The sequence below is a fragment of the Cataglyphis hispanica genome, chromosome 10, assembly GCF_021464435.1.
Source record: "Cataglyphis hispanica isolate Lineage 1 chromosome 10, ULB_Chis1_1.0, whole genome shotgun sequence".
In the NCBI taxonomy this organism is placed as follows: Eukaryota; Metazoa; Arthropoda; class Insecta; order Hymenoptera; family Formicidae; genus Cataglyphis; species Cataglyphis hispanica.
In genome coordinates this window covers 1,466,697-1,606,851 of record NC_065963.1, presented here as the reverse complement: position 1 = coordinate 1,606,851, position 140,155 = coordinate 1,466,697, and the positions used below count along the sequence as shown (strand labels likewise).

General features: G+C 30.7%; 7 protein-coding genes across 30 annotated transcripts; 4 read left to right on the top strand and 3 right to left on the bottom strand.

Moving 5' to 3' along the window:
• The first annotated feature begins 44,820 nt into the window (after window positions 1-44,820).
• Window positions 44,821-61,975, top strand: LOC126852227 (probable serine/threonine-protein kinase DDB_G0282963). Of its 2 annotated transcripts, XM_050596785.1 has the most exons (7): window positions 44,821-45,109; window positions 46,372-50,561; window positions 52,204-52,305; window positions 53,301-53,434; window positions 56,441-56,935; window positions 57,027-57,281; window positions 57,368-61,975. In XM_050596785.1, the coding sequence occupies exons 1-7, from the start codon at window positions 45,027-45,029 to the stop codon at window positions 57,572-57,574; spliced, it is 5,466 nt and encodes a 1,821-aa protein (XP_050452742.1). In that variant the 5' UTR covers window positions 44,821-45,026; the 3' UTR covers window positions 57,575-61,975. The 2 variants fall into 2 exon arrangements, with proteins under 2 accessions (XP_050452742.1, XP_050452743.1); XM_050596786.1 differs by lacking the exon at window positions 52,204-52,305.
• Window positions 61,976-62,617: 642 nt separating this feature from the next.
• On the top strand, window positions 62,618-81,201 carry LOC126852247 (glutamate receptor-interacting protein 1). 6 transcript variants are annotated; one of them, XM_050596842.1, is made up of 7 exons: window positions 62,620-63,304; window positions 65,617-65,711; window positions 66,643-67,184; window positions 71,439-71,950; window positions 72,039-72,358; window positions 79,561-79,785; window positions 79,868-81,201. In XM_050596842.1, the coding sequence occupies exons 3-7, from the start codon at window positions 66,653-66,655 to the stop codon at window positions 80,187-80,189; spliced, it is 1,911 nt and encodes a 636-aa protein (XP_050452799.1). In that variant the 5' UTR covers window positions 62,620-63,304; window positions 65,617-65,711; window positions 66,643-66,652; the 3' UTR covers window positions 80,190-81,201. The 6 variants fall into 6 exon arrangements, with proteins under 6 accessions (XP_050452797.1, XP_050452799.1, XP_050452798.1 ...); XM_050596844.1 differs by lacking the exon at window positions 62,620-63,304 and adding an exon at window positions 65,295-65,380 and having other exon boundaries at window positions 65,682-65,711; XM_050596845.1 differs by lacking the exon at window positions 62,620-63,304 and adding an exon at window positions 65,311-65,380 and having other exon boundaries at window positions 65,690-65,711.
• Window positions 81,182-83,659, bottom strand: LOC126852273 (solute carrier family 35 member E1 homolog). 3 transcript variants are annotated; one of them, XM_050596909.1, is made up of 4 exons: window positions 83,038-83,659; window positions 81,783-81,991; window positions 81,568-81,702; window positions 81,182-81,504 (listed from the first exon to the last, which is right to left on the bottom strand). In XM_050596909.1, exons 1-4 carry the CDS (start codon window positions 83,396-83,398, stop codon window positions 81,190-81,192), a joined length of 1,020 nt encoding a protein of 339 aa, XP_050452866.1. In that variant the 5' UTR covers window positions 83,399-83,659; the 3' UTR covers window positions 81,182-81,189. The 3 variants fall into 3 exon arrangements, with proteins under 3 accessions (XP_050452866.1, XP_050452865.1, XP_050452867.1); XM_050596908.1 differs by having other exon boundaries at window positions 81,182-81,702; window positions 83,038-83,656; XM_050596910.1 differs by having other exon boundaries at window positions 81,182-81,702; window positions 81,783-82,010; window positions 83,038-83,191.
• A 5,504-nt stretch (window positions 83,660-89,163) lies between these two features.
• LOC126852292 (uncharacterized) lies at window positions 89,164-90,272 on the top strand. Its single transcript, XM_050596955.1, has 3 exons — window positions 89,164-89,559; window positions 89,690-89,816; window positions 89,899-90,272. The coding sequence occupies exons 1-3, from the start codon at window positions 89,418-89,420 to the stop codon at window positions 90,224-90,226; spliced, it is 597 nt and encodes a 198-aa protein (XP_050452912.1). The 5' UTR covers window positions 89,164-89,417; the 3' UTR covers window positions 90,227-90,272.
• A 2,003-nt stretch (window positions 90,273-92,275) lies between these two features.
• On the top strand, window positions 92,276-97,496 carry LOC126852266 (uncharacterized). The gene is given in 3 exon segments (XM_050596896.1): window positions 92,276-95,730; window positions 95,733-95,817; window positions 95,878-97,496. Coding segments are annotated over 3 exon segments (1,308 nt in total). The 5' UTR covers window positions 92,276-94,703; the 3' UTR covers window positions 96,074-97,496.
• A 19,661-nt stretch (window positions 97,497-117,157) lies between these two features.
• Window positions 117,158-118,265, bottom strand: LOC126852480 (uncharacterized). Its single transcript, XM_050597319.1, has 2 exons — window positions 118,211-118,265; window positions 117,158-118,007 (listed from the first exon to the last, which is right to left on the bottom strand). Exons 1-2 carry the CDS (start codon window positions 118,263-118,265, stop codon window positions 117,289-117,291), a joined length of 774 nt encoding a protein of 257 aa, XP_050453276.1. The 3' UTR covers window positions 117,158-117,288.
• Window positions 118,266-118,612: 347 nt separating this feature from the next.
• Window positions 118,613-139,397, bottom strand: LOC126852263 (synaptotagmin-2-like). 16 transcript variants are annotated; one of them, XM_050596877.1, is made up of 12 exons: window positions 139,122-139,397; window positions 138,583-138,665; window positions 137,792-137,848; window positions 137,327-137,471; window positions 132,025-132,144; window positions 129,476-129,564; window positions 129,284-129,409; window positions 128,894-129,091; window positions 128,428-128,580; window positions 126,874-126,994; window positions 123,203-123,375; window positions 118,613-121,856 (listed from the first exon to the last, which is right to left on the bottom strand). In XM_050596877.1, exons 4-12 carry the CDS (start codon window positions 137,466-137,468, stop codon window positions 121,650-121,652), a joined length of 1,329 nt encoding a protein of 442 aa, XP_050452834.1. In that variant the 5' UTR covers window positions 137,469-137,471; window positions 137,792-137,848; window positions 138,583-138,665; window positions 139,122-139,397; the 3' UTR covers window positions 118,613-121,649. The 16 variants fall into 16 exon arrangements, with proteins under 16 accessions (XP_050452834.1, XP_050452836.1, XP_050452840.1 ...); XM_050596879.1 differs by having other exon boundaries at window positions 137,792-137,832; XM_050596883.1 differs by having other exon boundaries at window positions 139,276-139,382.
• Window positions 139,398-140,155: the final 758 nt, after the last annotated feature.

The following is a 140,155-nucleotide window of genomic DNA, read 5'->3' as shown; positions in this document are numbered from 1 at the left end:
TAAAAAAAAAAAGTATATAAAGTTTATATAATATATGAAGGTTTATATTGGAAGTTTTATAGAAAGTTTATATTGTATATAAAAAAAAAGGAAATTGTAACGGCTCATCGTTATTTTTTGAGTAACGGTAACGATAATGAGTTACTTTTATAAAGTAACTTTCCTAATCCTGTATACACACACACGCACGTATGCACACGATACGCGCGCGCGTGCGCGCCAGCACCACACACACACACACACACACATGTATATGTTATTTATACATATATATACTATGTATGCTATTTCTTTTAGAATTATTTCCCAATGAGCAGACAATGTTTTTAAAAATTTTTGAAGAACGTTTTAAAAAATATTGTCTTGGGTTATTGGGTTAACATTGATAATATGTTATTTTATGTCTTCGAGAGTTATTGGTAATGAAGTCTCATTGACATTCTGTTCCTTTATGTTTATCAATCTTGAAAACATATGAAGCAAAATGTATTATTAATTCTTATAGAACGTTGCAAAAAGTTCGCGCATCTTTTAAAGAACATATTCAAAAGTGTTATGAAGTGAATAGGCAACACTTTGAGTATCTTATTAAATAAAATTAATTTATTTTTTGTTTAAAAAATTATTACTTTTATTATGTACTTATTTTGCTCATCCTGTTTTCCTGGATTTTTTTCATTTCAACCACATCACTGTCAAATGTCGCTTGTTGAATTCGTCTTTTCATCCTTTACAAATTTTAAAAAATTCTATTTTTAAAGGATGAAAATTTATAAAGAATTAAAAAAATTAAAAAAATTTAAGATGACCTTTAAAACTTTTTGGCACCTCTATCTAAAAAATCCTAACACTACAAAAATATAGACTTTCCAAAAAGATTTAACTTTTTATAAAGATATCGTAAAAGGTAGTTTCTATCCTGAAGGTAGACTCATATCCTGTATATATATATACAGAGTGTCCAAAAGCATCCTAGATAACGCTCGTGAGCGGATAGAGCATAATAAACTGAATAGAAAAGTTCTTTACAATTTTTTCTATAACGTTTAATAAAGGAGTTATTATTGAGTGAAACCTAGCTAATCAGCGCCGATTTTTAACCGGATGTAAGTGAGTCGTGCGCCTGGTAGTGATGTGTCGCCGTATAGCAGAGAGTTCACACACAGGCGCACGGCTCACCGACGTGCGCTCGGCTAAAAGTCGGCGCTGATTGGCCAGATTTTACTTAATAATAATAACTCTTTTGTTAAACATTATAGAAAAAATGGTTAAGAACTTTTCTGTTCAGCTTACTGTGCTCTACCCGCTCACGAGCGTTGTCTAGGTGCTCTGGGACACTGTATATATATGCGACGTAAGAAGAAAATAATCTGTCTAAATTTTTATCTCCATATTTACAGAAGATGTTTTACATGTCCTCCTTCCATTTCCATACATGCTCGGCATTTTCTTCTTCATAGAATCGCTTTGTAACTGTATAATCATCAAAGAGATCCGCAATAACCGATTGATGATAATTGGTTGATTGCCGGTGAAATTTTCTATATATATGTTTCTATATATATATATATATATATATATATATATATATATATATATGTATATATATATATATAATATATCTTTTTAACTTTTTCCAGAGAAATGAAATCAGCAATATAAAACGTGTTTTAATATAACAAAGTTTTTTTTTAAATTTTATGTGTACAGTTCATAAAACGCATTACTTAAAAATACATTATCACTATTTAAGAATTCTGATTTCACTTCTCCAGCCTGGAAAATATATATTAGTTGTTATTAAGTAATTCTTGAGCCTTGTCATATTTAGTGCAGCTGGCGCAACGATCGAGCCCTGTCGCTTTATGGCGGGCGGTATTCAACAGGCTGATATTTATAGACTACGGCGGAGTTTTCTGCAAACCTTTGCAACGTTTTAAGCGTCAAAATCTAGTTGTTACGTTTATCTCAACGTTTGTCCGATGATCATCGAATTTGATTGATGAATACGTAATGATACGATGCTATAACGATAACGATATTTTTGGACAGCGAGACGAATATCGCTTCGGTTAATACCGCCGAGAAAATTACGGAAATTCTAATGTAAGCCCAGCTGCAGCTCGCCCGGTTGCTCGAAGTCACATCGTTGTATCTCAGTGGTAACGCGTGCCGTTTCATTTGATGTCATGCGTTTTTGATATCGAGTGGGAACAGTAATCACAACAAAATCAACAATGTGTATGCCAACCATCAGTATTCTTTCCATATCATTCTTTGTTTGGAAAAGTTGAAAAATCGTAAAAAAATAAACGAATATTTCTTGCATCTTGTGGCAAATGATGATAATTCGAAATGGATTGTGAAATGGATAAATATCATTTGGTCTATAGATATTAGAGTTATATTTGTGAGAACATGTAATGTGTAAATGTGTAAATGTGTTGTATGGAATATTTTTTCGTTGAAAATATCGCCGTTTGATAGTCAAAGTAACGTAAGAGATAATTCGTGGAGAATAATCAATAATCGTATAATCAATAATAATCTTAATAATCAATTGCTTTGAATGTTGAAAATTTTTGTGTTCTCTCCAAATTTGTTTGAACAGTAGGGTATTATTTTATGATTTTTTCATTCTTGAGTGTAGATAGAAGAAGATGCAACAAACTGATAATCAAAAACATATTTCTTGCAACGCAGTGCATTTCACATACAGGTGATACGATTTTGTTCGAATGTCTATATTTCGCCTTCAATATCGCGCAAATTTGATTATTTCTGGAATATAGGAATGAATCGATATATTGAATTGCGATATCATTTATATCGAGTTTTTAGCGAATTTTTTTTTTATATTTGTGATTATGTTATTGATTATTCAATATTTCTTAAATTTTTTCGCCGTTTGGCACATTAAATTTAAGCATCAAAATGCATAAAAATTATGTACGCTTCAATAACGCGTTAATATATAAATCATGGATTATGAATTAAACCGTAAGAATAGTACTGTTGATGTGAAGTATAAAGTGAAGTTAAACTGGGTTGTTGGTGAAGCCGTGAAAGATGATGTTCACCGGTGGCTCGCACGCAAAGAGGAGGAATGCTGGTAGCGGCAAATTTGGAACCTCTGGAAGGAAGTCCTCCGTGGACCATCGGAATCCTCCGATACGTAGTGTAGGTGCAGAAGGATATACGTATAGGTGAGCTATTCGGTACGTAAATACCCATTAAGTTAAGATGCACACAATTCACAATGCAGTAAAAGAAACAATTCTGCTTAAAATTTTTGATAAAAAATGATTGGATAAAAATAAATAGAATTTCTATGTTGATAACTCATTATGTCGAAGTCGCATAACATAGGCTTTCTATGTATTTTAATCATATTTTATGATATTATTCTTTTTAATCATGTGAAATATGAATATTCGTATAATAAATTGATGTTTCTCAATCATAAGAAATATTGCATCATATATTTATTATTATTTTAATTATGATAAACAGCTAATATAATATTTTTTTACAACTCTTCTTATAAAATAATTTATAAAAATTATGATAATATATAATAAGATATACTTACGCAATTTCATAAGTCAGTTGTGAAATAAAGGAATCCAAATCACCAAAGAATATGATAGACAAATTTTCTATCATTTTGTATCCAACATTTTAAGCAGGAAAAATAAAAAGGTTGTACTCAGCAAGGAGAGAAGAAAAAAGAAGAGAAAAGGAAAGAAAAGACTTTTATTTAAAAACTTTAATAAAAAACTTAAAACTTAAAACTTTAATTAATTTTAAAAAATTTAACTTTAACTTAAAACTTTAAAATTATTTTATTTACTTATTTACTTACACATAAATATAAAAAAGTGCAAATGCAATCTTTACATGGTACATTTTGAATAATGACGGCAATACCGCTCATAATTTAAGAAGTTCTTAACAAAAAGTTTAAGATATTTTTTAAAAATGTTATATAATCCGAGATCAAATTAATATCATTATTTTATGATTTTCTTGGTATTTTACAATTTTTGTCTGAAAAAGTATGTCTTACGCACAAAAGAGAAAATATTAGAAATAGATATAAATATTAAATATTAGGAAGAACAATTTTTAATTATTTTACTTCAAACAAAGGAACGTAATGGATTAATTATTCGTAATTTTTAATTCATCATGTGTTAATTCAAACATATATCGTTCATATGGATGTATGTATGTATGTATGTACATCGTGTATTTTTATATGCGGGTGGAGATGTATACATGATGTATACATATATAGAATGTCTCATCAAAAGTGCCCCCTTTTATCTTTTAAACTAAAAAAGATAAACCATAACTATACAAAATTAAATGATTTAAACTGAACTCTATTGTGAGTTTAGTGATTGCTTCCAAAAGCTATCTGTATTAGCGAATGAAGAGATACGCATAATTTTTTTTATAATAATGTGAATATTTTGATAGAATAAAAGTTGTAGCTCTGTTTGAAACAAATACAACAATGTATGATATAAAATAAAATAAATATTTTACAGTAAATATTTTACATATTATATGAATTTTATTAACTTGAAATAGCAGGCAACGTCTACCTTTTCACTTTTTGCCCTGTATTATGGCCAACTTCTGACTCACCCATTAGAGATTGACATGTTATTTGATCATAATACTCAATCCAAAGTTGAAAACTATACGCAGAAAGAATAAAAAGATAAACATCGCTCGCGATGTTTTAAGTTGATAAAACTCATATAATATGTAAAATATTTATATTATATCATACATTGTTATATTCGCGCTATAATTTTTTTTATATCAAAACTTCACATTATTATAAAAGAATTATACTTATCTTCGTTCGTTAACACAGATAGCTTTTGAAAACAATCACTATGTTCAGAAAAAGTTCAGTTTAAACCATTTAATTTGATATATATTTGTTACAGTCTTTTTTTTTAGTTTAAAAGATAAAAGAAGGAAGCCATTTTTGGTAGGACATTCTATATACGGATATATACATCTATGACTCCATTTACATCCCATAATCGGATTTAATAACATCCGTAGTTCTAAGGCTAGCCAATCACAGTCATTCCATTCTTCAGAGGAATAGCTGTGATTGGTCAGTTTTACAACTACGTTATTAAACCCGTTTAAAGGTGCAGTGTAACAGTACTCTATGTAGATTATGGACTATTTTAAACTAAAACATATGTCTTTCTCAAACATACACAATTAAAATTTAATAAAAATTTCTTTTAGATAAAAGTTATAAAGAATGTTAAGAGAAACAACTTATATTACTACTATTTTTGGGTAGATAATGATTTTCAAAATTAACTAAATTTTTAAAATCATTATCTACTCAAAAATAGTAGTAATATAAGTTGTTTCTCTTAACATTCTTTATAACTTTTATCTAAAAGAAATTTTTATTAAATTTTAATTGTGTATGTTTGAGAAAGACATATGTTTTAGTTTAAAATAGTCCATAATCTACATAGAGTACTGTTACACTGAACCTTTAAACGGGTTTAATAACGTAGTTGTAAAACTGACCAATCACAGCTATTCCTCTGAAGAATGGAATGACTGTGATTGGCTAGCCTTAGAACTACGGATGTTATTAAATCCGATTAGGGGATGTAAATGTAGTCATAGATGTATATATCCGTATATAGAATGTCCTATCAAAAATGGCTTCCTCTTTTATCTTTTAAACTAAAAAAAAGACTGTAACAAATATATATCAAATTAAATGGTTTAAACTGAACTTTTTTCTGAACATAGTGATTGCTTTCAAAAGCTATCTGTGTTAACGAACGGAGAGATATCAAATTAAATGGTTTAAACAGAACTTTATTCTGAACCTAGTGATTGTTTTCAAAAGCTATCTGTGTTAACGAAAATAAAGATATATATATTTTAAAATAAAGATATATATTTTAAAATATTTTTTTGGTAATTGTTTACATTAACTTACACTTCATGGATCGTTTTTACATATATTTTAGAGGGCATATTTCGAAGACTGCGGTCGAAAAGATGCTAGAAATGCTTCGAAGCATTTGATTGACCAATCAGAACAAAAAGAGCAAAGATTTCTTTATTCTGATTGATTAATATAATGCTTCGAAGCATTTCTAGCGTCTTCCCGACAGCAGCCTAAGTAACACGTACTTCGAATTTTGGTGGTGCTTTCTTTTGATTTCAGAGATATGCGAGTTTAAAGTATCGCTAAAATAATTACCTTTTAAAAAAAAGGTAAAAAAAGGCGCCAAGTACACGCGCTATGTGAAAAAATATTATATTTAAATAATAACATTTTAAATAAATATATACTTTTGTATAAAATAATTATTTAAATTTTCTATAAAAATAATGATATCAAAAAATGCGCCAAAAGCATAAAAATTTATGCTATAAAATATTTTTATTTTATTGTTTATAATATTAAGAAAAATTATATTTAATAAATCGCATTATAATTAAAGTAGTAGTATAGCTAAAATAAAAGTTTTTCTAAATAACTAAATGCACAATATGCATATCTAAGGCTTTGGGATATAATTATTTTTCATAAATTCTAAATCGCTTAAGACAAACTTACATCAAAGCAAGATATAAAAACTTGGCGTGCCCGGGTCGCATTAAAACGTGTACATTTTATAAATATGTACATTATTTTTATTATTTTAATATAATATATGTGAATGATAATATATATAGATAATATATAAACGTAAATGTATTCATAAATCGAAATTTTAGTAGACTCGTAAATCATATATTTTTTGATACCTGCTTTTTATATAAAACTTAATAAAATTTTATATAAAATGTAAATAAATTAGATAATAAAATTTTTTTTTCAAATTATTCATTTCGTAAGATATACTTCGCAAATTAAAAAAATTCAAATTGCAATAAACATTAATTATGCACATATATTGTAGCATAATATATATTTTAAAATATTGTATGGAAATAAAAATATATATGTATGTAAATAATATATATAATTAAAATTTTAGTAAATTTGTATATATGCTATTTGTATAAAACTTAATAAAATTTAATATAATATATAAATATTTTATAATAATATTTTTATTATATGATTGATGCAACTAATTTTCATATAATATTAAATGTTGTACAATATAAATAAATTTAAGACAATGTGTTTTAATGCGACCCGGCGGGCACGCCAAGTTTTTATACCTTGCTTTGATGTAAGTTTGTCTTATGCGATTTAGAATTTATGAGAAATTTTCTTTCAATAATTATATCCTAAAATCTTAGATGTATATTGTGCATTTAATTATTTAGAAAATAACTTTTATTTTAGCTATACTACTACTTTAATTATAATGCGATTTATTAAATATAATTTTTCTTAATATTATAAACAATAAAATAAAAATATTTTATAGCATAAATTTTTATGCTTTTGGCGCATTTTTTGATATCATTATTTTTATAGAAAATTTAATTATTTTATACAAAAGTATATATTTATTTAAAATGTTATTATTTAAATATAATATTTTTTCACATAGCGCGTGTACTTGGCGCCTTTTTTTACCTTTTTTTCAAAAGGTAATTTTTTTAGGGATATCATTCTTTTTTTTATCACAATACAACAATTCTTTTTGCTTATACAATATACAATAGCAAAACAATGACTATGCATTCTATAATTAAATAAAGTTAATAAATTTATGTTTTTATTATATAGTTTATAATTTTTATAATATCCTTATATTATTATTAAGTGTTTTTAAAATTATATTAAATATAGTTATATTATTGTTATATTTGTTATATTTGATATTATTATTAAGTTAATCTTTTTTATTCTTTAATTTAAAAATTTATAAAAAAGTACAAGCTGTTCGTAATTTTTTTATAAATAAATATAAATTGTTTGTAATTTTCTTATTTTATTTTTTTTTTAATTATTATGTTTTCCCTAACAATTTATATTCTGCTATGTTTTTCTAAACTTTGTTTCGACCAATAAAAAGGAACTATGGCCAGACTCAATTCAGACTTGCGCAAATATAGGCTTTTAGTTTAGATGCGATGGTAATTTTTCAATCAATCAATCGCTAACTGCAGAGCGTTGCTAATATAACTTAGAACAACGCTAGCGCAATCTTTCATCGAAAACAATAAAAGGACTTGACGTTTTATTTTATATTATATTAAATATCGATTATGACGATGATGATAATGACGTAGACGTTTCTTAACCAAAATTTTCAGACAAAATTTTCACAAATGGAATTTTGCATCGTAATATCTCTGCTCGTAGATCATGTAGAGCAAAAATAAAGATATTTTCCTTATATAATTAAGACCCAAGCTATCCATTAAGCTTATTAAAAACTCGATCAGCCATTACTGAGAACCGTAATTATTATATGGTACTTGCAACTGACCAACTCAGGTATAGATCTCGCTATACTTGGCGCGAGACTACCGTGTCTCTCGATCATAATTTTCGTATTTATTTCTATGATCTTTTCACTATATCTTATTTGCATGTTTATGTTTTTTTTTATTTTTCCACTTTTCACGCGAAGTGAGGTTCAACGCAAACCTATGTGTTTAGTTTTTTGATAGTGGACAGGAGGAGTAGAACATACTGCCTGCATCCATATACTTTTTAATGCAAAATAAGATTCCACATGGGCTTATAACTTTCCACTTATTTATGCTAAGCCTCGCGTGGAAAGTGGAGAGGAAGTGGAAAAATCCAAGGAGTTTCGTCCTCGGAAATGTAAACAAATACTTTTTCTACGTCTGCTTTACACAAATACAACATAAACAAACTTTATTTTTCCTTATTTTATAACTAAAAAAGCATTAAAACTATGAGATTATCTAAGTACAGACTCTTTATTTAAAAAACATTAATATAATTAACTAGCTATAAGAGTCAGCGCGGGAATTAGAGCGCGCACATTATTGTAAATAATTACATGACACTTTTCGTTACGTACGTTTCGACCCTTTTTTGAGTCTTCTTCAGCGTGAAATTAACCAATTAGTTGTTGAAAATTAAATTGCAAATATTTTATCGGCTTAGAGAGATTTTAAAAAATACTGTCGCATGTTGATATATATTTACTCGCTATGAGATGATACAGAGGTTTCATCCATGTATGTCATCCATGTGACGGTAAATTCTTCAGAATGTTATAGAATCTCCTTCATCCTTAGTTGGTGAGCCAGGAAGTGAGAGACATTACTTGAATTTATGTTTTTTGAAACCTGCTCTTGAGGAATTTCAGTTTGTGCTACCTGGAATTTTCAAGGATGGAGTGAGCTAACTTACATGGATCACCATATTAATTGGAGATTGAACTTCTTAATTAGCTAGTTGGTAAAAAATTGAATGGAATTAAAAGAGATTATGTCAAAAATTATTTTACATGACTATTTAATTTCTAAACGATATATATCAAGGTCAAGGTCATTGGGACTGCCTCCCCTAAATAAGAGTTTTACCCATTTTTGTTTCAAATCAAACTTTAACATTAAATATCTCTTAAATAAACTATAAAAGACCACGGATTAAGTTATAAGGAAAAGTTACTCAAAAGTTACTCAAGATCATGTACTTGACAACATATGTCAAAGTCAAGATCATCGGCAAGGTTAATGTAAATAATTACCAAACTTTTCTTACTATCATTTATATTGATTTGAACGCGTTTTATAATTCCAGATTTCGCTTAATAAAATTTTTGATATCCTTTATTGTCGTAATTCTTGAAGAATATGGAATTACTGTTGAATTATTTAAGAATGTCGAATTACACAAAGACAACGTTATCTGTATCACAAACAATTTTCGTTGCAGTAGAAATTTTGCTTTATTATGTGATTTGAAAATTGAGAGAAAAGTTTGTGTTGAGTTTGATCAAGTAGAAGTTAATTTAGAAAAAATCATTATGATGTCAATTGATACACTTTTTATGATGATTTTTTGACATAACAATGATTTATAATGATTTTGTGATGAATTCTTAATATAACAATGATTTTCCGTTTTCATTTTTAGATCATTTTTACGTCATTTTCTATCAGTGACTTTTAAGATATAAATAAAATCATGATGATATCCTAATGATATCATTATGACTTTTATGTTCTACTTGGATGTGTCTGATCGGGTTTGTGTTCGATCGGGTCTGTGACCAATCGGAAAATATTGTCGTGTCCGATCTATAATGTGTGCAAACTGGACGATCCCTCTGATTCAAGCATTATTATATTTATATAAGATTATTATATTATAACAAGCATAATTATGCATATTAGAAGTGACTTCAATGAATTTCAATGACCTTGACATGTGTTGTCAAGGCCATGTCCTGCTGAATATTCGATTAAAGCATAATCCGTTTTAATCGGTTCAATCTGCGCCCGGATTAAAAAGTAATCGATTTTAATTCCGAACAAATTATAATCAGTTTTAATATCGCTTTCGCGGATTATTTCCAATCCGAAATCATTACATTCTAATCCATATTGTTGTCAATCCAAATAATCGGATAGATGTATAATCCAAAATAATCCGTCTAAATCGTACACAGAGAAAAAGGTTTCTTTAGATTTAATATATCTACATATTTGTGTGTTTCGTTACAAAAAATATTTTATTAATTTTATACAAAACATTATTTTGTTGAATGAAAATTTAAGTTTCGTTGCATTAAATTATTGTTTGATGGAAATATAACTATTATTTGGAATGGAATAGTTTATTCACTTATCGCTATGCGGCGCGTTATATTTTACTGAACTCGTATTCAAATTTCTGTTATAAGCGTATATGAATAAGGCTTGCAACATGCAACATTAATAACATTTAACAATTATTTCTATCAGTTTCATTTTGGACAACCTTCATAGAAGAGAGTTCAGATAATGAACTAATTTGTGGAAAATTGGACAGATAAATGTCCGATATTCACTTATTCGGACAGAAATTCCCATAGACATATACGATAGACTCAGCATACATGTCCTTGGCAGAAAAAAACAAAGGGGCAAAACAGAGGAAAATTTTCTTTCTTTATCTGCGCAGATAGAATGCGTAGTCGTCTCTTGACACTTGACAGCTACTGACTTATGGAAAAATATATTTTCTTTCTCGCCAAGCTTCTTTCAATAACCACATACACTGCAGGTCTTTATTTTTTTAATGTTTAAGATAACATTTTTATACAATTATTCACGATATTCAACGATATTTTTAGGTTATTTGCAATTGCCGGCATGTCGACCATTGCTGTCATTAATGCGCGCGCATTTTCTGCGTGACAGAAAAGGACAGAGATTTCCCGATATTTTGCCTGTCTCTTCTTTCTGCCAAATCCAACTTTTAGCATAAAGAAATATATGGCATGCTAAGTCCATCTTATATGTCTATGGAAATTCCGAATAAGTATTTTGCTTAAGGCCATGCTATGGTCTTAAAATGCTGCAAAAATTTGATTATAAAGATGCAGTAACACACAATTTAACTTTATCTAGCTTGTTGTAAGCTTTATTTAAATTATTAAAAGCAGCATAATGAATCTTTTACATAAAAAAAATGTTCATTGAAGAATATAACTGTTATAATAATATAACTGTATTATTATATATAATATTTATAATTGTTTAACTGAAAAAAGTGAATTTCATTCAAAAAATATTTTATTTAAAGTAAATAAATATATTATTGTATTTGAAAAATAAACAATAATATTTGTTACTTTAAACATCAGTATAGTTCAATGCTGGATCATTCCAAGTATTATATTTCTTTGGTTTCAATAAAATTTATTAAATCCAAAAAAACTTTTCTCTGTGCATTTGATTATTTTTAATTGGTATTAATACCGTATTTTCAGTGCAGAAATCCCGATCAATTGGAATTACTTTTTTTTCAGTTTTTAGTTTTAATCAAACATTTTCGGCAAGGTGTTTTTGAGTAAAAAGCTAAAACTTTCAAAAAATTTTAACTGTTATTTATTAAAAAAATATTAATGAAATAAGTTTAACGAATGGAATGTAATTCTCTCACATCATGTATTTAAGAAGGAATTTAATTTAGTGGAATATCCCAAACAGAGCAAAATATGATCATGATGACATCAAGTAGAAGTCAATTTAGAAAAAATCATTCTGACGTTAATCGACTTTTTATGATGATTTTGTGATGAATTCTTGACATAACAATGATTTTCTGTTTTCATTTTTAGATCATTTTTACGTCATTTTTTATTAGTAACTTTTAAGAGACAAATAAAGTCATGATGATATCCTAATGATATTATTACTTTTGTGTTCTACTTGGGATATATTCAATACATAATCATAATACTACTTTCAATACGCAATATTTGTTTTTTTTCATAAGTTTTATTCTTTGTAAGTTATTCGTTATTTGAATTTATATTTTGACAGCGTTATGATTACCACGAATAGATATTTTAAATATTATGGCAAATATGTATTTTTTTCTCCACAATATCTCAAGAATAAGTACTAAGAATACATATTAAAATGTAGTAAATCTTGCCCACCCATGCGTCAAATTTAATAAGAAAGAAGTATTTTATAGTTTTACTTTATTATAACGTGAAAAAGTGACGGAAAAGAGACCCCGCCCCTCGCAATCCTACTTCAAAATATTTAACTTAACCTAAACCTATTTCTAATTTTATGTTAGAAATTCTCCGCTCATCCTTTCACTTTATAATATACACACATGCCATATAATTGTGTATATGTGTATACTTCTTAATATTAATTAGAAAATTATGTCTTATTTATTAAACTTATTTTGTTAATAATTTTTTAATGACCAACAAGTGGCTAAAACTTTTTTAAAATTACTCAGGAGCGTATTCTTAATAACATATATCAAGATCATTGAAATCGGTAAGATCGTCTCTAATATGCATAATTTTTGCGTTATCTAAACAAAATATAATCGGATAAAGTTTTACAGTTAGATTTTGGAAAAAATCGATATCCAATATAACTTTTTAAATTTCGTTCTCTTTAATATAAAACAAAAATTTCATTCTCTTTGATATAAAACAACTCTTCATAATAGTGGACTATTAAATCATTATAATTGTCACTATAGATCCATTGAAAATTTTCGATTTTCCAACAAATTAAATGGAGTCTAAATAGATAAAGTGGCATTATTAACGCTTAGTAGTAATATCTTAAGCAGAATAGAAAATCATAATAATATCAAATAATATCAAAGTGACATCAAAATGACTAATATAAATGATTAATATAAATAACATAAATGACTTTTGATAGTCTATATGATATTATTTTGATATTTTGTTGTAATTTTCTGTTCTGCTTAAAATAATACAGTGCTGTTGGTGCTAATAAAACTCCTGAAGTCATCTAAATCGTAGAGGTCCTCTATGACATCCCGCTGTTTCTTGAGATCAAGATATCAACTCCAGCTTTAGGATCTTTCACTAGACTTATTGTTAGTCCAAGCAAAACAAAAAATCATATAATAACGTCAAATAATACGAAAATATTAAAATGACATCATAACTACTTTATAGTCATTACTTGATAGTCATTATGACATTATGATGTTGATTTTGCTATTTTTCTGACAATTTGTAGAGAATTATTAGACTTTTATAGAGAATAAATAAGATTGGGAACGGAAAAATTTTTGAATAAATAACTTTTAAATTAATAAATAAACTAAAAAATGTTTTTAAATAAAATGTTTATTAAAAAAATTGAATGTTATTTGTTTAAAAAGTAGAATGTTTTATATATAACATTTTATGGTAAAACTGCATAAAAGATAACACATTTTTATCATCACTTAAATATGCTGTAAAGGAGGTTTTTTTTAGTAATTTCCTACAAGAAATAAATGAGGAACAGCATTAGTTTAGAAGACATGACAAATTAAAGTTTAACATTAAAAAATATGTGTATGCTTTATAATTTATTATTTTTTCATTACAAAAATCGTTTATGACATTGACGCATGAGCAGAAAAAGAGATTCATCTATTTTTCTACACTCCCACCCCGAAAAATTTCTAACCGAACCCAAATCTATTTTCAGTTTTGAAAGTAAAGTTAGGTTAAGTTAGATTAGATTTTTTAGGGGGGTGAAGATACAAGAGTCTAGCTTCGCCCCTCGTTCACGCATTCAATAAATAATAATAAAAAATAATTTCTTAAGATAAGATTCACAAATTCGTGTCGAAAGCTGTTAATGAACTGCGAGAAATAGATAAAAACATAGACATAATATATCTATACCAAGTGTTGAGGAGTAGGAGTAAAGGTGCACATAGGAAAGGATAAACTATTTCTGGCTTCTTGCGCTTTCTTTTGCTCGCGCGTAATATAGCGAAAGAGAATGCTATACTATACGTGCGAGCGAGAGAACGCAAAGAGCACGAAACAAAGAGTGTATTTTTTTGTACATGACCTTTATCCCTACTCTCTAAATAAAGGCAAACATTCTAGATATATTATATCTATGGATGAAAAGGAGACATTATTAACAAAACGTTTATGATCGTATACCTATTTCGTAAATAAACACTTTGTCTACTCTATCTGCTTACAACAAATATAATATATACAAACTATATTTTTCCTAATATACTGTATAATACTTGAGAAAAAACATTAAAACTATGAAAATTTAAGTTGTTATATCTTCTAAAGTTCTAAACTAATGTCATCCCCCACTTATTTTTTGCGGGTAATTACTCATAACAATTTCCCTTGCAACATATTTAGTACAACATAAGTGGCAATAAAATCGAAGGTGTGTTAGCTTTTATGCGCTTATCCATTTTACTTTTCAGATAAACATTTGTTTAAGAACATATTTTGGTTTGTTTTTTAATTTATAAATGTTATTAAAAACTTTCTCAAAATTCTAAAAACTCTTTCGTAACTTGCTATCAATTTTATGCAGGATCAACAACATAGTGTTGTTATGTTTATGTATATATTATGTATGTATTATATATGTATTATATATGTATGTATGTATGTATATATACATATATATATATATATATATATATATATACGTACATATACATACATATATACATATATACATACGTACATACGTACATACGTACATACGTACATACCTACATACATACATACATACATACATACATACATACATACATACATACATACATACATACATACATACATACATACATACATACATACATACATATATATATATATATATATATATATATATATATATATAGATAGATAGATAGATAGATAGATATATAATTTATTGAATCCCCTTAGGGTTACAAACTCTTACATAGTACTTACAGCTATCTTAACACTAGCTTACAACTAACTTAATTCTAACTTACATTACTTAATCTTTACATTACTTAATCTATCTCTAACTACCTATACACACACACAACGCTATTTGCCCTATTCTAGCTTGGAACCTCCGCTTCCGGCTCATATCATGTATCCAATCTTTTCACACCTCTCATTCACACTCTCATATCCATCCTGTCTCTCTGCTTCTCTCTCTGTCTTCCTCTCATCTCTTCTATACTCTTACCTTCTATCTGATTCTCAATCCTATCAATTTCCTAACACCTCTCCCAACATCTGCCAGCCCTTCTCCACTCTCCATCACACATCTTTCCTATACATGCTCCCATGTTTCTTCCTCCCTCCCATATAATCTACATTTTTTATTCTCTTCATCCTTCCAATACCAGTTCCCCTCATTCCATTTCCCAACCTGTACCTTGCTATCCTTTGCCATCTACTTTCCCCCTAATCACTCTGGCATTCCACTCCCCTTGATTTTTCCGTAGTACCTGTTGTATTTTGACCCTTCTATCCTTTCCCAACGTTCCTTCTTATCCATCTCTATGTCCTCTTTCACGAAATAGCCGAAGTCTAGCATTCCTTCCGACCTTTTCGCCTCTACCTCCACCATGCCCATACCTCTGTCTTCAAAGAACCCACATCTTTCTTCTTTCCACTTCGATAAATCCTTCTTCCTCTTACTCCTCTCCCACTCTCCTCCCATCCTTCCTCCTTCTCCACCCCTTCTCATGCCCTCCTCTATTTCTCCCTCATTCCTCCTTATCCATTCCAGTTTCCCATTCCATCTACCCATCTTCAATGCCTTTCCTAGCTTCTCCAACTCCTTCCATCTCTCTCTATCCCCAAATTTCCACCCCATACCCCATCACCGTCCAGTTTATCGAAGAGCCATAATCTTCTTCCCCAATCGTTCTTAAATTTCCTTTTTCCCAATCCCCAAACCTGACCCATTACAGCAGCACCCTTCCTTAACCTATCTCTTATCTGTGCTTCCTGTCCTCCATTCCTCTGCATTACATAACCCAAATAAGAGAATTCTTTTACCTCCTCTATCACCTTCCCTTTCCACCTCCAGCTTACCTTCCTTTCTCTCCCTCCTCTTTTCCTAAACCTTAATATTTTCGACTTCCCTACATTTAATTCCAACCCCTTCTTTTCCAGGTAGCCCTCTAACCTCTCAATCATACTCCTCATCCCATCCTCCTCCTCCGCGATCAAAACCACGTCATCCGCGTTACATATATATATATATATATATATATATATATATATATATATATATATATACACAGTGTGTGTGTGTGTGTGTGTGTGTGTCTGTGTGCGCGCGTGCGGTGCGTGCGTGCGTGCGTGCGTGCGTGCGTGTGTGTGTGTGTGTGTGTGCACTGAAAAAAAAAACCGAAATATTTGACATTGCAGGATGAGACATACCTAAAAAGATATTCGTCAAATGTTTTTTTTACAAAATTTTGTGACCTGTTTTTTTAATACTTTTCATTACAGCAAAGATGAGCTATTTACATTACTGAATTTTTTTTATGATGTTACTTCAAAAATAAAATGTATTTGTGTCCATTTATTTCCGACTAGAAAAAAGGAAAAAACAAATTAAATAAATTGTTTAATATAATGTTTAATAGTTTAAATAGTAATTATCTTGATACTCTAATGAAGAATATAAAGAAATAGGTCACAAAATGTTATGTAACGATAGAATGTTTGAACATCTTCTTGAAAGAACATATATTTCATTAAGGAATTTCAAATAATTCAAAAAATTTCAATCTCATATTATATATGTTTTTTTAGCATCTCTTAATACTTTAATATAGAGAATGTTCAGAAAAATCCATTTTAAAAATCTATTTATAAAAAAATAGCAGGTCTATAGTTCATCCCCTTGTATTTTGGAAACGATTTAAAATTACGAAAATTACGAAAATTTTGTTTATTTCGGTTTCTCAGAGGAACTTCAACTTAAAAATTTTAAATCAAACTTCTTATATTGTAGTACATCGTTTGAAAGAACATAAAAAAGATAACTTCTAGCGCGAATCGGCGTTGATCTATTCGAGAATTGCGGTCAAATTTTGAAAACAGCCAATTTTCAAAATACTCTTATTTGGAAAATTCTAAAAAAAAGTTTAAGGTGTGAAAAATGTTCATTTTTTAAAGTTCTTTTCATTTACAAAAATTCAGATTTAACCTTGGAGTCTTTTTTCAGATAGATAAGGGCACTCAAAAACTATTACATTCAAAATAATGCTATAATTAACGAAGGACAAATTTTAGAAATTCTGGGAAATTAGTTTTTTACTATAGTCGTGTACTCTTCAATCTGCCTTTTGTATCGAGAGCGCCTGAAAAAAATCCTATCATTATTGGAAAAGAATCGTTTCTTTATGCACAATTTTAAGTAAAATTAATTTTTGACATCCACAATTGGAAAAATTTTGTATGTTTGCTTCCCCTCCCTCTCTGGTGAGAGAATCACTAAAAAATAAAAGAAATTGTCGGTGATTATGCAATTTCGTAAGCGAGTTTTTTTAAGGGCCTTTCTGGGTGCAAAGAGAATTTTCGAAAAGTGCACGATCGTAGTAAAAAACAAGTTTTTTCTAAATTTGTTCTTTGTCAAATATGGCAGCATCTTGAACTTAATAGTTTTTTGAAATGTTATTTTTGACCTGAAAAAAAATTCGAGATTAAATTTGGATTTCTTTTATGAAAAAAATTTAAAAATACTTTTACGCCATAATTTTTTTTTTATAAAACATTTTTTTGAGTGGAAATAACGATTTTTTGAAAATTGATCTTTTTCAAACTTTGATTTCAAGCGATTTTTGAGTGGATCAATGTATCAACTTTGGTTTGCACCAAAAATTTGTATACCCTTTCAAACAATGTATTACAATATGAGGGGTCTCATTTAAAAATTTTGAGTTGGGGTTTCCTTCAGGACTTAAAAAAAAATTAAGTACTATAGAAAAATAGATATTATTCAACTTTTGCCGGCATTAATTCTTTCTATCTTCAACGGAAGGTGCTAGAATGCAATCCAATTTCATGACGCACTCTATATATATATATACATTATGCAAAACGATTGAGAGATGTACTTTTAAAAATTGCAAATTTTTAAGAGATCGTATCTCAGTTTCAGGCGATCAGGCATAGAACAATTTTTCTGGATGCGTCTAAAGAGTAAAGCCTTGACTATAAAGCAACTAAAGTGATATTTTCTGCCCCATAAAATTGTCGTTTTTTATAATCAACATTAAATCGAGTAAAAACCCTGCAAATTTTCCAACTTTGTAGCTTTTCGTGGAAAAAGCAGGGATGGACCAAATATCACCATATAAACTTTAAAGTTAAACATTTTCTCTTTAAAATGATGCTAAAAACATTGTTCTATTATGCCTAAGAGCTGAGTTATCAAGTTTCATAGTTATTACTGCATTTTGTAAAGTTTTAGTAAATATCGCCGACATTCACATTATTCGATGTGTATCACAGGGAAGTTGCTCAGTCAGTGCAACATCATATGTGTATGTGCGTGTCATTGTTAAGAGTAATGTGTATATATGTATGTGTGTGTATATATGTTGTGTGAATTATGTGTAACATTGAGTGATTTTTCCTTCGATATACAATCAATTAATGTTGAGTAGTAAAATGGCTAACATAAATGTGAATCTATAAACTAAGATCACTTATGTAATTGTGTATGTTGATAATGTAATAGTGTTGAATACTTCGTTTTCTATTATGTTTAAAGGCAATAAATGGTAATATATTTTTACAAATACTTTCTAGCTGACACATAAAAAATATAATATTTTGTTTAAAAAGACAAAATTGTCTTTCAAATCTCCGAAACACGCCTTCGCTTATAAAAAATATATACACTATGTAATGACTTTCACATTTATATAACTTTGTATGTAACAACTTTTTATATAATTGACCATCTCTTTCTCTTTCTCTCTTTCTTTTTCTCACCTGTACACACACACACACACACACGCACGCACGCACGCACGCACGCACGCACGCACGCACGCACGCACGCACGCACGCACGCACGCACGCGCAAACACACCCACACACATATATATACAGGATGTCTGATAATAATTGCTTCACCCGTAATGTGCAGATAGAGCGAGTTAAATCAAGCAGGAAAGTCCTTTCCTATTTTTTTTTGTATAACGCTTAATAAAAGAATTATTATTGAATAAAGACTGGCCAATCATCGCTGATCCTTAACCGGATGCACATCAGTGAGCAGCGCGTTTGATAATGTGCGTGAGCGTTCAGCTGTCACAGTGCGGTTCACCGACGTGCGCCCGGCTAAAGATCGACAATGATTAGCCAAACTTTACTCAATAATAATTCTTTTATTAAACGTTATACAAAAAACGGTAAAGGACTTTCTTGCTTGATTTAATCCGCTCTATCTGCTCATTACGGATGAGGCAATTATTATCAGATATCCTGTGTATATATATATATATATATATATATATATATAGAGTGTTTGGAGTCAATCGCAACACCCGTCATATGCATGTAGAACAGATAAAATTGAGGAGAAAAGTCCTGTATTATTTTTTTATAACGCTTAATGAAAGAGTTATTATTGAGTAAAATCTGGCCTATCATCGCCGATTTTTAGTCGGGTGTATGTCAATGAGCTATCGTAAACAGCTGAGCGCTCACGCACACTACTACGGCTCATCGACTGTGCGCTCGGCTAAAGGTGGGCGATGATTGGCCAGACTTCATTTAATAATAATTATTTTATTAAGCGTTATAGAAAAAAAATGGTACAGGGCTTTTCTTTTCAGTTTTATCTGCTCTATCTGTACACGGTGATACGATTGACTCCAGACGGGGTATTTTATTTAACTCTTACATCTAAAATAACTCCGTTATTTTTACATATATAAAAAAATGATAAAGGAAGAAATTATATGAATCAAAAGGGAAAGCATGATGATGAAATTAAAAAGTTCTATTAAGGACGTTCACCGGGGTCACTAAGAGATATACATAAGTAATTCGTCGTACATGACTGCCGATACTGACCTACCGCTTTCCAATGCGTTCATTAGTTCACATATTTTAATTAATAACTCAATAACTATTGCGAATTTTGCAAAATGGTACAAGACTTTTTGACTCAGTTTGGCCCAATCTACTTTGGGCATGTCAAAAGTTTCCGGACACCCTGTATAATTATGTTATATAATTATAACTTTTATATGTATAATATTTTCTAGCATTTACTTATTAAATTGTAAATTTGACATAATCTAAAGCACTACAAGTTTACATATTTACAATGTTTTATATAATTTGAAATCACAGAAATATTAAAATGCAATCTTGATCTCGTTATATTGCAAATTTAGAATACAATTCACACATGTGAACGCAAACTTACTTCTTGCATGATGTGCATTATCATGTTTTCTTCACATATGACATTTTTTTATTATTCTTTAATCAAATATCATGCAAATGCGATATCGATCGCCGCGTCTTTTACTTTGCGATAACTTTCTGTCGCCTAGTCTTCAAGTATGTTTATATATTTTTTTATAAATATAAGTATTTAATACATAAAAAATTATTATTCTTATTTATATAATTTTTGTATTTATGCAAAATACTAGCAATTTGAATATATTTAAATTTATTATGTTGCTAATTGCAAATTGTTGAAATTCTTGCCATTTCTCTCAGAAATTCAGTAATGACATATTCTTCATTTTCTTGATGCAAATGTAACCGATTACTTTGCTAACTTTCTTTTCTGTTTTTCCTGACATAATTCAGTAGATACTTTGTCCGATTCTCTTTTTTTACGTACGTTATCCAACAGTTTTCTAGTTACTTTATCTATCACCGCTTCTCTCATCTCACAAAACTCTGTTTATATTTTAAAAAACAAACATCATTAAAATTTTTATTATATAAATTTATAAAGTATCGACTAAATCTCATATATATATATATATATATATATATATATATATATATGTATATATATATATATATATATATATATATATATATATATATATATATATATATCTTTATTAGAACAGACCGTCTTTCATATCGAACAATTTCACCTGTCAAACTTCTTTCTCCGCGATAGAGATATTCTCTTGCCTTTATTTTTTAATGCTTTTTTAAGGATCATAAAATTCTTAAGTGAAAGAGATTCAGACAGTATGTGCGTGATGACTATAAAATTTATTAAGGAGCTGATAAATGCTTTTTTAAGGATCATAAAATTCTTAAGTGAAAGAGATTCAGACAGTATGTGCGTGATGACTATAAAATTTATTAAGGAGCTGATAACAATGATACGATAAAATCTGTTTGATCCGAATGATCACGTATCTCTAGTAGATTTGCGTTCTTATAGCGACAGACAGAGACTGACACGACTCGTTATTCACGCAATCGAACAGAACCGATCTCACGTACATAGCTGTGTTTACGCGTGTATTATTTCCTCATTGGGCAGCCAGAAACGCGCTTCTTTAAAATCATTTCTTATAATATCCAACACACCTCCCTAATTTTGCAAGATGCGCGCATTTCTACGTTATACATATATATATATATATATATATATATATATATATATATATATACATATATATCCTAAGTTTCTACATTCTTCTTTCCCTACTATTTCCTTAATCAATATCTTAAGTTTCTACTTTCTTCTTTCCCTACTATTTCCTTAATTAATTCATTAAATTTTACTTTATCCAGCGGTTTTGCTAAGACATCTGCTACTTGTATATCTATCAGACAATATTCTATATTAATCGAATCAGATTTGTACATTTCATGCACAAAACGTACATCGATATACTTGGAACGTTTGTTTGTAATTCGATTTTTTATTAGACTAATAATACTTTGATTATCTATTTTTAACATTTTCTTCACAGAATTTTTTAACATTTGTTTCAATAACGAGTTAACATGTAACAATTCTTTACAACATTTGGACGCGGCTATGTAATCAGCCTCTGTGCTTGAGAGAGCTATCGTTGATTGTTTTTTAGAACACCAGGCGATAGGATCTTCGCGGAAAAATATTACATATCCTGTTGTGCTTTTCCTAGAGTCATTATCTCCATCAAAATTCAAATCGCAAAAAGCCATAATATCATCATTCCTTGAATTATTAAAAAATTTTATTCTTTTATCTAGCCTTTAAGAAATTTAAATATTTGTTTACTGCTACATCATAATTTGAAGGTTTTTCAATATGCTTACTCGCTAGATTGACAAGCTAAATCGGGACGTGTTTTGTTCGTCAAATACAACAAGCTACCACCTATTGCTTCTCTATAAAGGAAAATTTGTATTTAACGTATTTGAGTCACATTATCCTGTTTTATTACGGGAGTATCTACAACTTTTGCACTTTCCATGCCAAATCTTTGTAATATTCGCTTCGCAAACAACGTCTGACAGTTTTATATACTCATTTCTGTTTTTATAATTTCCTAAAAAAATTCTCGGATTTTTCTCTACTTTAATTTCAAATTTCTTTTCCAAATTTCTTACGAGCATGTTTATTTCTTTCAGATTTTTACTTATTAATATACCTTCATCTATATAAATGGCTAATGTTACCTGTCTTATGTTTAAATATGCATTGATCAGTTTTTAATTGTTTATTCTTAATTGTTAATTCTAAATTATTTTGTAATTATTTTTGAAATGTGTGAAACGTTTATTCCAGTTTAACGACGCTTGTTTCAAGTCATATAAGGACTTGTTTAATTTACACAATTTATTCTTACAGTTAAAACTATCAGATAGATACATGTAAATATTTGTTTTTAAGTTACCGTAATGAAAGGCAATTTTTACATCAAAAGATATTATTTGACTATCCTTATCCGCCGCTAGCAAATAGACTTATCAGTAAATTTGGATTCACCATGGGACTGAAAATCTCTTCATAATCCATACTATATTTCTGTTTGCATCCTCTTATGATCAACCTTGCTTTGTAGTGCCCGTTATCCTTTACTTTAAATATCCATGAACTCGTCAGTGGTTTGACACCTTGTACTATGTCGACCAGATTCCATGTTTTGTTTTTAATTTGTGCCTTTTTTTTTCTTGTATGGCCGTAACCAATTTTGTTTTTCAGGATCTGTTAACAGCTTCATGATAAGTTAATTCATATTCATTATACCTGCTCGGAGTTCTTTGAAGTCTTTGATCTTCTTATGTCCTTTTCCGCGGTCTCTTGGGGTGATGTGTCTTGTTTCTAGTTCGTAAGGTTCTTCGCTATCTCCATTAGCAGAATTATAAGAATATTTTTCTTCTTCATCAGCAAGTTGGTTGTCTTCTATGATATTTCCTTTCCCTTTATTTTCTTCTTTTTCTATATCTTGTATTCTTTCGTAAAATTTTTTGGAAAACTAAAACGTTTGTTCTCCATTGATTTTAAAATATTTTCGTTGAATTGTACGTCTCTGATTATTGTATGTATGTATGTATAAATTTTATTGATTCCCCTATGGGGTTACAATTTGTTACAAAAATCTTAAAATTACTTATTCTACATATCTCCATTCTTCCGCCTCTCTATTTATTCTATTCTCTCTCTTTGTCCTGTCTTCTTTCTACCTCTTATCTATATCTTATTTGTATTGCGCTTTCTTAACCTATTATTTCTATTTCCACCTTATTCTATTTCCTCCTACGGCTTATTCTAAGTGGAACTCCGCTTCCGCTGTATCTTTTCTCATTTTCTCTGCTCTCTCCATTCCTCTCTCTCCTATCTCCTCTCTCTTCTCTACTTCTCCCTCCTCCTATACATTCCTCCCATATTTGTTTCCATGTCTCTTCCTCTCTCCCACAGACTCTATCCTCTTATCTTCACTATCCCAATATAACCCTTCTTTTATTTCATTTCCCATTCTGAATCTAATTATTCTTTTCCATCTATTTTCCGCCCAACTTTTCAGATATTCTGGCACCTCTTTATCCCTCTCTCTTCTATACCACTTATTATATCGCTACTCTCCTATTTTCTTCATCCTTTCTTTCTCTTGTATTTTTGTTTCTCTCTTCCAGAATTTCATAACCTATTTTTTCTTCTTCCCCTTCTTGAACCTCTTTTACTAAGAAATTTCATTCTTTTTTGTTCCCAACCCCCAATTATTCTTTCTCTTTTCTACCTTTTCTTCATCTCTATTCAACATTTTTTTGCTATTTCTTCTCCCTTCCTTCCCTTTATCTTTCTCCATTCCTTCTACTCTCATTCTCTCTATTCATCCATCAGCTTCTCCAATCCGTCCCCATCGTCCATTCCAAATACCTTTCATGTCCCCCTTCTATCTTTTTTCTCTCCTTCCACTCCATATCCTCGCCCCATTACCGTCCATACCATCGTATTATATAGCCACAATCTTCTATCCCATTCCTTTCCCCATAGTCTTTTTCCTATTCCCCATATCTTCCTCATCACTATTCCGATATCACAAATATCCGAATTGCTTCACTTTCTCTAATTTTTTCCCCTTACATCTCCAGTCTACTTTTTTTATCCGTCCCCTTCCCATCCTAAATCTCAATACTTTTGTTTTTATTTTATTTTTAATTAAAGATTCTTTTTCTCTAAGTATCTTTCTATTCTACTAAGCATCGTTCTCAAATCCTCTTCCTCTTCTGCCAACATCACTCCATCGACCGCATATGTTAGTGTATATATTTTCCCTTCTCCTAATTTTATTCCTCCCCATCCTTCTTTTCTCGTTTTGTCCTCTAGATCTGCCAATACTATATATATAAAAAGCATTGGACTCAGTGGACAGACTGCCTCAGCCCCTTTGCTGTCCAGAATTTCTCTTCTGTCTTCTCCTCCTACTTTTACCCTTTTGTTTCCCTTATCAAACCAAACCTTCTCTTATTTCCCTTGCTCTCATTGCCCTTATTAGAATCTCCCTGTCCACTAAATCAAACGCCGCCCTCAGATCTATAAGCACTGCCGCTATTTCCCCTCCTTTCTTACCTAACTGTCTGTTTATTACATAGTTCAAAGCATAAATCTGGTATATCATTTCCATACCTTCTAAATCCTGCCTGGCTTTCTGATAAAACCCCTTTTGTTTCTATCTCTTCTTTCAACTTTTCACCTAATACCGCCATATATATTTTATATAATGACGGCATCAACGTTACTTCTCTATCATCCTTTGTCTCCTTTCCCCTCCTTTTCTTGATTATTGGTACTATGATTCCCTCTTTCCATTCTTTCGGCCAACCCTCTCCGTTCCATACCCTCTTACATTCCTTCCATATCCAATTTTCTAAATTCTCCCCTCCGTACTTCTATACCTCATTTGGAAATCTATCCTGACCAATCGCTTCTCCCCTTTTTAGATCTGCTCTCTTCACTTCCTCCTGTTTTAGTTTCTGTTTCTTCTCTTTCATCTCTTCTTTTCTTCCTCTTCTTTCCTTCCTATATCTCATAAAGCATTTCTTCCATTCTTCCATCTCTATCTCTTCGTTCACCCTCTTTCTTCCTTTCCTCTTTTTCTTTACTAATTCCCAAGCTAACTTTCTGTTCTTGCTTCCCTGCCTCTCTCACTATCCTATTTCTTTCTTCATTTTTCTTTTCCTCGCATATCTCTTTATATTCCTTTTTCTCTTTATACCTATTACCTTCTTCTCTTTTTTCTCCACTTTCTTAATTCTCTTCTCACTTTCCTTTTTCTTACTTTACATTCCTCATCTCACCATCCCTTTCTGTTTCCCTTTTTTACTCCTTTCCTCTCTTGGCACCTTTCTACTCTTAACCTCTTTTTAATTATCTTTATCTCCTTTTGTATTCCTTCCTTCCCTCTTCTCACCGTTCCTAACTCCTTTCTAAAATTCTTTTTTCTCTTTTTGTCCCAAACCCCCCATTTTCTTATTCTGCCCTCTCCAAAGAGAGCGTGGATAAAAGAAAAGGAATAGAGGAGAGAGGAGATTTGTTTCCTCTCTCCTCTATTCTTGCTTTATTTTATCCATGTAATCACCGGCAGATAGTCTAAATCTACTTATTCTTCTATTTCTAATCTTTCTATCTTCTTTCTTTCTTTCTAATCTTTCTATTCTCTAATATTTTCATCACTTATAATGTAGTCAATCACCGTTTCCCCCTTTCCCCTACATATGTGAATTCCCCTCGTCCGTTCCATTTGTTGCCCCCTATTCTTTATGCATTCTATCATTTTCTTTCCTTCACCATTTATTTTCTTATCTTTCGATTTTTTCTTTTTTCCACTTTCTCTATTTCCTCTTCTTTCATCCATTCTCCTTTCTCTTCTGTCCTTGCGTTAAAATCTCCCTCTACTATTGTCTTTACTATTTTCTCCCCTTCTTCCACCTAACTTTTCAAGCTCTCTAGTTTCCTATCCATGTTCCATTCCATACTATTCCTAGTTTCTTCTCTTCCTACCATTCTTCCTCTTCTTCCCTTCCTTCCTCTTCATGTTTCTTCACTCTTCCTATTCCCCCTCACTCTTCCTTTCCTTTCTCCATCTCTTCCATCTGTCTCTTTCCTCTATCCATCCATCCATTCCATCCATCCATATCTCTTATCCTTTTCCTTATTCCATTCCAAGTTATCCTTTCTCTCATTCCTCCTTCTCTCCTTTCCTCTCTAATCCCTTCCCAGTCTCTCCATACATTCCTTCGATTCCATACGATCTCTCCTCCTCCTCTTCCCATCTTCACCATTTTTCCATAGCTTACCCATACTCTCTTCCCCTTTCCTCCCTCCCGCCTCGCTATCTCCTCTAACTTCCCTCTCATCTTCCGTTCTTTCTATGTTGATCGTCCATTCTTATTCCTTATTTCTCATTTCCTTCTCTTTCTCATTCTTCCTTTCCTTCCATTTCATTTCTTCCACTCTTCCATTCCTTCCTTCCTTTCCATTCCTTCATTTCCATCCTCTTATTTCTCTTTCCATTTCCTCCATTCCATTTCTCTCCCTTCCTTCTCATTCCTCTCTTTCTTTCCATTCCATTTCTCCTCCATCTCTTCATTTCCATATCTTCCATATCCTCCTTATTCCTTCCTTCATTCCTTCCATTCTTCATTCCATCTCTTTCAATCTCTTCTTCCTCTCCTTTCCCTATTCCATTTTATTCTTGAACTCTTCGTCTTTCTTTTCCTTCCATTTCCTCCTCTGTTCTTTTTTCCCATCCTTCCATCAGTTCCCTTTTCCTTTTCCATATTTCTTCTATATTTCCTATGCTTCCCCTGCTCCCTCTCTTCATTCCCTCTTTTACCTTCATAATTTTTCTCTTTTCCTCTATAGTTCTCCTCTCTGTTATCTCTTTCTTCTGTCCTGTCGCTTCTCTATGTAATTTATCTACTCCCTGTACGTTCTCCATTTCTACCTGCTCGGTCGCCATTCTATCTATTTTCTTATATCTTCTCCCACTCTCCGCGCCTAACTCTCTAGTCTCCACTCTATCTATCATATACTCCCGTTTCTTTTCGCCTCATCGTCTCATCGCCTATCACGTGATCGACCCTTCTCTCTCTAATAGGTTTTTCTAACCTCTTAAGGCCATTGCACGTTAAAAAATTTTAGTCGTAATCATAAAGGCCGTAAGAAAATTGATCAATCACAATCAAACATTCTAAAACATAATAAGAATGCTTGAACTGTGATTAGTTGATTTACTTACGGCTTTACGATTACGACTAAATTTTTTTAACATGCAATGGCCTTTACTCTTCTATTTTTCTGCTATTCCTCCTTCTCTATCTTCGCCTCCACTCCACTCTTCCACTCTCACTCCTCGCTTGCTCTCTCTCTTACTCCTTTCTGTCTTTTTCGCCCATTCTTTCTACTAACGCACTTTCGTCCACACTCACTATTTCGCATCGGAAACAGAAGTTCCATCACTGGCTATTGTTATTTTTCGATTTTCTGGATCCCACAATCGAACCCGTCGGTGTATAGCCGATGAAAATATGCTTTTTGCTTCTCTCGTCTAGTTTTTTAAGTGGTTTTTATGCAATGGTTTTCTCGCAAATACTTCACAATCAAAAATGCGGATGCGATTTAAATTTGGTTTCTCTCCTTCCACCTTTTCAAAGGGCGTAGTCGATCTGTTGTGTAGATATGCGGCTACATAAACCGCTTCACCCCATATATTTTTATTTAGCGTCGAACCGAACATTAGAGATCTTGTCTTTTCCATAAGACTGTGATTCAAACATTCTGCTTTTCCATTTAGTTGTGATGTGTATGGTATGGTATAATCGATTTCAATTCCTTTTTGTCGCACCAATTTTGCAAGTCTTCGTTAGCATATTCTCTTCCATTTTCCTTCTTATTATTTGTCAGATATGACCTTGTATGGTCTTTCTATAATACGATTTCATATAAGCCATTTCCGTTTTTCAATTGTATTTTCAGTTGTATTTTTCCCTTTTTTTGGATTAACACTTCGTTTCTTGTAAACACCACTTCTTCGCCTTGATCCGTTATAGCATCGACTGAAATCAAATTGGTAGACAGTTCTGGAACATACATTACATTTTTTAATTTACATTCTTATAATTCAACAACACCAACTCCATGTCCTTGCATTGATTCGTTATTCTTTGTTAAATCGACTCTTGTGTCTAGCTTCTCAATAAACTTAAACAGAGTTTTATCATTTACCATGTGGGACGTACTCTCGGAATCTACAATCCATTGCGTATGTTCAGAATTGTCTTGCACGAGGAAACATATTTTGTCTTCCTATTTTCGATAAAAACAATCTTTGTCTACATGGTTAATTTTCTTATATATAGAGCAGCCTTTTTGGTTTGATTTCATGGAACAATTTGACGAAAAATGGTCAGTTTCATTACACGAAAAACATTTTTTAGTTTTTATATAATTGATTTCTGATTTTACAGTCCTTGGCTACGTGGCCTACATTTGAAGCATTTTTTTGTCTTGAGTCTTAAATGCCACCGGTGCCTCTTTTTCTGCTTGTCCTCTCGCTTCTTCTTGTAGAAGGTCTCGCCGTCAGGTTTTCCAATGTCTTTTGATCTGAATTTGTGGAGTCCCACGCGCTCCTAAAGTGTTTATAAGCATCAGGTAATATCGTCAGAATCTTCGATATTACTATACTTTCTGTGATATCCGTTTCCAATATTTTTAGTTTGTGCGCTGTATTTTGTAATTTAGATATTTGAGTCGCTATGTCTACATTTTCCTCGAACGTATAACTAAAGAAATCTAAATTACATTTTTGCTGTTCAGAATCTCTCTGATATTCTCTATTGCTTGCAATTTGATCCACATTTTGTACGCAGAATCGCAATTGATTATGTGCATTAACGATCCTTGACCGTCGTTACTATCATTTTTTGTGCGTGTGCATCTTTTTTATTTCACTCAGTTGTGCGAAATGCCTCAACTAATTCTTCAATAATGGTTTGATATAAACCATTTGCCTTTAATTGATATATAATATGATTAATATTTTAAACTTCCAAATTTGAAAACTTTCCACGTCAACCAGTTTTTCCAGCATCATAACTCGTCGACTTTGGCCATCTTGTTTTTTTTTGTTTTTTTTTTTTGCTATTCACGTGATCGGAGTATGCTATTAAACGTTGTTTTTAATGTCTTTGTCTCACTCAAAATTGGTTACTGTTGATTCTTACCAATTTTATCACGCTCTGTCTTTTCGGGCCCATAACCTGTTGTAAATTTTTAAGGATCGCGAAATTTTTAAGTGAAAGAGACTCAGACAGTATGTGCGTGATGACTATAAAGTTTATGAAGGAGTTGGTAACAATGATGCGATAAAATCTATTTGATCCGAATGGTCACGTATCTTTAGTAGATCTGCGTTCTTACAGCGACAGACAGCGACTGACATGACTCAGTGTTCACGCAATCGGACAGAACCGATTTCATATACGCCGCTACGTTTACGCGTGTTATTACCTTATTGAGCAGCCAGAAGCGCGCTTCTTCAAAACCATTACTTATGATATGTTTATCCAACACTCACGCATTCTTAGCTACTAAAGATGCAATCATTTCTTTTTTTTAAAAGAATCACATCATGTAAATTAATAGCCTTAATAGACTTACTTAGACTTTATAGAATTAATAGACTTAAATTATGATCTTCTAGCTCCTTATGAAATTTTCTAAGATTTTCTAAGATTGTCTAAGAATACTTATAAGAATAATGTTTGCTGTAGATCTCGTTATACTGCAAATAAAATAACATTTATATATTAATAACATTTATATATTAAGGGAATCCTTAAGCGACGGGCGAACTCCGATGGGTTAGCGCCCTCATCTAAACGTAATTAAATTTGCCGATAATACCGGCATTTGTAGTTCCGCTATTACCGACAGTATAAAATTAATTCAAACATGCATAACAGAAGACGCAATTATTGCATTGTGTTTTATATATTCAAATAAGAATATTACAATATATTTTTACTGTTTTATTGTCTGGCATATATATCCAAACATATCTAAGCGTGTGATAGTAAAATATACATGCGTTTTTTTATTACATTGAACTCATTTTGAATATTGCTTACATAATAATGTGTACTCTTCTATATATTTTTTAAGAGAAATGCCATTTGATTATTTGTGTCCATATTCTTATATATACATATTTATGTATACACATATATAATATATTATACATATACATACATATATAAAATTTTATATATGTATATAATATTATATATATATATATATATATATATATATATATATATATATGCGTGTGCGTGTGCGTGTGCGTGTGCGTGTGCGTGTGCGTGTGCGTGTGTGTATGTGTGAATACATAATATATATATATAATTGTTATATATGTAAATGTTTATGTATTTGTAGTATAAATTTACAAACATTTACAACACATTATATATTTATCTCAATCGCGACAAAATAATGAATTTCCAATATCTTGGATATTGTAAATAAAGAAAGGCCCCTCCATCGCCTATTCTTGTGAGACACAACCATATATTCTTTTTGTCTCTGCAATAAAGATAATCTTCGCAATGAGTTTTTTGTCTTGGTATTTTTTTGCATATCATAATAAGCTTTATGAATACGATAATAATTCTTTATCATCGTTAGTATATCGATATAATTGATATGATCGAGAGCTCAGTATTATAAACTTTTTCACCACATAAATGTGAAAGTTTATATATTAGTAGGACATAAGTATACATATTTTGAGATTTTTCCAAAATATCCTCTCCAGCTCACGAATTGATCGTCTCTGGCATTTATTTTTTAACACACATGCAAATTGCATCTTGTGTGAAATAACAACCAGCTCACGAATTGAGCGCCTCTGGCATTTATTTTTTAACTAAAGCATACATGCAAAACGCATTTGGTATGAAAAAACAACCAGCTCACGAATTGATCGCCTCTGGCATTTATTTTTTAACCAAAGCGCCCATGCAAACGCATTTGATATGAAAAAACAACTAGTTTACGAATTGATCGCCTCTAACATTCATTTTTTAACTAAAGCGCACATGCAAAACGCATTTGGTGTGAAAAAACAACCAGCTCACGAATCGCTTCTGACAACTAAATACTATACCAGTAATTAGTATTTTAAAATACTAATATAATAACAGAGGCAAGCTTTTCTCATTATATTTGCGTCTTATTGCGTCCCCACACACTATATATTAAAAATTGTACACAAAAAAAAACTTCAACGTGTAATAACGTGCTGTAACAATACACGATAATCTCTTGTTATGCGTACGGATAACACATACGCGACAAACTGAAGGCCATTACACGTTAAAAAATTTTAGTCGTAATCATAATGCCGTAAGAAAATTGATCAATCACAATCAAATATTCTAAAACATAATAAGAATGTTTGAATTGTGATTGGTTGATTTACTTACGGCTTTACGATTATGACTAAAATTTTTTAAGGTGCAATGGCCTTGAGATTGAGCCTGTCGCGCATTAATACGATCGCGTGTGTCTGTTTGCTTGTATGTGTGTGTACAACTGACTTACTGCCCAAATTTCGAAATTTTGAGGGACACCTTGTATATAACATATAATGTGTAATATATAAAGATAATACAATTATTATTAATTATACAGAATAATCCATATTAATATACATATAAATAGTTAATTTTATATAATTTTTTCGTAAAATAGAAATAATGTTTTTATGTATAAAATCAATTTAGCAGTTATTTTATATTGAAAAAAAAAATTGTAAAAGAGTATCTCTGCACATATTAGCGCAGGTACATATCTGGATGATGCGGACGATACGGGCACGTATCGGATGCATCGGCATCGAAGATCTTTTTTTATTTATCTATAAAATATGAACATTTTATAAAAAAAAAAACTTAAACTTGCATTTTATCAAAATGAATATAAATATAATGGATTAATGACATTCTTGCGATAAAAATGATACTAAATACGATATAAATCGTATAATTTTAAATGAAATAAGTAATCATAATTAGATAATTGATTGAAAAATAATCCGATTTATGTCATGTTTGGTATCATTTTAATCGTAAGAATCTCATTAATCCATTATATTTATATTCATACTGATAAAATGCAAAATGCAAGTTTCAGTTTTTATTCTATAAAAAATTTATATTTTATAGATAAGGAAAGATCCCGATGCTGAAAAGTCGACAAAAGAGAGAGCAAGAAATAACGAAGGAGCAAGCGAGATGACAAATCAAAGAGCTCCGAAGTCTCGCTCGCCAGGCCCTTTATCTGTCTTTGACGTTCTTTGACGTATATATGACACCTTACTATAGAAAATAAAAATTCTATATTTTGCATTTTATATATCTGAAAATAATTGTAATGGATTAATTACATTTTTGCGATTAAACTTGACACTAAATATGATATAAATCGGATTATTTTTAATAAAATAGGAATTATAATTTTAATTACATAATTGATTAAAAATTATGCGACTTATATCGTGTTTAGTATTATTTTAATCGGTAAAATATCATTCATTAATTCATTGTAATTATTTTCAAATCAATAAGTGCGAAAAACAAAAATTTTACAGTAACGATATATAACGCGAGAGATTATAGATAAAGAAAGCCTTGCGAGCGAGACTTCAAAACTCGTCCATGTTAGTTATCTCACTTGCTCCTTATTTGTTCTCGCTCTCTCTCTCTCTCTCTCTCTCTCTCTCTCTCTCTTTCTTTCTCGATACTGCTAATCATGTGGCAACAGCGCACGTTGGAATCGGCTCGAATTAATTATCTTGAGACCATCCACCGTTCGCACCATCCGGATACATACAATTTTTTAAACATACATCCGGATATATACATTTTATATTTATATTTATATTTAGTTATCACACATGCACACACACACTTACATATTCACACATACACACACGCGCACGCACACGCTCACTCACACGCATACGCATATATATTGAAACACACATATAATGAAATAGAAATAAAATAAAAGTTTTTTTTTAATATATATTTTAATTATATATTTAATTTTTAATTCCTTATTTTCATCCTAACATTCTTATCCATATTTTATAATATTGTCACAAAAATTATATATCACTTTTCGCTTATTTGTTTATACGTTAGTCATGCTGCTTTCTCCCTCTCTCTCTCTCTTTCTCTTTCTGTCTCTCTCTTTGTTCTCTTTCTCTCTCTCTCTCTCTCTCTCTCTCTCTCTCTCTTTCTCTTTTTTTCCTCTGCTTGTTCTTTATTGTATTCATTGCCACTATTATATTCTTTTATTTGTTTTATTTTTATTCTTTGTATTTTTGTTTTTCTACATGATAATAAATTTATTCATATTTATTTTATAGACATAAATGAAACACTATATATTTATATAAATAAAAAAAGTATTATACATGTGTGTGTGTTTTTGTATATTTATTGTATTTAACTATAATAAAATAAAAAAAGAAAATAACTTGTATTGTATATCTCATTTATGTTGTATAAAATAAAAATACATAAATTTATTTATCTATCTATTTACGTGTAGAAAGATAAGAATAAATGTTGAACAAATATAAAGATATAATAATGGGAATGAAAGAAAACTAAATGAACAAAAGAAGAGAGAGATAGAGAGAGAGAGAAAGAGAGAGCGAGAGAGAAAGAAGCGCAAGTGAACGTATAAGTGAATATGCGAGGAGCATGAAATGATAGGTAGTACATAGTGAGCGAGCGATTAGAAAGAGACAGAGTGTATGATTGAAAAAGAAAAATAGAGAAACTGCAATAATGTTAGTGTATGCGTACTCTGCATACATGTATTTTGCTCTACATACATGAAAGAGACAAAGATAGTACGATTATGTCTGTCTTTGTCAGGTAAGATTGCAGCTCTATCGCGACATCACGCAACTAATCTTTTACTCTTGAGTTTCAATTTTGCGCACACACATATGTACAAAAATTTTAGATTCATTATCTTTTTTACAAAGCTTCTAAATTCATTTCTCTAAATTCACAGATACTCTTTGATGAAATACCGAGTGCGTGATTTACTAATTAGATACGAGTAGATTACAAATCTTTTATGTTAAATAAATGTTAACAGCAGAAGCCGATAACAAAACTGTAATTTTTTAATTCTTTTTTACTTTTTATAAGAAATTATATCTAACTTATTCCGTTATTACGTATACTTTACTTATGGAAAAGGATTTGTTGATATCTATAATAAACAAAAAGATTAAGCTCTTTAACTTAATATTCGTGTTTTGATCGATAAAACAGACCTATTGGATCCCCTTAATTATATTAAAAAAGAAAAACAGCTGCATATACTAATTTATTATAAATATCTGTTTGAAATAAGATCTGATAATTTCTAGATAGTCCAGTTATGGGATCGTCCCGTTTGCGCACATTACGGATCGGATACAGTCCCGATCAAACACAGGCTCGATCGGACACAGTTTCGATCGGACACATATGGTTGCAAATTGGGGAATCGTCCCGTTTGCGTACATTACGGATCGGACACGACAAAATTTTCCGATTGGACACAAATTCGATCGGACATAGACCCGATCGGACACAGTCCCGATTGGACTTATATTATTGCTATCGGACACAGTCCCAATCGGACACAGGCTCAATCGGACACAGTTTCGATCGGACACATATGGTTGAAAATTGGACACCAACCTGATTGGACACAGGCCCGATCGGACACCAATCCGATCGGCCACCGGCCCGACACTGTAGCATGTACTTTGTAAATTGTAAAGCAAGGTACACCCTTCCTACCGGCGAGGGAGACCGAAGGCCCCCCTTGCACTTCCCCGTGTATGTGTGTGCGCGCGCGTGCGTGCGTCCTGTCCATGCATGTATTTTGGTATAGCGTCTATGTCCGATCAAGCCTGTATCCATTCCAGTCGGTGTCCGATTGAGCCGGTGTCCGATTGTACCGGTGTCCAATCGGGCATGTGTCCAATCAGGTCGGTGTCCAATTTGCAACCATATGTGTCCGATCGAAACTGCGTCCAATTGGGACTGTGTCTGATAGCAACAGTATATGTCTAATCGGAACTGTATCCGATTGGATCTGTGTCCGAACGAGCCTGTGTCCGATTGAGACTGTGTCCGATTGGGACTGTGTCCGATCGGGTCTGTGTCCAATCGGGAAATTTTGTCGTGTCCGATTTGTAATGTGCGCAATCGAGACTCACTCCAAATTGGACACCGATCCGATTGGACACGGGCCCGATCGGACACTGTAGCATGTACTTTGTAAGTTGTAAAACGAGGTCCATCCTGTCTACCGGTGGGGAGGGTGCGGGATGGGGCCTTGCACCCCCCTCCTGTGTGTGTGTGCGCGCGCGCGCGCACGCGCTTCCTGTTCATGCATGTACTTTGGTATAGCGTCTGTGTGTTCGATCGAGCCTGTGTCCGATCGGGCCCGTGTTCGATCAGACCGGTGTCCGATCGAATCTGTGTCCGATTGGATCTGTGTCCGATCAGGAGTGTGTCCGATCGGGAAATTTTGTCGTATCTGATCTGTAATGTGCGCAATCGAGACTCACTCCCAGTTATACTCAAATTATGTGGTTGTTGACCTTTCAATAATTTTTTCTTTTGGTTTCCAAACATAAATTTTCTATTTGTAAATATATTGATAAATTAAAAAGTATAAAAAAATAATAAAAAAATTTTTGCAACTTTTTTTTCTAAAGAAATGAAGCTATATCCTCTTTTAATTAATATTAAATTATTAGTATTATCTCAGGAATATGATGAAATTCTTATTGAACATAAACTCTTTCATCACTTTTCACCCATTAAATAGATCATTAAAATTATTGATCATACAAATATTCCAGGAAATTATACATAAACTTTTACATTTTCAAAGTTTAACTTTTATTTACATATAAACTCTTACATCTGTAAATTTTTTTTTTATTTGGCAGAACTTTTTTCTCGTCCACACATGCACTGTCTACATACATACAGGATGTTCCATTTTTAATTGTGCACTCTGATTAACATTGCAGAAAGTGATCATATGAAAAAATGTTTTAGATAAAAGTTGTTGGGTTTTAAAAGGGATATCCGATAGTAATCTTGAGCTTATCATAGATGATCTTGTTCAAGGTGATTTCAAGGTTAATTTTAGTTTTTTAAATGGAATGATTCATTTTTGACATCGGAAATCGATAGAAGAGAAAATTTTACATTAAAAACATATATTAATATGTGAGTCAGATTAACTCTTCAAATTTATATGAAGGTCTTGTGTGTAAATCAGTTGAATGAAAACTGACAATTTGATTAATCAAAATCAGTATATGATCCAGCCAAGATCATATCTGGAATAATTTTTGATAATCTTACAGATATTTTCATACAAGGTGGGCCCAAACATTCTTGCCAGACTATAAGATTTTATAGGAAATTTAATTCTGAACAAAGTTTCGTATAAGCATGGGTCAAAAAAAGTTAGCCTACAAAAATCACAATTATTTTATACATTTTTACAAATATCAGGAAAAGTATGCATTTTTTGTATGATTGCGGCGCAGAGAACTGTGCGTCTGCTCTCTGTGAAGGCCTCGGGTACAAATCTAGCCGGAGCTTGAAATATCGAATGATTCGCGATCACCACCTCTCGGATGGCAACGGCAAATCACCGAAAGTATCTTACAGAAAGTATCGAACAACTCTTTAATCTAGGCCGTTTGGAACTGGCTTAAACTGTAGGTTCCATATGTCTGCAGGCACATACCGTAAATATATGTATGTTGAGGAATCATGCTTCTGCCTAAAAAACGCAAGGATTGAGGGTGATGATACGTTTTTTTATAAGAAGTATCGAAACAGAAGTTGTAGAGAATTAAATTATTTTTTACATGAGATCAAAAGAATTATCATCGGTTTAAGATAACCAATTTTAAATGTACAGAAAAGTTTTTTCGGCTATCGACGATTAAACTTTTTAAAAATACTCTTTATTTATGCTGTTATGGTCTTTCATCTCATTATAAAAATTTATATTACGATAAGATTATCAAAAACTGAATATTTTATGAGATATTTTATATTTTATATCAAAATATCACATGTCAAATTAAGATATAAAATAACTCAAAAAATACTTAATAAAAAAATACTTTATTATAGAGTTTTGAAAAGCTTTTGAGATAAGCTTGAGATAAGCATAAAAATGCAATAAATGGGGATCCATTTGAAAAAACTAAAGATTTGAAAGAACTAAACTTGGGCCTGACTGACAATAAGCTTAGGCATTAGGCCCAAAAATTTATGCCTCCATTTGACGGCTTTGTTTGTATTCTACAGCTTTTATTCGGAATATTTTTTAAGATAAAAAAAAGTTTCTAAGATATTTTTGTGGATTTATTAAAATGGTCTATTCTGTATACAGATATTCGAAGTTAGTCGCACCATCTGTCGTGTGTAGGTAGAGCAAGTAAAATAAAAAAAAGTCTTTTATTATTTTGCGAATGTCATAATAAATATTGAAAAATTAATTAAAAAGATTAGTCAATTCGCGCAAGTATAAGGAGGGACGCAGTAAAAAGGGACAAACCATTGATGTGTGGTGCTAAAGGACATTGCACGTGAAAAAATTTTAGTCGTAATCATAAGACCATAAGCAAATCGACCAATCACAATCAAGCATTCTAACAACATAATTAGAATATTTAACTGTGATTGGTTGATTTGCTTACGATCTTACGATTACGACTAAAATTTTTTCACGTGCAATGGCCTTTAGACGCAATAATCCATTGTTATTTATCCCTCACACGTAACCGTTGTCATTTGTAAAGCGCTTCTCCCAAAAGTTTCGTCACGCACCTAGCGACTGCAAATTTTTGAATTGTCTCCGGGCCGTCCTTTCTCGCTGCACACTTATACTTATGCGAATTGGTCAATTTTTTAAAATTAATTTCTCAATAATTATTATAAAAATCGCAAAATGGTAAAGGACTTTCTTACCCAATTGAACCCACTTTATTTGCGCACGACTGGTCTCACCGGTATCATCGGTCGTGTGCAGAACGTTTTACGCATATTACACGATTCACGCTTGTGTATGTATTTCCTCCACAAGTGCTGACAGAGTGCACAAAATGCAAAATTGGCATCTATGGCGCGCGGCTCACTGACGTGCGTCTAGTTAAAGATCGGCGATGATTGGCCAGACTTCACTCAATAATAACTCTTTTATTTAGCGTTATAAAAAAAAATGGTACAGGATTTTTCTTTTCAATTTTATCTGCTCTACTTGCACGACGGATAATGCAATCGACTCCGAACATTCTATATAAAACAGCTATTCTATAAAATTCATTAATCTAATCTCATATAAATTTTACTTTTCAACTTCCACAGAAAATAGTCTAGTTAGATCATTGTATGTAGCCATTATATACCATTATATATATATGACCATATTATATATGTAACCATTATATATATTGTTACATTTTACATTGTGTGAAGTGTATATGCACGAGAAATCAAATTAATCAAATGATTTTTTAGAACAAGAATACCGACACATCTGAATTCTACCGAATTACCACCGACAACTTCGACGCAAGGCAGGACTTATGTCTACAGAACCAGAGTTCCTCGAAGGAATCCCGTGGAAACGACGACGCCGACATCCTCTTCATTGCAAGAAAATAACGTTGGACGTGCTATCACGAAAAGAAGAGGGGCTGTTAAACATAATAAAGTACACGTTGTACGAGGCCATAAACTCGTAGCTAAATTCTTTCGACAACCGACATTTTGCGCCTTTTGTAAAGATTTTTTATGGTAATATCTCATTTTAGATATTTTACTCTTTGTATAAATATCTTTTGTTCTATATTTCGCGTGCGCGCATATTTACATGTTTTTAAAATTTTTAATTATATAATATATGAAAAAGCATTTTTTTAATTATCTATTTTTTTATTCCAGGGGTTTTGGTAAACAAGGATATCAATGCCAAGGTAAAGCTTTTATTTTTTCCTTTGTGAAGTTTATTAATTTAACAAAATTTATAAGAGAATTTTTTTTTATTACAGCATGTCAAACTGCGGTACACAAAAAATGTCATGATAAATTATTAACTAAATGTCCAGAGAGTGGGAGAGAATCGGAAAATACAATAGTGAGTATTATTGCCTCCAAAAATTGCCGAAAAAAATAAATATAAAATTAAATAGACTTTATACAAAAGTTGTATAATATTCGTTGAGATAAATTATATTTAAATTTGTAATATATATTATATATATAGGATGTAACAAAAAGGTTAGAAACAAATAAAATAGCGTATTCATCTATGAACAATAAAAGATTTTTTTTTATGTAAAGTTATGCCTTAATTATGAGTCTTTTTTCCGAGATATCAGCGTTAAAATTTTTTGAAAAAAAAATTTTTATTTAACTTTTGACTTAATTTTTGAAAAAAAGGAAAATAATGCAACAAAATTTTGTGTGATTTAAATTAGTTAATAAAGGTTTATTGAATATAAAAGAATTAATTCCTCATCTTAATCAATGGCATAGATATGGTGAGTTATTTTTTTTTTATATTTAATAGATCTTTATTAATTTAAGCTGCACACCAAATTTTGTTACATTATCTTCTTTTGCTTAAAAGTTATTAAAAAAAATTTTTTTTGGAAATATTTTTTGCAACTCGGAAACGAAGGCTAGTTATGCCCCGAAAGACAAACTTTATATAAGAAAAATCCTTTATTTTTTATCGATGAATACGCTTCTATTTATTTTCAACCTTTTTATTATATTTTGTTGTGCAAAAGTATGTACACATGTATACTACGCACGTACAAATATATACATGCATATACACACATATGTATAATTTATCGATTTAATGTTACAAGTAACAATGCTATATGCAAGGTGTCCCGAATCAAAATATTATAACAAAAAAGTTCTTGCACATACGTCACTAATTGCAAATTAGTGCACGTGCGATTTACGAACAAATGACTGTCCAAACATAACTTGTAATTGCTCAGAATTTAAAATTCTTATATCTCAAAAACTATTACTTAAAATAAAAATCGCAAATAATTCTATTAATTTTTGGAGAGTATTTCTGCTACGGTATTTTAATTCGAAAAATTTTGGAACATTCTATATATCTAAACAAAATTACATGTTTATTTCATTATAGTATTTGAGAGAACGTTTCAAGATAGATGTTCCGCATAGATTTCGAACTCACACTTTTATGTCACCGACTTTCTGTGATCATTGTGGCTCGATGCTGTACGGATTGTTTCGACAGGGTTTAAGATGCGATGGTAAGAATACGAGACGTATTGAGAATATATTTTTAACAGTGTAAATTACATAATTTAAAAAAATTCTAATACATCTCTTGACTGGTTATTCTATTAGCATATCAATAGACTAACATGAATTGATCTGATATATGATATATACAAGTACAATATTTTATTTAATTAATATTGTGTATGCAAAAATATCGTAGCACAATCGCATTTTTATACTTTACATATGCAATTATGCTTCTTTCGCTTTGTACAGACACATACACAAATAGACATACGCACGCTTCTTAAATATAAAAATTCTAAAAATTTAATTGCGCTAGAAAGCTTAATAATTAGATGTATTTTATGTTGCTATTTATGTAGTTTTTCGTGTTTACATATACATGTATTAAACAATATTGTATATTAATATATACTATTTTATTTATTTTATTTATTTATTATATACTATTGTATAATGTGAAAATATATGTAATATTTTATAACATAAAGTTTTTGGCCTATGAATCCCCAGCACAAGATTTTTTTTGAGAGAGATAAAGATCGTTTGAATAAATAAACTTGATGAAAGTGCAAAACACAATTTTGTTAAAAACACGAAATTTTTTTCTTAGCATAATATAAAAAGTACATATATGTTTTATAAAATAAGAAATCTAAATTTTTTCATTATAAACAAAATCAATCACTTGCACTAACAATAAGAAAAAAAATTTAATGTTCTTAGCAAAATTGTTTTGTTGAGATATTTATTTACATTTACAGTAAATAAGTATCTTGTTTTTTATCTATATGAAAGGATTTGATTGTTCTTGTTAAAAGTAATTTTTTATATTGGATTATTTCAAATAATTTTGTTACATCTTATGGATAGAGTTCCGAAAAGAACCTAGCTCCGATTTCAATGAAATTTTATGAAAAGCTTTCTTTTAAATTGAATTAAAATCCCTTAAGAGCATTTTTAGCATCTCCTATAAGAAAGTGATTTTTTAAGAGAAAATGATAAAAAATATAATAATTGCGATAATTATTTATATTAGCAAATACTTCGCCGACCAAATACTTGACCTTGACCTTCACATGTACATGACCTTACATCTTCATATTATAAGATTGCTGATTAATATTTACTTTGTTTTAGTTGGCGGTCTCGTATAGTTTTTAAGATTTTTAACGAAAAAGATTTACCGAGTTATTCGATTTCATATGGGTTTACAACTTTCTACGTAAAGCAGAGTCCATTTCATATCATTCTGTAATTTGGATGCGAAACAATGCTTAATTAAACGATTTTACATTGATTTGCAACTTTCTATACGCGAAGCAAGATCCATTTCATATTACCTTGTGCTTCGGACACGAAATGAAGTTTACAATTATAATATGTAATTATACGATTTTACATGTTTGCAACTTTCTGCATGAAACAAGATTTAGCTCATATTTGCTTGATGCTTTTGATACAAAAACGAGGTATATAATATATACTTTTACGTCGGTTTACTACTTTTTGCGTAAAGCGAGGTTCATCCTATATCGTCCTATCTGCTTCAGACGCCACATTCCGTTGTGTTTATATTCTGCTTAGACACTAAAATATGATTTGTTTACACTTTTTACAAGCTGTTATTTGTGAAGTGCTATATGTAACAACATATATAATTATTATATTTTTTACTCTTTAAAAAATGACTTTTTATGGGAGTTGGCTAAAATTATTTTTAGAGGCTTCCATTTTAATCTTAAAGAATCTTTTCACTTTTCTTATCGAAATCGGAGCTAGGATCTTTTCGATACTTCATTCATTCTTGATTAAATATCTCAAAAACTATAATACAAGACTAAAATAAAACAAAGTAAATATTAATCAGCAACTTCATCCTTATAACACATGTAAAGGTCAATGTCATCAGCCAGATATTAGCTAATGTAAATAATTATCATTATTATACTTTTTACCATTTTCTAAAAAAAAGACTTTCTTGATATTGCCTGATCGCCGATAGAAATCGCCAAAATTTCTTTTAGGGACTTTTATTTCAACCGGAAAGAAAGTTTTTCACAAAATTTTATCGAAATCGGAGCCTGGTCCCTTTTCGGAACTTTATCCCATCTTATTTATAAAAATTAAATATTTTAATTAACCTAAGTATATGAAAAGTATATATTATATAAATTTATATTTGTATAAACTAAATATTTTGTTTATATAAAAATGATATAATTTTATAATAATTTAAATAATTTGTTTATCTATTTTTTGTTTATGTAAACAATGTTGAAAGTTTCGTAATCTTTTTTATTGTATCATATTTAACTATTAATTCTTATTTGTAAAAATATTTAAAACAAAAGGACTTAGTATATACACACACACATACACACGCACACGCACACGCACACGCACACGCACACGCACACGTATGTACGTACGTACGTGTATATGTGTGTATGTATGTATGTATGTATGTATGTATGTATGTATGTATGTATGTATGTATGTATGTATGTATGTATGTATGTATGTATGTATGTATGTATATATATATATATATATATATATATATATATATATATTTGTATTATTTTATATAAACAAAATATTTAGTTTATACAAATTCAAATTTATATAATATATACTTTTCATATACTTACATTAATTAAAATATTTAATTTTTATAAATAAGATGGGATAAAGTTCCAAAAAAGGCTTAGCTCCGATTTCGATGAAACTTTGTGAAAAACTTTTATTCAGGTTGCATACATATAATATAAATAATGCGTGGCTCTCCGAGTGAACATCTTGTATTCGGTCGATTCCGAGTTTTAATCCCGAACGTTCATTTACTTTAGAGTATTTGTTAATTGAAGATGCCATTTGAGAGGCATCTTCAAATTCCGTGGCGTTTGATTGATGACAAGTGCAATGATTTTATGCTCTGTTTTTATATAAATTATGAAAAAATTAATCCTTAAATATAAATCTTTAAAGATAACATTTAGTTTAAATAACCTAATTATTTGACACATATAACATAATTGTCCAATTAAACATTTTTGTTTGAAATTATAAAATTTATTTTATTACAATTTTTAGTTCCTAAAGAAGCAATATGTTAAAAAAAAGAAATGTAAATATATTTTTTATAACAAAATTATAAAAAACAAAAAACAATTTGTTTGGATATGTTTTAATTAAAATTTTAAGTTGTCACAAGCAGAATCTATTTTTTATCTCTCTCTTTCTTTTATCAGTATCAATAATTATATTATATTCACAATATTCAAAAAGATATATAGATAGCTAATTGTTTCGCATTCTTTACTATGCAACTATCAGCTGTAATAACCGTTGTGCTCGCGGTTTATTAGAGTCTAGGTAGTATAGTTAGACGCACTGGGAAGCCTCATATACTAGAATTCTATTATTACATCAGGTCGCCGGTTTAAACTCAGTTGGTCTTGGCTCCCTGAACCGTGAGAACGGGTTTACTTTCCGCACACCTGAGAGTGAATTTCCATGGCCGATCTCCGCTGCTAAAAACAACGCAATTGTTTGATTATTTTTTGCCAGCACACTTTCGATTATTTTTTCCATTTGCCAGCATTCGTTATCGTCTTGTAATTATTATCAGACATTATAGTTCAGTGTAAATAGTACAAGGTGTAAAAAATGCCATATTATAACGACGTTTCGTACTACTATGGAGGAGGAGCTTATGCAAATCATAGCTCATTAATGACAGGCACGGGACGGTAAGAATAAAGCAATTTTATCTTAGAATATAAAATGTTTTAATATTATATAAATGTCATTTTGTTTATTTTTATAATATGTAGAGTAGATCAAAAAGAAATACAAATTTTTTTATTTCATTTATTGAATTTTTTTTGTGATCAAACCAACATTTGTTTTTTTGAGCGGAAATTGATTGGTGGAAATTTTTCTTAGGAATCGTTATATAGATGTATACATACATGTTATGTTTAAAAAGTTTTACAAATTTTTTTCGTAAAAGTACGAAATAGATCATATAATTATAATATGTAAATTTTTTTTGTTTTATGTAATATGTAAATTTTTCTTTCATACTAGAGATTTTGGCAAGACGAGTCAGTGACTCATGTGATTCTTCAAATCACGTGATGCATGTAGTTATAAATTTAAAAGTTATCCTAAACTAAAATCTAATTACGTTTTATTATAAAACAAAAGTTAAATATCGTAAAATCGTATTGTTTTTATTTTTATCATTAATATCATAAAACTTTTTTACAGTAACATTTGTTTTTAGCATAATTACCATAAAAAACGCTATCTGTCAATACTTTCTATGTTTTGTTATATTTATCGTATTTAATACATAAGAAAAACATGTAAATATGTAAATGAATTTTTTTTTTAGATATTACATAATTTGAAGAAATTTTTCTCAAATGCATTGTGGTTTTATATATATATATATATATATATATATATATATATATATATATATATATATATATATAGAAATAGCATTACTTTATACATTGATCGTACTATATCAAACGAATCATGTATGCTTTTCACATGTGTACAAATGTTTGTGAAATGTTTTCACTCCGTAACGTAGTACGAAACAAAAATAATTGGTTAGTATTAAAGTAAAAATGTGGCAATCGATTGAAGAGTTAAATCGTGTTTAATCGATAAAAAGTGTTTAATCGATATGAATGTATATGTATAAGCATTTTATCAGATAAATATGTAATATGTTACTAATCGTATACAGATTATTAAATTCTAATTAAATTTTAATTAAATATTGCTTTACTATGTAATTTTTATACTTTTACTTAAAATACAATATTTTGTATTTTAAGTTTAAGGCTTGAAGTCTTTAATAGTCAATTTTATATTTAACAACTCGTCCACAAAAGAAACTCAGGACGATTCACAAGAAAAGTATCCGCCAAAATAATAATAAATTTATGCAAAATGTGGATCACGATTACGAAAAATTATAATGTTCATGCAGAACACCCTTTCACACTCCACTGTCGCGTTTCTCGCCGCATCTATCAACTATTTCGGAATCTCCGCTCAATCACTTGCATCGTTTCAACGTAAGACCTCCGCCGATATCCATAAGCCATACGAGACGAGTAATAAACACGGCAGATATCGATGTTTCGTCGCCGAGAATTCTCTCACACAATGGTAGTCGTCCTAAGAATCGCTTGCATCGCAATCGTCCGACCATCAAGATCAGATCGCAGGCATTGAAAGATAATCCCGTATTACGAGAACATAATGAAAAACACGAGAAGTCAGTGGGTGAGCTTTTGATGGAGAAGTTCTTCATTAAAGATAAGAAATTAGATAGCGACGTAAATCAACAGACACGTCTATATCATCAAGTCAGCTTGAGTCGCTTAGAGAATCTTCAAGAACAAGAGGCTGTACAGAAGCGAATCACTCGCAGATTTACGCGACGCAGATCCTCTGCCGATCTGCAACTTAATCCTGAACAATTGCAACAGAAAGCCACGTATGCACAAGTTCAAGCGAAGGTCTTAGACAGTCTCGTGGCTGAGGAACAAGCACAGATCGAGAATGAAATACGACAAGGTACTTTGATGGGGAAAGAAACAACAACAAAAAGTTCAATTATTACCCACTCTTACTGTACCAATTCCGATACGATGACTGAAGAAGATGATAAAACAGCTAAAACAAGAATAAAGAAAACCACAAATAAGACAAGAAAAAAGAAGAAGCCAAGTATCGATAAAACTATCGATAAATTGTGGCTAACTGATAAGATTGATAACAGGCGATTGAGTATCGGCAATGAAATATCCACTGATTCGGAGATTGAAGAGAAGAACAACGAATCGAAACCTCAGATGTATAAAATTGAAGCTTGTAACAGTGCTGGAGATTTCTCTACGATTTGGATGAATACAAGCTCCGAAAATGAGAAATGTGAATCAATGGTCGAGCAATTTAGAGAAAGTATGAAGATTCCCAAGGTATTTGAAAATGAAAGTGAATTGAATGCTTTTCCAAATAATATGGACGAAACGGAAATGAAGATAATGTTACCTGCACGAAAACCTTACATAAAGGACACATCAAGGAACAGCGTATATTTGACAATGAAAAAACCTATAGAAAAACTCAATGTCAATCTCGAAAAAAACGAGAAATTTAACAAAGATGAAAATCAATTAAGCCTGACAAATAGTTTCGTTGATGCAAAAAATAATATTATTAAAAATAATGTATTAAATAGTTTAACGAGCAAAAATTCACTAGAATTGAATATAGAAACGACAAATGATGTGACGGTAAATGAAATTTCAAATAAGTCTAAGAAAATGGAATCTTCGGTAAAAAAGAACATTTATTCCACATTGGATGAGAAGTTGGACATACGAAACAAGATTATCTCAAAAACAAATAGCGATGTACGAGAAAATGATATAAACAATGCATCACTTTCGAAGAGTGCTGAGAAGATTACGAATTCTGTACAATCAAGCGCTTCAGCATTTATTTCGACAAATGCACAGAAAAACGATGCACAAGTAAAACAATTAGAAGTATCCAAAAATATTTTCACGGATGTAAAGAAAAATGAAAGTAAAAACAACGATAATGTAATCAATGCTATGAAAGATTTTGATTACGTAAAAACTATTTCGGCTACTGAGTTGCCAGGATTTCTAACTACTAAAGATTCTTTCATTTCAAAAACAGATAAACTCATGGAAGAAGAAAGTAAATCAAAAATCTTGGCGATGTTATGCGAAGATGCTACAAGACGAAGCGTTGTCTTGAGTGAAGCTGACAATAATGCTGGTAAAAACAGCGCCAATAGTGCGTTGTGTCGTCTGCCAAAACTGTCTAAAATTAATACAGATAGAAATAATGTCGTGAAAACGTCAGAGCTTTCATTACGAGAGACGGCACAGTATCTGGCAAATCCACCGGATAGTGCTGAGGAGGTTGTCACGTTGCCGGAAAAGAAGGTGAACAAAGCATCAAAACTGGCAAAGACTTCCTTCTTCAATGCTTCAAAGAAAACCAATAGCGTAGACGCAAGTAAATCGACTTTTAAAATCAGCGTGACTCAAGCCGATGACATGGCCAATTTGGTGACCACAGAAACGACCTTGCCCAAGGAAATGAACAGTGAAGTGCGTAGTACTGACCGCAATGAGGAAATGAAATCAATAACAGATGTTAAACCGGCAAAAGTTGATTTGACGAAATCACTGACAAACAAACTGGAGAAGACTAATGGAAACATATTACGCAAGTTATCTATAAAAACGACTAATTCATCAAAAGTCGAGATGGATAAAATCATCACCAAAATATCAACATCTGAAGAATCGAATCTATTGGAAACTGACAATAAAAAAGTAAATAATGACATAGCCGATATAGGAAAAGATTCATTGGAAGATTTATCTAATTTGAAAAACAATGTGCCGAGAGTTGATGTTGCAAAATCTAAATTCAAAATAAAAACTTTTCCGAGCACGGCTGTGAACAAAATCGATAAAATAGATTCATCAAAAATTAAGGAAGATAGATCTAAAATAACAAAAATTATTGATGATAAATTCATATCATTTTCTCAAAAAGATCTCGATGTGCCGGAAATCGTAAAAAAAAGCATCTTTGTTGATTCTAAAAAATTAATGAATGATTGCTTATCGAATTCGACATCCAATAATATTCCCAATGTACAACAATCTGCATCCGTTAATGAAAGAGTTGCGGATAAAAGTATATTTATCAAAAAAAAGTTAGAGCCAGTAAAACTTTTGAATAAAATAACGGAAAAGAAGTCAGTGATAGTTGATGTGAGTTACGATAAGGAGAAAAATGGGCAATTATCCAAGAGTGCTTCTACTGAATCTATCGATTTTTGGAGTGAAATCAAAGCGATGAATAGTCCTGAAAAAATAAAATCAAAACCAGAAAGCAAATTTTCTGGCGAGGCTACAATCACCAAAGTTGAAAACATAGATACAACGAATCCGGGACAAATATTTAATGATTCATTAGCAAGAAAGAAGTCGTTGATAGAATCAGTAAATTTCGATGATAAAAAAGATAAGACTAACATCAAACAAGGGATAGCAGAATTCGGCAGTTCAACATTCGAATCTAATAACGTTGTTATCCAAGAAAAGAAAGAAAAAGAGAAAGTCATTCTGGAATTTCCAAAAGTGAAAAATGAAGAAACAAAACTCGTTAAAACAACAGAGATTAAGAAAAATGCGCTAAAGATACCATCAAAAAAGAAGAAAAATAAAAATCCTTCAATAGCAATCAATAACAAGAACTCGAATTCGACCGTGAAGAAAGCTCCCTTAAAACATGACAATTCCGCGATCTTAATACAAGCCGACTCTATTACATCCGATATGACGACTGTCACAGCTTCAGAAATATCTACTTTAATACCTGAAGTCACAGTACCTGTAATAAATATAGTCGAAGCATCTAAATTATCCGAAGAATCTAACAGTAGAATCGATGAGGTTTGGGTCGAAAATTCCAATACTCCAACAAATGAACTACCATCCGATTGTTTTTCAACTGCAAAAATCTCAAAATGGAGCAATCGAAACGATCTAACGAACGATGACAATGTGGAGACTCCCGCGTCGGAAGAAACTAGTTTGATCGCTAGTCCTAACATCAATCCGCAATCTTCCAAAATAAAGCATTCGATCAAGAAAAAAAAGCCATCTGCTAAAACACCGTCAACAAAAAGCGAGAGAGAAATGAAGATTCGTAACAATGAATCGATGATAACAAATCAACAGAAGAACACGCTTACTCCTGAAAAGCAATTTCCAGCGAAACCTTTACCAAGAACGTCGCCCAAGTCCAGTCCGAGAAACACACCTTCACAACGCCCACTCGATCTCATCAGGATGTTTTATACTACACCATCAGCATTACTCACAGCTACGCCGAGAGATCTCTCCAAGATCAGAAGAGCGAAGATCAAGAAGAGGCGACATCATTCAAAAATATCATCCGTCGATAGTGATAGTACCGGTAGTACAACGAGCACTGCTACAACAGGGAGTACAGACGGAAGCGAATCGACTTGCATCGGACTAGACGATGATTCCGAGCACAAGAATTCGACAAGAAGCAATGATTCCGGATTCGACGGTTCACCAAGAATCTTGAGTATTTATTTTTCAATCATCTACGCGTCAGAATTTTGCTATTGAATGTGTATCCAATCAGTTTTAAATATTCTTTCTATCTTTAATCACAGTTAACAAAAAATATTATTTAAATTGTGACCTTAACGGGACATTCGGAAGATGTCTAGAAAATACTAAAATGCGCTAGTAATATTAATTTACTAATTTACGTTTGAATGTTTCAATTATTTATTAATAATTCGCATATCGTCTAATAATAATTTTGTATGTCTGCGTATATGCTACAAAATTTATACACAAAAGCTAAAATTATCTTTAGCTAAATTATTATACAAAGTCCTAAAACTATTTATAAGTATCTATGCTTGGATTGCATTTTGTAATTAATGTTTATTAACATTATGTTTATTAACATTAATTTTTTTAAAATAACGATTACACTTTTAAACAGAATCACTCACATATGTTGACTTTAAATCAACAAATGATACACACAAATAAACTACTAAAAACATAAGAAAATTTTGTCGAGAAGCTTGTCAGAAATATTTGCGACCAAACTTATATATTGCAGATGGAACTCATGAATTCAATAGATCAAGTCAAGAGCATTTTTTTAACATGTCGGAATATTTTCATTAACTTTTTATTTCTCCGTATCGTATTTAGTAATATCACATGCTAATGTATTCAATGGTGGTAGCAATGGACGCGAGGATATACATACATCGTCTGCACCTTTTTTTTGACGCTATTAAAATAACATTATAAAATAGTTATCATAATGATAACTATTATATAACGTTATTTTAATAGCATCATATATGTATATAATCTGTATCTAGCATTTCATTTATGTAAAAATATATAATAGTCTAAATACATAGAATGTAAATTGGCCCAACTTTGTCATATACTGTGTATCATATTGATGACAAAATATTAGACGGAAAAAATGTTATAGATCTATAAATTCTTTTTCCGTGCATTCTTTCATTGCGGAGGTTGAAAATATAAAAATTAGTAGAAAGATTTTCCTTCATTTATATAAATGTTCACACGTATATAGCGTCATAGTTACAAAAATATTTGATCATGCCACAAAAATATATACTACTTGTATAAATGATTTTTAGAAATAATATTAATATTATTTTATTTATTGTAAACATTTATAATCAACTTTTTTGGATTTTAAAAAATACCAATATTTAATTAAAGATTTTTTTCTAAATATTTATTTAAACAATTCCCTTACTCAAAAATTTAGTAATATGAATTTAAATTAGAAATATGTATGTAATTGAAAAAAATACTAAATTGCAAATAACTGAAATAGAAGTTAATTCAGAAATTGAACTCGGGAAGGAAGTTTTTTGCTCTTATTTTTATATTTTTATATATAGTTTTTTTTTAAATAATTTTATTTTATCGTTTCTTTTGCTTTCATTATAAAACGTATATTATCATATATCTGCGTGCAAACGTATATGATAATGCTATTATATTGCGTTATTATATACGTTATAATAGCGCGCGTAATGTACTATCATAAATCGAGTCTGCTGCTCACACCATTACAAGGCACCAAAAAAAGTTATGATATTAAGCGAATTTAAGGGATGTATTTTTTATCGCTTTGCAATAAAACATTCCTATAGATTGTGACATGGCCTGCCATAAGAAGTGCGAAAAGTTAACTGGAAATCTATGTGGATTAAACCAAAAGCTAGTCGCAGAAGCGTTGCAAGCTTTGAAAAGAGGTGAGTAGTACTCTAAATATCTTGCGCTGTCCATTTAATTGCAACATTTCAAGAAGTATGGTTCGCAACTATAGCAACACTTTTCGGATATTCTTCATTTTCCACCTATTTGCACGGTATGAATATGTTTATTTGGATAATTTTAAATCGGACTTATTTTTAAAATGTTATACAACTGAATTGCGTAGAGAGTCAGATATTTTTAATACTAATGACAATATCAGAAGCGACTATTAGTAAGTAAATCCAATGCATATGTAAAAAAACTTCCTTGATGCACACAAGAAGAAACCTTGACATTTTATATATATGCAAAGTTTTATACACACATATATACACATGACTGTGCAGAAATTTTTTTATTTTTAACATTAATATTATTAAAAATAGTCACCAGACGGCTCTAACGATCCAAATTAATGAGCTTATATGATGCTAAATACATGATTGTCAATGTGTAAAATGATCAAGAGAAGTACGATATAATAAAAATAATTGATATATTGTATAAATGTGTTATTATATTAATTGTTTTACTGAAGAAGATCCAAAAAAGAGAATTAACCCCTTAACCTACGATTTACGTTCGAGAATTTTGGGCCAAAAACGTAAACAAGACCCGATCATCGTACTACGGGTTATGCCCGTAATATTTACGTTTGGCTCGATCATTGTACATGGGCTATGCCCGTAATTGTAGGTTAAGGGGTTAAAATATTTACATAAATTTTTATAAAGAGATTATTTTTGTAGTAAATATGCAAATTGATAATTTTAGCTTCATTTAAGCCTAATTTTTAATGATTTATTAATATTTTTACGTTCGTTGTATTTAGGAATTGAAATCACGTCTCTTGTCTCTCAAATTGATTGCATGATTGATGAGTCTGAGGAAAAACAAATTCTAATGTACAATTATAGATGCGTGTTTGACTTTATTCTACTTATTAAAAAAAATTAAAAATGAAATTAATGCGATTATTATTTATTCTTAGCGCCCTCGCAGTCATCGGACAATCAGCGAAATTCAGACTCCTCAGATCGTTTTTCAAGCGGTCGGATAACGCCTCCAGCGACAAATTTACCAAGGTTTAAAAAATATGCTGTCACAGATTTTAATTTTCTTAAAGTAAGTTCAAATTGAAGATTTCGTAGATAATTTTATCAATAATAAAACATTCCCACATAAATTATCCCCAATACGCTATAGTCTGTACACTCTATTCGAATGCAAACGTCTTTGACCTTTTATTTATAGAACATTTATTCTACACATCTGTTTATTTTTTGTTTACCGTGATGTATGCTATGCACTCTATTTAACCGGTTCTAAGAATCAGCCAACTATTTCTAAAGTATATTACACGTACTTTATGTATATAAAATCGTGTACGCCTACATTTGTACACGTGTACGATGGATTGCTATAGCAAAAATAATTTTCACATTTTGTTTTCGCGATTGTTATACATTTTGAATAATTAAACTGATTTTTTGTAAAATTGACGAATATAAAAGAAGCAAAAAATTGACAATACATATATAATTTGATGTAGAGTTTTACATATTTCATGTTGCATAAGCTATTTTGATTTTTGATATATGTTATAAAAATATTTTTTTCGCACGTACATACTACACACGATAAGTTCTTTTTACCAGCAGCACACTAATAATCTAAAAAGATCAATATTTGCTTTGCGTTATATGTTGATAATTTGACATATTTCTAGATGAAAGTTAGATAAATATGCAAAAGGTTACATCTCACCGATGACTTTGACCTTGACATATGTTGTTAAGGACATGACCCTGAGTTACTTTTCTTTATAACTTAAACGGGCGTCTCTTATAGTTTCCTAGATATATGATTTTAAAGTTTCACAGTTTTAATGTATTTTATGTTATAAAATAAGGAAAAATAAGATTTGTTTACGTTGTATTTGTGTAGAACAGACGTGGAAAAAATGTTTGTTTACATTTCCGGGAACGAAGGTCCTTGGATTTTTCCACTTTCAGGGGGGCTTGCTTTGCGTAGAAAGTAACCCATGTGAAATCTTATTTCGCATTAAAAAGTATATGCGTGGATACAGTATGTTCCGCTCCTCCTACGAAGAGGCTCCACTATCAAAAAATTAGACACATAGATTTGCATTGAACCTCGCTTTGCGTGGAAAGTGGAAAAATCCAAGAAGTTTTGTCTTTGGAAATGTAAACAAACATTTTTTCCACATCTGATCTACGCAAATACAATGTAAACAAACTTTATTTTTCCTTATTTTATAACAGAAAATACATTAAAACTGTGAAACTTTAACATTAAATATCTAAAAAACTGTAAGAAACCCTCGATTAAGTTATAAGGAAAAGTTACTTAGGATCCTTGACAACATATATCAAGATCAAAGTCATCGGTGAGGTGTAACCTTTTATGCATATTTACCAAAGATTATTACAATTACAATAATTTCCCTTGGCAAATACAAAAACAAAATTTATTTTAATTTACTTCTGCTATGCCAAATTTATTCCAGATGAATTGACGATAAATCTGTACGTCGTAATCTTCTTATTAATTAATTAATATTTCTGCAATATTAATATTTGACAAAATATAATAAAAATTTCTAAACATTAAGTCTAATCAGACTTAATATCAATATTTTATTTTATCAAATTTAAGATCAATCTGATAAGGATCACAATTTTTTTATTATGAAAATTGACTATCTTTAATTGATTTTACTACAAGTTTAAAATTTATATGATATTTAATTTTAAGATTTTAAGGTATTATAGATATGTTAAAATAGCTAATAGTGACCAGGTGGGAAAACGTAAAAGCCAAGAAGCGGTAATAAGTGCCCAAACTTGTTTGTTGATTAATTTCAATAACAAATATGTATTAAATATGTACGTTTGGACCATTTTTTGGTCCATATTTAGCGTATATAAAAATTAAATTTATATTAAAATTAAATAAAGTAAAAATAAGGTAAAAAAATATATAAAAAAATAACACATGTATACATAGACACAGTGGATTCCGAATCCCCCCCCCCGGCCTTTACGGAGAAGTTCCATTTTCGAAAAATATAACCTATTCTGTAAATGTAAATAAACCCTTTTTCCACGTCTGTTCTAAACAAATACAACATAAACAAACATCATTTTTCCTTATTTTATAATAGAAAAAGCATTAAAATTGTGAAAATTTAACTTCTTATATATCCTAAACTATGCCATCTCCTACAAATTTCTTGCGGAGAATTATTCAAAAAAAATTCCTCCCCTATATTTAAGTGGCGAGAAAATTGGAGGTGTATTACTTTTTATACAGTTTTACAAAACGATATTAGTCGTTACAATCGAAATTGAAATCGTTACAATTCAAATTGAAATCAATAATCAAAAAGAAAGACTCACCAAAATTCGTGTAGAATATATAATATTATATTTTGAACCGGACATATATGTATGATTGACGGATACATATGTGACGTTACGACGTTGTCATTAATTTATATAGATATTCTGGTTTCCCTTTAATGGACCAATAATTAATGTCTGTGTGCATGTTTTGAGATTTTCACTGCTTGATTTAACTTAAAACAGTCACTTAAATTCATTACATGTTATTCCAATTGTATATGTACAGAAAATAATTCGAAGCTTCGAAGTTACCCCATTTTTACGAAGCTTCGAAGAAAATATTCGTGTTAATGGCAAATTCATTCGGGAAACGCTAAAAATATTGTAAATAAAAAAAGTTAATTAATGTATATACTAAAATATGTAATTATTTAATATTAGAAATTTTATTTGGATTTTATCATATAATTTTATAAATATACACTTTGATAATAATCGCAGTACTATCACTATTATATTAAATTAATAATTGTAATTCTTCGAAGTTTCAAAGGTTCGAAGTTTCGAAATTTCGATTTTCGAACCTTCAAGCTTCGAATGTTAAAGCCTTCGACGCAAATCAGCTCTACAATAAATTTAATAAAACAAGGTACTTTATTAGTTAGATATCCATTTGTAAAAATACTCTTAATAATTAAATAAATTCAGTTTAAAATTCATGAGATAAATCAAAACGTTATTTTAAATAAATTTTATTTTGCAGGTCTTGGGTAAAGGTAGTTTTGGTAAAGTCTTGCTAGCTGAATTGTGCGGAACAGAATGCTTATATGCGGTGAAATGTCTGAAGAAAGACGTCGTTCTCGAGGATGACGACGTCGAGTGTACGTTAATCGAGAGAAAAGTTCTCACGCTGGCGACAAGACATCCATATCTCTGTCATCTATTCTGCACCTTCCAGACCGATTCGCATCTCTTCTTCGTTATGGAATATCTTAACGGGGGTGATTTGATGTTTCACATACAAAAGTCTGGTCGATTTCCTGAGAGCCGCGCACGTTTTTATGCTGCCGAAATATGGTCTGGACTGAATTTTTTGCACAAGAAAGGCATTGTTTACCGGGACCTCAAATTAGACAACGTATTGCTTGACTTCGAAGGCCATATTCGAATTGCGGACTTCGGCATGTGTAAACTCCAAATCTTTTTAGATAGAACGGCCGATACGTTTTGCGGTACGCCAGATTACATGGCACCAGAGGTATATCTTATCCATTCGCTGGAAATTTATCTCTATTTTTTTCCTGATTTATTAACAGTTATTTAATAGATGAAATTATTTATATTTATAGATTATAAAAGGACTTAAATATAATCATGCCGTGGATTGGTGGTCTTATGGTGTCTTGTTGTATGAAATGTTAACCGGCCAGTCACCCTTTTCTGGATGTGACGAGGATGAACTATTTTGGAGCATTTGCAACGAACGACCATTTATACCTCGGTATCTGAGTCAAGAAGCTACCGATATACTTGTCTGTTTATTGGAGAAAGATGCTGGGAAGAGGCCGCCTGGTCACGAAATTGCTATGCATGCTTTTTTTCAGGTAATTCACTATGATCTTTTATATAGAGGAAATATATCGCGCATGTAATTTGTTAATTAACTAGATATGCATTTTCAATTCCACAGCATTTGCCTTGGGATCGATTAGAGAGAAGACAATTAGAACCGCCATTTAAGCCCGCTCTCGATCACACTTTGGACACAAAATATTTTGACACAGCGTTCACAACTGAACGTCCAAGGCTCACGCCGGTGCCAGAACAAATTTTGACCTCAATGGATCAAGATGTTTTCCGCGGATTTTCTTATACGAATCCGAACGCGACAGACTGATACGTATTAAGCTGAAATCCGTATGCTGTTATAAATTTAATAATAAATGTCTGTTTTTCTCTCATAAATTTTCTTATTGCGTAAAAACGAGAAAAAGAACATATTATCTTCTATTGGGTTTGCAAAAAATTAAAAACTATTATATAATAAAAATATAGCATATATAAATCACACATATGTTAAAGACCTATATTTGGACAAACAAACCAGGAAGGAATAATATATAACGAAATATAATTTGACATTTTGAAAATAAATATACAAAATAATAATTAGAAAATTATTTGGCTGTTATTTGGAAACAAATGAAAAGAACTTATGAAATAAAACTAATTTAAGTATAAGAAGTCTATAAATTTTTTATTAGTATATAATATCAAAATTATACAAAACAATTTGATAATCAAATTTGTAAAAATTATATTAAAATACATTTTTTTTAATATAAAAACGATGGAGGGCAAAATTTGGATCAAATTGTTTTTATCAAATTATTTTTATAATTAGCAATGTAATTGATAGCAATCATATATAACAGATAGATAGCAAACAGACAGTAATCATAATTTCAGCAACTTTTTTGTCATTCACTATTTCGATGTTATTTGGAAATAGACAAAATTAAAAAAATTTAATATTGAATATAAGAAACCTGTCAATTTTATAAGCATATAGTACATAAATTATAATATAATAAACCTATTCAGGATAATTTTTTGTCCATTACTGTTTTTATACTTTCTTCTTAAATCTAAAACTTGATTATCAAATTATTGTGTATATATAGAGTGTTCCAGATTAATGGGGACAAAACTTGTGTGCAGATAAAGCGGACCAAACTGAATCGAAAAGTCCTTTATCATTTTTTTGTACAATGCTTAATAAAAGAATTATTATTAAGTAAGGTCTGATCCAATCATCGTCGATTTTTAGCCGGGCGCACGTCGGCGAACCACGCGCCTGGTAATGTACGTGAGCGCTCAGCTGTTACAGCACGGCTCACATGTGCCCGGCTACTGATCGGCGATGATTGACCAGATTTTATTCAATAATAATTCTTTTATTAAGCGTTGTACAAAAAAATGATAAAGGACTTTTCGACTCAGTTTGTCCGCTTTATCTGCACACAAGTTTTATCTCCATTAATCTGAAACACCCTGTATATATACAGGGTGTCTGATAATAATCGCCCCACCCATAATGTGCAGATAGAGCTGATTAAATCGAGCAGAAAAGTCCTTTATCATTTTTTTGTATAACGCTTAATAAAAACAATTATTATTGAGTAAAATTTGGCCAATCATTACCGATCTTTAGCTGGGCGCACGTCGGTGAACCGCGCTGTGACAGCTGAACGATCACGCACACTACTAGACGCGCAGCTCATTGACATGCGCCCGGCTAAAGATCAGCGATAATTGGCCAGACTCAATAATAATTCTTTTATTAAGCGTTATACAAAAAAATGGTAAAGAACTTTCCTGCTTGATTTGATCCGCTCTATCTGCAAATTACGGGTGGGACGATTATTATCAGACACCCTGTATATATATATATATATTATATATACAAGGTCAAAAGTCTGGATACATTCAAATATTTTGTAAACATTACATTTTAGAGAAAAATATTTCAAAGTTGTAAGGCTTAAAAAGACGCATTTAATGACAGTATTAATTTGACCATAGGTGGCATTGCCAAAGTCAGGTCAAGGTCAACTTAAAATTTTTAAATGGAAACCCCCATAGCTTATCTCGACAGTTTTTCAAAACACTATAATAAAGTATTTTTTTATTAAGAATTTTTTTAATTATTTTGTATCTTAATCTGATATATTTTAGTATAAAATATAAAATATTTTGAAAATTATTTAGTGTTCGATAATTGTATCGTAATACTATTATGTACAGAATAATAAGATGAATCAAACGGTGTACAGAAAATAATTGTTTTTAAAAAAAAGTATGCAATTATTTGCAATATATTTTTTTTATAACAATTATTTATTTTTTCTTTACATCATTTGATTTATCTTATTCTGTAAAAGTATTACGATACAATTATATAACACTAAATAATTTTCGAGATATTTTATATTTTATACTAAACTGTATTTTATACTATACTAACTTTTATACTATACTAAAATATGTCAGATTAAGATACAAAATAACTAAAACAATTCTTAATGAAAAAATACTTTATTATAATGTTTTGAAAAGCTTTCGAGATAAGCTATAATAATATGCAATAAAACTGGGGATTTCTATTTAAAAATTTTAAATTGATCTTGATCTGACTTTGGCAATGCCACCTATGGTCAAATTAATACTGTCATTAAATGCTTCTTTTTAAGTCTTACAACTTTTGTCTGAAATATTTTTCTTTAAAATGTAACGTTTACGAGATATTTGAGTGTATCCAGACTTTTGACACACTCTGTATGTATATATATATATATATATATATATATATATATATATATACTATATATATATATATATAATTTTAGTACTGTATGCTAATAAAATTAATTAACAGATTTTTTGTAGTGAAACTAATTTATTTTTTACTTTGGCTTCAAATAATAGCTAAATAGTTCATAACTTTCTAATAGTTCATAACTTCCTAATTATTATCCTATACATTTACCGATATACAAAAGTATTATATATCGGTAATAAGCAAAATAATTACTCATGAATAGTTTTATATATTTTTTATTGGTACATATATATGTATATAATTATATTTATAGAGTAATTCGAGGAAAGATGCTATACTTAATTTTGAAAGGCAATATTTTTGTAATTATTAATGATGAGCAAAACAAAATAAAACAAATCGAAAGTATCGTCATTATATTTGTAGTTGATTATAATTAAATAAATCTGTGTCTTTTATTATTTTAATAGTAATAACAAAAATTCTTACAAATGTGGGTAAGATATCAAACAATCATATAACTTAATATGATTATGAATATATATTGATTACATAAGGTATATTTTTTAATTTACATATTTTGATTAATTCAGAAAAATATAGCGTCGAAAACCAACTACGACTACACAATAATTACAGTGTTTAGTCATTAAACGTATATTAAACGCGATCAGCTGATTATAAGTAGATCAGTGATACCATTTATCAAAAAATTTAAAAATTACAGAAAATTGACATTTTACTCGACATGGCATCTTCCTCCGAGTTATCCTATATTATATATTATTAGTTATAAAGTTAACAAAAAACATATACTTTTTACTCTACAAAAATATTTTTTGTACACTGGAGAACATGATGTTTTAACATATAAATTAAGCAAATGTCAGAAATAAATACGTGTATATGAAAAATGCATATCAGTTCCGAAATATGCATAATCATGTACTAAGAAAAAGCATCTCTTGTGTGTTGTTGTATAATTAATTATATGTATATTAATGAATATATAAAATATATTCAATTTCCTAACTATTTTTTTTGTTTTTTTTTTTGTCAAAATATGTAAATATAAAGAAAAATTGATTAATATTGCAGAAGGCTAGCTTAACGATAATAAGACTATAAGCATATAAAAATATTAAAATTTTTATATTATAGAGGTTAATAGAGATAATTGTAATATTTACATACAATTAAATATTTATTTAGTTCAGTGAACTGTTTTCGTAGTTGCAATCAGATTGTTCCTAACTAATAATTTAATTAAATATATATACTCGTAGTTAATCTATTAAAGATTAAGAGATTCTCTTTCTCTCTCTCTGCCCATTATTTAAAATATCTGTTATATAAATCAATAAAAAAAAAACATTAAAATTAAATTTAAAATAATGAAACATGTACACTTGTTCATTAGTATATAACTTAAATATAAGTTTAAGCAATCAAATTCAATGGAGATATGTATAAGATCAATTACTTAACTTTCAAAAGTAAAATCTATGTATATCCAAAATAAAAATGGCGCGTAAATATATGCAAGACATTTCATCAAATGTACAAATACATTTATTTACATATAATTTTGAATTCATCAAATGTACAAATACATTTATTTACATATAATTTTGAATTTATCATATATAAATGTATAATGCATTTGTGGAATTATAAATTATTATATCGTTTTATATTATTTTAATTTTATTAATGAGGCAAATATTTAGTGAGATAAGCAGAAAATATTGATCATTCTTATCCTGGTATAAGTTTTGGTGCGATGCGTAATTGTTTTCCGCTTGCATATATTCATTATATAAATCTCGACCTCATATTACTATATTATTATTACCCATATTATTATACCATTATTAATATTTGAAATGCCTCATTATTTTAAATAGTGATGGAATCTCTAGTTTTTTCTTCAAATGAAAACTAACACTATATTTACATCTTTTTCGTATTACATTTTATTTGTTCCTCTCTCTTTGATCAACTCCCTTTTTATTTTCGTCGCATCTGAAACTCTTTTTTCCATTTCTTTTTTTAGGAATAATATTTTTTTCTATCTTCCGAAAATTTTGAGATATCGGTCTAAATTTTTTTATATGAATAGAATATCATTTAAGGATGGTTGTTATTGAATTTAATAAGAATTGATAAAAGGATTTATTTTTTATGAAATTTTGAATTTTTTAATAAATGTGTGTGCATGTTGTAACTTCCACAAATTTTGAGATATCAAGCTAAATATTTTTACATGAATAGACTATCATTAAAGAATGGTTGGCATTGATTTTAATGAGAATTGGTAAAGAAGTTCATTTTTTCATAAATTTGAATTAAAAAAAGGTATGATTGCTAACTTTCGTAAATTTTGAGATAAATATTTTGGGCTAAATATTTTTATATTAATAGAGTATCATTATAAAAGATAGTATTGAATTTGATTAAAATTGCTGAAACAGTTTATTTTTTATAAAATAAAATTATGAGGAATCAATGTGCAAGTTTTTAATTTGCACAATTTTTTACTTGTTTATTACTTCTATGAGATTGTTTTTAAAATGACGGACTATTTATAGTTTGTTTTTAATTTTTTTTTGATTTCTGCTTTTCTCTTTTATCATTAAATAGTGTTTTCTTATATATATTTTTTACACAGTCTCTCTTTTATTCTATTTTGTCCTTCCGATTCTCTCGCGATTTATATTTTTCTTATTTGTTAAGGTGCGTACTGATTTGAATATTTTTGCGCGCACGAACGATTTGCGCGCACGAATGCTCTAATGTGGACGTAACGTTTTTGTTTCAACGCTCTGAGCCATAGACATAGTAAGTATAGACTGCGCTATCTTTCCTTTGTTTAGGCAGCGTGAAATTTAGAAAGAGAAAGCCTCTATTTTCAGACTCTTTCTCTTTGTCTAAATGATGCGTGGGTGAGGGAAAGAAGCCTTCGCTGATTCGTAGTATCACGCGATGTCGCAGCCATATTAAATTTCTGCTCCACTCTAAATATTGATAGACAGAGACACATAGCCTGTGAAAGCATGTTGTCTTCTTTTAAAGTTTGTACATTGATATAGTCAAACGCGCAGTCTATACTTACTATGTCTATGCTCTGAGCACGCACGAATGCAATCCATCGTTGTCGGTTTATCAAAAAATTTATGTGCGGAACGATGCTCAATTTGGACGTGTATGCAGAACTGAATCTTTGTGCGCGCAAAAAAAGTTATGGAGTGGACAAAATAAAATGGCTCTTCAATTAATAGACGAGTATGAAAAGTTTCCACTATTGTGGGATGTTAACACGAGTTCCATTTTTCAAGAAATAAGAAGCTCGATACTTGGAAGATAGCAAATAATTTGAAAATAATTTACTGATTTACGGTGAATGACTGAAGTTTGAAGCACAGTTTTGTACGCACGAATAAAAATTTTAATATCGAAAAAAATTTACCCGCACGAACGTTTGTGCGGGTAAATCATTCGTGCACGGAAAAATGCTCGAATCAATACGCATCTTAAGATGTATTTTTTCACTCGCATTTATATAGTTCCATGCTCACTGTATGTACATATTAACTTCAGATCATCAAAAAATTGCATACTTTTACCGTTGTTTTTTATATAAATGTCACAAATCATAGTCAAAAATCACATATAGAAAAAAATATAGAAAGAAATAATAACATTAAGTCAATTAATAAATATGTATTAATATTTTCGAATATTTTTGCTTTTACAAATTAATAATTAACAAATAATTTTTAATAATAACATACATAAATTTTAAAAAATAATAAATCGATTAAACATTTTTATAATAAAAATATAATAAATCTTAAGAACAAAGATTTAAAAGAGTTTTTAATTTGCACATAATTATACATAATTTGTACAGATTAATTATATATAGGCGAGAGAGTGCACTTACAAAAACGGTTTGCTAATGTATTAGGTAGATTTTTAGATGTCACAACAAAAATTTACACCTTCTTTTTGTATCTGCTAATATTGTTTGTAACATATGAATTTGTAGTAGCAGATTCTAGTAATATCTTCTGGCAAATTTAGGTCCCATTGCCAAATATTAATCACTGCATTGAATAAATATGAGTTTCATGTATAGATATAAATTCTGCCTCTGCTATTTAGATTTTAGATTGATTAAGTGCAAAAAATGTATGCGCACTCACGATATCACAGTATTTGCTAATCACTTAATTTATTTACTTTAGTTACTTTAATTTGTCGCATTTAGAAAATTGTTGCTATAGTTGCAAGACCATTTTTTTGAATGTAAGGAACAATTTAAATAGAGATAGATGAGACACACACAGACTGATGTTAAAGAATAAGAAATTAAGATCAGAGACACATACAATAGCAGAATTATAGTATTAAAAAATTACAATATGAAGATTGCAGTACGAAAAGCAAAAGATTAATAGAATCGATCACTAATCACAAAAATTTCTCATAAATTCTGTATATATGTATATATTCTGTATTATATATACATATTATATTCTGTGTATATAAATTCTGTATACAATATATATATATATATATATATATATATATATATATATATATATATTTCATGATGGCAAAATATATTTCAAATAAACATTTACATATCAATTCTGCATAAAGTTGTAATATTGATTTGTTTGAAATATAATGGTCAACGACATGATAAGCTGTAAAATTATTTTTTTATATATTAATAAAATTGTGAGTAAAAATATAGTGAAAATAATTTTTTCAATTACACATTATTAATAAAATAATATTTAATTTTTTTATTAGAAGATTCTAATATTTTTGTATATATGATTACTTAAGATAGTCATATATTTTGTATAAAAATTATTGTTTTTTCAAAAAAAAGAAAATAAAATAAAAATATATTTATTCTTTTCTTTATGACTTATATTTGAATCAATTAAGTTGTAACATAATTAATATATTTACAAAAGTATATAATTAATGAAATGTAGTTTGAGCTCTTATAGTACTTGAGTGTAGGCATTTTGAACGAATGCAGCTAAGCCTAAGATTTAATGAGAAGCGCATGATCTCATTTAATGCTACGGCGACTGCGAAGCGTCACAGGGCCGCATAACATTTTCAAGAGAAGCAAACTTGCAGATGTCATCATACGTATAAATAGATCCGTTCGTCTGCGCGATGATACGGCCCTATATTAAAGGAGTTATTTTTGAAAGCCACATCGTGAGTCGTTATAGTTCTGCACTCAGTTCTAAGGAGTTTCGTTCGTGGTAAGAGCTCGGTGGTTTCGCGCTGCGCTAGAGAGTTGTCGAACAAAGACAACTTGTTTACCTCGTGAGCAAAAAGAATCATTAATTGTGCCACTAAGATCTAATATTTCATATTTATTGTTCTTTTGCTTCTATCAGTGAAAGATTTAGTTTTTTTCTAATTTATCCCGAAAACTTACATATATTTTTGATCTTCACACGAGTTAGATTTAGTAGATTTATTATTAGATATTAAAAAGTAGCTATAAGGAAACATATTCTTATATAAATATTTTTCATTAATAATCGGCTTTAATCTAGAGAATGCTCATTATTCAATATAACGTAATGTAGAATGTTTAAAATGATGAGAATATTAATATAAGTCGACAAGGAAGAAGATTTTAAAGAAGCAGGTAATTTCCAAAATTTTTGTACAAACTGCATATGTATGTGATATGTATGTGAATGACTTATCGTTGTTCTCAACTGAAATGCTTATAGTCAATTATATATACATACATATATATACTCAAAAAAAAATTTATATATAACCAAATATAATATAATTGTATACAAAATATATTCATATGTTTCCTTTCTCTTATATAATCTTGTATGCAAATAGAGAAAATAATAAAATAATTGAAAAATAATTATAAAAATAAATTCTGCATTGTTTTTTTTCAGAAAAAGTGAAATTTAAAGAAGTGCGCGAAAAAATTGCTTATATTCACCTAGTAAACAAAATGCGCGTCAGCAATGTCAGCATTTTATTCATTGCCAGAAGTTACTAGTAAATTGGCATCAATTATGTCCGTTTGTGATCTGCAAACAGAGCCTGGCGATCTGACAGCAGATTGGCGGCAAAAATCGAATTTACTAATATAACCTGACGTTGTACATTACTATTTTATTTAAATAATTAGAAAAGAGATTCCATCGCTAATCTGCTACTTAATCGGTAATAACAGTTTGTATTAAATTTGTAATTTCTTAGCTGACAACAATTTGTAACATGCATTTGGCAAGATCTGATTTTGATAAATTTGACTACTTGAATAATTATATACGTAAATATTTATATATGATCGTAAATATTTATATATGATTCATATATAAGAAAATATATATGTATATATATATGAACATATTTTTTATATGTTTTTTTATCTTTATATTCGATTATATATGACCTTTTTTTTGGGTATAATAATAAACAAAAAAAAAAGTAGCAAGAAATCATCATCAAAAGGTTTTCTTTCTTAGATAGTTATAATTATTTTGCTGAATTAATTCGGGCATAATATATCGGATCGTAATTAATAATAAGAATCACGTAAACAGATCAACAAGGATGTTCAGTTCATTAAGGCTAACAACTATGCGCTCGCACAAGAACCGTGCTAGACCGGGAAGCATCGCTACGTCTGCGAACTCCGACTCTCCCAGAATGGAAGATACACATGCGCAAATACAATATCATCCTCACAGCTTTTTGCTATCGAACGATCAGGAAGCAACAAATGTCGGTTTGTCATCGCCGTTCAGTGTTTCTTCAAAAGTCGCGCAAGTGAGGGTAGAGCGAGAAAGTGGCAGTCTCGGCGTAACTCTTCGCGGTGGAGTGTCGAAAGCTTTGATGGTGACGGGAGTAAAAACGGACGGACCGGCTGCCAAAGAAGGAAGAGTTAGGCCCGGTGATCGATTGCTGGCGGTAGATGACACCGAGTTACGGGGACTTACTTTGGCGGAAGCACAGCGAGCACTTAAGAAGAGTTCGGATGCACCTGTTACGTCTCTCACAATTGAATATGATGTTGCAAACATGGAAGATGTGCGAGCGGCCACTTCCGGCCCATTGCTTATTCAATTGGAACGCGGCTTTTCAGGTATGTTGTTCTTTCCTCAAACGTTTTTGTTTAAAATAAATTATAAATCTTATTTATATTCTAAACTATAAATATTGAATCATAAAATCATTAAAATTAAATCATAAAAGTTTCATATATTAACCTAAAGTAAATATGTAGCATGGGATTGTGCACCAAAAGAACTATACAAAATTCTATCAAGAATGTACTAACTATACAATACCAAAAAAAAGTTAACTTTAATTTGAAATTAATGAAATTCTATGCTTTTGTGAGTTAAGAAATGTACCATATATGCTCGTATCGTGTAAAGAATTTAAATAATATTAGTTAATATGATATGAATATATCTGCACATTTTGCAAATGTTATGATCATCAGCAAAAAACCTGAATTTTATATGAAATTAGCTGCAAGAAACGAAAAAACATTGTATATATTAGAGTCATTTATTATAATATAGTCCTATATTATATTATATTATAGAACTCTAGCATATATTAATAACCCAGCCAGCTATGTCTATTTTAACAAATATTGGTCAAATTCAACAGTCATTTCAACAGAATGTCAAAAGTTGCAGATTTTATTTAGTTTTTGCTGCTAATCTGTCATCAGATTGCCCTGCGCAGATCTTGCTCGATTTTTGTTGCCAATTTGACGTCAAATCATGTCAAACTTTGCTTGATTTTTGCTGTCAGGTTATAGCAAAAACTTAATGCGGATATAGATGGCATTAAATTTGTTACCAATTTCTGAGCGAATTTGACAACAATTTGTTACTGAAAATATTTAATATTGTAATATTTAATGTAATTTTCTGAATTTTGCATTGCTTTTTCATTAATAACTTGATAACGAGTTAACGAATCGATATCACCTTTTTTTAGAAACGTTGGTCAGTATATGATTTACTTATATACAAACAAGTTTCAGAATATTGGCAATGCGTGAATCAGCTAGAAAATCGCCTTCTGGGGAGCGATAACAGTTCTTGAAACGAGGTGAAAATTGCAAAAGTGAACAGATTTACTAGATTTCAACAAATGAAATTGTAGATATTCTAGTGAATTTCTTCACTTTTGTATTTTCCACTTTGTTTCAAACAATTTCCTTAATAGACCTCCAGATTTTACACATTTTCATATAAATAATAATAAATAAAAACAATCTATTAAATTTTCAGGATATTGTCAAAATTAATTTTAAAATGTTAGCATCAATCCTTAAATTATTCGTTTTTTATGTTTTCTTGGGAAAAAAATTCATATACATATAACATACCCAGATAGCAATTTGACAGCAAATTGTCACCAAGCATCAAAATCAATCAAAACTTGATAACAAATCTGGTGTCATCTGTGTCCGCAATAAGCTTGTCTTTTTGCTGGCAAAGTTTGGTGACATAACCTGACAGCAAATTGCCCACAAAAACCGAGCAAAGCTTGACATGACTTCATGTCAAATTGGCGACAAAAATCGAACAAGATCTGCGCAGGTCAATCTGATGGCAAATTGATAGCAAAAAATGAACAAAATCTATAGTTTTTAGCCATTCATATAAAATGTATTTAAATGCATTTAAAATCTCAATTCTAAATAGCAAAATGACGATAAATTTTGATCACAAAATGACTAATTAGATATTTTAATGTTAAGTCTCAGAAATGACGTTATAATATATGTCACATCCATGAGAGGTTATTTTCTGATGTTCTTTTGATAAAATTTTTGGCAAAAATAGGATCAATTACAATATTATTATATAATAATAATATATTGTGTTAAATCATAAATTTAAATAATTTTATTCATTATATTAAACATTTTTTCGGACATAAATTGCCCAAATAAATTAAAATCAAAAAATTATCTGTCCAATTTTTCAAAAGTCAATTCAATATCTGAATTTCCAATTCCCAGTATGGAATTAACTATATCAGAAATTGAACAGTTAGAAATAGATATTTATAATATTATTAACTGTATTTTGCAGGCTTTATATACACTCATAATAAAATCTTGAATACGGGTATAGATAGTGAGTAACGTGCTACATAGCGGTAAACGATTGAACTATACCATTTCAAATATTGTAATAAACTACAGATTTTGTTCGGTTTTTGCTGCCAATCTGTCGTCAGATTGTGCACGCCAAATCTTGTTCAGTTTCTGCCATCAATCTGATGTCAACCATATCAGCAAGCTTTACTCGATTTTTATTACCAATTTGTTGTCCGAATATTTCAGCAAGTTTTGCGCGGTTTTTGCTAGCAATTTGTCAGCTTAATCGATAACAGTTCTTGTACCACATTTGTAGCTTTTTTGCCGACAATAATTTGTAGCAAGCATTTGGAAATATCTGTTAAAACAGATGTGGCTGACTGGATATATAATAGTCCATATCAAATATATAAATATATAAAATTATTCACAAACCTGCGATCTAGTATTAAAAATAATTGTGCAAACTTCGATAGTAACCGAATATGATCTGCCACCGCTCCATACAGCAAACTTACTTCGTATGATGTCTTTATACAACGCTCCATACAACAAACCAAGCAACGTATACTATACAAAATATAAGCTATAATCACACAGAAAAACGTACATCGTGTGACGCCGGCTTTAGTGTTGACAAAAATGCAGCAGAAAACGAGCAGTCCATGCGTCATAATATGCTACAAAAAATGATGCAAAAATTTAAAAAAGCAGATCTTGGCGTAGGAATAGTAGAATTTGCGTGCTCTGATACAATATGTCAACAGAAGATAAATCAAAACTCAGCATAACATAATGGTGTCATGTTATATTGGCAAAATATCGTTTAAAATCGAGCTCATCTACAAACACGGAATAACGGCAAAAACACAACAAAAACATATAACATTGTTTATTGTCATAAAATAATGGCAAAAACACACAGATATTATATAAAAGTAAATATCGGATTATAGTTTTTTTCATTTATCATTATACAACGATCTGCCTTGTACTCAAGTTTCTATCACGGAAAAATCAAAATAGTAAAATTCGTCAATGACGAATTCACAAAATTTTTGTCACAATATAATCAATTAAACGTTTTAAATTAGATCTTATAAAACTATAAAATGTCGATATATTATATCCATGAAACGTCATTTTTTAACTTTTTTTACGGCAAAAATAAAACCAATCACAGTATTAGTATATAATAATATATAAATTTAATATATATATATATATATATATATATATATATATAGATAAATTTAAATAATTTAATTTATAAAATTAAAAATTTTATTTATATAAGTTTATATCTTAAATAGACAATAATGAGAACCATTTTTATTTATTCGGACAATTCCTGTCTAAATAAGTGCAAACCAAACATTTAATCTGTGATTTTCCAAAAATCAATCAAATATCTGAATTCCCATAGGGGGATCATATTAGAAATTAAACTAATAAAAATAGTTGTTACATGTTATTAGTCGCATTTTTTTTGCTTTGACAAAAACTTAAATACAAGTACAAATAGCGCATATATGAATAATCGCATCGCAGAGATAAGCGAATGAACTATAATATAATCAATACAAGTTACAAAAAACTTTATTTGGACGACTTTAGATCGTTTCCAAAATGACGTTTTTTAAACGGGTGGTCTAAGAAATGATGTCTTTTAAATGTCAATTATTAGCTGTCAATGTCATAGATAGACTATAAATGACTAAAAATAGACGTTATTATGACTGATATTCATAGTCCGTTCTTAAATTTAAGATCGTCTCAAGTATGATCTTGAGAAGCTGTGCGGTCAATTTCATTGGGATCTTAAGTTGACCCAAGACCAGACATAAGATCTTTTAAATATAAAAACAGATTATGAATATCGTCATATGTCATCTTTTGATGTTACTCTGCTACTTGAGAATAAAGATTACAAAGCACACTTAACAATATTAAAAGTGAATACTTATACAGCATTAATATAGTGATGTTTTTTCCTAAGTTCTTAATATATTTTTGATATCTTTATGTTTTCAGCTTGATATCACAAAAAATGTTTAACATATGTAACTGTATTATTACTATTTCACATTCATCATTTAATTATACATGTATAACATGAAAATATTGTTACACGTGATCAAAATGACATTTTTATTCTGTACAAATTGGAATGAAAATGTATTAAAAATAGAAAAATTGTTTTGTCTTGATATGTTAAAACTTTGAATATTTGTATATTAACTTGAAGTATAAATTAAAAATCTTCAGGAGAACTGGGTTTAACCGTGAGAGAGACATCAAACGGAATCTACATAGAAAGTCTCCGTCCGGCGAGCACAGCAGATCGCTGTGGCGCTCTTCAAGTGGGAGATCAGCTATTGGCCGTAGATGACACGCCTGTTCAAGATGCGACAACTGCCGCAAAGTTGCTTAGAAATAATTCTCAGAGCTGTCGTATTGCTAGACTACAAATATTACCACGACCGCCAAGAACAGTCAAAAGGAGAGCACAGCCGCAAGTCCAGCCGAATTCGAACCAGACTCTACAAATGAAGGAAAACTTGACAATCATTCTCCGACCAGATCATCGGGGCTTCGGACTCGCGCTTAAATTAATTGAAGATCGTATGAATTATGTCGTGAGCTTTTTGGAAGCTGGTGGACCGGCGGAACGAAGCGGCGTCCTTTTGCCTGGTGATAAGGCTATCGCAATCAATCGAAGAATGTTACGCGATCTGCAACCGACTGAAGTAGCTAATATACTTGAGACATCGCAATTGGTAAACACATATCTTTACTTGTTTTTATTTGTATAAAAATAAGATTAAATATTTTTTTATTAATTATTTTTATATATTGCATAATCAGATCGAGTTAGTGATAGAATACAGAGTAGGTGGACCAGTAGTTCCGAATTCCGGAGTTTTCACAGTGAGAGTAACGAGGCCATTAGGTGGCCAACCCGATCTGGGTCTCACGGTTAATGAGGACTTAGTAATCACGGAAGTTCGTCGAGGATCGCTTGCTTATCGAACAGGCAGTTTAGCATCCGGCGACAGGCTGCTCGCGATAGATGGGGAACAATTAGATTCTGGAGATTTAAGACAAGCCGCTCAATTATTGCATCGACCCGGCAGTTCAGTAGTTGCTTTAACTGTCAGAAAGCCAGATCCTAATCCAGAAACAAGGTATTTAATGATGTGCATAACATTTTCTAGAAGTATTAAGTTCGACAATCAAAAGTATCGATTTTTTAGAGACATAAATACCTGTGTAAGAAAAAAAAACCTCTGTTAATTCGCTATCGGGCAAAAAATAATTTTTTGTGCCAAAAATGTATTGGAATTTTTTTTCTAAATTACACCCAAGTTTTAGTTAATATAAAGGTTTTTGCGATTGCTGAATCCAAATATAAAATCAGATTTTTGAAATTCAAAATGGTGGACCAAATTATGTGATGAACCAAAAGCAAATTCGAATTCAGCGATCCCCAAAACATATAAATATCAACACACAATCAAATCATAATAGTATAAATATTTTTTTCAAGATATGCATATATGCGTCATAAAACAAAAGGCGGCACGATTTTTTTGACGCACATATGCGCGTTTGATATATGACATGTGTCATTGACAGTGAAGAGCTAAGCGCGCATTTTTAAAATTTCGTATTTTTATTAATTGTGCATTTATGATAATTCCATAAATTACAGCTTAATAATACGAAATTCAACAAATGGAGAACTAACTTTACACATAGGTGACAAAAATGTAATTTTTATTAAAACTTATTATTTTATATAAAGTGGCCCATTTTAAATGACGTATTGATATAGTCTCAAAAACTAAGGCTTTCACCAAAAAATGTTTCATACAAGTTTTATGATTTTGTGAGGAACATAATCCGGATAACCAAACGTGATTAATTATATATTGAGCAACCTAATGCACTGCATGTGTTGTTAAATGTTTGTTGTACATTTGCTAACATCGAAATAGGATGCGTTATTAAATGCGGCAATGTGATGGTTTATAAAAGCAATCAGTTGACGAAATTTTAAGAGCAAACAATCAGCAATATAGATATGTTATGTCATCAGCAACGACAATAACTGATGGTTTACTGTTTTGTCTATAGTCATAACGCCGGCAACGTGACAGCAACAATAGAAATACAATGGCCGCGTTCAGCATAACAGTTGCTGAGGTATCGTCTTGTCAACACTCGACGTTTGATTTAGTTCTAAAAGTAAGAGCTACTAAGCGGTTTGTTCTGCTAAATGCGCCCAATGATTCCCATCTATTATCACGCATATTTCCCCAAACAATGAATGTTGACAATGAGTTCTGATTAAGAACTCATTGTCAACAAAGTATAAAAAATATGAATTATCACAGCACATATCAAATGCTGTCAAATCTCCATCTTTGCGGATAGCAAATTAGTATTAACACGTTGCCGTCACAATTTGCCGTTCTTAGATGAATCAAGAGACACGGTAGCTAAGTATAGCGAAGCACACCGTGTATCTATACGCGAGACGGTCAGTTGCAAGTACTTCATAATTACAGTTCTCAGTAACGCTCTCGGCTGGGCCGATCGAGTTTTTAATAGGCTTAATGGACAGCTTGGGTCTTAATTATATAAGGAAAATGTCTTTATTTTTGCTCTACATGATCTACGATCAGAGATATTACAATGCAAAGTTCAAAATGTGAACATTTTATTTAAGAAACGTCCCCACACGGAATAACAACCTCTAATAGATGTCCAATAGACATCCATCATGGAGATTCAAAACCTCTATTAGATGTCTATGTAATCTCTTATAGACACTACTAAACGATAGAGTCTCGATTGAGCACACTGTCTCGGACACCGGCCCGATTGGACACAGACGCTATACCAAAGTACATGCATATCAGGAAGCATGCGCGCGCGCACACACACACAGGAGAGGGGATGCAAGGGGGGCCTTCGGCACCTGCCTCTGCCTACCGGCGGGATGGACCTCGCTTTACAACTTACAAAGTACATACTACAGTGTCTGATCGGACCGATGTTCGATCGAAACTGTGTCCGATTGAGCCTGTGTCCAATAGCAACAGTATGTGTCCAATCGGAATTGTGTCCGATGGAGTCTGTGTCCAATTAGGACTGTATCCGATCGGGTAATTTTGTCGTATCCGATCCATAATATACGCAAACGGGTCGATCTCTACTAGACATCCACAGATCCGCATTTGTTCCTTCCATTCGATATCTATTAGACGTATTTATAGATGTCACATAGACGTCACATGATATAATCATACATATTTCATGAAACTTTGCTGAATAAATCCCTCACAACAGATCAACATTTCAATAAGAAATTAGAGTCACTTTAAATTGTAAGATGGTAATATTCCACAGAGAAACCTGCCATTAATCTTCCAGCAATATGAAAATGTTCATCATCCAAACTTATTCCATTACCATCTCAGAGATATAGCGCATAACGTTGTATTAATATTCATATAATATGTCACAAATATTCTAATATTATTTTTATTAAGAAACCCTTACTAAAAAAAATATTGATAAAAATCGATTAAACACTATTGATTTTCAATCAATCAAGTTTTTTCACCAATAACTCAATAGTTTGAATTTTCTTTTTTTTAATATATGGCATTTCACAAAAATAAAATCAAGTACAACGAGCTCATATAATTAATGTATTTTTGGAAAAAAAATATATATATACACATACATATACAATTACACATACAATTTTACATCTTAAATAGAGAATAAAGAATAATTTTAATTTTATCAATGTTTATCTGCCACAATTTTTAAGAAACAATCAGTCCAATATCTGAATTTCCTATAGCAGGAATGTATCAGAAACTAGACTGATAGAAATTATAGTTATATTTTTAATCTTCTGCCATCTTCTGCTCTTTGCAAGCTTTATATATTCTCATGACTGAATCTCAAATGCGAGATAGATGCATCGCGCGTCACATAGTGGTAAACAAATGAACTAGCGATTAAATACTACATATTTTTTTGTAAAGTTTTTGAACTGTTACGCGCAATAACATTTCTCATGAAATATTAAATAAATAATATTTTTGAATCTATAAAAACATGCACATTAATTATTAATACTAAACGATTTTTCATAGTTTTGTAATATTTTCAGCATACTCGAAAAGTAAAATGATTGAGCGTAAGTGCGCTGAAATATTAAAATAAGATTCCATTAATTTTCGAACATTATTATAAAGATTTTATTGTAAAATACGTGGTAAATATCAGTAATGTTATCATTAAAATGTGTAACCTCCCTATAATCTTATTGCAATGTTCAATGTTGTGAGGGACACATTCCTCAGATAAATTCCTCAGATAAATGTTCAAAAAAGTTAAAATCATCCGTGGTTTATTTAAAATAAAAAAATATACATATATATATATATATATATATATATATATATATATATATATATATACCAGATAGCCAAATCTGCTCAAACAGATTTTGTCAAACGTCTGCTACAAATTTATCAGCAGAAAGACTGCAGACTGTATACAAAATCTGTTATATCAAATAATGATAGCAGAACATCAGCAGAAATATTATAAAACCTGCTGATATAATTTGACAATAGATCAGTAATAAAAACCAAGCAGAATTTATACATAATTATTATAGTAGATTGGCAGCAGAAATTGAGCAGGATCTGCGCAATGCAATTTGATGTCAGATTGGCGGCAGAAACCGAGCAAGTCTGCGCGTACGCATTTTGATGGCATATTGGTAACAGAAATCGAGCAGGGTCTGCTAACATGAAATCAGATTAGCAGCAAAAACCAAACAAGATTTGCGCACACGCAATCTGACAGTAAATTGACAGCAGAAATCGAGCAGAATCTGCAATAATTTATTGAAACAGTAGTTTATTTGCTTACCGCTATGCGACGTAGTATTCACTTTCTATATCTCGTATTCAAGTTCTTGTCATAAGCGTATATGAAGCCTGCAAAATGTGGCTAACAACATATAATTATTTCTATCGATTCAATTTTTTTATACGATTCTCATACAGGGAATTCAGATATTGAACCGATTTTTGAAAAATCAGACAGATAAATGTCTGATTTCACTTATTTTGGACACTTTCTGTTCGAATAAGCAAAATTATTTAGTTATTATATATGATATAAAATAGAAATCTAAGATATAAAATATTGCAGATTCTACTCGATTTCTACTGTCAATTTGCTGTCAGATTGCGCGTGTGCAGATCTTTGCTCGGTTTTTGCTGCTAATCTGATATCATGTTAGCATACCCTGCTCGATTTCTGTTACCAATATGCCATCAAAATGCATACGCGCGCAGACTTGCTCGGTTTCTGTCGCCAATCTGACATCAAATTGCATTGGCAGATCCTGTTCAATTTGTGCTGTCAATCTGTTATAATAATTCTGTACAAATTCTACTTGGTTTCTGTTACTGATCTGTTGTCAAATTATGTCAGCAGGTTTTGTAATATTTCTGCTGATGTTCTGCTATCATTATTTGATATAACAGATTTTGTATACAGTCTGCAGTCTTTCTGCTGACAAAAATTTGTAGCAAACGTTTGACAAAATCTGTTTGAGCAGACTTGGTTATCTGGGTATATATCTTATATTTTTAAAAATACGCTAATAAAAAGCTTGTTTTATTTGATTTTATGGATCTTTTGTGAAATTCCATATACATTAAAAAAAAGTTTGAACTATTCAATTATTGGTGAAAGAACGACTGAAAATAGTGTTTAATCGTTTTTTGCCAATGTAATATCTTTTTGTAAGAGTTTCTTAATAAAAATAATATTAAGAGGTTTGTCATAAACATATTATATGAATATAATATAACATTACGTGTAAGATTTCTAGTATATTAATGAAATGAGTTTGGATGAACATTTTTATGTCGTTGGGAGAGTAATAATAGGTTTGTTAATCTCCGTGGAATGTTATCATTTTATGTACAATTTAAAGTGACTGCATCAATCTTATAACTAATTATATAGATTTATTATAGATGTTTTTTCTACAAAAATTAAAAATTAAACTATCATTTATAAATTCGTTAAATTAATACTATTTTCTTATCTTTATATGCGTACTAATTGTATCACGAAATTTATTAAACTATTTCATAAAATCAAAAATACATTAGTTTTTAATATATTTATTTTTTAATATAATTATTTAAGCAATTGGATATATTTTATTTATCTATTTATCTATTTTTGTGCGTAAAAACAACTAAAAATATATTTTTGTTTTATAAAATATAAACCAATTATATAATTCAGAAATCTATAATTTTAATCTATAAATTAAAAATTTTCTTTGCTAAATTAATGATATCAATTTAACACAGAAAATTCTTAATTTTTAGGTTTTCAATTACAGATTTTTGAATTATATAATTGGTTTATATTTTATAAAAACAAAAATATATTTTTTAGTTGTTTTTTACGTACAAAATAGATAAATAAAATATATCCAATTGTCTAAATAATTATATTTCTTTGTTAAATTGATGATATCATCAACTTAATAAAGAAAATGATACATTATATGGATTTTGATATATTATATGGATTTATTCTGTTGGCATAATTTTTAAATATCATTATTTTTGTAGGAAATTTAAATTTATTAGAATTCACGACTTTGATACGGTCGCACTTTTTGACCCTAGTTTTTCAAAATTAACTGTTTCAATAATTGTTGGCAACATGACAGCAACCTCACGGGCAATTGGCTATCTGAAAAAATGATTCTATTGATTTAATTTTGATTAACATTGATTTTGATTTTATTTTGAATGAAAATCATGAGATTATTTCAGTCATCTTTATTTTATTTATTTTTTTTAAGTTACAACCATTGTAATTTGTTTATACTAATCGATTTCTTGCAATATTTGATGTCAAAAGTTTTATAAGTGTAGAAAATGATCAAAAATTTAATAATGTACGAGATATTTTATATTTTAATTTAACATATTTTTACATAAATTATGAAAAATCTCATAAAATATTCATTCTTTTATTCTTGCCTTATTTCTACACAAAATAATAAGAGAACCAATCGGTATAAAGAAAACACGTAGTTGTTTTTAAAAATAGTATTTTGTTACGTGCAGTTACACATTTCTTTCTTTCTAAAAACAATTATGTATTTTTATTACAACTGATTTCATAAAAGTATTGAGGTAAGATAATCAAAAAATTAACATTTTACATATTTTATAGTTTATAACAAATTATGTCAAATTAAAATATAAAATATTTCGTAAATTATTCAATTTTTGTGACCATCCTTATACCCTTTATAATTTTTTACATCGAATATTATGAGGAATCGATTTATATATAAACACAGGGTAATTTCGTTAAAAAAAATAGAGATAATCTTAAATTAATCTAATGATTTTCATGTAAGATCAAAATTAATGGCATCAACTTACGTCCTCCATAATCATAACACTTTTGTACAAAACATTTTTCGCGTACGATAAAAGCTTTAATTTTCAGAAAATAACAATACATCATTTAAAATTAGTTACCCTACACATATATATATATATATATATATATATATATATATATATATATATATATATGTCCAGCTAAAGATCGGCGCTGAATTGCCAAACTTCACTCAATAACTCTTTTATTAAGCGTTATCGAAAAAAATGGTACAGGAGTTTTGTTCTCAGTTTTGCCTGCTCTACCTGCACACGACGGGTGATGCGATTGACGCCGGACACTCTGTATGTATATATATATACCCACACATATACAAATACACATATTACATATATTATACCATACATTGATGTATATCACGGGCAGTAATTATGTAATTATTATAAAATATGAAAAAAAGCAAAGTATAAAATAATAGCAAAGAAAAAAAAACACAAATAACTTCAAAATAAATTTCTCTAAACAAAATAATTATACATAAAATAATATACAGGGTGTCTGATAATAATCGTCCCACTCATAATATGCAAATAGAGCGGAAACCAAGCAGAAAAGTTCTTTATCATTTTTTTGTATAACGCTTAATAAAAGAATTATTATAGACACTCTGTATAATAGCAAAATATTTATTTTACATAAATTTTATAATTACAATATACACTCAAAGAACGAATTCAATACAAAGAATTCAATACAAAAATAGTGAAAACACAATTTTCTTTATCTTTTCAATATAAAAAGCGTATAAATATATTTCTTATAAAAAATTTAATGTCTAACAAAAAAAAATTCTGATAAAAAAATTATTTATTTACTTATACTTAAAAGAAAAGCTTTACAGAGATTGTTCCAGGAAGCTTAGTATAGGAAGTGACACAGTCCAGCCACAATTTTCAACTGGTGTGTTACATTCAGCTAGAGAGAGTCTTCCTAGTGTGGACAGCGCAGTGGATTCTTGGGGCGAATTAGGAGAGAATGGTAGTACTATGCCAGAAATATTGAGAATTTGGGATACTGTTTCTGTGGACAGTGGACAGTTAGACTTATCAATACCATCTTATCCAGGGTATTGATCGATTAACTTACAATCAAAAGATTTATTCAACAATAATCGTTTCTTCGTGTAATGTTTCTTGTTTAAAATTCAGAGTACAAGAATGCGGTGATTCCGACCATAAAGCCCAGCAGATAGTACATGTATCGTTGCACAAGGATCCTGTCTATGAAGACTTTGGCTTTTCAGTGTCGGACGGTCTTTATGAACGGGGGGTTTATATAAATCGTTTACGGCCCGGCGGACCTTGCGATGGTATTCTGCGACCATATGACAGAATTCTTCGAGTGAACGAAACCAGCACGGAAGACTGCGATTGCTGTTTGACGGTTCCTCTTATTGCAGCAGCCGGACCACGTCTAGATTTAACTATAGCAAGACTCTTATCCCCACAAAATATTATTAAAACTTTGTAACTCGATATAATATAATCATCTATAATCAACTGCTAGTATATCATCGCGATTCAATATAATCTTATTACAGAATATCTTGGTTACTTTAAAGAATATTTTATCTTTATATTAAATATTTTAAAAAGTACTGAATTATTGATAGTTATTTGGGCATGACTGCAATTTCATATCTGAGCATTGCTTCGAACAATATATAATACTTTCAATATATTTTTGTATACATGTATATTATTTATAAAAATAGATGTATAGATTGTGATTTTCCAGTTCAAATATCTTTTCCTATATAAAATTCACACGCACGCACGCATATGCCCAATGTACAATTTGTGAATATGTGCCTATATATTAGCACTTAAAAAAAAAGAAATTAAATAAGATTAAAACAACACAATATAATCTGTATAATATTCAAATCACAAGTACATAAACTATACTATTGTAATTGTTTAATTATTTAAATAATTTAACACAATTTTCACAATGTAGTTTCTCTATATTAATAAATAGTGCACCAAATATGTGAGAATACAAGATGTTAAAACATATTTGCATATTTTTCATATTCTATGAGCGATTTGCAGGAATGTAATCAGTTTTATGGTTAATGCTAATTGAACCAGCAATTAGCTAATCATATTTTTAAACAATGCAATCATACCTTACCAGCAGGTTCAGCTTTAAAATTGAGAAATCAAATCGAATTTATCACAACGAACATAGAATCAATATATAGAATATGTTTTATTAACTAAGAAATATTGATTATCGCAGAAAAATATAAATCACATTTTCCTTCAATATTTATGCAAATTAAAAATACACACATTGTAATTGGTCATGAGTTTCTTCTATGTATCTGGCAAATTATACACATGTATAACAAATCATGTTATATTTTGTTGCGCAAATGAAACTGATCCACAGACAAATGAAAATTAAGTCTCACTGATATAAAAAAACTTACTTGAATTTGTCAAAATAAAACTATTAATTGAGACTAGATTGCAAATGATTGATGTTGTTTATTGGCAAATCCATTTACCATAAAGGAACTGCTATTACCATTCTGAGTTGGATTATAATATTTTGGAAGAATTGTCTCCTTTTGTTTCTCCATTTTCTGATTATACTTAGCATTATTGTAACACAATACTCCAAATATGGCCATAGTCATTCCAAATATATTCAGCCATGTAACTGGATTGCCAAGTATGAGTAATGTTACTGCGATCACGAATATGCGTTTGCTCGCGCTAGCTACCGCGTATGTTAAAGGAGTTACGATAGATAGCACAGAAAATGCAATAATGTTCTGAAACCAGTTCAATATACCATCTAAAAACAACAATCCTAATATATAATAACTCATCTCTACCGATGGTCTCATCACCGGTTCATATATCAAACTATATAGATCATATACACCCCAAATTGGTAAAAACATAAAGAGAGCTAGACGGCCAAGTATGTGCAGTAACCATAAGTGATGTATCCCTGTTTCATGCAGTACCTATAAATCAATAATTTGCAATGTTTAGGTAAAGTAAGACATAAAATTAAATGTTTTATTGAGATTTTGTTGCATCTTACCTTTTTTGAATAAATATTCTGCAAAGAAAATGCCATAGTGGATGCTAATGCACTTATCAGGCCTATCATATTGAAACTAAGCTCTGTCAACGTAGCAATCGCTACACCACCGACTATTGGTACAAGGCTCAAGTAGACTTTCCATGTCTGCTGTTCTTGAAGTATTATTCTTGATAGGGCTACCGTAAAGAGGGGCATTGTAGCCTTCACTGGGACAGAGCCAAACTTCTGTTAATATAAGATAATATAAGACTAATATAAAACTAAAGCAAACGCACAGTATGTATTTATATGGAGTTTTTATAAAATTATATTTTCAAAAAAACACTGACAAAAAAGTCATAGTTAAATTATTTAATAATATATTTATATTTTTTTCTTTCCATATCTACTGTTCAAAATTCTGGGTAAAAAGAGAATCTTTTAAAAATATTTTTGATACAACTTTGAATAAATAAATATTTTATCGTGTTTTCTCTAATGTTTTTCATTTATACAAAGGAAAAACACCTCTTAAATTTTAAGTGCTGTGTATGTGTAAATATAAATGTACTGAAAATAAAATTTATAATTTTAAAATGTACTGAAAATTAAATTTCAATATTTTGTTAAAATATTGAATATAGAAACAGAGACAGATATATATTTATAATATATTTTAAATGCATAATTCATTTAATGCTTGCCAACTGTTTATAATATGAAAGCTTAAAATTATCAAAAAGAAAATTTAAAAACACACTCTATTCTATCTGTTATATTTATATGAAACCTTGCCAAGAAACAAGATTATGCAACTCTCAAACATCGTGTATCATATTCAGCATTCAATATTATTGAATTTTTTTTCAATTTTTTATTATGCAAAGACTGCATGCTTGACAATAATTGCGTATATTTTTGGCAACATGTAAAAGTTACATTTGCTATTAATATTTTATTTCGAAACTATGGACCGCAATAACAGCAAAGGTCATCATGCAATTGGCAATTGAATAGAGAATTTATAAAGTCCCGAAAATTTTTATATTCGGGCTGCGTTCCGTAATTCACTGCCAGTACTGAAAATCTATAATGCACGTGACATAAACTGATTTTCAGTACTGGCAGTGAATTATGAAACGTAGCCTCAATAGCCAATTATGTGTTTCTCTTCTGTGTTCTTGTTGGAAAACACCCTATATATACGACACGCGTATGTGTATATACGTGGCACATTTGTGAGATTTTAAAAGCTTGTGTTATGTATACATACCAGTGTGAGCATAGGAAACAGGTACTTTCCAAATGCTGACGTGGCTGAACACGTTTGCGAGGAATTTGCCTAAGGCTAAAGGTACGATGAGCCGTAAATAATAACTCCACGTTATGTTGGACGAATATCGTCTCACGCCCCAAAGATTAAAGAATGGGCCGGAATAAAGAGTGATCGAGGTTAACTGGACCATGGTGACGGTGAGCGGATACGGGAATTCGGACAACAGCATCTTACCGACAACATTGCTGCTGCTAGATATCACATACCACAACAGGCATAGAAATAATACCGTCACCATTTCGCGGTTATTTCGTCTATCATCCATAATGTTTATACGACAGAGAGAGCGAGCGATCATATCAAAACTCACTCCCAAACCTAGTTTACTTTATCACGTATGCACTCACAATACATATATACACGATATCCATGGATTCACACTCTTTGTGGCAGCAGCAAATTTTTTTTAATGTCAGCAGAGAAGTCTGTGAGAGCGGCTACATCGGTGTTTTTCGTATGTACAATTAGGAGTAACGGGCGAAGGGTGAACGATGAACTCCGAATTGACAATGAAGACTCACGCGGTAACAATGCAAAACTTCAGTTTCAGGGTTACCAATGTCACTATAAGCTGGGTTTCAATTCTTCATTTAGGAGTCAATCATGTAATTTCAAAATGAAAATTTTTCATTTTTTATTCATCCAGATTTCATGAAATTTTTCACGCATAGCGTGAATGTGTATGTATATCATCAATTAGCTAGGATGGGCGAAAAATGAAATCATTAGGCCCTCCTCACAATAAAAGGAATAAGGAATAGAGAACAGAAAACAAGGAACAATTTAATATTAATATATGAAACATAATTTATGGCGTTTTTGAATGGACGAGTTAATTCAACCCGGATTAATTAATCACTATATTTTACTATGAATTCAAATCTTTTATTGGCAGAGACACTGCAATGATGCTATTAATCGCTCTCAGAGCGATTAATTTCACCACCTTCGGTTAGATTAACCGACGGCAGGGTGGCAACTGAAATGATAAGAATACTTGGTTTTCATTTATCTCTATTTTCTGTTGCCTCTCTGCTGATTTTAACCGTCGGTTAACTTAACCGAAGGTGGTGAAATTGGCCCTTAATCGCAACAGAAAATAGAAGTGAATGAAAATCAAGCATTCTAATCATTTCAGTTGCCACCCGCTATCGGTTAATCTAACCGAAGGTGATAAAATTGGCCCTAAATTTGCCATATTCGAAAACGCTATTTATTACACAAAATAAAGAAACAGAGGAATAGCGCTGAGGAATAATGATGAAATTTTATTCTATATTCTGTATGCCATATACATTGTGACGCAGTGCATACACTACTAATTATATAGTTAATAATAATGCAGCCTGCTCGTCGTTCATACATTTAGAAATTTACTTAGATGGCGTTTTTGATATAGCAGGTTCAATTGCTCTGAGAATGATTAATGACGTCATTGCACTGTCTCTGATCAAAGACTTGAATTCATAGTAAAATATAGTGATTAATTGATGCTGGTTGGATAACCCGTCCATTCGAAAACACCAAAAAAAAGTTGATTAATTTTTGTAAATTATGTTCAAAATATAGATATTATAATAATTATAACTATAATTTTTAATCTCTATAACTATAAATCTTTGTTCATTAGAGAGCTTTTAATCAGAATGATGCCATAAGGCCTGTATCAGACTACGCATTGAAGATTGAAATTGAAGATTGATGATAGAATTTTAACCAATCAAGACAAAAAGAAACTAAAATTTTAATTTCTTTTGTTGTAATTAGTCAAATTCCAATCTTTAATCTACAATTTTCAATGTGTAGTCTTAAACGGGCGTAAGGAGAGTTCTGCCATGTTTTATCGAAATTGTGCTACAGAGGAAAGATATGTGCGAGAGAGAAAGAGATCTTTATCTGTGAGTACTTTTCAGCAACATACACTGTATTGCATAAAAGCATTTTATTGGCTACATATTATCTTAGAAGATGCTTTAGATAATATGTAGCCAACAAAATGTTTTTGTGTAACACAATATCGTCTTGCTGAAAAACTCTTTGTCGTGGCCTGTAGTCAGCTGTTAGTTGTTAAGCGAAAACGGGAATGGATGAAACATGGAGGACCAATCAAAAATGATAAGCGGGGAGCACACACTTTTGCATAAGCGCATAACCATAAACATAAAGAAATTGATTGGTCCACAAATATATGCATAAGGAAATGAACCAATCAATTTCCTTATGCTTATAATTATGCGCTTATGCAAAAGTGTGTGCTCCCCGCTATAGCCATAAGACTATATCAACCTTTTCCATAAAGCGAGGAGCACACACTTTTGCATAAGCGCATAACTATAAAGCGGGGAGCACACACTTTTGCATAAGCGCATAACAATAAACATAAGGAAATTGATTGGTTCATTTTCTTATGCATACATTTGTGGACCAATCAATTTCTTTATGTTTATGGTTATGCGCTTATGCAAAAGTGTGCTCTCCGCTTTACACCTCTATTGAAGAGTCATCACACATTTATTTTTATTTTTGATGTAACGTCCTGCCAATTTTAAAAACTATATTTTAGCTAGTAATTAAGTACCTCTTTTATCCCTGCAAAATACCTATGGAATAATTATGTAATCCATTTGCTTTTATTTTAATTGTTAACTAATTTCATTAATCGCTTATCATTCTAGTTCCATATGATTATTTAGCCTAAAAACCGAATATATTTTAATCCTTTTAGTAATAATAATCGATGGCGCAAGGAATTGAGAATTCCTTAGATCGACGAATCAGGAAGCATTATTTAGAACTAGCTAGCTGTACAGCAGTGACTTTCTAGAAATAACCTGCTGATTACTTTAAGAACGGGCTTGCGAGCGATTTCACACTCGATAATATCGATACTAATATCTAACTTTTAAGATTTTAATATTTAATCATACAGACAAATATATATAATAATTACTCACTCTTAAAATGAGGAGTAAATGCGCCGTACTTTATGGAATCATAAAACGTATATAATAATAATTTGTTGACTATGATTTGTTGAATATTTATAATTATTTTATCCAAAACATCACATATAAAACTTTCAATACTATATTCAATACAATTATACTTTATAAATAATTAAAATCATATTAATTAAAAAACAGGTTATTATATAATGCGCGAATGCTTCCATAAAGAAATGATTTTAATAAAATTAATATGCTTTATTGTAGTATCGATCAAGCGACCATAAATATAAATTTAAGAGGCTTATATTCTATGGAATCATAAATTATATACATTACATATAATACATATAAGTTATCTAAAAGATCTATTTTTTAAACTATAGAATGCCATAACTTTATATAAATTGCCAACTTATTATCAGAACTGAAATAAATAGAACAAATGATTCCATAAATTAATAAGCATAAATATTAACCATATTATTAAGGATTTTATATTATAAAATATTAATTAAGCTGAAGAGAATGCGCATAAGAGGCCTCATATCAGTGAAACCTGATATTGCGAGCGATAAGTCGAACGGACTCGCGACGGCTACGATCACGAGCGCCGAAACTTATAGTCAGATAAACATATCGATCGACAATTCTCAGAAGAATTGTTGTTAAAAATCTTTCTTCTCGGAAGTCCTCCACTGAATCATTCTAAGAACCTTCCAGAGCGCAACGCGTGATCTGCACACGGTCCGAAGACCCTTTGTTTCGATAATATATAAGCCGGCGATTTCGAACCTTCGGGGCATTCAGTTCGGCATTCAGTTCGGCATTCAGTTCGGCACTCAATTAAGCGGCAGTCAATTAAGCGGCACTCAATTAAGAAGTCTTCAACCATTCGAATCATTAATTCTTAGTTAACATTATTCATTACTAATTCATTACTATTTCGTACAAGTATTCGCTCCGTATTATTCATTGTTCGCGTACTATTCACCATTTTTATTCACTATTTACCATTTCGATTAATATATTAATTATTATTACTGTCGATTCAGTGTTAAGTTGTGTAAAAACTAAGGAATTAATAAAAGACTTTATACGTCTGTGTACTTTTATCCGGCCTACCTCATCCACGACCGAGGTCTTAAAGGACGAGAGAAGGGCTTAACAGAGTACGACCAGAACTTGAACAGAAAGAAGGATTTTCCTGCCACATCACGCTAAGTACTTACAATTACTATAAATCCCCATCTTTCCATAAATATTAGAAACTTTATTTGAATTGACTGACAACCCCTAATATCGTTTAATTACCTTTTCATCCTCTAAATAATAAGAAATCCCCTGTCAAGCATTAGCAAATGACTGACAGTTTCCAGTCAGTCAACTTTAATCTATTGTTCTACTATTATTTAAAGCACATCCATAATATCAATCTAAGTAAGATTTATAAATTCCATGCAAAATATACACTACTGTTGTCATTTAAACCTGACTTAATCTTGTAACATTTTGGTCTTTTTCCCGAAAATCCATCGTTGCCGAGCGCTTATGGTGCCCCTGGCGACTCCCTCCTTTCTTCCTAAATTCTGAATATAATCCTTAAACCTCGTTGCCGAGCGCTTATGGTGCCCCTGGCGACTCCCTCCTTTCTTCTTGAATTCTTTATATAACCCTTAAACCTAGTTGCCGAGCGCTGATCGAGGTGCCCTGGCGACGTTTCCTATCGATTTAAAAATCTCCCACAAGAAATGACAACAGGAGATTAAATTGAAATCAAATTTATTATCTAATTTTCTGAACACAACCCAATCCTTGAACCTAGTTGCCGAGCGCTAATTACGGTGCCCTGGCGACATTCGACCTCTTTTCTAAACCTTCTCTTTCTATCAGAAATTTAGAGTCATAATATAATCAAGTATTGATATTAAATAAAAGACCTTATTCTTTAGACAATTCTCATAATAAATTAATTCGATCTAACTAACTCTCTATTATTTAGTGTCCACAATTTATTAATTACTCTTAATTTCTATTATAATATTTCTTTCCGAATCTTAATTCTATAACTCTTGTACTGTTTCTAATTAATATATATCTTAAGTAATAAGCCCCTTGCATATGGTGAACCCGCAATACAAGCGGGCTTGCCGTAAAAAACGGAACCATAGATCCGGCATAAAGAAACGCGTCAAATGCATTTCTAATCTATCTCAGTTTAAACATTTTACTAATAAATCAAAACTTCGTATAATATCTTGTAAAAGAGTTTTTTTTTCTCTAGCCGTTATAAATCGCCTGAAATTCTCTCATAGATTTCATAGAGACATTCAAAAACATTCACGAATAAAACTTCATAATAAAATCAACTTAACTAATAATGGTCTCTATCTAATAAATGACCCTACTGGCCTATTTACGCCAGAATTTATATTACTAAACCAATTATATCAAAATATAATACATGTTAAGGAAAGTTATCAACATAATTTAACAATTCCTTCTCGTGATCTAAGCTCCCAATTAAAATATCAATTAACTGAAGATCATTTGAACATAGATGAATATATTAGATATTTAGGGCCAATTCCACCACCTTCGGTTAAGTTAACCGACGGCAGGGTGGCAACTGAAATTATAAGAATGCTTGGTTTTCATTCATCTCTATTTTCTGTTGCCACCCTGCTGATTTTAACTGTCGGTTAACTTAACCGAAGGTGGTGGAATTGGCCCTTAGACACATAATCGATATATTTCTTTTATTATAATATTAAAATTCTATTCTTTAAACTTGATTAACCTTCGAATTACATATACCTAGTTGCGTCCATATCCCTAAAATACCTGGTGAAACTTCCTAGTAATCAACCAGTTCCGCGCCTATATCATTTCCCTAGATTCACTAGATTAGTCCTAGTTCTCGGCGTTCCTGGGGTATGGCCGGTGAAAGCAGGTTGCCCTATAAAAGTAGAGAGCAATCTTTTTCTCACCAGCTGAGGTATAGAGAGAAAAAGAGCGTCGCTGAGACGTAACATTACCATAACAGATTATCAGATTACACTCCGACCAATCAAGCTTTATTAGAAAGAAACAGAATGTGATCCTCTATTATCTGCCTCTCACTCTACTCGTATGGCCTCCTTCCACTAGCCATCAGAAGTTCATTCTATGTCGATGATATAACCTTAATGCGCTTATGCAGAAGTCTGTGTTTCGGCCTTTCATACAACTAGTGGAATGTAACCTATGAAGTTTAGCGCTTCTTAATATTTACTTTAAGTGAGAGTTATGTGAAAGAACTCTCAAATTATATTAAGTTCAGTATTAATAAACTGTGTTGTTTTTATCACGGAAAATAATATTAGTTGAAAAATGAAAGAAGCTAATAAGCAGACAGACTTATCGAGTTCAGAAGATGAAATATCTCCAAGTATCCTGCAAGAAGCGATCGATCAACAATTTTTAAATGACAATCTTTATAGCGCAAGAAAAGGCCAATTTGTTCCTGATTCTAGTAAATAAATTTAATCTTTTATCATATTTATATCTTTTTTTAAAATTTATGGTATAGATAAGTTTATATAACTTTTTTTTAATGATCATGAAAGTATTATATGGTTAATTACTTTTTATAATTTTAAAAGATTTGGAAACCAACAAATCAAATGAAAAGTCTTTTGGAATAAACTCGAAGGACAAATTTACAAATTTTGGAGTTACTGACACATTCCAAAATTTTATTGCTAAGAAGTTAGATGAAATTTTGGAGAAGTAAATATCAAAATAATTATTCACAAATGCTATTTTAATTTCAATAATTATTCTGTGTGCAAATATCAATGTTTTCTTTTAGGACTATTAAATTAAAGAAAAGTAAGACTACTGAATGTTCCATAGAACAGAAACGAAAAAGAAACAAAAATTCTGGTATAAAACTCCTAAGTACATCAAAAAAATTTATAACTACTAAAAAAATTACAAAATTATACACAAAGAACAAAGAGAAACTCAGATATTCACAAACTATGGAGGATAGTAAAGCTTTATCAAAATTTCAAGAAGCTGCCATTGATCCAGAATGCATATTGAGCAAATCAGATATGATAGTTTGGACCAATGAATATTCACAACCAGAATTTAAATATAAGAAATTAAAAGATGGCATTTTAATTGAGACGTAGTAATTAAGACGTATTAAGTTTTTTATCTGCGATTAGATTATGTGTAATTATGTACATATAAATATTTCATATATATATATATATATATATATATATATATATATATATATAAATTGTGTTTATATTTTTCTTTTATTAAATTGTTTATGACTATTCATGAGACGCAACAAATTATAAAAATGCATATTGCTGTATAAGTTTTTGAACTTAGTGGAATTAGTAAGATAAATGGATAATTATCTGTTTACTGTTTATTTGAAATACAAAGTAGTATGTATGTATATACATGTGTGTATACAGGGTAGCTGACAATAATCGCCCCACCTGTAATGTGCAGGTAGAGCGGATTAAATAAAAAAGGAAAGTCCTTTACCATATTTTTGTATAACGCTTAATAAAAGAATTATTGAGTAAAAAATTATTGAGTAAAGTCTGATCAATCATCGCTGATCTTTAGCCGGATGCACGTCGGTGAGCCGCGCTCTTGGTAGAGTGCATGGGCGTTCAACTGTCACAGCACGGTTCACCGACGTGCGCCCAGTTAAAGATCAGCGATGTTTAGCCAAATTTTACTCAATAATAATTCTTTTATTAAGTATTATACAAAAAATAAAGGATTTTCCTGCTTAGTTTAATCCGCTCTACTTGCACATTACGGGTGGGGCGATTATTATCAGACACCCTGTATATGTCATCTGTTATTGATTTTTTCAAGTAATTAATATTGATTTCTGTTGCATAGCTGATTATTAGTCGTTTTCTTTATGTACGTATATTACATGTACATCGTACATTATGGCGATAAGTGAATATTAACAACTTATAAATCTTATGTAAAAAACATTTAATTATTGAATAATTTAATTAAATAATTAAATAATAATTAATTATTAATAAATAATGTTATAAATAAATAATAATAAATAAAATTATTAACAATATTTAACAATATTAATATTTATTATTAATAAAAATAATAAAAATTTTTCAAAAATAAAAATAATAATAATAATAGTAAATAATAATAATGCTATAATGATGATTGCATGGTTTTAATAAATCATTTTATTTTTTCAAAACGTCGCATATACAACATCGAAAGATTGCAGAAATGTTGCATAGACCTTACATTAAAATAATGTAATATTGCATGGAAGTTGCGAAATGTTTCTGCAATGTTACTGCAAGCTTGCGGCAACATTGAAATGCTCGCCTTTAGAAATGTTACAATGTAACATGAAATGTTACAGTGCAATGTATTTATAATATTGAAACGTTGTTACAAAAATGCAAAATGCTTCAAACGCTTATTAATAGATAAACTTTGAGAATATCTAAGACAGGTAAGAAAAAACTCGTTGTAATTGTGTAAATTCATAATCTGTCTGCATCATCCGAATGAAAAGGATTGTGGATTTACCATAGACTTCTATATATTATCTAGACCGTTAATACAGACTTTGCAAATGAAGCCACAAAAGGAGAGAACGGCCATCTTTGAAAGGACTAGATGAAATGACATGCATTATAGCACTTTATCCCTTCCATATATGATCGCGGAAATATCAAAATTGATATACCCAGTATATTTTTATTAACAGTAATATTACATCAAATCTCACAATATAACAGATAGTATATTCATACTATCTATTATATTAGGATATATTATATTATATTATATTATATTATATTACATATTAGAATATATTAGATGTATGATAATATTTTAGCTTTTTTTTAAGATTTTTTACTATATAATATTTAAAATATAAAAAAACAGATTAATTAGTATTCTGGTCTACAGTCTTTTCAATGATTAAAAATATACTGTTATTTTTATTATTATCTTTATTTCATAAATTATTTTGTAACATAAAATAAACATTAGTATTATATATATAAATACATTAACACTTTCTTATATTTACTATGTATCTTGTAAAAAAACTTTTATTATCTGTAAAAATAATTATCATATCACATATTTAATAATTACATCTAAATATATATATATATATATATATATATATATATATATATCACTTATATATTTAATAATCACTTTTTTATTCAATAATCACTCAAGTCTAAATAAAATTAATTTTGTTTGTCTTATCATAGTTTTCTTATAGTGTTCATTATAGTGTTTTTATATACATTTTTTGCATGTAACATTAAATGTAACATTAATTGAAATGATTAGTGCAAATCAATAATTCATTTTCACCCACATAGCACATGTAGATTCTGAGAATATTTTGAGAATAGCGTCGAAGTGTATGCTTATATTCTAGGAATATTCGAAATATACTACGATATACTAAGTATACTCAGAATGCTACTATGTCCGAGTTTTCTTCTTCTCCAGTACATACTGAGAATATCTTTTAGGATATAATTAGTATATTTATAGAATGTCTTGAGTATGTCATTAGTATATGTACATGGTGTCTGATAATAAACGCCTCACCTGTTATGTACAAATAGAGCGGATTAAACCAAGTAGGAAAGTCCTTTACCATTTTTTTTAACGCTTAATAAAAGAATTATTATTAGTAGGAAAGATAGGCCGCTTCTAGCTCTCTTCGCTCTTAAGAAACGCTGTAAGAGTAAAAGAGACGGGTATATAAAAAAATAAGATAGAAAAATATCTCGGAGATGAGGAGACGGCATGGCGGTAGAAGAGGCGGGGTACGTATGGCGAGGGAGGCGTGGGACGGGGGAGGGTATCGCGCGCGCTGTCGTAGGCGAGGGGTGGAGGAGGGGCGAGGGGGGTGTGGTTTCGAAGGACGATTCGCGGTTTTCTTATCGGCGCGGCTTAGAGCGCGATGCGTCTAATTAGAGGACGATGCGTCGATCGCGGTTTCTTTTACGGGCGCCGCTTCGAGCGCATCGCTTATTAATAGGCGTCGCGACGTCCGACGAGAAGCGATTCGAAGGACGATTCGCGGTTTTCTTATCGGCGCGGCTTAGAGCGTGATGCATCTAATTAGAGGACGATGCGTCGATCGCGGTTTCTTTTACGGGCGCTGCTTCAAGCGCGCCGCTTATTAATAGGCGTCGCGACGTCCGGCGAGAAGCGAAAATAATCGCCTCGTTCGGCTTCTCTTGTCGTTCGGCGATAAGAAGAGCGTCCGGCGACGGAGTTATCCGGCGCGGTTAACCGAGATGCGCTTTTTTCCATTGTTCTTGTCGTTATAAAAGGATGTCGCTATCGCGAGATATTAGTTCGTTCGGAGATATTTTTCCGGAATGTCGCGATGAGGCGTGTACCCGGCGCTTTGACGAGATTAGCCGGAAGAGCGATTAATACTCATATTAATAGTATCGATAATATTCGCGTTTTAGAAATTCCGACTTGTTTGAAGGAGGAATTACGTAAAAATTGTATAGAGGACTGTTTATATTGCGAGGAGGAGATAGATTTCGCAGAGGAACTCGTGCGAGAGGCGAACAAGGCGCGGTTCGGCGAACCCTTCGCGGACGTCGGAACCGATCTCTATCTGCTTTATCGCAAGTGGAAGTGTTGGTACGGCGTTCCGGATTTTTCGTGGGAGAGGAATCACGTCGTGCATTGCTACTATCGGTTCGGTTGCTTGTTCGATAATGGGAGATATATCGAGGAGGAGGAGAGATATTGCGCGGATTGCGCGCACCGACCGAGTTACGTCAGACGGAGGTGACGGTCGGTGAGGTGGTGCGAGGGAGTTATCTCATCGACGAGATCTTCGACGTATCGAGACACTGGTGCAGCGGCTGCGAGACGAGAGCCTTGTTTTACATCGAGGAGTTCGAGGAGGGGGAAACGTGGTTCGTCTGTAGGAAGATTCTGCGCGCGTTGAGAAACGATTGATGGATCGAGGAATCGCGGAGAACTCTCTCGAAACGCCGAGGTATACGCCGAACGCTTTGACGAGGCTAGCCGGAAGAGCGATTAACACTCGAATTAAGACTATCGAGGATATACGGACGTTGAGAGTACCGATCCATTTGAGCGAAGAATTGCGCGGTAATTACAAAGGGGATCGTTTAAGCCGTGGAAGAGAAATCGGTTTTACGGAGAAGCTCGTGCGAGAGGCGAGTAACGCGCGGTTCGACGAATCCTTCATGGACGTCGGAGCGGATCGCTATCTGCTTTATCGCAACTGGAAGCCGCGTTACGGCGTTCCGAACTTTGCTTGGCAGACTAATCACGTCGTGCGTCGCTATTACAGGATCGTATACTGGAAGAATATTAAGGAAGAGGGGAGATTTTGCGCGAATTGCGTGTACTAAGCGATCGACGAGATCGAACCGCCGTTTTTATTAAAAAGAATGGTGATTAGCGACGCGGTGAAAGCGTCCGATCTCGTCGACGAGGTCCTCGGTTCGTCGAAACATTGGTGCAGCGGTTGCGAGACGAGAGCTTTGTTTCATCTCGAAGAGTTTAAGGAAGATACGCAATTTATCAATAAAAAGTCTTATATATGGAGAAATGGAGAGAGAAACGGACGAGAGCGATCTCCTCGAAAGCGCGCGGAACGTCGCGTCGACGGACGCGTATCTCGCGTGGGCGCGACGATGCGACGAGCGTCTCGAGTCTCTGCGGGAGAGGTGCCGAGGGGGGCGTCGAGGGAGATCTACCGGGGCGATCAGCTCTCTGATCGCTCGAGTCGTTCGACTGATGGGCGCGAGGGAAAATCTGCGCCGACGCTTCGAGCGCTCGAATGGCGGCGGGGGGCGCGAGGGATTCTCGTGGTCGGAGATCGAGACGGCTTTCGCTAAGCGCGTTTTAACCAGCGCCGTTATTAATATCGATTACATCGAACTATTGCGATTTCTCGAGGACGCCAGGGATACGGTGCTCGATCGAGTACGCGACGTTATGAATAGATACGACAGCGTCAAGGTCAATACCGCGTTCAACGGCGAGTTCGTCTCGGGTGACAAGATCGCTGTTAAGACTATCGTCGCGAAGAATCATCCGCTTTTGCCCACGTCCAATTTGCGAGAGTGGTACGAGAAGCGCGTAGTCGATGTAATTCTAGCGTCGTTGGAAGAATTTCAAGAGCGCGATAGCGGATGGGCGTTATCGCGAATATTGAATCTAACGGTGAACGTGAACAGATATAATTTTATGCGCGCCGGATGTTACGTCGAAATTCCGCGAGAGATCAAGTTGAAAAGAGCTGTAATTAATGTGCGATCTACGGACAATGCGTGTTTCGCGTGGTCGGTGGTCGCCGCTCTATATCCGGTCGAAAAGAACGCGGACAGAAGCTCGCGGTATCCTCACTATACAGCGGTGTTGAATCTGGAGGGTGTCGAATTTCCTATGAACTTGAACGGAATCGCTAGATTCGAGTGTCTCAACGATATATCTATCAACGTATATACTATTCGAGATAAGAAGGATAAGAAAAGCGATAAGAAGAATAAGAAGAGAGATATCGTTCCTCTGCGCCTCACCGATCGCAAGAGGGAGAGACACGTTAATTTGTTGTATCTTAACGACGCGAAGCGACGCATTTCGCGTGGATCAAGAATCTGTCCCGTCTCGTCGGCTCGCAATTGAGCGCTCGGCGACACAAGGAGCATATATGCGATCGGTGAGTACGAACTAACAATTGTTTAATAACGCGCTCTATATAATAAATATCGTTTCGCAGATGCATGCACTATTTTCGAACGAGCGACAAGTTATCGGCTCACAGCGAGATTTGCGAGAGAATGAACGAGTGCGCTATCCTTCTTCCGACCGAAGAGGACAAGTGGTTAAATTTTAACAATTACGAGAAGAAGGAGCGAGTTTCGTTCGTGGTGTACGCCGATCTGGAATGCGTCAAAATTAACTTTTTGGAATAGAGTAGCGTTTGATTGACCAAACGCACAGGACAAAGAAACTTTTATTTCTTTCATTATTATTGGTCGATCGAATGTTTTTTTTATTTCAAGGAAATTTTTAAATTTTGGAACGTAAAATCCACTGAAATTCAATTAAAATTTACTCCTTGGAGTGCTTGATCAATCAAAACAAAGAAAATTTTGTTTCTTTTATTCTGATTGGTCCAAATGTCACTCTATCCCAAGAAATAAATTTTGAAACGCAACTCTGAAAATTCACATCGTAAGCAACTATAGTATATAGCAAATACATATGTAGCGTGAGCAATGTGGAAGTATGCGACGAGTTCCTGGCAACTTTTCTCCCGATCAAAATCACGTGCCATCCGCGCGAATCTCGCGTCTTTGCCTGTATCGCACGCATACACGATATCAAATGGTTATTGACCTGCGACCGTTAACAATCAGGCTAATCAGTCCCGCTTGAGGTCGTCCCGCTTTTACGAAACTATGTCAGAGTTAGGAGACAATCGCGATGAAGTGATAATCCACACGCCATTTCCTAACACGGATCTCCATCCCTTATATACAGCTTGTTTTACATGCACGAATGTGTTTGATATGAAGATCTCATTACGATTCACATTTACAGAACCTCATTACCTCATATGCTTACGTTCGATTCGAACGATAGCACGTGTAAAAGATAATGTGTGCGACTAAATTTGTTTATTTAATCGACAAGAATGAATGAAGTCTATTACTACGCTTATTGCATATCTTTCTTCGGTATTTTTCTCTCTCCTTTTTTTATAGATGAATCAATAGCACATTAGAAGAAAATTAATGCTACCTTCTTAGAGAAAACTGGTAGAAAGTATCTAATTTATACGATCGAATAAAATCTTTTATCATTGTCTGATCATTATGTAATGATCAATTTTTAATGTTATTACAATGAAACTCATTGGGAGAAAAATTAGAAGTTAATTATAAGAGAGAGAAGACACAGCTAAATCTCTTCTAATATTATAAAAATATTCCACTTGTCATTGATGTATGTCATATGCCAAAATATCCGAAATGCTAAACTTTATCGATCAATGTCAATGACACGAAAATATTAATATATCATGTATACTATGGTATATTTATATACAACAAAATTTTACTCGCAAAACGTATCTACTGTATAATTTCTTTTCTAGAAATATAGAAATGTTTATATATTCGTTGAAACAGATCATAGAAGAGATTTACTATCTATTTCACAATCTATCATGATCGCGATAAACCTCACAATGATTGTGTCGGAAGTGTAAAAAGCCAATGACTCACTTGGAGATGTTGGATAAACTATCGTTTTAAAGTTTCGCTATATTACAGCTTCATTTTAATTCTTCTCTCGCCAAATCAATTGAGACAATAAAAATTATAAAGCACAGCCGTTTTCTCATTCATTATTGTAAGAAAAATTTATCTTCGATATATAATAGCGATATGATATAAATATAATAAATATAATAATTATAAAAAATAATTAATTTAGTAAATAAATAATAAATAAATAATTATAATAAATATTTGCATAAATACTTGGAAAAATATAATATATTTTTAAGCGAATATTCTAGGTGAAAAGAACCTGTAGGGTGTTAATTGATATGAAGAAGAAGAAAACACATAAAAGATTTTTTTTTAATTCTAAATAGACTTTGAATACGGTGTATGTATAAATAATTCAAAATTAAAAAGATGTATTTTTGTTATAAATTGCGCTGATGTGAAATTGAATACCTCATATTCAAAAACCGAAAGTTTTATCAAAAATTTTGTTTGTACCCAAAATAGTTTTATAGTTTCTGATAAGTTTTAGAAATAGTTCCGGCAAAAAAATCTAAAAAAATTGCATTTTGAAAATATAAGATGCCAATTTCCCGCAGTACCGCAAAATGTAAAAAATGCCATTTGAATCGTATAGTTTTCGAAGAATTATACAGTTTATATATATTAACAATATACATATATAGTTCTGTCAAACTTTTTTAAAAATTTTTTAATCTGGAAGCTAGCATCTTATCTTCCGCTAAAAGTGGCTTTCTTCAGGTGTTTCTTTCTGTAGCAGATACCTCGGTGATTTCAAATTAACATCATCAAAAGCACGGAATAAATAAAGAACAATTCTTTTAGATAAAAATTTTCTTGCACTTAATGTTATATATCAAATATAAATATATGTAATCGTATATGTGATCTGTTGAAAATGTGTCCATATATATATTTTTCAAATAATATCGCCAAAAAAATATAAAATTATCCTCTTATATATTTAAATTATTCATGTATTATTTAATATACTATATATTATGCATGCATGCAATTGCATGGATGTGAAATAAAATAAGCTGTTATCAAATGCTACGTGTGATAAAAGCGCGATATAGACGTGACATACATTACGTTGCGCATAAGGTTTAAAAATTCAAAGTTAAAATACTAATATTTTTAAAAATTTCTTATTTAAAAAAATCTAAGTTCACTGTTATAAAAAATTAATTAAAAGCCCCATATATAAAACTTTTATCTAAAATATCTTTTATATATCTCATGATTTTGATGATATTTGCTCATAATCATTTATACGAGTTATTTTCGAACAAATTTTCAATCTTTAAACGTGTGTGTATATGTGTATGTGTGGATGAATTATAAAAAATATGTGTCTTTTATTTTAAGCTATTCTTTTTACAATATATATTCAAAGCAAATATTAAAATCGAACAGAGATATTTCCATGTTTTTTTTCTGTATGTATTGTTGGAAGCAAAAAGAATGCGAGGATAATTGCGATGTTTGTACATACGAGATATTATATCATTGCCAATCAAGTAATGTGATATTACATTTATTGCAGTATGCATTCAAATGCATACCGATCCCGATATGGAATATCATTTATCGACATATCGCTCTCTATTAGATCATCCGACACCAGTTGATGATATTCTTAAACGTACAAGCATAAACATTTCTCGTGTTCGATTTATCTTTAGAATATTAATATCAAATATTGTTATCTCATTAAGTCAGTAATACCCGTTTGCCGAAGCCGAGGAAAGAGAGCTTCCTCCTAGATCCATCGGTGTTCTTCATCCTTCACCGACCACAGCAGCTGATGGCGCAGCTATCAGCTTAAGGCTGTGTCTTTTTCCTGGGTGCCCGGCCGATCCTAAGTCGGGATGGCGATGTCTACATGTGGAGTAGTCGCTGTGATGACAGCTCCGTTCTGCTGGCTGCTGAAACACAAATGATCGCAATTGCGATTAATACAATACAATAGAATAGCTCTGACAAGAATAAAACCAGTTATATTTATTCAGAAGATTAACATGTAGGATGTATACATTCCAAGATTTAATCGCGCGAGTTCATGTATTTGTTTAGCAAAATAAAATTATTTATAAGTTGTAAAATTCAAAAAACGATCCATTTGTATGTGTATCCTAATAAATTCTAAATATCTCAATATTTTGGTATTTTTGAATATTTTCAACATAGGTATTGAAAAAAATTAGAAATACTAGGATACTAGGAGACAAGATTTAATCAAAGTTACATACTTATATGAGTGTACATAATTATAAATTGATCGCGAATCAAATAAGGGGGATTTTCTGAAATAAAAAAGATACGATACGAATCTTTTTGAATCATTCAGATAATACCGATGCCGAGAACAATTGTTCGGACTAATCGCAAAGAGCTCTCATACGATATGGCCGCGATAAATACGCCTCATCGAGAATGATTGATGGAGGATTCTTTCTTTCTCACTCTACTACTTTTATACTCGCTGTTACAACTTATTGTTACTTATTGGCACGAAGCCAATATCAACACATCGATATCATTTTAATTTAATGCAATCTAAATGTCAATATTTCAATTTCAAATTGTATTTACTCAAAATTGAAATCATAGTTACATGCGAATACCCCTTAACATTTTTCCAAAAATTAAATCCGAAGATTGTGCCGTGAACGAATAATTCATTATACATGTCTCGTTAGCTCTTACCTCGTTACCTGTTATTAATTGTTAATCTATCGCGATGCGCTGACAATCGCGAACAGAGTCAATGCAGTCAGTCTTCTCTTAGAGTCTTGTCTTCGGTTACGAGCTGTAACAAAATGAGATGTAACAACATGCACTTTTCTTTCTTGGGACATGTGTGTTCGTGTGATTGGCAATCAACATAATTTAGTCTGTCGCGTGGCTTGACACGTAATTTTTCATCTTTCTTCTATTGTACAATTATATAACGACGATTACATTAACATTCGGCATGCAATATTAATCTCTTTTGTGCATTACAATACACATATATTGTATCTACAATTCACTATATACTTATATTGTTTAGCACTTCGACACTTTTTTACTCTGCCATGTCTCGAGACAATTTTCGCAAATACACTGGTAATGTATCTTTTACTTTACTTCGAGTATCTCCTGCAGTCCCAAGAATGCCATAATGATCCTAAAAACTCTTGATGATAGGTTTCATTTACACAACAGACTGCATAGACATGAAATACGTGCGAATATATAGATATATGGATCTAAAGGTGTTTCACAACAATGCGATGTTACATTCGCCATTTCTTATCAATATAAAAATAATTACACGTTATACAGGGTGTCCCCGAATGTTCCAATCAGACTTTAAAATCTTATAGGAAATTTAATTCTGAACAAAAAAATTTCCTATATAATGGGAAGAACCTCTGTTAAAGGAAGAGCAAAAGGTGAAAAAAAATGAAATATAAAGAAAAGGAAACTTAATAAATTTCTTGAAAAAATGATAAAAATAAAAAATAAAAATTTTTTTCTTTTATGAAAATAAAATAAATTTTTTTTAATTAAAATAGTACGTAATAATAGAAAATGAATAAAGACGTGAAAAAACTAACTGTTCTCAAAATGTCGCCCCAGGCTCCAATACACTTTCGGCATCGAGTAATTTAATTTTCTACAACTTTTGTTTAAATACTTTTTGTTTAAAGACGCACATTTTACATATTTTGAAAAATGTGTAAAATAATCACTATTTCAGAGATTTTTGAGCGATAACTAATTAAGAAATTTTTCGATCCATGTTTATAAGAAATTCTTTGTTCAGAATTAAATTAAGATGTCAAAGTCTGGCTGGAACGTTCGGGGCCACCCTGTATATATGTATGAAACTAGACTTCGTAAGTATTATTTATTCGATCTCATACACATATCTTCCTCTCTTCAAACTTTTATATTTCTGTGTTAAAGGAATGGTAGTTTTATTCAAAAATATACGCGATTTTCCGTACGATTTGGTGTGAAAGCACCTTAAACCTGTATTGTAACGTTATAATAATAAGGAGATCTTGTAACAAAAGAACCGGCCGATTCTCCATTTGTCGTCGTTTTTGTTTGTTCGACGAAAAGACGGATCCTTTGTAGATGCAACATCTGCTATAACGTTACAAGTTTTCTTATTTTGAGGCGCCTGTTTTCACACACACTCGTGTTCTTATCCTGTTAAATTCTATCCATCATTCCATAGAAGGACGCAATACAAGCAGCCAATTGTGCGAGACAAATCATTCATATTTGAAACGTTAACAATTTAATAATATATATATATATATATATATATATATATATATATATATATATTTGAAATATACAAAATCGGTTAGAATAATTTGCTTACTATGCACTGTCTGTGTGACGTAAGTTTGCCGGATATTATATGAATCCGCAAACATGCAAAATATAAATGCCCGACATTCTTGGCAGACATGCTTCATCAAATTTTCAGCGACGTTGACATTAAATTATTGTAGTTATCGAGCGAATGCAAGAATAATATTTCCGGAGATCGTTTAACGATCGATGAAATTTTTTATTAAACAAATACGAGAATCGAATGTAAAATAATAAAGTAGTTAAGTATCATTACGAGCCCGTTGAATTAATTTTTATTACCCAACAATTTGGGACACATATAATTTTTATGATAGCCAACTTGTGCGTTAAGAATTAAAATTAATAATGCAGGAAAGAATTCTTACATATACACATTTGTCATGTAAACATGTGCAGATACATCGACAGACGAAATAAACATTGATTTTCCGTCGTGCATTCTTTTAAAAATGTATGCGCTTTTTCCTCTTCAATATTCGAGGAATATCTCCGATGATTGAGGCCGGTAAGCGACGTGACGGATGCCGGCAGGATTTTTCGAGATCCTGCACGTGCAAATGGACGAGACGACTTCTTGTGAGAGAAAGGAGTGCTTACGTTTCCCTCGATTTGGCGTTGCTTTTGTGGGACAAGGTTATATAAAAAAACGAGAGGGAACATCGCGAAGGTTTTCGACCTGGTTTTACATAGAATTCTGATATATATCTCACTTTGTAGGCACATATACGAACGTGGAGCCCATTAATGATAGCGCAACCCATATAGAAGTTAAATTGTTTAACTACAACAAATGTATTTAAAATTTTAGACAAATATATATAAAAAAAAGATAGAGCTTTTCAATTGTCTAAAAATTGCATTGTTACTATTAACCTATATAAAGTTATTAAAAACAAAAGAAAACTAAATGTTAGGATCAAGATGTGATCTAATCGTCTAGTGATGATCTATCTTACATAACTTAGTCTACAAAAAATAATATTTTTAAATTGCTGCTCAAGTTTTATTTCCCTTCATATCTGAAGGTAATATTTTGTAATAAATTGTATTCGGATAAGAATTGTTATGTGTAAATTAAAGTGTAAAATGGCTTTAAAGATGTTATGTGGGATAAGATGAAATGGACCGCGCATTCCTTTTGTAGCTGTCAACAGGCCTCGTAAAATCTCCTTCCGTGGAAAATTCCATACTGGTAGCAGATGAGAAGCGCAAGAAGAAAGAGAAAGAGTCTCTCGACCTGATCTTTTCTGTAATTTCTGTAACCGCCCGATATTTTTCAATGAGGGAAATCAATTCCGGAATCGATTCTATTGTACATATAAGTAGAAACCTTCAATTTTTTTAGTTGCCTGTCATTTTTAAGTTATATCATCATTTATTATATCACATCGTTAACTTATATTTACAATAAACTGTGAGAACAGACAAATTATTTGCGAAAAATTAAGAAGAAACATTGCTATCCTCTCCCCCCCCCCACCTCCCCAACAATGTTATGACAACGTGCAAACTTTATAATAATGCCACCCGCTAGGCGATGACACTTACTCGATGCAATTAACATGCTGCTAAATTATTACGCGTGCAGCGTCGTCCTGTTTTTCTTCTTTTGTTTTCTTTTAACCATCCATGCCTCAATTTTTCTTAATTGTCTTTATAGAGTGACTAAAGATAATAAAACAAACTACAATTTAAAGGAATTCTTCTAGTGTGAAATATATATAAATATACATAGAGTATTCTTGTAAAATGATTACTGTAGTACTCAATGTGGACATTCATACATAATGTTTCTAAATGGCTATCAATTCTGCGAAATAATAGAAATTAAGAAAAATATCTTTTAGACACAAATATATATATATATATATATATATATATATATATATTATATATATATAATTATATATATATAATTATATATATATATATATATATATATATATCTTTTCGACACAAAAAATATCATATATATATATATATATATATATATATATATATATATATAAGATATTTTATGATGTCTAATATATGTATATATATAGTCATCTATATATATATATATATATATATATATATATTTGATCTAAAAGATATTTTTCTTAATTTCTATTATTTCGCAGAATTGATAGCCATTTAGAAACATTATGTATGAATGTCCACATTGAGTACTACAGTAATCATTTTACATATATATATATATATATATATATATATACGACGTGTGTGTGTGTGTGTTTGTGTGTGTGTGTGTGCATGCGTGCGTGCGTGCGTGCGTGCGTGCGCGCGCGCGTGTGTGTATATTATATATATATATATATATATATAGCAAGTTAAAGAAATTGGAGAGAATCTTATAATTCGCCTCGCGACGAGAGGGATACGCGAGAGATCAAACTTTTCGGTTACCGTGCGACACTACGAAGCTCGCTGCTGGCACGCCTAGAGCGTACGTCCCATGGTCTAACCACGCGATAATCGCGCGAAACGCGTGCTCATTCGCCAATACTTTTTAATTAATATTATAATAATTATTGCAAGAATTGCAAAATGGTAAAGAACTTTTCTGTTCAGTTTACTGTCCTCCACGCGCTCACGAGCGTTGGCACAATCTTTGCAGGACACCCTGTTTATACTTTTACAATGCAATACATTATTGTGCAATTATATTTATAATAATATAGTATATATAGATAGTTTTTATCTTAATATTTACATACGTATTCTAAATTACCTTACATTTTTACAAGTATTACTGCATACATATATTATATGACAAAAACACTTTGACATATTTAAACTAATAACATAATTAAGTAAATAACAAAATAATTAAATCTAATAATAATTAAATAATTTAATTCGAGAAAGTTAAAATCTTATTTATATAAATATTAGACTCCATTTTACATCTTAAGTAGATAATGAACAAACAATTTTAACTTTTTCGGACATTTATTTGCCCTATTTCTAAGCAATCGAGCATATATCTGAAGTCCCTTTGTTAGGGTCATCAGACAAATTATATTGTTAAAAATAATTATTATACTTTAATCTTTATTAGCGACTCTTTACAATCTTTATATAATCATCGTGACTAAAAATTAAATGCGAGATAGATAGTGCAACGCATGCCGTATAGCGGTAAACGAACAGACTAGCAATTACCAAATATTGATGTTTGTAATGTTTTTGGAATGTTGTTGTAGCATTATTATTCAATATTACAATTACACGTTCCAATAATGTCTCAAAAATATTACATTGCAACTTGCAAGATTGTAACATTACTGCAATGTAACTGCAATGTTCTGTGCTTTTTTTTATTGAAAGAAAAATAAAAGACCTTAGCAATGCCATCTAGCTATAAAGTACAGAACTTATACATAAGGAACGGATGATACATATAATTAAAATGATATATATAAGTACAAACATAAATAATAATTAATACAGAAAAAGGGGACAAACATAATTAATACCATAACAAGTAGGATTAGAAATATAAAAAATGAGCTCCTAAAAACAAACAAATAAATTAATTAAATATAACAAATTAAAGTAAATAAAAATATAATACACATTATCATATTTGTAAATATAATATAAACACTCAAATACATATATATGTACATAAATATATATACATACATACACACTCATATATATACATATACACACATACATACATACATATGCACATATACATACATATACCTATACATACTCATATACAAATACATATAGAGACATAGAGATAAAGTATATATCATAGCGCAACTTAAATTATAATTAATTAATTAATTAAGTATAAGATATAAATAAAATTGAGAATAAAATTAACGTTAAAATAAAGTTAAGAATAAACTAGAAATAAAGATAAGTTAAAATTATAATCAGAATTAATAATATTATAACATTAAGAGAATTATCACAATGTTACAATAAAAGAATTAAACATATGTTTATCTAACATTTCACATATATATTGATAAATTAATATATGTATATTGTATAATTAAGAACAGATGTCAATAAAATAAACACTAAAGACAAGAATGTCATCCTATCGAAGACGGGTAATAAAAAAGGGATATATGTATATATATATATATATATATATATATATATATATACATATACACATACAAATACATGTATATACGTACACACATACACATACACATATACATACACACACATATATCCAGTAAAAGTTAAATTCTGATCGAAACGGCATCAACGAATTCTGCGAAGCATAAATTGTTTGGGGATCCATTATGTGTAAAAAATATTTAATGCAAAATGGCCTCGTATGATGTAAAGAATCAAGTTTATTTAATAATGCATCTCTTTCTTTGCTTAATAAGGAACATTGCCAAAAGACATCATTACAAGATTGGTCAGCCTCACCACATACTCATGATGGAGAGTCAATAATTTTGTGTCTAAACAAACTTTCTGCTAAAGATGTGTGACCGGATCTCAATCTATTTAAAGATATCATATTTTTACGTTTTAAATCAAAATTTTGAAACCGGTTTATAATTTTTCCTAAAGAACCATTTAAAATAATAAGATCTTTTTGCAGAACCGCGATTTTCCGCCCAAGCAAAAAGATCTGAAAAAATGGTTTCTTTCCAAATTGCACATAAGTCACTGGAACGTATTAAAAACTCAGTATCTATACCAGCCGTAATAGCTTCTTTGGCAGCTTTATCCGCTCTCTCCCCTTACGGAAAAAACCCTCAAATATTGAGTGTAAACACTCAATTTTGGAAGTTTACTCTCAAATTTGGGTGTATACATACAATTTTGGGAGTTTACTCTCAAATTTGGAATGAAATTTTGAGAGTTTACACTGAAGATTGAGTGTGTACACTAAAACATTGAGTGTTTATACTCAAAATTGAGTATGTATACACCAAAACATTGAGTATTCATACTCAAAATTGAGTGTGTACATCAAAACATCAAATGTTTATACTCAAAATTGTGTTTGTATACCCTAAAATTGAGGTTTTATACTCAAAATTGAGTGTGACACTAAACTTTTAAAAGTTTACTCTTAATACTTGAATATGACACTGAATAGATGAGTGTAAACTTTAAACCTTTGAGTGTTATTCAAAAGACTGAGTATTCTCAAGAATCAATTGAGTGTTAACTGAGTCATAATTTGTCTGTTAAAGTTAGTTGTGTAACATTAGACCAATTATAATGACCACTCTGACTTTTGTTAAATCTTATCTGTACTGAGGATGGTCCGAAGCAGGGACTGAAACATTAAATATAAAACATTAAATCTAGAATTATTAAATTAAAATTTGCGTTTTTAATCTTACGCACGGCTCCCATTAGTTCGCTTATTATTATTATTTTGATTATTGTAAGTAACTTTATCATTTATTTTAAATTAAATATTTTTTCTTTCATAAACTTAATGCCCTTAACAAATCTGATCAGAAAAGTCCAAAAACGATATAAAGAGCCAGGCGTGGTACTAAGGACGCATAAATTCAAAGGAATATAAGAATTACAATATTAACTTTTGTTGAAAGGATATGGTTGTGGAAGGGTCGTTGATCGAGAGAATTCAATACGTTTATGTTAACTTTATAACGTTCATTGCAAAGGAGAATTCTAGTTGGCGCACGACAAAAGACTACTGATCATCTGTCTTGATTCTTTCTCGATATACATATATATATATATATTGGCCGCGCAGTAATATAAGAATCTTATATTGTACCGCGCGAAAACATGAGAACACATTCCTATTAATCTCTTATTTTAACTTCAACAATTTTAAAACGCGAATTGTGGGAATTGTGAGGCGTCTTACGTTGGACAAAACGAAGAGACAATTACACACGAGGATATCTGAACATAAAAATCACATTCGAAGAAATGCAACGAGTCGCTCGGTTCTGATCCGATCATAGAATTAACTTTGATCACGATTTTAATTGGGAAGAGATTGAAATATTAGATAATGAAACACATTTGCACAAGCGACTGATTTCAGAGGTTTTGCACATTAAGAGACAGAAAAGGAGCTTAAATTTGCAGACAGACACGGAATTTCTTCCTGAAGTTTATTTAACGATACTAGATAAACTTTCAAAAAATTGAACATTATTACAATATCATCAATTCGTCGTTTTATTATTTATTATTTAACTTTAAATACAAATTGCGCCAGTTTATCTAACGATATCGTTACTGCATCTTTATTTATTAATTTTAGTGTTTGACAATTTCTCAGCAGTGTTTTCTCATAAAAATTTTATTTCTATTTTATTTTATCCGTTTTGACCACTTTACATGTAACCTTACCCTAACCATGTACCTTTATATATTATATTTGACTACCTTTGTTACTTCTCGATAAATATTTATTTAGGGAGGACCGTTTTATATATTTGTCATTTTATTTATTGTGTTTAACTATCTTGATATAACTGAATTTTTACCGTACTCGATGACTTTATTTTTATAATTTTGCGTTGTTATTTGTCATAGTCGGCGATGTTTTTGTATTTTTTACTGCTTTACCTAATGATAAATTTCATATTTTTCCGCTGTTGTTCAGTGCGTCTAGTCATCCGATCTGATTACGTCAATACGTTCGACTTGTTGCGCTACCACCTATATTTGTAAGTCTTGCAACAGAATTTTATATAGATCTTCTCTCTCGTCACTTCGACATAAGCTGGTCCTTGTTTTACAGACGAAACTATTATTTACTTACCATCATGTGTATCGAGGCCTTCCATCCGGTTTTACATGATTACCTGGGAGATTTATTGTGGTGATCACGGATGACCGGAGAGAATTCATCTATCGAGACTCACTCTAAATTTTCTACATGCGCCGTTTCTACATGAATGTTATATTATCCGACTTTTGTTATTGTTATTTATATTTTACGCGCTGAGGATGGCCAAAAGAAGGGCCAAAACGTCCGCGTTTTAAAGTTAACATTGTAATTCTTATATTCCTTTGAATTTATGCTCCCTTAGTACCGCGCCTGGCTCTTTATGCCATTTTTTGACTTTCCTGATTATTTTCTTTTTTGTTTTAGATGTTGCAATAGACGCAAAATTATCTTGAGCAGGAATAGAAGAAAGATTAGATGAATTATTGGATTGCAATTTATATAAAGCGGGGAAATTTGATAAGTTGCGTGACGGAGTTTTCAATTATATATTCTTGACCTCAGCTGCACCAGAAGATTCAAAAATAGATGAACCATGAATAATAATTTTCTTAGCAGTATTGTAATCAATATTTTGTAAGGCCATTAATTTTGTTGTTTTTTTTTTACAATTTCAGGGCATTTTCTTGATAAGGAGCAGTGATTTTTCTTATAATTTATGCAACATCGAACATTTGAACATAAATTTGCTTCATTATGTTTGTCCACCATATGCTAGACACTTAGCAGAATTCTTACAAAACTTGATCAAATGATTTAATTGACACAATTAAAACATTATCTAATATTTAGAACGTAAAGTATCATATTAAGACGTGTTTTCCAAAGAAAAACATGAGAAGGAATACTGGAAGATCTAAGACTGAGTTTGACTGCTGAAGAATCAACATACTTGAATACACCTGTTAAGATTGTTTTACGCGCTTTTGATCATGTTCTATAGAATAATCCAATCGCAATGTGACGAGAAATTGGCGCGACAGTACTTGCGTATATATATGTTGTCTGGGATAAGCTTACGCCCGCGCCGGTTCCTTCTTCTTGTACTCAAGATACGAGTGTATTGGTTCGCGAGTTTATACTGCATAAATCTATATTAAAGTGAGTTAAACCTAGAAGACATTCTCTTTAATCCAAAATTTCTGCACAACGATCCACAGAGTTTCCTCAACAGGTTATAGACCCAGGCTCGTATTGTGCCTGATAGTTTTATTGAAAAGAGTGTTGTACGTGCAAAAAAAAAGAGAGTGCCACGTGACTGTGAATTTTGGCAAGATGTCGGAAGAGATATCTGCGCGGAACGTTACGAAGTTCAACGGCGAAAATTTTCAAGGATGGAAATTTCAAGTAAACTCTCTATTTCTTGCGTGCGGAATCCAGGACGTGATCAAGAGGCACAAGAGTTATGCCGCAGGATGTTGTTTTAGCGGAAGCTACAACGTGGGTGCGTGATAACGCGAAGACGATGTTTTTAATATTGTCTTTCATGGAATTTTTTCAATTTGAGTGTCTCCTATCTTATCATCGGCTAAACAAATGTGGGATAAGTTGAGACAAATCCACGAACAGAAATCCGCGAGCAATAAACTAATGTTAATGTAAAAGTTTTTCAGTATCAAATGAGCGCTAGTGATTCGGTAGTAATTCATATAACTAAGGTTCAAAACTTGTCAGATAGCGGACGTCGGTGAAAAGCTATCTAAGGTGACAATAATGGTTAAAATTTTAGGCAGCCTGACCTTAAAATATAGTTTCAGACCACGTGGGACAATGTGGAACCTGAAAGATGGACAATGGCAAACCTACAGGAATGGCTATTAAAAGAAGAAGCGAGATTAAGTACAAAAAGTGATCCGAATAGCTCTTTATTCGGCAAAACAAGAGAAAAATTCAGCAATTAAAACTAAGCCGAAAGAGAAGGAATGTTTGAAGAGGAATGTTGAGTGTTTCAAATGTAAACGGAAAGATCATTTCGCGCGAGACTGTAGATCAAAACGACGTGAAAAAGAACATGTAAACAAGGATGAAAGTCAAGATTGTGCGCTTGTATTGGAAACCAACACAAAAGAAAACAAAAACCATGCCGTTTTGAATACGAGTGGCCTTCACTTGGACACAGTACAATTGGACACGGTGCAAATGAACACGTTACAAATCGACACAAGATTTTGCACACGGTTCAATTGGACACAGTGCATCTGGACATAGTAATTTTGGATACAATAGCTTTTGGACACTTAAGAAAATACGCATCGTTTACTTGGACACCGCTCATTTAGACACTGTTCATTTGGACACTATTGTACATGCATGGACAGGAAGCACGCGTACGCGCGCGCGCACACACACACACACACACACACACACACAAAATGTAGCATGGACTTTGTAAGTTGTAAAACGGGGTCCACTTTGCCTACCGGCGGGGTGCGTGCGGAAGGAAGGCGGAAGGATCCCTTGCACCCCGTCGTGTGTGTGTGTGTTTGCGCGCGCACGATTTCATATTTTACATAGATTTATCAGTATAAAATGTAATAAGAATACTAATTATATTTTTCCAAAATGATTTTTATTTCTTTCCATCTGTTACATATTCAAACAAACAGTGCGCATGTTTCTGTATACAAATGAACGGTGGGCAAATGAACGGTGTCCAAACAAACGCTGAGCAAATGAACGGTGTCCAAACAAATGAACGGTGTCCAAACGAACGGTGAGCAAATGAATAGTGTCCAAATGATCGGTGGACAAATAACGGTGTCCAAATGAACAGTGTCTAACTGAGCAGTGTCCAAGTAAACAATGCGTATTTTCTTACTTGTCCAAAAACTACTGTATCCAAAATTACTGTGTCCAAATGCACTGTGTCCAATTGAATCGTGTGCAAAATCTCGTGATCATTTGCACTGTGTCCAAGTATACCGCTTTGAATACATGCGGAAGATGCTAGATACCAACCTAAGCAACGTATGGCTAGTGAACAGTGGTGCTTCAAAACATGTGATTTACCGACGTGAGCGGTTCTCTTTGCGTGTCACGAATGATGGTGACACTATCTCGCTAGGAGATAATTGTGTATGTGAGATGCGCGGAGTTGGAATAATTAAAGTTATGCGTTATGTATATGGACAATAGATTGAAACGCGTTTAGATGATGTACTGTATGTACCGAAGCTCCGTTTATTTTTTGTCAGTGTATGTACCTCAAAAGGCTTTGAGGTAAAATGTTCAAATGATCAAATCACGATTAGTCAAAATAATGCGATAGTTGCAGTGGGGATAAAGCAAGAGAATAAACTATATCGTATGTGCTTTAAAATAAAGATTGAAAATTATAATAGTGAAGCTAATGTGTCAACAGCAAATTTTAAATTGTGGCACGAGAGATTAGACCATGTGAATAAGAGAACACTTCAAGATATGGCGAAGGCGGGCTTGATGATCGACGTAGCGGCAAAAGCTGAGAAAGATTTCTTTTACGAATCATGTCAAATGGGGAAGTCTCATCGATTATTTAGCAAGCAAAGTGAATTAAGGGCTACGAGACCAAGTGAGCATATATATTCTGATGTTGGTGATCCGATGTCGGTAGAATCGCTGGGAGGCGCGAGATTTTACGTAACATTTAAAGACAAGGCAACGGGTTATCGTCATGTTTCTTTTATTCGATATAAGTCCGACGTATATGAGCAATTTAAAAATTACGTAAAAATTGTTTCTAATAAATTTAGAAAGTCAATAAAAACTCTTCACTGTGATAACAGGCGCAAATATTGTAATAAACAAATAGACAAATATCTCTAATCATGTGAAATTGTTAGAAAGACAATGGCGTTTTATACTCCCGAATAAAACGGGAAAGTGGAACGTGATAATCGCACAATTATCGAGTGTGCGCGTACGTTACTATTAGCCAAGAACTTGCCTAAATTTTTGTGGCCGGAAGCAGTCAATAGCGCTGTGTATGCTTTAAACAGAACATTGTCGAGTGTAAATAAAAACATTACACCATATGAATTATGGACAGTAAAGAAACCTAGTTTAAGTCGCATGAAAGAGTTGTTAGGTCTGATGCATTTATAAATATACCAAAACAGTTTACTAGTAAGCTCGATGCGCGAGCAAAGAAAATGATACTAGTCGGGTATCAAGGTGACTCCTCAAACTATAGATTATATGATCCAGAGACTAAAAAGATATCTGTTTCCAGAAATGTAATTTTCCATGAAAATTCTTTGCTAAGTGTGCCCTTCACAAAACCGACAAATTCAACCGTCTTACTGCCAAGGACTGAAGAGAAGCAGCCAGCAGATCACCCAAGAAACAGACGGCAGACAGCTATAGAAGAAAACAAAGAACAAGAAGATGAAGAATTTATGGAAGCAGATGAAGAACCTGAAGAGCAATCAATTAAAGTTGTAAATGAATGACGCTTAATGGATTGAGACAGCATCCGATGGCCAAGCAAGTATCTTATGTATATCGCTGAATATAATTTACCTTGTTCATTTCAAGACGTAATAAATAAGAACAAACCGAAAAATGAAAGCAATAATGGAGGAATTCCATGTCCAGCCAATCAAATCTGGACCATGGTAAAAAGGGAACCAGATATGAAAACCATTGATTCTAAATGGGTTTTCAAGGTCATTCAGGATAAACAGGTAAAGTACTTCGCTACAAGGCTAGACTAGTCGCCAGAGGTTTCAAACAGGAACAAAGGATCGATTTCAAGGAAATGTTTGCACCGTTGTAAGGTACGACTCGCTCAGAGTTTTATTGGTCATGGCAGCCCAGGAGGATCTCGAATTAGTACAATTTGACGTCCAGATGGCTTTTCTACACGAAAATCTTCAAGAGAAAATTTATATGGAGCTTCCAGATGAACTGGATCTTATAAATAAAGAAAAAGACTGTAAGAAATCAAATGTAGTCTATAAGCTTTTAAAATCTTTGTATGGTTCAAAACAGTACTCGGAATTAGTTGCCTTTTTCGGGCCGATATTAGCATTATTTGTGGATGATGGATCTACTAGCAGCAAAATCAAGAGAAGTTCTTAAATCAATTATAGAATATTTCAGAAAACTTTTTAAAATCACGCTTGGTGATTGCAGTAAATTTGTTGATGTAGAAATAGAACGAAACAAAACAGAAAAATCTATTTTTATACATCAATCTTCGTATACAAAGAAAATAATTGATAGATTCAAAATGAATCGCGAAAGCTGTTAGCACACCAAACTTAATACTCTGATCCACACTCAATACTCGTACCAGTGGATCCCGAAAATATTAAGGAAAATATTGTATACCTTATCGAGAAGCAGTGAGATCTCTGTTGATTTTAGCTGTGTCCCATCTAGACATTGCTCATGCGGTAAACATTGTTAGTAAATTTCTTAACAATCATAACGTCATACATTGGAGAGTGGTAAAGCGAATTTTTGCATTTTTAGTTGGTACACCCAATTATGGAATTGAATACAAATAATAGTAGTGATTCAGATTTAAAATTAATGGGTTTTTCTGATGCGGATTACTCAAGCGATTTAGAAACTAGGCGTTCTACTACTGGCTATGTACTTTTCTTGGCGAATGGATCAATTTTTTGATCCTCTCAAGGACAAAAGTTAATTACTTTAAGCACAACCGAGTCAGAGTATATAACTGCTGCGTCAGCAACTAAAAAGGCTATCTGGCTAAGAAAGTTATTAAAGGATTTTGGACGTCCATGTGATAATTTAACTCATTTGTTTATTGATAACCAAAGCACAATAAGACTGGTTAAAAACCTTGAATTTCACAAAAGAATACTCACTAAACACATAGACGTTCGATATCATTACATTAGAGAAAAAGTAGAAAGTAAAGAAGTTACTGTAACTTATGTACCTTCGGAGCTGCAGAAAGCAGACATATTTATAAAATCACTATCAAAGAATAAGTTTATTAACTTGCGAGAAAATCTAAATATTAAACCAAAGAATTTTTGTTAGTAATCAAAAGCAACTCAAACAGCGGAAGTGTTAAGGTTGTTTTACGCGCTTTTGATCATGCTCTATAGAATAATCCAATCGCAGTGCGACACGAGAAATTTGGCCCGACAGTATTTGCGTATATAAGCTTACGCGCCGATTCCTTCTTCTTGCTCCGACTCGAGATACGAGTATATTGGTTCGCGAGTTTATACTGCACAAATATTAAAGTGAGTTATAAACCTAGAAGACTTCTCTTTAATCTAAAATTCCTGCACAACGATCCACAGAGTTTCCTCAACAACACCATCCACATTTCTCCTGACTTTCAAACAGTAAATATCTTTTTTATCAAAGATTAAATTGGCGTTGCTATTTCTAAGTTTTTCCCGAAGTTCATTATTAGAAATATCAGAAAGCACACCTTTTATAACAACTTTGCGGTACACAAAAAACCAAGGAATGTAAATTGAATATCTGGATTCTTGAATAAATTTATTGAAAACAGCATGTTTGCATCACTTCTATTGCTAAACGTAATCGACCATTTTTTTCTGTTTATTACCTTTAATTAAAGAAAAATTGATACCCATATTAGATAATGATCTTGTCACTTCAATGTCTACAAGTGGTTTTGATGAAATATCATCATTATTAATTTTTTTTTATGTTAAAATACCTTTGTAAAGTCCAGGATCAGATTTAACATATTTTATTATTTTAGGTATCTAATAAAGACGTGGGAGAAGGAGAAGGAACGTTCTCAGGAGACATTGATTCTTTATTAGTCTATGATGTCGATTGATTAATAGTTTGAGCCATTTTCTTCAAAGCGGGAGAAGGTTTATTATTAACAATAAATCTTTTCTTAAGATCTTTTCTTTCTTTGATAAAGAATTATTGGAGGCTGTTGATTCCACCTCCATGAATTGGTTGTTCGAATCACATTCGTCAGACTAAGGCCTATATTAATAGTCCGTTCTTATATTTAAGATTTTTTCAAGTATGATCTTAAGATGCTGTGCGGCCATTTCATTGATTGAATGGAGTCTTAAATCGACTTAAGACGATCTTAAATATAAGAACGGACTATGAATAAGAGTCCAAGATTCCTCGTTCGCCATAAAGCGAAAACAAAAAAACAAAAAAAATTGCCATGCTTTCTCTAATCTTATCACCTCAGGCGAGTAAAATTATATATACAGAACAAATTCACAAAAGGCTAATTAAATGAAAGATGTTTAAACCAAATTATGCAGCGAATAACACCTTATTTATCCTTTTTTTAAATACTCAGATAAAAAGATTGATTACACGTCAAAAAACTCCGCCATACCCCATGTTCTGTGCTGGGAGTTAACATAAAAAAATGCCATCTATGAAAAAAATAGAACAACGAGGAGAGTGTGTCATATTATTTTTGTGATTTTTAGCAGTGCACTTTGCAACGCAATGTGCATGAGTTTTTTTTAACCATATTATGGGTATAGTATCATGGGGGTTGATTGTGTATCTTAAAACGATGTGAAAATTGCAAAAGTGAGATAATTCATAGAGTGAGGTAATTCACAGAGTATTTGCAATTTTATTTGTCGAAATCTAGTAAATCTGTTCATTTTTGTAATTTTTACTTTGTTTCACAAATATACACTCGACCTCCAGATCTATTTAGAAAAAAAATATGTGAAAATAGGGAATTTAAAGATGATTCTATGAAAATATAATTAGTGTTAAAAACTCAAAAACATTTCCCTAAACAAATTCATAAAAAATTTTTTACCAATGTTTTTTGGTCAAAAGACTTAATCAAGTACCAAACGTGAAAGGCAAAAGGATTCACATAAATCAAGTACTCCGAACGTGAGAGCAAACAAAAAATTTATGTTAATTAAACATCCTAAAAGAATCATTCACAACTTCGTTGTTGATCCTGATTAATGTTAATTATGAACGGAAATTTACATACATCTACGTGACACTCTCTTTATATGCAGGCCCAAGCATACGCACAAGAGACGCGGTAGCGTCTCGCTAAGTATATCCTTCGTTTTTTTGTTTACTGTCAGATAGACGTTACGGCGTATCATTTACCGGATAAACATACACATGAATCGGGCGCGTATTATTGATAGAAATTAGCGTTACAAATTATATTTTTTATATATTGCTAAATAATTCTTAAATTATATATATAACTTAGGCATATACAGAGTGTTTCACTTTAATTTCCCCAGGCAAATATTTCGGAAAATAAGGAAAATTTGACGAAATGTTTCAGACAAAAATTGTATAGTTTCTAGGGGGACATAAGATGGTGCCATTAGTTTAATCTTGAAAAGTCACGTAAAGGTCATTTTGAATTTCTTAAATGGAACATCTTATATATTTTTGCATATTCTGGTAACTTACTTCGAGAGCTTTCCAAAACACTATAATTAAACATTTTTTCGTCAAGTACTTTTTGAGTTATAAGGTTTGAAACTTATAGTATACCGCCGGCATTAGCGTTACCCAAAATGTACCAAGTGGAGGTTGCCCGGTCGGATTTACATCTCTTGTGTGTGTGTGTGTGTGTGTGTGTGTGTGCGCGCGCGTGTGCGCGTGTGGGCGTGTGGGCGTGTGCGCGTATGGGCGTGTGGGCGGTGCGTGCGTGCGTGCGTGCGTGCGTGTGTGTGTGTGTGTGTGCGTGCGAGTGCGTATATGTGAGTGTGTGTGTGTGTGTTTTTATAAAAATTGTTCAAAAGTACTACCATTTTGATCGATACATAAATGTAATCTCTTTTTGAAAGCCTCAATGGTTTTTCTTAATATGATTTCCGGTATATTTCTGCATGTTTGTGTTATGCTCTCTTTCATATCTTCTAGTGTCGTGGGTATTGTCTAATACATCTTTTAGATATCCCCACAAAAAAAAGTCTAGTGATAAATCAGATGATCTGGGTGGCCAAGCTACATAACCATTTCGTCCAATCGAACCCTGTTCATATGTTGCATTCAAAAAATTTGTTACGATGCGCGCAAAATGTGGTGAGGCGCCATCCTGTTGTATCCACATATGTTGGACCGTATCGAGATTTACTGCCTCTAACATTTCTGACAATTCATTTTGCAACATATTTAAATATGTTATGGCTGTAACATTGCCATCAAAAAAATAAAGTCCTATAATGTGACTATCCAAAATACTACACCATACGTTAATTTTCCTTCGGTACTGATTGTCTATATGTCGAGTCCAATAAGGGTTGTTTTCAGAATAATAATGGCTATTATGCCGATTTATTCCACCATTATTTTTAAATGTAACCTCATCACTAAACATTACTCGATGAAAAAAAATGGGATTACGATGAATTTGATCTAAAGCCCATCTGCAAAATCTCACACGAGAAACCTCATCATTATCTGAAAGTTGTTGATGAATTGAAATATAAGGGTGATAATAGTTAGCGCGTAAAATTCTATTCACTGTGACAGGAGATACATTTAATTCACGACTAATTTGTCGTTAACTGATATGAGGATTCATAATTACCATTCCTAAAATCGTTACATTAATAATATCATCATTATCTCGTAATTTTTTGGAACGTTTTCATGTCATATCTCCGGTGCGGTCTCTACGTAATAATTTCAAAATAGTTTTGTGATCAGGGTGTCTTCTATCCGGATATCGTCTCGATATTAACGAGTTGCTTCTCTAGCATTGTTACCAGCAACGCCGTAAATACTAATAATGTCGATTTCTGATGGCGAATAATCTGCCATCTCTTAATAATAATAAATTAAGCAAACTAATTAAATATGAACTAAATGTTCATAAAAGAAAATGAACTGAAATAAGGTTTTATCATCAGAATCAAGCAATTTTTGTACGAAAGCTCACCTTTTAGATATCACCTACATAAACGTCTGGTTCATAAATCACAAATTTTGTACAAAAGATCAATATGTTGTATATAACCTTTGATAGTACGTCCTTAGATTGTAGCTTCCCAAATCGCCTGATTTAAAATCACCAGATGTTTATGTAGATGATATCTGAAAGGTGAGCTTTCGTACAAAATTTGCATCATTCTGATGATAAAACCTTATTTCAGTTAATTTTCTTTTACACACACACACGCACACACAAGAGAAGTAAATCCAACCGGGCAATCTCCACGTAATACATCTTGGGTAACGCTCATACCGGCGGAACTATGAGTTTCAAACTTTATAACTCGAAAAGTACTTGATGAAGAAATATTTAATTATAGTGTTTTGGAAAGCTCTCAAAGTAAGCTACCAAAATATGCAAAAATATATAGGGTGCTCTATTTAAGAAATTTAAAATGACCTTTATGTGACCTTCATGTGACTCTTCAAGGTCAAACGGATGGCACCATCTTATGCTCCCCCTATACTTTTGTCTAAAACATTTCGTCGAATTTTCCTTATTTTTTGAAATATTTGCTTGGGGAAATTAAAATGAAACATCTTATATGTTAGAGATTTTCTAAACAAAATTGAGCAAATTTAGCATTTAAAATCTGATATAAAAAATATATGTCTTTTCATTTGAAAAAAACAAGGTTGATATTTATATGATTTTGAAAAATGATCATAGTTAAAATTTATGACTTCCACATCGACTTTTTCTTTTTTCAAATCCTCTATAAATTTTATTTGAAATATTTTTATTCTTTAGCTCAGTTTTTGAGATATATTTGACTGGACTGTTTAAAACGAAATACTCTGTCAGTACACAAGATATTTCAAAAGCGGAGATCAATTACTCGGAAGATGATTGGGGACCCAAAAATAAAAAAAAAATTGGTATGAACATAAATAGGAACATTCGAAAATGTTTTCAATCGTCATTTTTATGTTGAAATTTTAAATAGCTTTGGATTCGAATTTTTTTGTCAAAATTGAAAGAAAAAATGGTTTTGTATTTATTTATTGTTTTGTATTTATTTATTTTTTTTTATTTTATTTGTATTTTTTTATTATAGTTTTTTTTATCTTAAGTGGAGCTAAAGCAGCTTACAATTTTTATTGGATTTTAATTATGTTATCAAACTCATAAAAATCATCTCTTTTTTTAATTCTGACAAAAAAAATGTAGAAGGAAAACAATTTGAATTTCAATATAAAAACGGTGATAACACGAAAACATATTTCTGGACCTATGTTTATACCAACTTTTTTCTCGTTTTTGGGGTCCCCAATCACTTCTCGAGCGATTGACTTCCACTTTTTTTAAAAACATCCTGCATATATATATAAAATATATATAAAAAAATGCTGTTTGAAAGTGATTCACACTATTATATAAAGTTAAATACTTTTAAATATCAATAAAATTATTATTAATATTAATAATTATTAATTTATTATTTTTCCATTAATCGGTAGTAAAGATTCAAAGTTTAATATACAAAGTCATCTTTGGGCGCTACAAGTATAAATTTTTTGTCTTTCTTTTCCAAAATAGAATTAAATTAATAATAAATATATAAAGTCGCACATTAGTGCACTTATAAAAACAAGAGTAAAAATCACTGAAAAATGATAATCTTTTATATATACATCTATACATGTTTATATATATATATATATATATATATATATATATATATATATATATACATATATATTTATTTATTTATACAGAGTGTCACACAACTTCCTACAATATTTTATTAGCGTGTTCTAGAGGTAAAATAGAGTCAAAAATTCTAATACAAAAACTTTTTTGCAATAGTTTTTGAGTTATAAACGATCAAAGTTTGCCAATGATATTGTATAAAACTCGCGCGCTCAGGCCCGTAATTACACTTACACGGATATCGACCTGTCATCTGTTATTGATTTTTTTTCAAGCCAGGTGATATTGATTTTATTGCACAGCTGATTTTATTAGTCTTTTTTTATGTATGTATGTATTACACCTACATCGTACATTATAGCGATAGGTGAATATTACTAAATTATAAATCTTATACGGAAAACATTTAATTCTTGGATAATTTAATTAAATAAGTAAATAATAATTAGTTATTAATAAATGTTGTTAATAATAAATGAAATTATTAATAACGAGATGGTCCAATTAATTGACCAGCAAGATCGCCAGATTTGACTCCGATGGATTTCTTATTTTGGGGATATCTTAAACAATATGTTTACCAACGAAAAGAAATCCGAAATGAAGAGGAATTACATAATCGCATCATTGAAGGATTAACAATATCACGGAAGAAATGATAAGACAGTCCAGTCGTAATTTATTAAGACGTGCACATACGATTATGTATACATATGGAAGGAAGATATTTCGAACATCCTCCTCTAATAGTAAAAAAAATAATAACTGGATGTGTTTTTCCCGAAATTAATTTATTATTATTGTTCTTAAAATCTTTACGTTTTGAAAAAATAAAATGATTTATTAAAACCACGCAATTATCATTACATCATCATCATCATCATCATCATCATCATCATCATCATCATCATCATCATCATCATCATCATCATCATCATTATTATTATTATTATTATTATTATTATTATTTATTTATTTTTTAATTTTTATTGAAATATTTTTATTAATATTTCTATTGATAATAAGTATTTATATTGTTATTAATAATTTCATTTATTATTAGCAACATTTATTATTAATAACTTACTGTTTAATTATTTAATTAAATTATTCAAGAATTAAATGTTTTCCGTATAAGATTTATAATTTATTAATATTTGCCTATCGTTATAATGTACGATATTGGTGTAATACATACATATATAAAGGAAACGACTAATAAAATCAGCTGTGCAATAAAATCAATCACCTAACTTGAAAAAAATCAATAATAGATGACAGATTGGTACGCGTAATTACAGAGCTGAGCACGCGAGTTTTATTGGCAAATTTTGATTGCTTATAATTTAAATACTATTGCAGCCTCAAAATTTTTGTATTATAATTTTTTACTCTATTTTACCTCTAGAACACGCTAATAAAATATTGTACGGAAGTTGTGAGACACCCTGTATATACTTATATATATATATATATATATATATATATATATATATATATATATATATATATATTATACATACATACATAAATATGTAACAATATAACGATGGGTTTTATTATTTCAGAGTATGCCACACGCTGACAAGTTTTCTTGGATTTTGAAGCACTGCGAACCAATGTAATCTTTCTGTTGAACCTCTCACTCCTTTTCCAAGTGCTACTTTACCAATAGAGGTATTGGCAGAGTTTCTAAATGAGCTGACAGAATCCTCGCTGTCGCTAGCATGATCGACAATATTGGTAGGTGATCCTTCCGGTAAAATCTAAAATTTTTAAAAAGCGAAAAACATTTCTTGTATTATGATATATTATTTACAAAAAATATTTTACTCACAAAAATTCTATACTCAAAACAGCGAATCACTTTTAAATTTGTGAATTTTGTCAATTTTTAAGAGACCGTATCTCTGCTTCGAGAGATCGGTGGATTATATTTCTGAATGCGTATTAAAGCATGAAATCAATTTTGTATAAAATAATTAAAGTGACATTTTCTGCTCCGTTAAATTATCTTTTTTGTGAGCATCAAGATTAAATAAAAAAATTCCAAAAATTTGACTGTAATCTTCCACGAAAAATACAGAAATGGAATGAAGAATATTATTACAATATTTTGAAACCAGGAATTTTTCTTTTAATATGAAACTAAAAACATTGCTCTATCTCTACTCAGTTATTTTATAAAATTGTAAATAAATATTGCCGACATTGCATTATCTGATTTGTAAAAAAAGATTGTCCGATCGGAGTTTGCTCATCACGTTCGTGATGTATGATGTGAAGTGTCCATGAAAGATAAATTGCTTAAAATAATTTTTCAAAGGAGCGTCAACAACTTTATTTTGAATTAATAGCATGCGCGCATACATGCATGCTATTACACGCTACAAATCATTCATATTAGACATTCAATACTCAATACTAACTGATTCACACAAGACAAAGAACAAAAATCATTCAATTTGACTCAAAACACACAATTTGCTTTTAGTATACGTATACACACACATTACACTTCACACTGAACATACGTACACCACACACACATAAGTGCAATTACTGATCGTATAACTTTTTTCTACACATTGAATAAACGCGAATATCAATAATACTTAATTAAAATTTTACAAAATGAAGAAATTAATTTTGAAACCTAATAGCTCTAGACATAGAGCAATATTTTTGGTGCCATTTATTGAAAAGAAAAGTGCCGACCTCAAAGGTCAAGCAATGACACTTTTCGCTACATCTTACTTTTTTTTGTAGAAAGCTATAAAGTATTGAAATTTTTAAGATTTTTGTACGATTTAATTTTGGTCCTCACAAAAAAGACAGTAGATGAGGCAAAAAATGTCACCCTAATCGATTTGAAGTCAAAATTTCACTTTTCAAAACGCATGCCGAAAAATTATTCTATGATGCATCAAAGTTAAGATACAGCCTCTTAAAAATCGACAAAATTTGCAAGTTCTAAGTGATTCCTTAATTGTTTTGATAAGTAATTTATATGACACACGTATACACATACACATGCGTACACAAACTATTAAATATATTTTTTTATTTAAATTTGGATTAATTGTTAGAAATTTTTATATGTAATTTTTACCTTGTTGCAAAGCACGATTAGAAACTGGACTATATCAAGTTGAGTGATTGGCAGATCAAACGTCAAAATTTCATTAATTTCAGGCTGCACAACGGCGTTCAAACATTTTGTTTTCTTTTTTCTTATCTTTTTACCTGTCTTTCCATTCAGCATTAATACTCTAATGTACGGATCTACAATAAACATCAATTTGTTAAAAATAGTTTTTTGTAAAGCAAGATATATACAGGGTGTCCGGAGTCGATCGCATCACCCGTAGTGTGCAGATAAAACTGAGAAGAAAAGTCCTGTACCATTTTTTTCTATAATAAAAAACAGCCGGGCGCACGTCGGTGAGCCGTCATAAACATTTGAGCGCTCACGCACACTACCAGGCGCACGACTTATCGACCGTGCGTCCAGCTAAAGATCGGCGATGATAGGCCAGACTTCACTCAATAATAACTCTTTTATTAAGCGTGATAGAAAAAAATGATACAGAACTTTTCTGTTTAGAATAACACCCTCTACTTTTCCTTAAAGGGTGTTGCGCGAATTTTCGGATACTCTGTATACAGAATGCTCGGAGTTGATCGCATCATCCATCATGTGCAGGTAGATTGGGTCAAACTGAGAAAAAAAGTCCTGCACCATTTTTTTCAATAACGCTTAATAAATAAATTATTATTGAGTAAAGTTTGGCTAGTCAGCGCCGATCGGATGCACGTCAGTGAACCGCGTGCCTGGTAATAGTGCGCCGCCGCGCCGTAGTGGCGGAGCGCTCTCGCATACTACTGGCGCGGAGCTCACGTGCACCCATCTAAAGATCGGCGATGATAGGACAGACTTCACTCAATAATAACTCTTTTATTAAGCGTTATAAAAAAAATGGTACAGGACTTTTCTGTTCAGAATAACACTCTCTATCTTTCCTTAAAGGGCGTTGCGCGAATTTTCGGACACCCTGTATATGTATATATATACATATATATATATATATATATATATGTATATATATACATATATATATTGTATATTATATCTTATTGTACATTATATTCTTGTTTTAAAGTAATAATAAGGAAAATTTCCTAAATGGCATCATTTTCAAACGAAGATATTATATACATTAATAAAAAAAAATAGGGAACTTTTCATACCTTAAAAAATTAGATTATTTTCAAACCGCAGAAACTCAACAAAAAATCATCGTAGATACAAAATTAAAAAAGCATTCTAAAGCGGAAGTTTCAATTCTAATACGCTACAGTAATTAAAATTTTTTTATTTTTTTTTGTCCTTTAAAAAAAAATTCTGTTTTGTTCCTTAAAATTATAATACATATTTTTGACACTCTGCAGCTTTATAAAAAAATTTCTTTTGAAAAATTCAACTCAAGTTCCATAAACTACAATATTCTACCTACAAATTGCTTTTTAAAAATTTTTTAACGATTTTCTTTTGACTGAGTTACACAATTTTGAAACTATACCTGTATTTTTTTTTAAATGATGTCGATACTCGGTGAAAAGTCATCATAAATACAAAATTAAAAAAGCATTTTGAAGCTTGAAGTTTCAACTTTAACGTGCTATTGGTTATTAAAAACTTTTATTTTTCTTATTTTGTGTTTTAAAAAAGAAACACATTGTTTTATTCTTTAAAATTATGTATTTTTGATACTCTACAATTTGATAAATTTTTTTTTTTTAATTTATCTCAAGTTCCATAACATTTTACCTACAAATTGAAACTTCAAGCTTCAAAATGCTTTTTTAATTTTGTGTCTACAATAATTTTTCGCTTTTCAGCGATTTGAAAATAGTCCAATTTTTAGAATATGAAAAGTCTTCCCTATTTTTTTTTAGTAGTGTATATATTTCAAAGTCATTAAAAAATATATTTAAAATATCATTAATATATATTTTAATTATGCAATTATAAGGAGAAGAGTATTTTCTTTTTTTTTTTGGAAAATATTTTGGAAAACTTTCCAAATTTTACTAACTCCTAAGTATAAAAAAAAAGAAATCGTAAGCAATCGATGCTATTTAGGTAAAAAGTTTCCTACATCGCATCATAGATTGTCAAAATCACATTCACATATTGCATACTGAAAAAAAATATTTTGTCAGATTTAAAAAATAAAATTATGTTCATAAACTGTTTTATTTATTACTATAATATACTATTATATTACTATATTATTTATTATATTATTATATTACTATAATATACTATTTATTATGACTGAAATAAATAGTATATCATAGTTTAATTTTAGAAATATTATAGGCTTTTATCATTTTTTAATTATTTTATATAAATTAAAATATTTAGATATAAATTACAATATTTAGATTTATTTTTTAAATTCTAGCATATGATTCATGTGTTCATTGTTTCCATAATATTCACCGTATTATTTTTTACTATACATTTTCGACATAAGCTATAATATCATTCTTTAAATGCAACATCTACATTTAACAACGTAAAAATATAAAAAAGTGTAATTTTTTAAAGATCTGTTAGTAAGCAATTTTTTTTCTTATTTATTCTTTATTTTATATGGCTATTCTTTTGTAATACTAAGAAACTGAAATCTTACAATCATATCACATATAATTGTACCGGAGCTATTTACGCAACAGCGTAGTGTGATTTCGAAAATTCAGCAATTTTTAATTTTTTAATCTCCTTAACCTATACATACGAGCTAATAAATTAATGCTAACATATTAAATACAAAAGTATGTAATATTGCTATAAATATTACTATAAATAAATAGAGTTGAAATAATAAATCTTACTAGTTAATTTCTGTTTCCCTATAGAAACGTAGAAAAATAGCTTTAAAAAAGCAATTTTTGTCTAAACTCATATACGATAACAAATGATTTGAAACTAGAATTGAGGTATTAAGGATGCAATTTAGGTCACAATCTAAATTATATTTAGATGAATTCAATCAAGATCAATATCTATATTATAATTAATCCGTTTTTTAGATGGGATCTAAATATAATATAGTAAATGCATTTATAAGTGGTGCTATTTAGGAATAGGTGCCAATTTTTTAGGCGTACTTCTCTAGTACGCCTAAAATTTACATACTTTTGAAGTATTTAATATTAGCATTAATTTATTAGCTCGTATGTATAGGCTAAGGAGATTAAAAAATTAAAAATTGCTGAATTTCCGAAATCACACTACGCTGTTACTTAAATCGCTTCGGTACAATTATATGTGATATGATTGATATGTGATGTGATGTGATATGTAAGATTTCAGTTTCTTAGTATTACAAAAGAATAGTTATATGAAATAAAGAATAAATAAGAAAAAATAGACACATAGGATAGAGCGGCTCCTGCCATGAAAAGCAGCGTGGAAACGGAATATGAAGGATAGCGATTCTTACAATGCTATTTCTATCTTTGCTTAAGTAAAAAGGATACACAAGAATACACAAAGCAAATGAGAAATACATATGCATGAAAGGAGGCATTTGCTCGCTTTATCTTCACCACAGCCTTTTTCCTCTATCAATTCCCACACGCATAAAAAAAAAGAGATAGAAGTTTTGTCTTTTATATACTTTCCATGCTATTTCTCATAACAAGGGCTGATTTATCCTATATATCTATGAGACGCATTCGCGTACGTAACTTTTTTTCTTGTTAACTTACTAAATTTATTTAAATTGGATATCACTGGTGTAAATATGATGTTACGCAATTTCATGATATTAATAGTCAGTCTCTGGGCAGTAGGCAGATAGCTTATGGCTAATAAAATATCGCCAAACTCCTAAAAAATATATATAATAGTTATACACAATATATATGAACAAGATACTATTGCATAAAATATATATATATATATATATATATATATATATATATGTATGTATAATATAATAAGTACATACACTTATAGGGACAGAAATGCCTTAATATATGAATTTAGGCACATGTCGGAGTATTTATGGAGCACATTATTCATGTCACGTACACTATAGATTTTCTGAATTATGGAATGCAACCTAGGCATATGAGAAATGCATATGTCCGATAGATGCATAAATTCACGTGATATGGGGTTACATGTCTTTGACATACTTAAAACTATATATATTGCGTTCACAGAGAACGACCATACTTATTGTCCGGTTCGGTCAGATCCCGCCTGAGCAATTTTCATTTTATCTGTCTTTTTCATGTCTCCAAACTGATCTTGTAGCTTACAAGCCAGATGCTGCTGTGAACAGAGGAGACTCACGTGCATAAAAAAAAACGCACATCGAAGAAATGTTTCACTGCCGTATCGATATATCTCAGAATATAATACCGCTGTAAATGATAACGTCATTTCTCAAACAAGAATTAACGTTGTCATTTGCAGCGGTATTATTCTGCGATACATAATCGATATGAATACCGCACTAAAGTAGCGCGCTGGATTCTCTCATCTTATCCTCACTTCGTCTAAAACTGCGCGAAGCATGGTCATTCTCTCCGTAGTATAGGTTGAAATTTTTATTGTAAGTACAATTATGTTTTATTAAAAAATAAAGATACATGTCTTGTAGAATAGTCTTTTAAAAATATCTCCCCAAAATTTTAATAAAAAATATCAAAAATTGAGATCCTGGCAGCTATTTTTCCAAACAGTGTTTGTAAAGGAAATACCAGAGATAGCTCCATTCCCTCTTATTTAAAATAAAAAACAAAAATTTTCTCTTAAACTAGATAAATAAAATTAATACTTGTCATAGCCGATTTTGAAAATAATGATTTTTTTAAAAATGGCAGTGATTCGTAGCAAAAAATGCAATTTTTTACCTAAATCTAGGTCTTTTTTGTTTATTAAAAAACTAAATCATAAATCGAATAGATTCTATGACAAATACTAGTTTTTTTTCATCTAGTTTAACGGAAAACTTTTGTTTCAAATGAGAAAAGGTAGAGATACTTTTTTTTCACAAATACTGTTCGGGAAAATAGCTGCCAGGAAATATCAATTTTTGATATTTTTTACTGAAACTTTGGCGAGATATTTTCAAAAAATTACTTTACAAAACATATATTTTTATTTTTTAATAAAATATAATTTTACCCATAATAAAAATTTATTTAATTTCTTTAATCTAATTTTAGACCTTAAAAATATGTAATCCCTTTAGGCATTCCTGTGTATGTACCTCTCATATGTATGTACATACATTGTACATCATAATATACCTGATGGGAGGGTTTCATTCTATAATTGAATAAATGAATTTCTGGGCTATAGAAGACCTGCTTCATGTCTTTTAGCAATACTTTAAGCGAAGATAATTCTGTGTGATTTGCGTATCTGTCGTGATCATATGCAGTGATATCTAAAATCCATTCCTATAAAATAAAATAATTGTTCAAAGATTGACTCAAAACAATTGGCTTTCTTATTCCTTTAAATATCTATTAATATCCCTCCAAACAATTCTATTTGTCGCAGAAGTATTATTTGCATACCATAATTATTCCTTTACATATTGATATATATTTCAAATTAATATCGCACACATACATATCTAAACGCGCTGTATTATATCTTTGCAAAATATCAATTTATATCAGAAAATTACATTAATCGACTGAAAAATATAACTTTTTTTCTAATGTAAACTTAAATGTATAATATATCGTATAACAAATAATAATTTACCTTGGCTTCTTGCGGCTTTACATTCGCAATAGCGAAAGCTTCTTTGTAAATTGGGCTAGCAGTATGTCTAATGCTCCTTGTTCTGAAACTGTGCAATTTTTGTCGCTTCCTATGACTCCATGATTGTTTCACAATATTCAATGCTACATAAGGTTCTAATGTACCGTTATATTGCTTTGGAGGAAGGCCACTCAATGCCTGTAAAACAGGATAAGTTCCATTTTCTTTAAATGATTTCATTCTGTGCAAGATATAAATGTATTTAATTATTTTAATGAGTCAGTCATAAAATCATCAGCGCAATTTTTAATATTTATTTTACTGTTTATTAAAAATATTTTCTTGCGTAATTTGTTTGCATATAGAATATTGACTTATGTTAAAACGCACTTCGATTCCGATAATAAGCTTCCCGATGATATTATCGCAGGGTAGGTATTGCAAGCTCATTGTTAATTCAGTCGGAAATTCATTAATTTTTTTTTCGTTCTTCTGCTTATCTATCTGAATCAAATTCTGCAATTTTCAAAGAAAAATTAATGTCTAACGCGATGGTGCAATGTAACTTCTTCATATAATTACCAGCGTGGAGGAATACTCTATGTTCTCGCATTGAGCATTGGTAGAATTAAATGAATTCCTATGAGATTCCGCATTCTCATTGATAGTACCTGCATAACATAATATTTTTTTTTATTATTTTGTTACAATTTCTTAATTGATAGATGTTGATTAAATTAATCTTAAGATATTTTTAGATATTAATCTTAAGATATGAAAATATTAATCTTAAGATATTTTTGCTGCATTTGACCTCTCAAATTTAAATTTTATCGGAGAGATATATTATAAACAAAATGAATTTATAATATCTAATAGTTAGAGAAAGATTATGTTTAAAGAAAGCACTAATATTTGTTTTCTTACTTATATAACATGTCCGTAAAAGATGTCTAAAAGACGAATTAAAGATATTTTTAAGATTCTTTTGATAAATAAAAACTGAACAAAATTTATCAAATGTAATACATCTTTCGTGCAAATGATTAAGTTAGAATTATTTTAATAATAATTTATTAAAATAGTGTAACCATATTAATTAATATTATTATATTAATTAATGTAATCATATTAAATAATGTAAATATATTAATTTAAAACTATATTTTTTATGTCAAATATTTCAAAATAGCATTTATCGTAATAAATTATTATTTACAAATACATAACTATCCATCAAATAGCATTTTTCAGTGATTTATAAATTATTGCTTTTTTAATTTTTGATGTAAGGTGCGTTCCGTTATGTACTGCGAGTATTGCAATCTTGATATCATGTAAATGTACTGCTAATAGCGTTCCATGTTAATTTCGTGTACATTAAAGCTGTTGCAAACTTATAAAAACGGAACGCACTCATAATATGCTTTCAGCAGTTTGCATCCAATGTCTGACAACAATGAATAATCTATTCATTGTGTTGCTTATCTTTTTGTCAAAAATGAATAGAATAAATGTCACATAAAAATTATGTATTCATAAAATAATTTTATACTATTGAATATAATAAAGGACGAACACACACATACACGCGCGCGCACGCACGCACACACCATGCGCACACACACACACACACACACACACACACACACACACACACACACACACACACACACACACACACACACACACACACACTAATATTGATATTAATTTATATTAATATAATTCATATTAATATATTCATATACAACAGTTAGTGTACACATACACATAAGCGTATACAATCAGTTGTCATCAGGGTTCATAATCTTCCAGCAGCTGTAACTTTAAAAAGAGCCAATAGCGAACTTCGAACCCATTTACATTTTTATTCAGGAGGTCAATATCTATCAAATCTCAAAGTTTCGAACGATTTTACCGAAAGCCAAAATCGTATATATTTGGTGCGGGATGCTTTTAAATCATTTTAAATAATTTTAAGTAAATTTTAATGAAAAAACACTATTTTTCTTTCATTCTGACTAAATTTGTCTCTAATTTTATTTAGAAATCCTTTTTCATCATTTGCAATCATTTACCTATGAATGCTTAATATACACAAGTCACTAATTTTCGATTCAGATATTATAGAGCGGAGCCATGTTTTTGCACTCTCCGTAATGTGCTGAACGATCTTTCTACTGTTGCTGTAGTAACTGACAATGATAAAGGAGTTTACGTTGAATTGCAGGAACGAATTTGGCAGCTTTAAGCATGTAAGACAATAAGCATTGGTTATCAATGCTTATTTTCAGAAATCTGAAATCTGAAATGTGCAGATCGTGAGCACTTCTGGCTTAGTTGTAACGCTGTGAAATCATAGAATGGACTATTTCTCTCGACAAGTTTTAACGGTCACTTAAAGTTAACAGATATTGAAAATAATCACTCATAGACATGTAATTGTAACATGACTTATCCACGCATTAGCTAGCATATTTCTCTATTTCTCATAACGCGTATATAAATAATATTATACGCTAAACGGGCGTTAGACGAAATATATATTGCTAATTTATTTCGTGTATTTATTTGTGAACAAACGTTAGGCAAAATGTAGCTGCCATGTTCACATAAGCTAGATTTTTTTCTAGCGCGTGACTAACTAAAACTAGCTTGAGAAAACTTGAGACGCTAGATGCTAGGATCAAGCAGTTTGCCATAAGCAAGTTTCCACACACGTGCTTATTTCCACACTACTTATTTTGTTTCTTCTTTTTTTGTTAAATGAGGAATATAGACATTGGAAATATTAAATGAATTATAATTATGAATTTTTTTCATTTTCCAGGAGGGAGCATGTTCCCCTCCTTGCACCTCTCTGCGGACGCCCATGCAAGAAGTGATGACAAAATTAGTTACGTCATAAATTTGTACCGTCACAGTGTACTCTTATCCATATTGGAACGCCATTAACAGTATTGTCAATACTCGCAGTGTATAACAAAATGTACCTATAATTACTATTTTTGCGAAATGGCAAAACAATTAGTAATAGATAAGCAGAATAAAAAAGTAAATTAGACAAACATGGAATGTCAGAAATTTTTCTCTTTATATTTAAATTAAATGCAATAAAAGTTTCATACCGTTGTTATCATTTTCATACAAACTACCCAATCTCCAAGATCTGTAGCTAATATCATTTAGCTTCAAATTTTTCTTCTCCTGATTGTTTGCTCTTAAATGAACATTCTTCTTCTCTTTACCTATAGAAAATCACTTTAAGAATATTGTTTTTTTGCTCCTTTTATGTTTTATTATTATTAGTTTACGCAACAATCTAAGAAACATTATTACGCTTTTCTTTCGCCGCGTATGGATTTCTACTTTTTCGATACATGTATCGTGCAATCTATTATGGTATATTTTTGACATTTATATATCATATATTTAAATACTAGTATTCTCATTATATATATATATATATATATATATATATATATATATATATATATACATACATACATACAGGGTAATTCAAAATAACCTGATGTCCTTGAAATATATTCTTGAGCGAGTTTCGAGACAATTTTTCCTTTTACAAAATTTTATCCAAAGCTTAGTTTTTGAGTTATAATTGAAAATAGTTATAAGTCCTTATTTACTTATGAGTCCGATATAATGGGCAGGCAGGGATAACGCATCACGACTCATAATTTCATAATAAATATTATTTCGTTCATTATCGTAAAATTTTATGACTTAATTTGTGTGTAAATTGATATATTTGTGAGTGATAATAAAGTATTGCAACAAAAATAATAATGTGTGATATTTATTGTGAAATTGTGAAGGACACGTGTTGCGCCATCCTTGTCTATCTGTTGTACTAAACTCTTAAATAGCTAACTATTAATCAATTATAACTCAGAAACTAGGTTCGGATAAAATTTTGTGAAGAGAAAAATTATCAGAATTCCCTCAAGAATATGACATTTCAAGAATATCAGGTTGTTTTGAATCACCCTGTATATACATATATGTCCTTCAGCTCGGCGCTGTCACGCTCTAAAGCGTACGTCCCAATAATCTAGTCGCGCAATAGCCGCGCGAAACGCGTGCTCATTCGCCAACTTTTTAATTAATATTTTAATAATTATTGCAAAAATTGCAAAATGGTAAAGGACTTTTCTGTTCAATTTACTGTCCTCTACTCGCTCACGAGCGTTGGCACAATCTTTGCAGGACACCCTGTATATATACATACATACGTACATATCATATACAGGGTGAGTCTCTTTAATCTTAACAGGCAAATATTTTAAAAATATGCAATTTTACAAAAAAATTTTTTAAATAAAAGTTGTAAGATGTTGAGGAGGACGTACAATCTTGATTTGACCTTGGGACATCTACTTAAGATCAGAAGACGATCAAAGTGATAGGGTAAACTGGATTAGGTCAACCTAATTTTTTCAAATAGAACCACCTATTTTTCAAGTCATTCTTATAAATGACTTGAAGATCTTTCCAAAACACTATAATAAAATATTTTTTTATTAAGTACTTCCTGAGTTATGAAACTCAAAAGTTAACAGGTGAAGATTAAGTCAATCCACTATCTTAAAGCAATTAAGTTTGAGACAAAGAAAAGATGATGACTTTGGCTAATTTCGACATACTGTCCTCAAGCTCAGGTCGAGGTCACTTTGAATTTTTTGAATACATTTTTTATTCTAATTCTACTTTTAGAGCTATCCAGAATCAATGGCGTAGATGTAGTAATTTTCTGTTTCTTTTGAGGTGCTTGATCAACTATAAGAATATGACATGAAAAATAGGAGGTTCCATTTGAAAAAATTAGGTTAATCGTCTTCTGATTTTAAGTAGATCCCAAGGTTAAACCAAGAACAAACTAAGGTCACTATCGTAAGTCTCCCACAACATCTTACAACTTTTATTTAAAAAATTTTTTATAAAATTGCATGTTTTTGAAATATTTGCCTGTTAAGATTAAAAAGACTCACTCTGTATACACACACACGCGCGCGCTCATACCACACACACACGCGCGCGCCTGCACACGCACCGCCACACGCCCATACGCGCACGCCCACACGCGCACACGCACACGCACACGCACACACCATACATATAGAGTGGACCTCTTGCCACCTTAAATGTCTTCGAGTCTAGAACAGTTACGAAAAATTTTTTCCTGCAAAAATTTTATAGTTTCAAAGGGACCATTGAATGGTGGTAACATAGTTTATCGGAGTGGCGGCGCTTCGGAGATCTCAAGGTCAACTCCATTTTTTTAAATGGGACAACTATTTTTTTGCGTAATTCGATAGAGAAGCGTCAAAAAACGTTAGTTAAGTAAATTACAAGACTGTCGATTAATATATTAATCATAAAAAATTTATAAAAAAATAGTTAAGGGGTAAGACCTATGTAGAATTTTCAAAAAATTGTATTCTTTTTTTTGTAATACACTTTAAGGTCTTAAAAATGAAGTGCAAGTGGTTTTGTAGCAATAAAAAGTTTTTTCCCAAAGTTATAGGCACCCGCGCCAAACACATAGTGCTGCTAGAGCACGCGGTACTCCGAAACATTTAGGGTTTATAGGATACAAACATTTTTACCTGCAGGTATCTGTAACGATTCTAAGCTTTCCAATAAAGGTATAGATATCATGAGTACTCTATTTCTTTCAGATATATTAATATAACTCTCACTACAACTGTTGAAAAGACGCTAATCGGATGAAAAATATCAACATTTAAAACTTTAAACGCGTGTTTCTCAAAATAACATTTTCAAATTGGCTAGCAGTAGAACTCAAACAATTTTTAACCGATTTAAATTTTAACCGACTTAAAATTTTAACAATACCTAGAAAATTAAATTTTCTGCAGAAATACGGAGGTTTTTTGGATAAGTTAAAAAATTTTTGAGTTACAACTGATTTTACTCGACTTTTTTTGTAAAAAATGGATTTTTTTTTTAACTCCGTCATTTTATCAAAAATTAATATTTTAAAAATCGGCTACGTATTTCTCTAGGTATTGGAGTAAAAAAATGAAAAAAATTGTTTTTTTGTGTTAGACTAAAAATTACTGCATTTATGCTGCTAGCCGTGAGCCACCTTGCCAAACGGCTCTCCTTCACGCTGCTGCAAAGCCACCATTTTATAAAATTTAATTATGAAAAAATTATTTTTTGTACTTTTTGATATGCCTAATAAAATTATCAAACTTATTTTTTAATAGCACGATTCAGGAAATAAAAAAATCCCAAAAATAAACTTCTTTTTCAGCTGGTTACATAAGTGTTAACCCTTAAATTAATATTAATAACATATTAATATTAATATTAATATTAATAAAACCACCACTTGATGACCCTTTTAAAACTATAAAACCTTTGTAGAAAAAATTTTTCGTAACTGTTCTAGACTCGAAGATATTTGAGGTGACAAGAGTTACTAGTCCATCCTGATATATATATATATATATATATATATATATATATATATATATATATATATTATTTATAGTGTCCCAGCTAACTTGGCTACCTTGAATATCTCGCTTATTTTTAATGAAGAAAAAATATAGAAAGAAATATAGGCAAGAATTAATTGTTGTCAAGGGGCGAATACTGTCTCGTACAAAGAAATTTTTTCAAGGTCACACTTTTGAAATTTTAAAGTGATCGATATTTTTTGAATAGGACTATATATTTTTTATCAAAAATTTATTTACTAACATTAGTCTCATTTATTGGAAGGATTACCATTAGCTCAATTTTTGATTTTCCATGCTCAAGGTTACGTGAAGGTCATTGTGTAATAAGTCGTTGAAAAGGTCTTCACTTCTGTTATCACGCCATAATAAAAAAAATATCTAGTCCCATTTAAAAAAAATATCGATGACCTTGAAATCTCAAAAGTGTGACCTCGAAAAAATTTTTGTACGGGACAGTATTCACCCTCTAACAATAAATAATTCTAGTCCATTTCTTTTATCATTAAAAATAAATGAGATATTCAAGGTAATCAGTTAGCTGAGACACCCTATATATACAGGGTATCTGACAAGTAGTGACCAAACGAAAGGTGGAGGTAGATTGGGTCAAACTGAATCAAAAAGTCTTGAATCATTTTTTGTATAATGCTTAATAAATGAGTTATTATTGAGTAAACTCTGGTTATTATTGAGTAAAATCTAACTATTCATCGCCGACCTTTAGCCGGACGCCAGTGAGCTGTACGTCTGGTAGTAGTGCGCCTGATGGTAATATATACAAACAGTATTAAGTACTAAGCAATTGTCAATAAATGACATGAATTGATATGAATGTTATATACAGGATGTCTCTACAACATTCGATCAAACATTAACACTATACTTTAGGGACTAAAACAAATAAAAAAGTTTAATAAACCTGAATTCGAAAACTAACTATTAACTAGTTACAATAATTTAAACTTGTGAGCACATAACCTAACATAATTCCAAATAAATTAGCATCAAATAACTCACACATGTAATTGCAAAAACTTTTCAAAGTGACTATCTTTAGCAGCAATTTTTTATTTTCTTTAGAATATAGTATTAACATTTGGTCGAATATTTTTGGGAAATCCTGTACATATATATATATATATATATATATATATATATATATATATATATATATATATGTGATCGCTAACCATTGAGCAATAATTGCGTAACACGGCATACGCTATATTTAGCGTATAACATTTTATGTAGAAAATATATCTAGAAATTCGAAATGATGATATATAACAACAATTGAGCGTTTCCCGCAACATTATCGAAAGATTATTTGTGCATTTTGTTATGCATTTTATTGATGTATTTAATTATATGTATAATGCTACGGAAGAAGCAAACTCATGAAACATCATTTATTCAAGTATATATACATATGTCATATGATGTTATGCAAAGGCGTAATTTGCGCATATCTTAGAATTATTGTATATATATTTTGTAAAGTTGTGTAATTATAAATGAGCAAGTGCTGTAAAAATTATAATGAATATTTATTTTAAATATATAAATGTAATAATTGATACTGTGATTTAAAATGTTTGCTGCTGAGATACTTAAAAAATATAATCATTTTGATGATATTACATATGTATGAAGCATATATATATATAAAGAAACATAACATTCGTTACATGGTTGAAAAACAGGACATGAAATCGATACATTGAACAGAAATCGATGTCAAGTACTTTTTACTAAAAATAACATTACAACTACGCTTAATAGCATAAAAACTAACAAAATTAATTTGCTTTTATTTTTAATTTTCAATTCTCTTTTTAAGCTCGGAAATTGGTTGCTCTCAAATAACTAATTACATATATTTAATATGCAAGAAATGTAAAAAAGTTGATGATCTTACTTTGTTTCTTGAAATATTCATAACCGATGCAACCAGGCGTGAGAAAACAAGCGAATAGGAGCAATGCGATCAGGATGATTCCTACTCCTATCACGATTACAATTAGCAGGCCCAACGGGCCAAAAAAATCTTCGTACAACATTCACTGGAATACATTGAAATTTGAATTTGAAATTATTTATATTGATGATATCACACACATATAAACACATAATAACAATATGACGAGAAACATAATGGCAATTAATAATCAAAGTTACTTATGCGAGGACTCGCATAATATAATATAGAAATATGCATATATTTCTTGCATTTATTTTAATTATTTTGTAATAAAGTAATATTTTTTATATACTTTTAATCGCACATACATTATTTTTTTGATATCTTGAAAAAATATTAATTGATATTATGTAAGAGAGCGGGAACATTTGACTCCGTTAATGAAAACAGTCGGTTACTCACATTCGAGGATCTACGTGTCTTATATATCCTTTGTCGCACATCTGCCAATTGTGGTTTCTTCCGATGTAATAACGTGAAAAATAAATCGTATTAACATACATATATCAGCGGAGAAGAAACACTTGTGTCACCAATAATTCACCGCTATGTCTAAATAAAAGTGAGCAAAACAAATGATAACGCGCAACGATAAGGAAGCACCATCAAAACTTATTAGAATAGCTATTTGTTTTTTTTTCCATTGAACAATTTCAATCTAAAAATATTCGTGCATATTTTGGCATTAATTAAAAGAAAATATTTTAGTTGTTTTTGAGAAAAGAGAACATATAGATTATTTTCTTGATAATTAATTTTTATATTAAAATTTGTCTAAACTCTAAATATTATGTGACACAAAATAAGTTTAATTTCATTTATAAATATAAAGTGATTATTGCGCGTTAGTTTTTTGTATTATCATAGATTGAGTATCACGGACTTACTGCGTAGATCAGCGTCATGAAGATAATATGTATATGAAGGAATAATAAGTTTTATACACGGAAAGACAAAGTCGCAATGTGAGGATTAAAAGCGATAACATCTATATAGCTACGACTAACTGTGTTGAAATATATACTTAATATAAAAATAAATATAAATGTTCACAGATCGTTTTGTCTTTTTCATATTATATATACATAGATGATAATTTCGATGATTATTATTAGTATGTCGGCATATTTGAAATATTTAACAAGGGGATTCGCGAGATTTATCATATTTGCTTTTTAAGAAATCTTACAAACCTTAAGTAGCGAATTGCATCGTTAACCTTGCATGTATACATAGGGTGTCTCACAATCTTCATACAATATTTTAATAGCTTATTCTAGAGGTAAAATGGAATATAAAATTCTAATATCAAAATATCGAGCTACAATAGTTTTTTGAGTTATAATTTTTCTTAAATATAACAATTAATCAACTATTTAAATTGTTATTTAAGAAAAAACTATTATTATATTTTGGATAACATTTATAACTCATTAATATTAGCTGATTGCTGCAAAAATCAATAACAGATGATAGATCTGTACACGTGTAAGTATAGTTATGCATCTGAACATACAAGTTCTATACAATATCATTAACAAATTTTTATTGCTCATAACTCAAAAATTATTGCAGTCTCGATATTTTTGTATTAGAATTTTTGACTTTATTTTATCTTTAAAATATACTATTAAAGTATTGCAAAGTTGTGAGACATCCTATATATAACATTAGTATTTCTAGGTTTTCTTGTATCGAATAATCTGGTAATTCATCCTAATTCTCGACTCACGATTAATGTCACTTGCGCGATTAAAATGTTAACGATTATTCCGAATCCAATTATTAGTTACTTTTTCGCACCCATGCGAATATCGGTCTGCTATTTATTCCATCACATTGTAACCCAAAATGATTAACAAATTGCGCTTTGAATTTGCACTCACAAATACGAATTCGCATTTATTCTCGATCTCGTAGCCGATTAACTGATTTAACGTTCTACTTTACTTCGTAAGCGTGTATACTACATTCTCATACGTAGCCGTTCGCGTTTCTGACCTGGCAAACAAATGTATGACAACGGCATCCCCCCTGCAAGCTTCTGATTATCTTGCCGGTAGTTCGCGAATAGATGAGTAATGCATTGGCGGCTTCAATCAGGGGCTTATATCTGCATTCTTAATACCAGAAATGTAATAAATTACTCAATTTTTCTCTATAGCAATCATCAATTTATTTTAATAAAAAATTTTTGTTTGTTCATATTTTATTTACCTCTTTTGAGTTTTTCATACATATTTAAAAAAGGAAGAGAGAGAGAGAGAGAGAGAGAGAAAGAGAAAGAAAGAGTATAGTACATAAAGAAAATTTTATAATAAAAAGTACATATAAAATACAACATCTTTTTCAACATTTTATTGTAAATCTAGAATATAATATTATATTATTATTAAAAAAAATTATAAAATTGTTGATTAATAAAAAATATATAATATACACACTAATAAAAGTAACACACAATACATATTGTAAAAATTTGTTGCCAATAAAAAAATTTGTCAAAATTACAATCACCAGGTATTATTATGAAACCCGCATATTTTTTACAATAACTTATTGTTATATTTACATTAACAACTTATAGTATATTATTACTTTTATTTCATTATTGTGAATTACAGTTAATTTGGCAAATGATATAAATAAGAATAAACCGAAGAAAAAAATCTATATGAATAATCCGTTCATTAAAGTGTTAAATTTTACTTTTTTTCAGTAATAATGAAATTGTAATATATATTTATTTTAAATATGTATATAGGT

Excerpts from the sequence above, each read along its gene's own strand:
- LOC126852247 (XM_050596840.1), top strand. The coding sequence starts at position 63,282 with ATGGCTCTTCAATTAATAGACGA. Across the intron at positions 67,185-71,438 it reads ATTGGAACGCGGCTTTTCAG|GAGAACTGGGTTTAACCGTG; the intron begins GTATGTTGTTCT and ends AAAAATCTTCAG. Across the intron at positions 79,786-79,867 it reads TCAATACCATCTTATCCAGG|AGTACAAGAATGCGGTGATT; the intron begins GTATTGATCGAT and ends TTTAAAATTCAG.
- LOC126852273 (XM_050596908.1), bottom strand. The coding sequence starts at position 83,398 with ATGATCGCTCGCTCTCTCTGTCGTATAAACATTATGGATGATAGACGA. Across the intron at positions 81,992-83,037 it reads TGTTTCCTATGCTCACACTG|TGAAGGCTACAATGCCCCTC; the intron begins GTATGTATACAT and ends GCTCTGTCCCAG. Across the intron at positions 81,703-81,782 it reads AGAATATTTATTCAAAAAAG|GTACTGCATGAAACAGGGAT; the intron begins GTAAGATGCAAC and ends ATTGATTTATAG.
- LOC126852480 (XM_050597319.1), bottom strand. The coding sequence starts at position 118,265 with ATGGCAGATTATTCGCCATCAGAAATCGACATTATTAGTATTTACGGC. Across the intron at positions 118,008-118,210 it reads TAGTATTTACGGCGTTGCTG|AACGACAAATTAGTCGTGAA; the intron begins GTAACAATGCTA and ends CTCATATCAGTT.
- LOC126852263 (XM_050596877.1), bottom strand. The coding sequence starts at position 137,468 with ATGTTGTACGAAGATTTTTTTGGCCCGTTGGGCCTGCTAATTGTAATC. Across the intron at positions 132,145-137,326 it reads TGAATATTTCAAGAAACAAA|GTAAAGAGAAGAAGAATGTT; the intron begins GTAAGATCATCA and ends GATTTTCTATAG. Across the intron at positions 129,092-129,283 it reads AGCTTATTATCGGAATCGAA|GCATTGAGTGGCCTTCCTCC; the intron begins GTGCGTTTTAAC and ends CCTGTTTTACAG.
- LOC126852227 (XM_050596785.1), top strand. The coding sequence starts at position 45,027 with ATGCCATATTATAACGACGTTTCGTACTACTATGGAGGAGGAGCTTAT. Across the intron at positions 53,435-56,440 it reads CAGATTTTAATTTTCTTAAA|GTCTTGGGTAAAGGTAGTTT; the intron begins GTAAGTTCAAAT and ends TTTATTTTGCAG. Across the intron at positions 57,282-57,367 it reads CTATGCATGCTTTTTTTCAG|CATTTGCCTTGGGATCGATT; the intron begins GTAATTCACTAT and ends TCAATTCCACAG.
- LOC126852292 (XM_050596955.1), top strand. The coding sequence starts at position 89,418 with ATGAAAGAAGCTAATAAGCAGACAGACTTATCGAGTTCAGAAGATGAA. Across the intron at positions 89,560-89,689 it reads CCAATTTGTTCCTGATTCTA|ATTTGGAAACCAACAAATCA; the intron begins GTAAATAAATTT and ends TAATTTTAAAAG. Across the intron at positions 89,817-89,898 it reads TTAGATGAAATTTTGGAGAA|GACTATTAAATTAAAGAAAA; the intron begins GTAAATATCAAA and ends GTTTTCTTTTAG.